Source organism: Podarcis melisellensis (genome assembly GCF_964234715.1).
Source record: "Podarcis melisellensis genome assembly, chromosome: 13".
In the NCBI taxonomy this organism is placed as follows: Eukaryota; Metazoa; Chordata; class Lepidosauria; order Squamata; family Lacertidae; genus Podarcis; species Podarcis melisellensis.
The window spans coordinates 10,455,707-10,599,885 of NC_138545.1; the positions used below are offsets into that span (position 1 = coordinate 10,455,707).

At 42.1% G+C, this 144,179-nt stretch overlaps 8 protein-coding genes and 1 pseudogene across 9 annotated transcripts; 4 read left to right on the forward strand and 5 right to left on the reverse strand.

Moving 5' to 3' along the window:
- Positions 1–38,353: 38,353 nt before the first annotated feature.
- LOC309354967 (olfactory receptor 10S1-like) lies at positions 38,354–39,110 on the reverse strand (annotated as a pseudogene). Its single transcript has one exon. The product of its transcript is annotated as an olfactory receptor 10S1-like (transcript).
- Positions 39,111–43,397: 4,287 nt separating this feature from the next.
- On the reverse strand, positions 43,398–44,339 carry LOC309354948 (olfactory receptor 10S1-like; the record flags this gene model as incomplete). The annotated part of the gene is made up of 1 exon (XM_081885260.1): positions 43,398–44,339. The coding sequence occupies one exon, from the start codon at positions 44,337–44,339 to the stop codon at positions 43,398–43,400; it is 942 nt and encodes a 313-aa protein (XP_081741386.1).
- Positions 44,340–48,742: 4,403 nt separating this feature from the next.
- LOC309356004 (olfactory receptor 10G6-like) lies at positions 48,743–49,681 on the reverse strand (the record flags this gene model as incomplete). Its single annotated transcript, XM_081887179.1, has 1 exon — positions 48,743–49,681. One exon carries the CDS (start codon positions 49,679–49,681, stop codon positions 48,743–48,745), a length of 939 nt encoding a protein of 312 aa, XP_081743305.1.
- Positions 49,682–57,855: 8,174 nt separating this feature from the next.
- LOC309354953 (olfactory receptor 10G4-like) lies at positions 57,856–68,348 on the reverse strand. Its single transcript, XM_081885268.1, has 2 exons — positions 68,275–68,348; positions 57,856–58,861 (listed from the first exon to the last, which is right to left on the reverse strand). Exon 2 carries the CDS (start codon positions 58,819–58,821, stop codon positions 57,895–57,897), a length of 927 nt encoding a protein of 308 aa, XP_081741394.1. The 5' UTR covers positions 58,822–58,861; positions 68,275–68,348; the 3' UTR covers positions 57,856–57,894.
- Positions 61,554–62,483, reverse strand: LOC309354952 (olfactory receptor 10G7-like; the record flags this gene model as incomplete). The annotated part of the gene is made up of 1 exon (XM_081885267.1): positions 61,554–62,483. The coding sequence occupies one exon, from the start codon at positions 62,481–62,483 to the stop codon at positions 61,554–61,556; it is 930 nt and encodes a 309-aa protein (XP_081741393.1).
- On the forward strand, positions 67,162–71,043 carry LOC309356005 (vomeronasal type-2 receptor 26-like; the record flags this gene model as incomplete). Its single annotated transcript, XM_081887180.1, has 4 exons — positions 67,162–67,980; positions 68,874–69,101; positions 69,569–69,695; positions 70,142–71,043. 4 exons carry the CDS (start codon positions 67,162–67,164, stop codon positions 71,041–71,043), a joined length of 2,076 nt encoding a protein of 691 aa, XP_081743306.1.
- Positions 71,044–75,006: 3,963 nt separating this feature from the next.
- Positions 75,007–84,124, forward strand: LOC309356006 (vomeronasal type-2 receptor 26-like; the record flags this gene model as incomplete). The annotated part of the gene is made up of 5 exons (XM_081887181.1): positions 75,007–75,182; positions 75,932–76,223; positions 76,708–77,142; positions 80,292–80,519; positions 82,749–84,124. The coding sequence occupies 5 exons, from the start codon at positions 75,007–75,009 to the stop codon at positions 83,736–83,738; spliced, it is 2,121 nt and encodes a 706-aa protein (XP_081743307.1). The 3' UTR covers positions 83,739–84,124.
- A 5,493-nt stretch (positions 84,125–89,617) lies between these two features.
- Positions 89,618–102,277, forward strand: LOC309356008 (vomeronasal type-2 receptor 26-like; the record flags this gene model as incomplete). The annotated part of the gene is made up of 6 exons (XM_081887183.1): positions 89,618–89,826; positions 90,567–90,858; positions 96,728–97,162; positions 98,785–99,012; positions 100,399–100,525; positions 101,113–102,277. The coding sequence occupies 6 exons, from the start codon at positions 89,618–89,620 to the stop codon at positions 102,012–102,014; spliced, it is 2,193 nt and encodes a 730-aa protein (XP_081743309.1). The 3' UTR covers positions 102,015–102,277.
- An 18,594-nt stretch (positions 102,278–120,871) lies between these two features.
- LOC309356009 (vomeronasal type-2 receptor 26-like) lies at positions 120,872–133,483 on the forward strand (the record flags this gene model as incomplete). Its single annotated transcript, XM_081887184.1, has 8 exons — positions 120,872–121,080; positions 125,206–125,497; positions 126,927–127,073; positions 128,116–128,553; positions 130,143–130,370; positions 131,367–131,385; positions 132,403–133,298; positions 133,415–133,483. The coding sequence occupies 8 exons, from the start codon at positions 120,872–120,874 to the stop codon at positions 133,481–133,483; spliced, it is 2,298 nt and encodes a 765-aa protein (XP_081743310.1).
- Between the last annotated feature and the right edge of the window lie 10,696 nt (positions 133,484–144,179).

A 144,179-nucleotide genomic window follows, 5' to 3' on the forward strand; every position in this document is an offset into this window, starting at 1 on the left:
TGTTTTCTTCTGTGTCTTGGTTTTTGGGGGGTGTTTCTTTTTGGATTAGCTTCGTAACCCTGTTTTGCTGGTATCCATTGGCAATCAACACATTTGAGAGATTCTGTAACTCAGTTGTCAAGTGGTCTTTGTCAGCCAGGCGTTTGGTTCTGGAGATGAGAGTCTTGGCTACGGAGTTTATTTGTGCAGGGTGGTGGTGTGATTGTGCATGTAAGTAGCGGTTGGTGTGTGTTTTTTTCCGGTAGCATGGCCCTCCTTCCTTATATCAAGGGCACTACAGATAAAATTAGCAAAATCCTCCATAAACACAATATCAAAACAGCCTTTTGCACCAACCAAAAAATAGCCAATATCCTCAGAAACCCCAAGGATAAAATCCAGTTGGAAAACCAAGGGGTCTATGAAATACCCTGCAAAGTCTGCCCAGCCACGTACATTGGACAAACAAACAGACGAATAAATGCACGTATCGCAGAACACAAGAATGCCGTCAAAAAAGAAGAAAAAACTTCCTCTCTTTTCCAACACATGAAAGAAACAGGACACGAAATTAATTTTGCAGATTCCAAATTGCTCTTTAACATGGAACATCACCACAAGAGAATAATCATGGAAGCCATCGAGATAGAGAAACACCCTCACAACATGAACAAGCGTGATGACACATCCCGCTTGCCAGACATCTGGAAATTAGCCCTCCCCACAAAAACTGACACCAGATCCAGAGGCACACAGAACGCCATCACCAATCAACCACACCAGACCCAAACCCAGACCCTCTCCACAGATAAATTACAGACACCATCCAGTAGCCAAACCATGGTGGCACCTCCGGATGCTGCACCCCCCTGCAATCCCTACACAGATCTGGCTGACACAGGCCACAAAACCACAGCTCGCCCCTATACACGAAGCCAAGCCAGAGCACAACTAAGTGCAGTACAGCCATCTTCTCAGAAAAACTCTTCACAAAGTTCAAGAGGTCAAGACACAAAGACTTTAGCAACTAATCCACACCTAATGACCCACCTAAGTGGTACTCAGGATATCACTCAAGAAATCACTCAAGATATCCCTCAAGTAATTAAGGAACAAAAGAAGAAAAGGCACACTAGCCTGGGAACTTCCTCTCTGCCCAGAACATTGGAGGCTATACACCACACCCCCTCAACAGTATTTATAGGAACTCAAACACTGAGATCCTGCTCTGTTCCAGTAACAAGAAGCCGAAAGCACCAGCCTGAAGATGACGAGTGAGACCTCGTCGAAACGTCGCCTAGACACCCCAACTTTTACACGGGAAGACACCCGAGGACACCAAAACCTGCATATATATATATATATATATATATATATATATATATATATATATATATATTCCTTGCCTCTTTCTCGACAGAAGACATCATACAGGGCGACCACAGGGCTCAATTCTATCCCCCATGTTGTTTAACATGTACATGAAACCACTGGGTGAGGTTATCTGGAGTACAATGTGAGCAGTAGGCTGATAAGACTCAGCTGTATTCCTTCTTTACAATTGCAGGAGACAGGTAGATGTGTTGGGCTAGTGTCTTCCCTTGGTAATGGACTGGGGGAGAGCCAATAAACTGACGCTCAATCCACAGAGGCACTATTAGTGGGTGGTTCCCTACAACAGATGGGTGGGAGATCACCTGTTCTTGATGGGGTTACACTTCCTTTGAAGGAGCAAGTTCATAGTTTGGGGATATTCCTGAACCCTTTGCTATCGCTCAAGGCTAAGGTGGCCTCAATGATCCTATTTGCCTTCCATCAGCTTCGGCTGGTGGCCCAGCTACACCCCTATCTGGAAATAGCCTAACTACTTTTGTTTATGCTCTGCTAACCTCAAGGTTAGATTACTGCAATATGTTATACGTAGGGCTGCCTCTGAAGACAATTCGGAAAATTCAGCAGCCAAGTTGCTCACCGGATTCAAGCCCGTCTTGAGGTATGTGCCTATCTGTTCAGGCACCGGCTGAATTCTTTAGACCTCCCTCCGGCGACTCCCGGCAGGATAAAACATACGCGAGGTCCGTTCCGGCGATTTTCCTCAGGCTGTGAGGAAAACACACCAACTGCTTCTCCTCCTCCCTGCTCCCTGCATGTCCCCAGGGAGGGGAATCAGACACAGACAGTAAACGTATCTACATGTCTTTATTTGTGTCTTTTAGCAGTCATACAGTAAAGATGTCTGCTCTCTTCAACAAACAGAGAGAAACTCCACCTCCACCCATGTACATCCTGTACAGGTCATGTGACAAACCCACTGAGCTAACATCCGGTGCTCAGTACAGAATGGACTGCCCCTTTGTTCCCATGGCAACAGTCACAAACTTCCTGTTTGGCTTTCCAGCCACAAGCAGCAGACTTGGCTGCTATAGTCTTTGCTTGCTGCCGCATTGCTGCTTTAGAATAACAGGTTTGAGCATATTACACCAATGCTGGTCCAATTGCACTGGCTAACAATTAGTTTCCATTTCAAATTTGAAGTGCTGGATTGCACCTATAAAGCCCTAAATGACTCAGGACCGCAAAACCTCAAGGACCACCTCTTTCCATATGAACCTACCAGGACCCTGAGGTCATCTTCTGAGGCCCTTCTTCGTGTGCCTCCTCCGGAGGTGGCAACATGAGAATGGGCCTTGTCTGCAGTGGCTCCTCTTCTGTGGAATGCTCTCCCCAGGGAAGTTTGCCTGGTGCCTTCATTATGCACCTTTAGGCACTAGGCAAAAACATGCCTTTGGTAGGTTTGATTTATATCCAATGCCCTTTTAAAATGTGGGTGTCTGTTTTAATGGGAGTTATTGGGTTGTTGCTTTTATTTTGATTATATATATTGTGGTTTAATATTTTGATTTTGTTCTGTGAACCACGCTGAGACGTCCAGGTATAGGTCGGTATATAAATTCAATAAATAAATATTTCTAAATAGAATTTCTTTGAACGTGCAAAGAACACATGTTGTTATTTGCTGATTCAGTGGAGCATAGAATAAATAGGGGAGGGAGGGATATTCTTGCTTACTGTGGAATGTCAAACAGCTCCTGAGAAGGATGTTCCTTGAATAAAAAGTCTTTTAAAAGGTAGGTAGTCTGACTTACAATCCCACCAATGAAGAGGTCTCCTACTTGACCCCATTCATGGGGCACAAAGATTGGATCAGCTGCAGGGCACTTCATTCTCCTGCCTTCACACATTGTGTGAGGCAGCAGCAACAGCATCAAGAGCCTCAGCATAATAGCTTCAAACTCTCTCTTGGAAGATGCAGAGTTGTCCAAGCACCTCCCCTGTCTCGATTCAGCTGTGTTGGAGGTTGCACCTAGCCTTCTTTTTAGCATCAGCAGGTGTACAAATGCTTTGAATATGAACTTAAATGATTAAAACTCCATTATAATAATAATAAAAATGTTGACAATAATGACCCCCCTCTCTATGCCCAACACTCCTACATCTCACTAGCACAGGAGCATATTTAATGCTCTTACTATGCTGGGTTGTTGACTGTTTCCTGATGTCCTTAGGAAACTCCTGCGAGCTTTGTCTAGCTGAACAAATTATTGTGATCTGGATCATTGCAGAGGGAGATAATTACTTCATTATATCTTGGCGTTTGAGTGGCACTTTTGCTCAAAAACTTTTTAAATTCTTATTTTTTTTCAAATGGTCAAAACCAATTGCCTCTGGTCCCTGCAGTACTGAGACAGGGGAATTTGAGCGCAGAGTTCTATGCTGAGTGAACCCCAGAGAAAGGCCCCAGACTCTGAACTTTCATTTTAAAAAAGTAATCCTAAATATTTCCAGAAAGAAAGTGATGACATGTTCAGCTGAAATTTTCTGTATTTTTATGTTATTTTAGATATGAGTGTCCTTGGCTGCTTCTGTCAGTGTCTTCCACCAATGAATGAAGTCAGAGCTAGGAATGACACATGTGTTGTTTCAACACCAGACAGAGGGAATCTGTGAAGACCTTTAGAGTTTTTGTTTCCGCACTACCTTTCAGTGGACTTCCCTTGATTCTGTCTTGTTCTCGAGTAGTTCTAGGAATTTCCATGTTGGGAGCCCTGTCACAGACCGCCTATCCCAGAAGTCAGGCCGGAAGTAAACAGACACAAACACAGCGTGGAATGGGATTAAATTAGGCCAAAACTTTATTAAATTGCAGGTGCAGGAAAACTTGGGCTTAGGCATTGGGTCTCGGCCCCCTGACTGGGAACCAAGGAAACAGGGGTAAATAGGAGATACAGGAGACACTGCAGAACGTAATTTACGCAATTTGCCCCCCACCTTTCCAATTCTGGGAATCTGACCATACACCGAGCACTCGTGGTCATTGATACCGAGCATAAAACCCCTCTAATTAGGCCCTGCTAATGCCACCGCTGCATGAGAGGTCTCCTACCATGCTACCCCTCCAATTGGTTCTACCCAAGGCCTAAAACTGCTAAAGTTGTGACAATTGCTATGGGGAAGGCAAATCCTGCAGAGCAGGGGAATTCATTCCCAGCTCTGGGAAACAGCAACTATTGTGTGACCAAAGCAACATCGCAACCTAGAATGGAAAAAGTGGGGTTAGCCTGCAAAGAAAAATGCAGCACATTGGGGGGTGGGGTGGGGTAATGATCTGGATCAAATGGTTGATCTGTGTTGTGGGCAACCTCTTTTTCTGGCTCCCTGGAACCTGAAAAGCAAGGGATTAAAAGGACACGGTAAATGACAGCTGGCAAGAAGGGATGTAGCCTTGGATACCCGCAGAATACAATCAGCTGATTGTCTTGATGCATGCAGGGTCCCAACCCCTCACAGCTGCAGTAGTTGAGGCTCCAAAGCGAAAGGAGTTTCCAGAAAATTGTGGGTTGCCCCCACATGCCAGAATAGACTTGCACAGGGCTCCAGTGAATTGGTGATGAGACAGAGGATAGGCGTTAGCATGAATGAAAAGAGGGCCCGTGCAGCCAGGGTGGACTTTTAGGAACCTACGAATATCACACAGTGGGCAGGGGCCATTGAGTGGGTAGGGGGCCAGCATTAAGTTTGTGCCCTTCTGCAATTGATCTGTTTTAGAGGCACAGATTCTAAGTTCCAGGTCACGCCCAGTGAAGCTTATGTCATCAATGCGTAGTCCCGAATAGGGGGAGGAAGCATTACCGCCAGAGCATTCGCCAATATGTAAGGCCACAAAGAAAGCCATGGCGTAGGCAGCACGGAATAGGTGATCCTCGTACCTGAACAAGCAAACCCATATTGGCTGTAAGGTGATCTGTTTTCTAGTATCTGGCTGGTGTGTGTGTGTGTGTGTGTAAGCGCCTCCAGCCAGCGATCAGCTTCTTAACATGAAATGTATTACAAGGGTCTGGTTGCTGGAGGAAGTGACAAAAATAAGATATGGCTGCCATATGGAGTGTCATGGTTCTGATGGCCAGGCCTCTCCTCCTAAGGGAAACAATGTATTTCAATACATCCGCTTCAGAAGCCGCCTGTCTGGGAGCAAAGCCATAGCGGGATCAGAACCCCTCAAATGCTGCCCATGCCCCAGAATAAGATCTCCTATTGGAAGGCGCTAGGGAATGTAATACTCCCTGTGTCATTTCTCTTGTCCAATCTCCAAAAGCTCACCTGGGAAGACATCTGGAAGCTGAGCTGCCTCTCGTGCGAGGTCTTGAACGTGCTCCATCTGGAAACGAGATAAGGCACCCGCTATTTCGTCATTTAGGCCTGGGACAAACTGAGCCGTGAAGGAAATGTTACCCATGAGGCATTCAAGCATGAACAAGCAAAGCATCCGGATGACTCGATTACTTGCCTATGACTCTTACACTGCCTGGTTATCAGACCAAAAGCATACTCTGGTGTTCTCAAACTGTTCGCCCCATAGGCATAGCTGTCAACGTTTCCCTTTTTTAAAGGAAATTCCCTTATTCCAAATAGGATTTCTCTTAAAAAAGGGGAAAGTTGACAGCTATGCCCAAAGGTAAAGGGCAACTTGAATGGAAAAGAATTCAAGAAAGGTTAGCTCCCGCTAGATGCCCCCTGAATGCCAGGCCACCGACGAAGGATGGGCACACCAAAGCATCCGAAGAACACTCCAAAACTGAAGCGACCAAAGGTGTCAGAGTCCACTTTCAGCTCATCTTTTCTGTTGAACAGCTGCTGCCAAAATGACACTCCATTATATTCCATAAGAAAAGTCAACCAGATCTTGAGACCCTCCTTAATGTTGCGGGACACCCTGATATGGTGATGTGGAGGCAATCCCCCCAGTGGTGAGCAGCTCCAGACGCACACAGAAGGCTCTCCCTTGGGCAATGATTCTGCAAGCAAAATTGAGATGACCAAGCAGAGATTGGACTTGCCTCAGTGTAGTCTTTTTAGCGTCAATCATGGCAGACAATAGATATTTCAAAGTGTCCAGTTTCACCTCAGGTAGACGGGAGGTTTGCTTATATGTGTCCAACTCAATACCCAAGTCAGACAAAATGGTTACTGGGCCTTCCATTTTCTCTGCAGCAAGCGGGATAAATTCCGCAGTAAGGTGCACAAATGCGGCTAACACTTGTGCACATGCCGCGGGGTCAGGGGACCGATAATCAAATAATCATTGAGGTAATGCATGATGTATGGACAGACAGAAGTCACCTTCATGGCCCACTCTACAAATGTGCTGAAGGTTTTGAAGGTTGCACAGGTGACAGAACAGCCCGTGGGCATAGCTTTGTCAAAGTACCAGTATCCAAACAAAAATGGTGGCGAATGCCTGCCGCACAAGGGAAAAAAACCTGGGTGTGGTCCCCACCCCCAGCATTATGCACATTGTGCCTTCAAACTGCAGAAGATGCCCACAAATCAGGCTAGTGCCCCCAGCACCATAGCAGAGTGAGGGGTGGCTGCAGCTGGAGCACAGCGCAAAATCATAAAGACTCAATAATCCGAAATTAAATGGTTCTTGTTTTCCTATCCCATTCTGTGTTACACTTCTATTTACTTATTTAAAAAAGAATCATGGGGGAAATATGCAACAAAAGCATATATTTACAGAAATAACATGAAAATGCGTTATATGAAATATTGGATATAGAAATGTTTATATCAGGATAAATGACCCCTAAAACACAGGAAAAATTGTGATGATTTTAAAAAAAAAAAAATATGACAATACTGCAATTTGCTTTGGAAGTGAAAACTGTATTAAAGTTCAAAAGTTCAAAAGAACAAGAAACTGGGAGAAATGATATGGACAGCTTCCTCCAACCACAACATCTCTTTGTTGAAAAACACTCCCAAGGAGAAGAAATGGAAAGAAACTGCAACAGATGTATTAAAACAGAAATAGATTTATTATTTACAACTGATAAAATGAGAAATTCTGATATAGTAATGAAGGAAACCATCACAGCTACCAATGTCCAATGAAGGCCTGAGTGGAAATCGAAAATGTCAACATTTCAGACAGCTGTACAAAGCAGTGGTTACATGCCTTAACAGGGAAATGCAGCTTATACTTTGTAGAGAAATGCAGTCATAACTTTAAAGTGAATGTCTATAACTAATGTTGTATGCATGTATTTTCTCCCAACTACCTTCTCCAACAGACATTAGGGTATGATGAGTGAAGACAGATGGCTTAATCCTTTCTTCGTATTAATTGATCCCTGCTGTTCAGTTCAGGCCTCAGCAACATGATGTAGCATTTTGGGGAAAAGATACAACCCAGTAACCCAGCACTGGAGGCCAAGATGGAGAAGATCTCCACAGCGACCATGTGTTTCCCTCTTGTGCTCAGGTAGGTTGGAACAAAAGAGATCCAAACACTGCAAAATGCTAACATACTGAAGGTGATAAACTGGGCTTCATTAAAACTGTCAGGTAACTTGCGGGCCAGGAAGGCCACAATGAAGCTGGTGAGGGCCAAGAGGCCCATGTAGCCTAAGACACAATAGAACATGGTGACAGACCCAACGTTACATTGCACAATGGTTTCTTCAGCTACTGAATTCATGTCTAGATCAGGGAAAGGGGGAGATGTAATCAGCCACAGAGTACACATACCCACTTGAATGAGGGAAGCTGAAAGGACAATAGAATGGGCCAGTCTCTTTCCCACCCATTTCTTCATCTTAGATCCAGGCTTTGTGGCTATGAATGCCAGAGAAACAATGATGGTCTTTGCCAACACACAAGAAACAGCAACAGAGAAGATAATGCCAAAAGCAGTTTGTTGGAGAAGGCAGGTCACTTTCCCAGGTTGGCCGAGGAAAAGGAAAGAGGAGAGGAAGCAGAGCAGGAGGGAGACCAGGAGAGTGTAGGTGAGCTCTCGGTTGTTGGCTATGACTATGGGGGTATCATTGTGCTGGATAAAAATAGCCAACACCAAAGCTGTAATCAGGGAACATAAACCACTAAAAGAGGCTAAAGTGATCCCTAAAGGTTCTTCATAGGACAAAAAATGTGTAACTTTGGGGATGCATCCATTTCTCTCCTTGTTTGGATACTGATCTTCTGGGCAATAGGAACATGCATCCATATCTGAGAAACATAAAGAAAAGCTTAAATAGAAATCCAGTTCTGATTCATGTGACCTAGAACATTGAATGAACCCTGTATTGTGACAATTGCACATTATGGCTGTTCTGCCTCAGCAGTACTGGCTGCCGAGGCACATTGGGGCACATTGGCCATGAGAGACAGCACACCGACCAGCAGTGAACATATTGTCGCATATAAAAGTGATATGAGAGGGGACAGCTGCTTTAGGGCCCAATATAAGGAGCAAACCTTTTGGTTTGATTCCCAGCAACTGTGACACTTGTTCATTTGTGCAGGGGCATCTCTCTACTCCCTTTCACTTGCAGCCTGCCAGTCCCCTTTTTTTTTAAAAAAAAAGAGTAGGTGCATTCCAACCTATCAGGGATGTCCCTCCTTTGCTGGGGCTTTTGGTTATTCTCTCTCCCACAATCGTAGCTGGATTGATACCTGAGGAGTCCTGCATCCTCTGGTGAAGCAGCAATTAATCTGCTAGCAGAATTACAAAGCAAAGCAGGGTCAGGCGGGGTTTCAAAATCAATAAGCGACCAGAGATTGTAGGATAGCAAATGCTTTCCTTTGCTGGCCTGAGGCTTTCTCTTACATAGCTCCTGTCAATTTCAGGGTATGCGCAGGTTGTCACTGGGTTGCCACACCCCTACTCCCCCCATTCCTCAGTTTACTTTGAGTTTCCTGCAAATATGATGCCTCTCGCAGGGCTTCCCCCCCCCCCCCTGGATATAATTTTTGAAGGAGAGCAGGCTCTGCTCCAAAACAGACCAGAAAGACAAGGGTTCAATCAACTTCAACTCACCTTGAACACTTCCTTCATTCTCTTAGAATAGCAATGGTGTACACCTGAGAGGTACCAAAACTGAGTTCCGTTGAGTTATGGACAGTGCTTTCTTTCAAAAGAATGTTTGGGGTACTCTCATTTCGCTGCTCCCCTCCCCCGTTCCTACCCCCAACCCCCTCTCAACCGCCAGAAAAAGAACACGAGGAAGCTGCGCTGCTGAGAGGATGGGAATGGCGGTGGCAGCGGAGGGGTCTACTTGACTGGCAAAAGAAGGAGAAGTAGCAGCAGCAGTGCCATCGCCTCCACCGTTGCCACTCCAAACTACGCTCCCCGGGCCCCAGTCCATCCATACATCGGTCATGGCAACACAAATTGTTTAGGGATACGTGTCCCACCGTGTGTCCCCCCCCCCAAAAAAGCACTGGTTCTGCTTGGAAAAAGCCCTGTATGTCATGCAATGGCTTTGTTCTGGGTCAAGATAGTTCTGCCTTTTGACTTTATCCTCCTCTGCTGATCTTGTTATGTTCACTAAATAAAAGTGGCCCAGCTCAAGACCAGTCTGTGTTTCAGTTTCCGTATGTGGTTATTAGGCTGCAAGGGCATTACCTACCAATCTGGTTTGAAATCTTCCCCTCTGGGCATGGAGCACAATCATAACAACAAAACTTTTCCCCTTCCTTCCCTTTCTTCTGATGACCAGAGTGGCAGGGTTCATTGCACAAAGAAAAGGGAAGCACCTGTACAAAAAGATGAGAGGAGTTGGCGGTGGAAGTGCTTTCCTATTTGCCACCCACAGGACAATCTTTAATCATAACCTAACAAGGCAAACTCTCTGCAGGTTGATAACCACGATCAGTACCTTGTTAAAACTTTGGTGCCATAGAATTTTGTCCACATGGAGGATTAACTCCTTATCTCCTCTATCACTGAGACCCACCGATCCAACTTTTACTCTTTGGAAAGATGTGTTTGGGAATGTGACCAGATTCATGATGTCAAATCCTCCTCTCATTTCCCTGTTATCATTAAATGATACCGTTTCTCCAGCTGAGTTGTTAAATGAAACACCTTGAAGAAATGAGTTGATCTATTTAAAAAGAAAAAGAAGAATCAAACTATTTGTTGTTTTTTATAGCATATTTATTAAAATTTTCAATAATAATACAATAAAAAGAAAAAAATAACAAAAATACAAAAATAAAAATAATTAAAAACACACAAAGTTTCCATTACTTATTTTCATTAACTTATTTCCCGGACCTCCTCATACCTCCCTTTTTTGTATTCCAATTCAACTTGTTAGTTCCTTACCAATAATTTTTTACTTATTTCTAAACCTTTTTTCCCCATATTCTCTTAAAGCATTACAGCTGGAAACCACTTAGTTTCTATCCAACATCATTCTAACATTTCTTAATTTTGCAATATTTCTGTAAATAGTCTTTAAATTTCTTCCAATCTTCTTCCGCCAACTCTTCTCCCTGATCTCGGATTCTGCCAATCATTTCTGCCAATCCCATATAGTCCATCACCTTCATCTGCCATTCTTCCAGAGTGGGTAGATCTTGTGTCTTCCAGTACTTTGCAATAAGTATTCTTGCTGCTGTTGTAGCATACATAAAAAAAGTCCTATCCTTCTTTGACACCAATTGACCGACCATGCCCAGGAGAAAGGTCTCTGGTTTCTTCAGGAATGTATACTTAAATACCTTTTTCATTTCATTATAAATCATTTCCCAGAAAGCCTTAATCCTAGGGCACGTCCACCAAAGGTGAAAGAATGTACCTTCACTTTCTTTACATTTCCAACATTTATTATCGGGCAAATGATAGATTTTTGCAAGCTTGACTGGGGTCATGTACCACCTGTAAATCATTTTCATAATATTCTCTCTTAAGGCATTACATGCCGTAAACTTCATACCTGTGGTCCATAACTGTTCCCAGTCAGCAAACATAATGTTATGTCCAACATCTTGTGCCCATTTAATCATAGCAGATTTCACCGTTTCATCCTGAGTGTTCCATTTCAACAGCAAGTTATACATCTTTGACAAAATCTTAGTTTTAGGTTCTAACAGCTCTGTTTCTAATTTTGATTTTTCCACCTGGAAGCCAATTTTCTTGTCCAAATTATATGCCTCCATTATCTGGTAATAATGAAGCCAACCTCGCACTTTGTTTTTTAATTTCTCAAAACTCTGCAGTTTCAGTCTGTCTCCTTCTTGTTCCAAAATTTCCCAATATTTCGGCCATTTCGCCAAGAATCAAACTATTTGAGGTTCCCAATTGAAACAGATTCCATGGTCAAGTTACAAGATGAAATGTAGACAGCAAAAGAGTATCTATGACTAAGATGCTGAATAATTTGCCAGCTGTTTTTTACATATGAGAACAGAGGCCGTATAGGGTAGCAGCTCCCTGGTTGAGAATCTCCTTGCATGGAAAGGCCCAGATTCAATGCCCATAATCTTCCAGTGACACTGGGAATCTCATATTTTCTCAAACCCTGGAGAGCCCAAACCAGACAGAGTTCACAACATTGAAACAGATGGATATGAGGCCTAACTTAGAATAAAGCAACTTCTTGTCCTTCTGCTAATCAGTCCATTGACATGAATTGATATTGATAGGTCCCAGATTCAATGGCCAGAATCTTCAGGTAACACGGGGAATCTGACCTTGACTCAAACCCTGGAAAGCCAAAGCCCGCCGGAGCACCCAGGGCTTTCCAAACTTGGTTCTCCAGCTGCTTTTGGACAAAAAGAACAATCATCTCTAGCTAGCAGGACCAGTAGTTAGGGATGATGGGAATGGTAGTCTAAAAACAGCTGGAGACCCAAGTTTGGAAATTCCTACTGTACACAATACTGAAACAGATGACTGAAAGGCCTCACTCAGTATAAAGAACTGTTCTTTCTCATAATTGATCAATTGACATGAGAATATTTGGCTGTGTTAGATTACCTGCCAAGACTGCAGAGATCCAACACTGTAACCAACGGTCACTGCTCTGTGCGGGGATCTGGATGAGGAAATGGCATGCAATGCGTGAGCTACAGCATAGACAGCATTATAGATACTGTAGCTCTGCCCAGTCATGTGCATTTCAAAAACACCTGCAGGGAGACTATCCAGCCTCTCCTCTCCAGTACACATTTCATCATCCATGACTGGCATACCACGATCTGGATAGAAACAGTCAAATGCCTGCTCCCAGAAGTCCTTCAAAAAGCCATCTGCTTTGGTCCTGTGCATTTGGATGTTCTGAAGGAAGTGGTGGAACTGTAGAAGTTCTTCTGAGTGAATTGTAAAGGAAAGGGCACCTTGGAACAGCTGGAAATTCCAGGTTCTCTGATATCCGATTGATACAAAATCAATCTGGGCTGTCATGATCCAGACCTTTCCAAATGATGTTTTTTGCTGATTTCTATTGTTTATTATAAAGATTGCTGTTTTCAGCCATGAAATTGCACCATCAGCTCCATAGATAATAAGTGTACTAGTCGTTTCATCTGTGAGACCTTCATAAATATCTTCCATTTCACCAAATGTTTTTTCCATATCTTGTATATGAGCTTGAAGTGGGATTCTTTTTGTGAAGGCTGAACAAATTCCATTCTGGAAAAACAATGGCTCCAGGATCGCCAAAAAATGTTCTCCACTGTCATCTTTTTCAACAAACAGCCCAACCCATTTCCATTTGAAATACTGAAGTAACTGGATGATCCCTACATATTGAAGGTCTTCCTTTGGGACCATGGTATAAAAAGAAGTTGGCTGCCTTGATTGAATCTCCTCTGATGCAAATGAGCCATAGGTGAGCTAAAAGAAAATGACAATTTAGCAGAACATTTCCAAAAGAGGTTAGAATTATTAATGGACGAGAAACCCTGGCTCAATATTTTCTCATTATCTCAATATAATGCAATTTCCACAGTATTTCTTTCACACACCAACATTTTTCTTTTCCTTCTGAATAAAAGAATAACAAAGGAAACTTCCCCACATTCCCCTATGCACTGATTCTACCTGTGGAATTCTGTAGAGACTTAAGATATCTGCCATGTGGAGAGAGGTGTCAGAAGTAAGTCCCCCAATCACAGCCATGAGGTTTTTCTGAGTGTCACATTTGTAGTTGAGGACAAATCTTTGCCATTTGAAGAGAAGGTCCAAAGTGGTTCGATAGGTCATTCGCCCATCGATGTAGCTGTCATAGATGTGGAAACCAAGGGTGACATTGGGCAAGATCTTCAGATTGTCATTGATCTCTTTTATGGCAAAAACCAAGGCCAGGATGTTCTGGTAGAACTTTGTTTTTACCCTGTCAATAGGAATAAAACACATTCAGCCAAAATCTAATTCATGATAGAGGGGAGTATATTTGACATACCTGCTCTTTTCTTTGTTTCTGGCTTTTTCTCCTCTGTACTTTCATCTCTAAGCATCCTAGCAGAATGAACTTATTTCACAGTTTTATGAGTAGCTTTGTATCTTTACATTAATTATATTATTTTCATTATCTGCTATTTTTGGCATTTATTTTCCTTCTAATGGCACTCCTGCACCATGCCTCTCTGATTTTTAATATATATTTATAGTCCTGTCAACCTGCAACTATACTATTAATGAAGACTCATCTGCTTATGGAATAGAATATTGTTTAGTCTTTAAGATGTTGCAGAAGTCCTCTATGCTTTTGTCAATATGTTGGTTTTCTTTAGCTCTCTGTTCAGTTGTGTTTCAAATCAGTTCGAACATATAAGGTAAAGGTAAAGGGACCCGTGACGATTAGGTTCAGTCGTGACCGACTCTGGGGTTGCAGCGCTCATCTCGCTTTATTGGGCGAGGGAGCCAGCGTACAGCTTCCAGGTCATGTGGCCAGCATGACTAAGCCACTTCTGGCGAACCAGAGCATCACATGGAAATGCCGTTTACCTTCCTGCCGGAGCGGTACCTATTATACATACACATATATATTTTATAATTTCCTTCTATTTCATTAACAAGGCATTTGAGGATTCACTGTTTCCTACCGAGGTGCCAATCTGTCACAGATGCCTCCCTCTCCACCATTTCATATATGTTGCTGAAGCGCACTGGAGGAGGGGAAGAAGAAGAAGAAGGGGAGGAGGAGGAAGAGTTTGGATTTGATACCCCGCTAAGGAGTCTCAAAGTAGCTAACAATCTCCTTTCCCTTCCTCCCCCACAACAAGCACTCTGTGAGGTCAGTGGGGCTGAGAGACTTCAAAGAAGTGTGACTGGCCCAAGGTCACCCAGCAGCTGCATGTGGAGGAGCGGAGACGCGAACCCGGTTCACCAGATTATGAGTCCACTGATCTTAACCACTACACCACACTGACTGCACATACCGGAGGACGTTCGGAGTTCGGGGCTTCAGGGGCACCTCCAGGGTGTTTCCCAACAGTGCCATTAGTGAAAACCCACCTCAGGATAAGAACAGTTGAGCTTAAGAACAGACATCCGGAACAAATCGCGTTTGTAACCAGAGATACCACTGTATTCTCTTATCCCAGTATAATGCAGAATATTCAGAAAGCAGTTCAGAAGGAGGACTGGCCCTTGATTGAACTATTTCATTATGTCATCCAGCAGACCTCTTCCGGGTTGTATGGGGCCTTATACAGGCTGGCCCAAAGGAGGTGATTGATTCAACGGTAGCTCAATGTGACTTATTTACAAAGCATTTTGAGGTTAAGATCACTTGCATCCACCAAGAACCTACTGATATAGCGAATGAATCTCATAGGTGTCCAGGGCACAGTCTAGTCCTGTTGTGTTTGGTAGAGTTTCTGTTGGTAAAGCTCTAGGATGTGGACAAGGTGCTCAGATCAGCCAGGGGGCCACTTGCACTCTAGTCTCTTGCCCCTCTTGGCTGATAAATCCAGGAGGGAGGGAACAGATGGCTAGGCCAGGGAAATGATGAATGCCTCTTTAGGAGAGGAGGGGGTCCATGCCTGTTTGAAGGAGGCAGTGGTAAAACCACTCCTTCAGACATCTTCCCTAGATTCAGAAAACCTAACTACTGACCAGTTGCTAATCTCCCTTTCCTGAGCAAGGTTCTAGAGTGAGTGCAGACCAAATCCAGATGCTTTTTGCAGAAATTGATTTTCTGGATGCATTTCAATTGGGTTTTAGGCTGGATTTTGGCACAGAAACTGCTTTGGTCACCCTGTATGATGACCTCTGTTGAGAGAGAGACAAGAGAAATTTTCCCCTGTATATTCTTCTTGACCTCGCAATACCATCCACCATGGTATCTTTCTGGAGTGACTCTTCAAACTAGGGATGGGTGGCACCACTTTGCAGTAGTTCCAGTCCGACTTGGATGGTCAATCCCAGAGGGTGTTACTTGGGGAATACTTTTCAGCCTCATGGAACCTTCAATGTGAGGTTCCGCAGGGCTCAATTCTACCCCCCACGCTGTTTTACATGTACATGAAACCGCTGGGTGAGGTTATCCAGAGCTTTGGAGTACCTTGTCAGCAGTAGACTGATGGCACTCAGCTGTGTTTTTCCTTTACATCTGGAGGTGGGGCAGTGGAAGTGTTGAACCAGTGTCTTCCCTCGGTAATGGACTGGGAGAGAGCCAACAAATTGAAGCTCTATCCACTGTTAGTGGGTGGTTCTCTAGACCAGATGGTTGGGAGATCACCTGCTCTTGATGGAGTTGCACTTTCTCTGAAGGAACAGGTTCATAGTTTGGGGATACTCCTAGATCTTTTGCTGTCACTCGACACTCATATGGCCTCAATGTACTGATGTGCCTTCCATCAGATTCGGCTGGTGGCCCAGCTACACCACTATCTGGAAAGGGATAACCTAGCTACTGTTGTTTATGCTCTGGTAACCTCGAGGTTAGATTACTGCAATGTTTTATATGTAGGGCTGCCTCTGAAGACAGCTCAGAAAATTCAGTGTCGTAATAATATTCAGTGTCTGTTATAATAAAAAAATGTTCAGAGCAAGACGGTTTGAGCATATTACACAGCTCCTGGTCCAACTGCACTCGCTAAGAATTAGTTTCCGGCCCAATACCAAGTGCTGATTTTGACCAATAAAGCCGTAAACAGTTGAGGACCGCAATATCTCAAGGACCGCCTCTTTCCATATGAACCTAACCGGACCCTGAGATCACCTTTGGCAGCCTTCTTTGTGTTCCTCCTCCTTGAGAGGTCTGTTCTGTGAACTGCCCTGACACCTCCGGGTATAGGTTGGTATATAAATTCAATAAATAAATATTTTTTAATAGAATTTCTTTGAACATATGATCACGCATGCAACAAACACATGTTGTTCTTTGCTGGTTCAGTAGTGCATAGAGTAAATAGGGTTGGGGGAATATTATTGCTTACTGTGGATTGTCAAACAGCTCCTGAGAAGGATGTTCCTTGAATGAAACTTCATTAAAAACGTAGGTGGTCTGACTAACAATGCCACCAATGAAGAGGTCCCCTGCTTGGCCCCATTCATGAGGAACGAGTATTGGATCAGCTGCAGGGCACTTCATTGTCCTGACTTCGCACATAGTGTGAGGCAGCAGCAGCATCAAGAGCCTCAGCATGATAGCTTCAAAATCTCTCTTGGAAAAAGCAGAGTTGGCCAAACACCTCCCCTGTCTCTATTGAGCTGTCTTGGATGTTGCACTTAGCCTTCTTTTTAGCATCACCAGGTGTACAAATGCTTTGAATATGAACTTAAATGATTAAAACTTCATTATAATAAAAAATGTTGATAATGATGATCTCCCCCTCTCTCTATGTCCAACATTCCTACATCTCTCTCTGGTGCAGGAGTATATATAATGCTCTTACTATGCTGGGTTGTTGACTCTTTTCTCATATCCCTAGGAAACTACTGAAAGCTCTGTCTAGCTGAACAAATTATTGTGATGTGGATCATTGCAGAGGGAGATAATTACTTCATTAGATCCAGGACTTTGAGTGGCACTTTTGCTCAAAAACTTTTAAAATTACTATTTTTTTCAGATGTACAAAACAAGTTGGCTCTAGTCCCTGGAGGATTGAGGCAGGGGAATTTGAGTGCAGAGTTCTATAGTGAGTGATCCCCAGACAAGAGCCCCAGCCTCAGAACGTTCATTTTGAAAAAAGTAATCCTCAGTATCACCCAGAAAGAAAGTAATGACATGTTCAGTTACAATTTTCTTTATTTTTGTTTTAGATATAAGTATCCTTGGTTGCCTCTGTCAGTGTTTTGAAACAATGAATGAAGTCAGAGCTGTAAATGATACGTGACTTGTTTCAAACAGTGGAAATCTGTGGAGTCTTTTAAAGTTTTTGTTTCCCCACGACCTTTCAGTGGACATCCCTTGATTCCATCCTGTTCTCTAGGAATTCTTGGAATTTCCGTAATTTGCTGTTCATTTCCCCATGGTAACCAGGATGTACTTTCCTAAGGTTGGTTCATCTCAGTTCAACCCTAGAGAAGACATTTCCTGCAAATACTAGTACACAATCCGCATGGGTGGGTGTTAAAGAACCAACTCACCAAAATGTGAATGCAGTGTGATTTAGGCAGCACTCCTGCTGTGCAGCAGCTTATGACCAGAGCCTGTTAACTTCCAGTGCAATGGTATACATGTCTTCTTAGAAGCATGTTTCTTTGTGTTTATTGATTACCCCCAAGTAAGTGAGTACAGGATAAGTTTCATAGAAGAAGGTGGCCTCCAAACATGGCAATGTGTTTCAAATTAGAAGCCAGAATATCTGCACCAGATGATGCACCTGTACTGTCAAGAGTAGTGCAACCCATAAAGAAGACATCATCTTCCTGTTCCCCAGATCCAAGAGCCAACACTCCACAAACCTCTATGATATCTTTATTGTCAGACCCTAAATTGCCCATTAATGACTACAGACACCAATCAGCATCTAATTCTTATGTCAGGGAGAAGATATTTATAATATTTACTTTGCTCCAATCTGAAGGCCAGCACTCCCAAAGCTGCCAGATAGAGGTTGAAGAGCATGGTGGGCAGAATAGAACATTGCTGGACTGAGCAGAAATCCCCACTCCAATTCAAATGGAAGTACTATTCCCGTTCCACAAGGAAGCATATAAGGGCCCTTGGAACCCTTACTGACAGAAACACACAAGAGTATGCAGCCAGGAAACTGGGCTAGCTATTAGGAGCCAAGAAGGACAAAAGTCAAGATTTTTGTGATAGGCCAAACATTTCAAATGTCTTTCCCAAATCATAAAGACTCAACAAATTGAAAATGGTTCTGGTTCTGCATTCCCATTCTGGGTTACAGTTCTATGGCTTCTTCTCAGATCGTATCAATCTTTCGCCTTTCGTTAGGTTCCACTTCTATATACTTATTTAAAACAGAATCATGATATGTTCTTAGTGGTGGAGAAATTTGATTCTCTTTGCATTGTAAGAAGAAACTAGCTCATTCCCTTTTGTGACACAGTATGAAAGCCAAAACACAGCTATCATTTAAAATTTGAACTTCTTTGAACTTTGTGGTACAACTCTCCAATAAATCATTTTGGGGGAAATATGCAACCAATGCATATATTTATAGAAATAACATGAAAATAGATACCATTAGGAAATATTGGTTAGAGAAAAGTGTATATCAGGATAAATGACCCCTAAAACACAGAAAAAAACATGAGGGTTTTTTTTAAAAATATAAGTATATTGCAATTTGTTTTAGAAATGAAAGCTGGATTAAGTTCAAAAGAACAAGAAACTGAGAGAAATGATACTGACAATTTTATCCAACCACAACATCTCCTTGTTGAAAAACACTCCCAGAGTAAAGAAATAGAAAGAATCCACAGCACATGTAATAAAACACAAATAGATTTATTTTTTTAAACTAATAAAATGAAAAATTCTGATACAGAAATAAAGGAACTCATCACAGCTACCAACGTCCAATAAAGGCCTGAGTGGAAAAGGGAGAGCATTATTTCACAATCAAAAATATTTATGTAATGTATAGAAATTCAGTTTTTTCCCAATATCCTTTAAATACCAATATTTCATCATGGAACATGTCAACATGTCAGACAACTGAATAAAATATTTGGTTATGTACTCTAAAAGGGAAACTGAAATGCAGGTTAGACTTTGTAAAGAAATCTAGCAACATCTTTAAAACGAATGTCTATCATTTATGTTGTGTGTATGTATTTTCTCCCAACTGCCTTCTCCAACAGACATTAGGGTGTGATGAGCGAAGACAGATGACTTAATCCTTTCTTCGTATTAATTGATCCCTGCTGTTCAGGTCAGGCCTCAGCACAATGATGTAGCATTTCGGGGAAAAGATACAACCCAGTAACCCAGCACTGGAGGCCAAGATGGAGAAGATCTCCACAGCCACCATGTGTTTCCCTCTTGTGCTCAGGTAGGTTGGAACAAAAGAGATCCAAACACTGCAAAATGCTAACATACTGAAAGTGATGAACTGGGCTTCATTAAAACTGCCAGGTAACTTGCGGGCCAGGAAGGCCATAATGAAACTAGCAATGGCCAAGAAGCCCATGTAGCCTAAGACACAATAGAACATGGTGGCTGACCCAACGTTACATTGCACAATGCTTTCTTCAGCTACTGAATACATGTCTAGATCAGGGAAGGGGGGAGACGTTGTCAGCCACAGAGTGCAGATACCAACTTGAATGAGGGAAGCTGAAAGGACAATAGAATGGGCCAGTCTCTTTCCCACCCATTTCTTCATCTTAGATCCTGGCTTTGTGGCTATGAATGCTAGAAAAACAATGATGGTCTTTGCCAACACACAAGAAACAGCAACAGAAAAGATAATGCCAAAAGCAGTTTGTTGGAGAAGGCAGGTCACTTTCCCAGGTTGGCCGAGGAAAAGCAAAGCGGAGAGGAAGCAGAGCAGGAGGGAGACCAGGAGGGTGTAGGTGAGCTCTCGGTTGTTGGCTATGACTATGGGGGTATCATTGTGCTGGATAAAAATAGCCAGCACCAAAGCTGTAATCAGGGAACATAAACCACTAAACGAGGCTAAAGTGATCCCTAAAGGTTCTTCATAGGACAAAAAATGTGAAACTTTGGGGATGCATCCATTTCTCTCCTTGTTTGGATACTGATCTTCTGGGCAATAGGAACATGCATCCATATCTGAGAAACATAAAGAAAAGTTTAACTAGAAATTCAGTTCTGATTCATCTGACCAGGCCCATTGAATTAACCATGTATTGTGATGAATTGTACATTATGTCTGGCCCAACTCAAGCCCAGCCTGTGTGTCAGTCTCTTTATGTGGTTATCAGGCTGCAAGGGTATTACCTACCAGTCTGGTTTGAAATCTTCCCCTCTGGGCAGGGAGCACAATCATAGCAACAAAACATTTCCCCTTCCTTCCTTTTCTTCTGATGACCAGAGTGGCAGGGTTCATTGCACAAAGAAGAGGGAAGCACCTGTACAAAAATATGAGAGGAGTTGGGGGTGGAACTGCTCTGCTATTTGTGATCCACAGGACAATCTTACGCTTCATCAATATGTGAACTTTAATCATAACCAAACAAGGCAAACTCTCTGCAGGTTGATAACTACGATCCCTACCTGGTTAAAACTTTGGTGCCATAGAATTTTGTCCACATGGAGGATTAACTCCTTATCTCCTCTATCACTGAGACCCACCGATCCAACTTTTACTCTCTGGAAAGACGTGTTTGGGAATGTGACCAGATTCATGATATCAAATCCTCCTCTCATTTCCCTGTTATCATTAAATGATACCATTTCTCCAGCTGAGTTGTTGAATGAAACACCTTGAAGAAATGAGTTGATCTATTTAAAAAGAAGAAGAAGAATCAAACTATTTGAGGTTCCCAAGTGAAACAGATTTCAAGGTCAAGTTACAAGATGAAATGTAGACAGCAAAAGAGTATCTATGACTAAGATGCTGAATACAGTGGTACCTCTGGTTACGTACTTAAATCGTTCCGGAGGTCCATTCTTAACCTGAAACTGTTCTTAACCTGAAGCACCACTTTAGCTAATGGGGCCTTCTGCTGCTGCTGCACCATCGCGGCACAATTTCTGTTCTCATCCTGAAGCAACATTCTTAATCCCAGGTAGTATTTCTCAGTCAGCAGAGTCTGTAACCTGAAGCGTATGTAACCCGAGGTACCACTGTAATCTGTCAGTTGTTGTTTTTTTACACATGAGAAGAGGGGCTGTAAAGGGTAGCAGCTCCCTGGTCAAGCTTCTCCTTGCATGGAAGGGGAATCACATATTGTCTCAAACCCTGGACAGCCCAAACCAGACAGAGTACACAACACTGAAACAGATGGATATGAGGCCTAAATTAGTATAAAGCAACTTCCTGTCCTTCTGCTAATCAGTCCATTGACAGGAAAATATTTGGCTCCGTAACATTACCTGCCAAGGCTGCAGAGATGGAGATCCAATATTGTAACCAACGGTCACTGTTCTGTGTGGGGATCTGGATGAGAAAATGGCTTGCAATGTGTGAGCTATAGCATAGGCAGCAATATAGATACTGTAGCTCTGTCCAGTCATGTGCATTTCAAAAACACCTGCAGGGAGACTTTCCAGCCTCTCCTCTCCAGTACATGTTCCATCATCCATAACTGGCATACCTGGATCAGGATAGGGACAGTCAAATGCCTGCTCCCAGAAGTCCTTCAAAAAGCCATCTGCTTTGGTCCAGTGTGTTTGGATGTTCTGAAGGAAGTGGTTGAACTCTAGAATCTCTTCTGAGTGAATTTTAAAGGAAAGGGCACCTTGGAACAGCTGAAAATCTACGTTTTTCACCAATCCAAATGATACAAAATCTATCTGGGCTGTCATGATCCAGACCTTCCCAAATGATGTGTTTTGCTTATTGCTATAATCTATTACAAACATAGCTGTTTTCAGCCATGCAATTGTCCCATCATCTCCATAGATGATAAACGTACTGGCCTTTTCATCTCTGAGACCTTCATAAATACCTTCAATTTCACCAGATATTTTTTCCAGATCTTCTATTCGAGCTTGAAGTGGGATTCTTTTTGTGAAGGCCGAACAGATTCCATTCTGGCTAAACAATGGCTCCAGGATCTTCAAAAAATGTTCTCCACTGTCATGTTTGACAACAAAGAGCCCCACCCACTTCCATCTGAAGTACTGAAGTAACTGGATAATCCCTGCATATTGAAGGTCTTCGTTTGGGACCATGGTAAAAAAAGACTTCTGCATTGATTGACTCTCCTCTGAAGCAAATGAGCCATAGGTGAGCTAAAAGAAAATGATAATTTAGCAGAGCATTTCCTTAAGTAGTTTTTAGGCACAATTCTAATCATAGAAAGAAAGAAAGAAAGAAAGAAAGAAAGAAAGAAAGAAAGAAAGAAAGAAAGAAAGAAAGAAAGAAAGAAAGAAAGAGGTTGAATTCCTAGTTATGGGGAAATAATGCAATTTCCAGGTTATTTCTCTATCACACAGAAGAAGACCACCCAGCAGCTGCATGTGGAGGAGCGGAGATGCGAACCTGGTTCACCAGATTACGAGACTACCGCTCTTAACCACTACACCCCACTGGCTCATTTCTCTTTTCCTTCTGAATAAAAGTATTGCAAAAGAAACTTCCCAACATTGCCCTATGCACTGATTCTACCTGTGGAATCCTGTAGAGACTTAAGATATCTGCCATGTGGATAGAAGTGTCGGCAGTAAGTCCCCCAATCACAGCCATGAGGTTTTTCTGAGTGTCACATTTGTAGTTGGGGACAAATCTTTGCCATTTGAAGAGAAGTTCCAAAGTGGTTCGATAGGTCATTCTCCCATCGAAGTAGCTGTCATAGATGTGGAAACCAAGGGTGACATTGGGCAAGATCTTCAGATTGTCATTGATCTCTTTTATGGCAAAACCCAAGGCCAGGGTGTTCTGATAGAATTTTGTTGCTAGACTGTGAATACTGTAGACATATTTTTTAAAAAAATGGGGAAAAGAATACAACAACTAACTATAATATCTTTCAATACAACTATGTAGAAGCTCGGAAATAAATAATGAGAAATTTGGAAATATGGGAAAGAATGAAGCTATCACTGCTAGGCAGAGTTTCTGCCATGAATGTCCTTCTAAAAATGCTATTTCTATTTCAAAATGCCCCATGCATAAATAATATTCTATGCTTCAAAGAGTGGCAGAAAAAAATTATTAAGGATCATATGGCAGGGAAAGAAGCCCAGAGTAAAATATAAAATTAAGATTCTTGCAAAATAAAAAATGGAGGCTTCACCCTGTCAGACCTTCAACTTTACTTTATCATGCTTATGTTGGATAAAAGATTGGATTTTGTTGAAAAATATCAGGTTGTTAAATTTAGAAGGACATGATATACAGTTTGGGTGGCATACCTGCCTATGGTATGGAGAAGCAAAAATATATAAAACTTTTACAAATCACATAATTAGAAAAAACCTGAGATTCCTGCATTCCAACTCTACAATTCTATCATTCTATCAATAGTGTTGCTGCTACTTAGCAAGGTGCCAATCTTGCAGTCATGCCCGTCCTCCCACAAAGCCCAGCCTCTCCAGCACCTTATTGCTCTCCATCCCAGTAATCAGCAGCAAAAACAAAAAAACAAACCCTACTGCCAGGAGACTATTTTTGTGGCTCTGTCTCATCAAGAAATCTGCTTCCGCTTTACAAAAGAAAATAGCTCTCATTGACAAAATTTAATATTTCCTATAATCTCAGTAAAATGCAGAATATTCAGAAAGTAGTTCAGTTATTCAGCCTTTCTCAACCTTGGGTCCCCAGTTGTTGTTGAACTACAACTCCCATCATCTCTAGCTAGCAAGGCCAGAGCTCAGGGATGATTGGAGTTGCAGTACAGCAACATCTGGGGATTCAAGGTTGAGAGGACTGGCCCTGGATTCTAAATATAATGTCTTTGAACATAAGATCACTCATGCAAAGATTGCTTTTTTAGAAATTGTTTTGTGATTTGGTGGAGCTGAGGGGGAAAAAGAAAACGGGTGAGAAGAGAATATAATGCTTACACTGGAAGGCCAAACAGCTTTTGAGTTGGTTGCTCTTCAAAGTAAACTTCATCGAAAGAGTAAATGACCTGAGAAACTATTGCACCAATGAGAAGGTCACCTGCTTGGTACCATTCATGGGGAACATGGATTGGATCACCTGTAGGGCACTTCATTGCGCCAATCTTGCACACCAGGTGGGGCAGCAGCAGCAAGAGCCTCACCATTGAGGCTGCAGACCCTCTCCCTGAAGATACAGGTACCTCTGTGTCCAAACACATCCCCTGTCTGACTTTTAGCACCAGCAGGCTTACAAATGCTTTAAATGTGAACTTAGATACTGGGCACTGGAGAGACCTGTCAGGGGTGAACTTGGACTACTGAAACAGCCTTATGAGAAAAGCTAACCCACAGACTGAAACTAACCCAGGGACAAATATAAGAGGACACCTTCACTCCAGTGTGGCTCCCCTTTATTATATAATAAATAATAATAATTTTTTTATTTATACCCCACCCTTCCTGGTTTAAAAACCAGGCTCAGGGCGGCTAACAGCAAATATAAAACATTGATTAAAATGCGACTTAAAAACAGCATAAAATGCAGCATCAATATCAATAAAATTCAAAAATTTAGGGGTCATTTTGGGGGAAACAAACAAACAAAAACCCCAGTCAGTAGACACCAAATGATCACCAGGGCTATCTGGCCAAGTTGGTCCTACTAGGGCCAGCAAGGAAACCAGGGAAGAATTTAAATGCGGGGTCCCAGAAAGGGTTTCTTCATGGAAGAGGAAAGGGAAAAGGGAATAGAGGATCAGGCTATTTCAAATTGAAAGGCAGGCAGAATAGCTCTGTCTTACAGGCCCTGTGGAAGATCAAGACAGCCCAACAAGACAACAACAAGAACCCACTGACAGCATATGAATCGATACGGCTGACTTGACCCAACAATCCCCCTCTCACACAAACAAACAAAACCCACTTCAGTCAACTACAGGCAATCAACCATGCCTTCCCTTAATGCCAATGAAAACTGATATAGAAAACTGTATAGATAGAGAACCTACCCACGTGATGCTGACACAAAAACCTCTCACATATACCATGTAAAAGAATGAAAGTTTACTACCCTCATTCTCTCCCTGCCCCACTGTCTCTCCCCAACTCTCTTCTCCCCCCAACCTTTGACTGTATACATCAAAGTCTCACGTCAGATATAACTGATCTGCAGAAAGAAAGAGGTGTTGGCAGTAATGAAACAAACAGAGACCTATCGCTCTCTTCATGCCCTCACTTCTAAATCTCAGCGTGGGAAGAGCCTGTTTATTTCTAGGCTGGCTTGTTGACAGTTTTCTAACCTCTTCAGGAAAGTGTTGGGCTTTGCCCAGCTGAACAGATTACTGTGATCTGGCTAATTGCAGGTGGAGATAATTACTTCCTTAGATTTTGGACTCAGTGTATCACTTTTGGTGAGAAAGAGCTTGAAACTGTTTCCCCTGCCCTAGATCCTAGAATGCAACATGAGAATTGGATTCCAGAGTCCCAATAGTGAGCAAACCCCAACCAGAAAGTGGGACCCTAAAGAAGAGCCATCATCTTGCCCAGAAACCTAAGGAAATTCCAAATCCTATTTCTTCTTCTTCTTCTCCTTCTCCTTCTTCTTCTTCTTCTTCTTCTTCTTCTTCTTCTTCTTCTTCTTCTTCTTCTTCTTCTTCTTCTTCTTCTTCCCTGACCATCTGGCACATATAAAAACATAATAAAATGTCAAACATTAAAAACTTCCCAATACAGGACTGCCTTCAGATGTTTTCTAAAAATTGTGTAGTTCTTTATCTTCTTGAAATTTAATGGGAGGGCATTTCACAGGTTTAGAGAAAATGGTTCTTTTCTCTAAAATTGATATGTTTCATACTTATGTATTTTTATGTACAGTGGTACCTCGGGTTAAGTACTTAATTTGTTCTGGAGGTCCACAGTTAACCTGAAACTGTTCTTAACCTGAAGCACCACTTTAGCTAATGGGGCCTCCTTCTGTTGCCACACCGCCGGAGCACAATTTCTGTTCTCATCCTAAAGCAAAGTTCTTAACCTGAAGCACTATTTCTGGGTTACTGGAGTCTGTAACCTGAAGCGTATGTAACCTGAAGCGTATGTAACCCGAGGTACCACTGTATTTATTTATTAATAAATAATCAATCTGCACCAAAGTTTTTTGAAAGCTTCCCTACAGGTCAGACCGGGAGAGATCTTGGATGGCTGCTGCCAGTCAGTGTAGACAATATTGGGTTAGATGAATCAATGTCTGTGACTCCAACAGGATAAGGAAGCTTCCCATGTACCTATCCTACCTTATACCAACTTGACTTGTCCTGTTTACTCAGTTCAGCACTGAAGTTGGGCTCTTTGCTTTCTTTAGTTGTCAGTAACCGGAGCAGAAAAGTAGGTCCCTCTCCGGGGTATTGCCTATACCACTGCAAGCTGAAGAAATTGCTAATTTCGTACTGGCAGGTGATGGTGGAGTTTTCTCCTTCTTTCCTGACCTCCAAGTCTTTCTGGTGCCCCTTTTCCTGGCATCTGATCCCTGTGTAGGAAAAAAAATGTGTATTTTTTCTCTACAACAAATAACTTTTCGAACTGCTCATTGGGTCAGGTGCAAAAGACTTTAAAATCAATGGTGGCTTCCTTGCCATGAACGTTTTGGTGATGCCACTCACATCTCACAGAACTTGGCAGGCCTGGGTCAGCAATGGGCCTCCAGATGTTTTTGGACTCAACTCTCATCCAGCATGGCCCTTGAGGGAAGACCATAGCTCAGAGGTAGACTATCAGGTCCTATACCTATCATCTCCAGGTAGGTTTAGGAGAGACCTTTGCCTGATCTCATGGAGAACTGCTGCCAACCTATATAGACATTACAGAGCAAGATAGACCAATGTTCATGGTTGGTATAAGGCAGCCTTCTATGTATCTTATGCTCAAGGGTTGATGTTGTTGTTTCAGTTTATGTACCCCCTTTATCAGAAGATCCGAGGGCAGTGTACAATATTAAAAACACATTCTAGAACATTAACAACAACTTTTTATTTATACCCTACCCATCTGGCTGGGTTTCTCCAGCCACTCTGGGTAGTTCCCAACAGAATATTAAAAACACAATAAAACATCAAACATTTCAAACTTTTCTAAACAGGGCTGCCTTCAGGTGTCTTCTAAAAGTCAAAACAAAAAAAATTCCTTCCAGTAGCACCTTAAAGACCAACTAAGTTAGTTCTTGGTATGAGCTTTCGTGTGCATGCACACTTCTTCAGATACACTGAAACAGAAGTTTCCAGACCCTTCTATATAGTGAGAAGGTGGGGAGGGGCATTACTCAGAAGGGTGGTGGGAATGGGTGATTGGCAGATAGCTGTGATGAGCCTGTTGACGACTCTTAACGACTGCAATAGGTATTACAGGAAGAAGCAAGGGGTGAGAAGGTGAAAAGTGGCTTTGTCATGTATAATGAGATAAGAATCCAATGTCTTTGTTCAGGCCAGGTTTCTCCATGGTTTTAAGTTTGGTGATAAGTTGCAATTCAGCAGCTTCTCTTTCCAGTCTATTTCTGAAATTCTTTTGTAGTAAAACAGCTAATTTGAGATCTTGTATAGAATGTCCTGGGAGACTGAAGTGTTCTCCTACTGGTTTCTCTGTTTTGTGATTCCTGATGTCCGATTTATGTCCGTTTATTCTTTGGCCTAAGGTCTGGCCTGTTTGTCCAATATAGAGAGCTGAGGGACACTGTTGGCATTTGATGGCATACACAATGTTAGACGATGAGCAATTAAATAGTCCTGAGATGGTATGTGTGATGTTGTTGGGGCCAGTAATGGTGTTGTCTGGGTGTATGTGGCAGCAAAGTTGGCATCTGGGTTTATTGCAGGCATTCTAAAAGTCATTCTAAAAGTCAGATAGTTGTTTATTTCCTTGACATTTGATGGGAGGGCATTCCACAGGGCAGGCGCCACTACCGAGAAGGCCCTCTGCCTGGTTCCCCGTAACCTCACTTCTCGCAGTGAGGGACCCGCCAGAAGGCCCTCGGCGCTGGACCTCAATGATAAAAACATAATAAATTCCACATTTACGGGGGTTGTGGTCCAGTAACATTGAGATGGTTACAGTTTCTCCATCCGTCCTTTAAAACGGGAAGCAGTGAGAAAAGATTCAGCTTCTACCCCAAAAAAGCTATTGACAACAGCCTCAAGGTCCATTATGATATCTCCATCACTGCCCTTGGTTTAGCTCTGCAGAAGCCACATGCTGCAACTAACAGCCAAGCCCTGTGTGCAGCTAATTTTAAAAATAAGATGGAGTCACCATTTGCCTTCTTTTCCTGCTATTGTTCTCAATCAGAAGCAAGCCTTCTTCCTACAAGTGAACACAAGAGAGCTGTAGGGATGGGAAATACAGCTGCAGATTCCAGCAAGAGACAACCTTGAGAGGCCCTTCTGTCTGTCCTACATGTATCTCATAGATACTCATAGAATTGCCGAGCAGGAAAGCACCACAAGGGTCATCTAGTCCAACCCCCTGCAATGCAGGAATCTTTTGCCCAACGTGGGGCTCGAACCCATGACCTTGGGATTAAGAGTCTCATGCTCTACCAACTAAGCAATATTCATGCTTGTTTGATCTCTATGCAAACTAAGGCTTATAGCATGGGGCACCAGCACTCTGCAATTGCTATTGAAATCAGACAGGCAGCTACAATTGTGATAGTTCTTTGCCTGCAGAGAATGATTTTGTTTCCCCAAGCATTTTTAGAGAATGAATTTGGTTCAGAGTTGCTTGCTTATTCCTTATATTATAAGCCTATGATGCCTTAATGGGTTTATTGTATGCCACCAAACTATCTTTCTGATGAGTTGGTGGTTTCTAAATACAGTGGTACCTCAGGTTAAGAACTTAATTCGTTCTGGAGATCTGTTCTTAACCTGAAACTGTTCTTAACCTGAAGCACCACCTTAGCTAATGGGGCTTCCTGCTGCCACCACGCCGCCAGAGCACAATTTCTCTTCTCATCTTGAAGCAAAGTTCTTAACCCGAGGTACTATTTCTGGGTTAGCGGAATCTGGAACCTGAAGCGTATGTAACCTGAAGCGTAAGTAACCCGAGGTACCACTAAATAAATGTGGCATTTATTGCATCCATTTAGTTCTGATCTGCCTTCTTGGATCAATAAGTGCCTTCTCTAGCTGACAGCAAACCAAGGCTGGTGGGGCAGTTACATGTCTGCGCTGATGGATGACCTTGAAGCTGGATTCATCCTTGAAGTTTCCAGTGACTGGACTACTTGAAATCCAGAAGGCTGAAGCTGGTTGTGACCCTGAGAAAACCTCTGCTCCACAAAGCCCTCATGAAGGGCCTCTCCAGGTTTTGTGTCAGGCCAGGTGTGTCTTTGTGGCACTGTGGCTCCAGAGCACAGAAATAGACGGCAGAATCATTCAGCCTGGTGTTCATCAGGTACAAAGAGGTGGTTTTCTTCTTTTTGTCCAGGCTGATCGTGAAGTGCTCATGAAACTCAGTTCCAGTCTGGACCATCAAGTGTATAAACTGGAGACGCCTGCCCAACTGCTGCTTGTACCACTGCAAGCTGTATTCAGTTCCTTCGTAAGAGCAGTTGAGCTGGACAGGTTCTCCCTCCTTGACAGAAACAAACTGGTCCTTCTGGGTCACAGAAGACTGGCCTGAAGTGCCTGGAACAGGAATTATGGTTGAGAACATAAGAGCCTGCTAGATAAGATCAGTGGCCCATCTATCATTATCATTCACCCTAAGTTCTCAGGATGGGTTAAAACAATTAAAACCCAATGCTAATAACAGTTTAAAACAAATACGTATTAGTAATAATAATAATAGAAATAATAAATTAATTGCATTTATTCATTGCTTCCAGAAAGAAGAAAACCTTACAAATACATAAAAACACAAACAGCGTGAAAATTCAAAATACAAAAAAAACTACCAGCACTTATCCAACAACAATATAAATATTATGAATATCAGAGAAATAATTATTTATGAAAAAGAAGGAGGAGGAGGAGGAAAGGGCTCAGTTTTCTTTAGCTTTAATGCAGGGCTGGAAAACCTCTGGCCTTCCAGATGTTCAGCTGGGCCAAAACTACCATCATCTCTGATCAAGCCATGCTGGCAGCTGGGACTTGAAGCAGCAGCACCTGGAGGGCCAAAGGTCCCCTACACTTCCTTTACTGGGAAAAGTAGCCCAATCGAATCAACAATTGCTCAAAAGTAAGCCTCACTGTGCCCAATGGGACTGTTGTTGTTGTTGTTGTTTAGTCGTTTAGTCGTGTCCGACTCTTCGTGACCCCATGGACCAGAGAACGCCAGGCACCTCTGTCCTCCACTGCCTCCCGCAGTTTGGTCAAACTCATGCTGGTAACCTCGAAAACACTATCCAACCATCTCGTCCTCTGCCGTCCCCTTCTCCTTGTGCCCTCCATCTTTCCCAACATCAGGGTCTTCTCCAGGGAGTCTTCTCTTCTCATGAGGTGGCCAAAGTACTGGAGCCTCAGCTTTACAATCTGTCCTTCCAGTGAGCACTCAGCACTCAGCCCAATGGGACTACGTACTGAAGTAAATGGGGTACAAGAAAATTGCAGCAGCTAAACCTATGTTACATTTTTATCAGACTGCATCTGTTGCCTTCCTAAAAGGAAGGATTTTAACTCGGTGGGATTTCCCCTCTGTTTGGTGGGAACTCTCTCTGTTTCTCATTTTCCCAATCTTAAATTCAGCATTCCACATTTAGCAGAAGAAAGTGAGTGTTCCAGCAAAGTGCCAGTGAATTCTCAGTTTTACTCAATTTCTTTCTTACTTTCATCTTTCTTTCTGTTACATCCATTGAAGAATCTGAATAAATGTGGGTAAGATTGGGTCATGCCTAGAGCCCTGAATCATGAATGAGCTGGGATCCAGCTGTGTTAACTCTTTACTAGAGAGAAAATACCTGTGGAGAAAGCCAGGAGCAAAGGAATGATGCGTCTCACCAGGGTCTCCATCTTCTTTTGGGTGACAGATGTGATGAATGTGCCTCAGCGAGTTTTATTTGCAGCAAGGGTTGTGGCACAGACCACAAACTTGTGGGTGGTTTCATGTTCCTCTCTCATGAGACCCAAGAAATAGCACACTTTTATACTCAACAGCGGCAGCTAGAGTACTGGTGGCCAAAAACTGGAAGAGTGAGGAGACTCCCTCAATGTCAGAGTGGCAAATTAAATTTTGGGAATATATTGAACTAGCAAAGATGACAGCGTCAATTAGAATGCAATCAAAACAAAAAAATAAGAAAGGAATGGAAGTGTGTTGAAGAATATATTGTATAAAATTACTTCAATAGAAATCTCTGGATAAGTACTGATTGAGTTCATTAAGCTAAGATGCATTGATTTTAAAATAGAGGACTGATCAATGTGATAAACAATTATGAACACAATGTTAGAGTTTTAAGGTAGTGAGAAGGATATCATGCATGTGGGTGAAGATGCATGTGGGTGAAGGAAGTCACATGGGTATTTGGGTAAATGGTGTTGGGTATAGTAATAATAATAATAATAATAATAATAATAATAATAATAATAATAAATAAAAAAATAAAAATAAACAACTTCTATTTATATCCCGCCCTCCCCGGCCGAGACTGGGCTCAGGGCGGCTAACATCAAATATATAACATTGGTATAAAATAAAACAATAATTAAATTACCTCCTAAAAACAAGTCAGGATCAAAATAAAATCTAATTAGATGGCTTTCCACAGGATTAGGGTTGGCAACAGTAAATGTTCATCAGGCTCAACTGTTTACACTGTTCCTATATGGGCCTGTAAGAATGCTGAGATGCCGCTTTCATACTAGTTCTTATACAAAAAGAGAAGGGTTAGTATAGAGTTAGTATAGTGTTAGATGTGGGAAATCTGTATATATAATATATGTTATGCATAGTGCTGAAATTGTATGGGAACTAACATGCAATATGCATTTTAAAATAAATAAATAAATGGAAAATAGCACACTCTGTTACTCTTCCACCAAATGTGCAAAGCAAAGTCTGTTTTTTATGACTTAAGGGAGGCTTTTATGACAAAATTTTAAAATGCCACCACTAAATCACGAGAAATATGGCGCCCAGACTGATATCTGATGATGACACAGATTTATTGTCTGGCCTTGGGCAAATCACTTATCTCTCAAGCAGGTTCCTATTTTATTTTTAGTTGTTCTAGATCAATGGTTCCCAATTAGGGGTCAATACATCACCCAGGCCTATTTAGTGCAAAAGGCAGCCTGTGTGGATTTTTTCTCTCTTGTTTTCTGTGGGAAGCAATGTGGCTGCATTTTGGGGGTAGAAAGGAACAGATGTATGGCAGAATCCTAGTAATTCAAAAGTTGGTTGTTCCTGTTGGGTAATCAGAATAAAAACCTCACTCCAAATAAGTACTGCATTTAACTAATTAATTTCTTTAAACCAGGGATGAAACTGGGGCACAGGAATTAAATAATAATAAATTACAACTGTAATACTGCTGCTGCTATTACTACTACTATTACCAACATTACAAAATTCCAGCTGTTTTCTACTCAGTCTTCACCAAGATTTTATCAAGCCCTGACCAAGCCTTTACCTATGTCTTGAAGGTGCAAGATTTGTCAGTTAGCAGAACCAGAGGGGCCAGAGACAAATCTCTATCAGGACAATCTTCACAACTTGACAGAACTAGTACCCAGTGCTTTTTTTCAGGGGGTACTCAAGGGTATAAGAGGATGCGGGTGGCGCTGTGGTCTAAACCACTGAGCCTCTTGGGCTTGCTGATCAGAAGGTTGGCAGTTCAAATCCCTGCAACAGTGTGAGCTCCCATTGCTCTGTCCCAGCTCCTGCCAACCTTGCAGTTTAAAAGCACACCAATGCAAGTAGATAAATAGGTACCGCTCTGGCGGGAAGGTAAACGGCGTTTCCGTCCACTCTGATTTCCGTCACAGTGTCCCATTGAGCTTAGTCATGCTGGCCACATGACCCGGAAAGCTGTCTGTGGACAAACGCCGTCCCCCTGAGCGTGAAAGCGAGATGAACACTGCAACCCCTATAACAACTTCATAGTGAGTAACAGTACCTTTTTTTTTCTAGAAGAAAATGCTAATTTCCCTTGTGGACAGGAGCATCAACTCCAGGGGGCCCCAGGGGCCCGGGCATCCATATTTTTTATCCTGTGGGTGCCTGTCCTCCCCCCACCTCCCAATGCCAGCGGCCACCCACCCACACCACTGTTTGTGGGTTGGGGAACTCTTGACTCCTCTACAGTTGGAATCAATGCAATCTGTAGCGCTGGAAGTCAATGAGATCAGTAGGTGGCAGCAGAGAGCCAAAATAAAAAACAGCCAAGAGCTGCTATAGCATTTGACCTCAGACCAGGGATGGGAGGAATCTATTAGTTTCACTTTCTCTCCGTTTCTCATTTTTCCAGTCTTTCCACATCAGCCTGTGTGAATTATTCTGATTACTTTTCTTTTTTAAAGTCTTCATGAAAAACTTGGCAGCATTTTAGTGCACTTCTGTGTGCGATTTTGGCCAAGATACACATTTTTGCAAGCAGTTTCCTCCAGCCGGAAAGTAAACGGCATTTCCGTACGCTGCTCTGGTTCACCAGAAGTGGCTTAGTCATGCTGGCCACATGACCTGGAAGCTGTACGCTGGCTCCCTCAGCCTATAGAGCGAGATGAGCACCGCAACCCTAGAGTCGGCCACAACTGGACCTAATGGTCAGGGGTCCCTTTACCTTTACCTTTATGGGTCACCAAGATAAAAAAAGGAGTGGCTCTGCCTGACAGCAAATGGGTGAGCATAGGTGTAGGGTGCCTGGAGCTCTCAGGGCTCCAGCCTCCACAACATTTGCCATGAAGGGGCCAAGCACCCACAATTTTTTGTGCCGGGGCTGCACACAGCATGGGGGCATGCACACCCGACATCAGCATTCCCACCGGCGCATGCACATGACATCAGCGCACCCGCTGATGTACGCAGGTGATGTCAGCATGCCACAGGGCATGCTGAAATCAGGCATGCACACCAGCGGGCAGGCCGACGTCAGATGTTCATGCACGACCCTGGCACAAAAACGACATATGCAGCACGTAGGCAAAACTGCAGTCGACCTACACACAAGTTTTAGAAACAGCAGATCAGCAATTGTGACCAAAATAACAATAATGGAGCAACTTGTTGCTAAACACTTTAATTCTGAGAACTGTAGGACTTATCTATAATTGCTATAGAGATGCCAACAAAGAGGGAGAACATCTGGATTAACATGCTGGACATATTAACACCACGCGGCTTCAACCTGGAGGATAATATCAGCATTTCTTCAGCTCAGCGGATTGCAGGACCTCTGAGCTTTCCATTCCAAAAGTTCAGTACGTACTATTTTTGAAACAGCACCATATGTATTGGAGCAACAGAGAGAGAGAGAGAGACTGAGACTACAATATTTCTTTTCTGTGATCCAGTTATGGCTCAAAGCTAATGTTTACTAAGTATTCAAGTGCCTGACATTAGGAACGTTGATAAAGAAGATTTATTTGACAACCATCCAATATCAACTTGTATTTCTGCAGTTGCTAAGGGAAAGTGTTTCCATGTTAACTTCTGATCCTCCGCGGATCTCATTAGAGGCACCCACAGGGATTTCCCAGCTCCGAACTTTGCTGAATCCTTAATTGTCTCATTTGTTGCTAATGGCTTTTGGGTCATGCAATCCCCCCTGTCTAATTAAACACCGCCTTTAATTAGAGCCCTCCCCGGTGTTTAGTTAGGCAAGGCCTTGGGAGCAGCACCAGTGTTTGAATGCTTAAGGAGAGAATTCAATGCCCCGTGCAATTTATGGCACAGCCGAAATGGAGGCGAGCCAAAGTCAAATCAAACAGTTTGAACTCCTGCTGTTCCCTCCAGGCCAATTACAGCATTAACAGGTAACAATAGGTCTATTCGAGAGGCAGCTGTGTGGTTCCTATGCTTGCGCCCTCTCTGCAAGCAAGCAGTGGGTTTAATGTTCCAATTACACCAATTGGGGAGGTCACTCGATTGACTTCATTAGCACGGCAACTGCACGGAATTCCTTCTCCCTGTGGGTTTCGCTCTCCAATGAAATGAGCAAACGCTAAGCAGATGCTGAGGACAGGGGAAAGGGTATCATGTAACATTTCCGAAGCAAATGGACTAGGGAGGCATGCTGGGGAATGAAAAACAAATGCCTTTGCTTCTCTTGGAAATGCTGCTGGCTCAGTAGCTCAGTCCTAGGGCCTCTGCCTTGTATGCAGGAGGTCACAGGTTCGATCCCCTGTGGGGAGGGCTGGGAGAGGTCCCTCCCTCAAACTCTGGAAAGTCTCTGCCAGAGAAGATACTGAGCGAGGTGAACCAGTGGTCTGACTCAGTGTACGGCAGCATCATGTGTTCCCATGTGCTGGCATGCTTAAAGGATAAAACTAGTGAGGAAACAGGAAATAGAAATATTCCAGGATAAGAGCACTGGAAAAACCCCATGGATCAAGCCAATCGACTAGTCTAGCAACATCTTCTCTCAGCAAGCCAACCAAATGACTATGGGAAGCCTGCAAGCAGAAACTGAGCACAATACCACTCTCGCCACCTTTGATTCTCTGCAACTGCCAATCAGGGGCATCTGACATCGTCTTACCCATAGACATTAGTGGTGCGGGGTGCCAGGGTGCCAGATTTTGGAGGGTGCCACAGGCTGAGTGTCCGGGAAGGGGAGTCAGGGCGTGCTCCCTTCTCCACTCTGGAGCAGCCTGCTCCTCTCCTCTCAGGGCACTTCCTGGCATCCGCTCCCACCGGGGCTGCCTGGGTGCCTGATGGGCGCAATCGGGGTGGGCATGGGGCACCCCTCTCTAGCCACGTCGCTGCTTGCATGCCTCCCTGTGGAGTCTGCGAGCGGAGTGGGGAAGTGCCCTGTGCGATCCCGGCGCCAAGCAAAGATGGCACAGCTGGCAAGCCACCTGATCTGCTTGCTAGCCCTCCTGTGGTACCGACTGCCCCAGATGGGGGCAGGTAAGGGGCACCAGGCTCTTAGGGGGAGGCTTCGCGGGAGGCCATCTGGGCTGCGATCCCGGTGCCTCTTACGTGCAGCACTGAGCGTGCGTCGGACCACATGATGTAAACAAGCCAGACAGAAGTCCCCCCCCTTAAAAAAGGTCAACAACTCTGGGGAACGGGGGGTGGGCAAAGAGATATTTGCTCTGTATGGAGTAGACCATTGTGGTTAGGAGCCATTGATCCTTCATGAATTTGTCTAATTCTCCTTTAAAGCCATTTAAGTTCGTGGCCAGTGCTACCTGTCTGAAAAAGGCAGGGTCAACCCATCCATGAGGCACCCAGGGATGGCTGTAGGCAGGATATCTGAATCAAAGGGAGTTGGGACAGGATTGCCTTCAGGGGTCCCTTCCAACTCCACAAATCTGTGATCCTCACAAGCCTCTTGTGAGATCTATGATCTATGATCCTCACAGGCCTCTTGTGAGATCTCGCCAGAACCTGGACGCTGCTGACACAGTCACGTGACACCAGTGAGTGAGTTCCCATCTGCACTCTACATTTACAGCCATGCCAGATGTTTGGCTTCCAAAAATCGTTCAAAAACCGGAACACTCACTTCCAGGTTTTGATCGTCCGGGAGGTGATTTGTTCGGGAGCCAAGGTACGACTGTAAACATAGCACATACCACTTACACTAGTCATGGCTTCCCCCAATTCTGGGAGCTGGAATTTGTTAACAGCTGTTAACAGATGCCTCCTCCCCTCACAAAAACAGTTCTCAAGGTTCCCTGTGAAGAGGAATTTATTTTAAAACTATTGCAACCATCGTAGTTTGGTGAGTGGAATAGGAATAAACTTCCATGTGAAGGAAGCCTTATATTTGGGCTCTTAACTGGCTTCAATTTGTCTTTTTGCTTGCAAATCCTGTCTTAAGGGCATATTTGTGTATGAATAAGTATTAACCACCACAAAAGAATGGCCAGACTGCCCAGGTAATTAAATCAGTGACCATTATCAGGTATCCTGGCAGGCAAGATTTCTGCTGTAGACCACCTCCTTCTGTGATGTATGTACAGTATCATGTTTTGGGATGGTGGTCTTGGGCTACAGGGTGAGCAACTTCAAAAGTATATAAGGGCTTGAGCACCATTGTTCAGGGTTCTCCTCCCTCCTGCATGGGGTGAGTGGGGACCCTGTTGCAACAGTTCTTTGAATAAAGATCAGGCTTACTAGCCACTTTGCTTCTAAACATACTCTGGTTGGCCTCTGCTATTTTCTCCTACCGATAGGGAACCCACTTAAGGACTCTATATGGGCTCCGTATAGAGAACGGGAGCAGTTTTTTTTATAACAATTATATGACAGTTAGGCCACCCAATATTTGTTGGTCTGCAAATTTCTGCCTCTGGTCATGCCTCCCACTTGCATGTGTCCCAAACAAGGTTGCACAAAAGGGGCTGTGGCCCTGTTATTGGAACCAAATTCAGAACACTGTCCCTCCCAAGCCAATAAAGAAACAGCAGGCAGAAAGGTAAAAAGAGTTTACTCCAGGCTGTAGCAGTGAGTCTTGGCAGGATAGCTCCAAAAGACTGAGCACACAAAGCACAAAGCATTTATACAATTGTAGCAAGCACACAACTGCATGATTTCCTGTGTCACTTGTGGCTAGGAATGCATGCTTAAGTCAGGTATTCGTCTACTTGGCTACAGAAAAGTTACTTCCTGACCCTCCCTTATCTCGAGCTCAGGTGTAACTGGCCTTGTAGCTCCAAATGTGGGGACATCTTGCAGTTCTGACAGTGGGAACATGTTTCTGCAGACTCAACACTGTTGTGCTCCTAAACCTGTGCAGAGCTTATCCGCCCTGTGGAATCTGATCTCCCAAACTATCGTTCCTGAGAAGCGGCATGCCTGTCGAACAATTTCCTCAATGCCCTTTCCACTTCCTTATTCCTCAGTGTGTATATGAATGGGTTCAACATGGGAGTGATCATGGTTTGGAACACAGCCAGAGCCCCATAGGTGGAGGCACTTGAAGATGGACGCAAGTATATAAAGACTGGAGGTGCATACTGGAGCAGCACCACAGTAAGGTGAGCACTGCAAGTGGAGAAGGCCCGACGCCTTCCCTCTGTTGTTCGGATTTTCAAAATGGTGGATGCTATGTAGGCGTAGGAGATACATATGAGCACAAAGCAGCCGGCAGCCACAGCACCAATGTTGGCCAGTGTGACGACATGATTCACGGCAGTGTCGGCACAGGCTAATTTGAGCACTGGTGGTATGAGCACTGGTGAAAAGGAAGCACTCGGCGCTCGCCAAAAAGTGGTATGAATAGAGCTGAATGATGCAACCTCTAAAGGAGATGGTTCTGTAGCTGGATCTTATGAAGCCCATCAAGACTTTGGGCACTGTGACAGAGGAGAGACAGGTTTCTATGACAGAGAGGTGGCAGAGGAAGAAGTACATGGGGAGACTATGGAGCTGAGGTTCAAACAAGATGGTGATCAGGATGAGGAGGTTCCCCAGGACAGTCAACGTGTAGATGGCCAAGAAGATGAGGAAGAAGAGAAGGGGGAGTTCGGCTGTGTTTGGCAGCACCCCCGGGACAAAGACCCTCACAGTTTGGTTGGCAGTGTCCATCTGATAGCACAGGAGGCAAGGAACAAAGCGAGCAATCAGAACCGAAGGACGAGACAGGATCACAGGATAACCAAAGGATGCAACAACATGCCCAGACCTTGAACAAATCTTAACTGAAACAGACTGCCTTCTCCTTCAGTCCAAGGTTTGAGGATATTAAATTATCTAGGCAGCAGTTGCAACATGCAATTCAGTGGCTCACTACATGGGACAGCAACACATATACACTAAGGTTTGCAGTCTGAGCCCTGCAGCTCCTAACGAGAAGAAAAGTAAATCAGTCATTCAAAGGAAGAAAATAATAATTGTCAGGCTCATTGCATTTTGTCTGTCTTTGTCTCGGCCTCTGCTCTACACACATTCCCTCTACGTTTGGAAATGCCTACATTTAAATGATAGTCTCACTACCTAAAACTTGGAGAGTATGCTATGGGGAGGCCAGAAGCAAGAGTACTCTTCTCTCTTGCAGCTCCCAGCAACTGGAATTCAGGAAGAGATATTGTTAGGAGAACCTGACCTCCAGCGTTGTTTAGGTATTGAGCCATCATCTAGAGAGCTTCCCAGAAGGAGAACACATACATATCTTAATAGAAGCATAGCTTTTGCATTCAGGTACACTCACCTCCAGTAAAGCTGCAGTGCTATGATGAATGTAGGCATTGTTTTCAATGTGCAGAGTTCCTGAGTGTCCACTAGTCTATATACTTGTACAGTCCAAACCACAGGGGGAAGGATACGCTCCATAGGGGGCTGAGAGGCCTTTGGCTGATGCCCAGGGGATATCAGGAATGCTCCCTCCTTCGCTGGGTAGCCCCAATAACAGTAAGACAGGGAGGAAAACTAATTTCAGTGGGAGCAGTTGATGCTGAAGGTTTCACTGATTCATCATCATAATTTTTTAACCATAGGAAACTAATGGGCAAGGAGAAAGTCTAGCCAGCAACTTTCTCCCTGACTCAATCCATGTGCATGGAGCTCTTCGTGGGGCTGAGTAGTGGCAGACCTTGGCACCTCAAATTTCAGCAGCACTCTGTGTGACACCAAAATTCTGTGTGCCCCTCCCCCACCTCTTCCCTTCCATTCTACATCATAGTTGTGGCGCTCGCAAGGTTCTGTGCCCAGTTCGAAAAACCGGTCATGTTCCTTAAACCCATCTCTGGGCTGAGGAGCATTCAGCATCTGTTCCCCCTCCTCTCAGTTTGAAATGATACAACCTTGAAATGAGAGGACGCGGTTTGGTTATATCCAGAACTGTGCTTAGCAAAACTGCTTGCCCTGCTCCCGCCCCCAACCAAGAACAATGGAACTTGCTGTTTTCCGAAGACCGGTTTTGAAATCTCAAAATTCCACAGTGCTCCTTATGTGAGGCTCTTAATTTATAAAGCCCTGTGCAAGTTGGGTCCAGGATAGCTTAAGAACTCCCTGAGCTCTTATCTCCCTGCCTCAATCATTGAGATTACCCAGAGGGCATGGTTGTCATTCCTTACTCTACAGTGGCCCAGCTGGCTTCAATCAGAAGTCGGATATGTAGGCCTCATTTGCACTATACATTTAAAACGATATCAAAGCATTTTAAACAGCCATGGCTTCGCCCAAAGAATCATGGGAATTGTGCTTTATTGAAGGTGCTGAGCATTGTTAGAAGACCCCTATTGCCCTCAGAGAGCTACCATTCCCAGAGTGCTTTAGTAGTTTGGATTTGATATCCCGCTTTATCACTACCAGAAGGAGTCTCAAAGTGGCTAACATTCTCCTTTCCCTTCCTCCCCCACAACAAACACTCTGTGAGGTGAGTGGGGCTGAGAGACTTCAGAGAAGTGTGACTAGCCCAAGGTCACCCAGCAGCTGCATGTGGAGGAGTGGGGACGTGAACCCGGTTCCCCAGATTACGAGACTACCACTCTTAACCACTACACCACACTAGCTCTTTAACACTCAATTCCTCAATCCTTCTTCTCATGGACTGCTGAGGATTGTAACTGGGAGAGGAAAGGGGGTTTCCTACCAACTCTCAGTTCCTTGAGGAACTAGAGTTCCCAGGATTCTTTGGAGGAAGGCAAGGCAGTTTAAAGTGGTATCATACTGCTTGAAATGTATAGTGCAGATTGAACTGGTGGCCATGGGATGAAGGAATCAAACTCAGACTATGTATCTCTCTATATATCTCAAATCGGAACAGAGTGGAAAGCAGGAAAGTGTTATAAATTAGGTGTCATGCAGGACTAAACAAGCTAGGATGCATATCCAAACAAGTGACACACACTCTGTTAAGTATAATTGTTTAATTCACACGGAAATAGAAATTGCTTGTATGTATATTACTAAAGGTTTAACATTAGAAAATTCCATTGGAGTATACTAAGCTAGAAGAGTGGTCTCTAAGCTTCTAACTGAGTTGATTATTAACTGTTGATGTTCTCTGCTAGCTCTCACATGAATGTTTAACCTTAGAACACATGTGATTAATGTATTTAATTGCAAATCTCCATTTTGAAACAGTTGCCTCTTGGGTTTTTGTTCCTGGGCAGTCAGAAAGCCTCTTCGGGAACTGCTTAGCTTTAGACTGGATGCAGGCTAATGCAAGCTATGGAAGAGACAGAGCTTTGGTTTATTGCCCTGATCATAATTATGTTATATATTTAAGAAGAGAAGCCTATGCTTGGATAAGAATATGCTTTATGAAATTATTTGGATGTATCATTGATTGTTTTTGTATCTATTTTGAAGATGTTCTGGTTAGTAAAGCTTTGAATCATAATGATGGGTCTGGACAATTTTTATTCCCAAAGGAATGAGCTTTTATATATCCAATTGCTTCATGCATGCACAATATTAATATGCGCTATACCGCCTGAAATGACTGTCTCCCAGCCTGATATGGAGATGCCTGGGATTCAGCCTAGGAACTTCCACTAAGCTATGAAGCCACATTCTGTAGGATGCTGTCCAAGGCTCCCAGCCGTTTGCCCCAGGAAAGTATAAAGACAGGGGAAGGTTCTTACCATTTTTTTATTCAATAATTACAGAGAGAGGCTAGAGAACCCAGCCTCTTGGATAATGGTGTTGTCCCAAGTGAATCTCCACCCTCCGTCTCTCCCACCTCTTCATGGGTGCTGCTACATACCCTCTGTCTTTGAGCTCTTTGCTCGCCTACTTTTAAGGCTCACCGGGTTCTGGGAGAGGAAGGTCTGGAAGGCTTTCCAATGTCACCGTGCCCGTCAGCTGTTGCCTCGCATCCTCCTCCTCTCCCATTATCTCCCAACTTTTTCCCTCATCTGCCTCTGAGCTGTGACCTCTGGGTTGCAAATCTTCGGGTTGTCTTCCTCTTCCTCCTCCCTGGAAGGGGCAGGCTGAGGAGGCGGTCTCTGCCATTCCCCCTCTGCCCAGTCCCTGACACATTCACACCATGCATTTAAAGCACCATGATACCACTTACACCAGTCATGCCTTTCCCCCCAAAATTCTGGGAGCTGTAGTTTGTTAAGGGTGCTAACCCCTGTTCTTCTCACAAAAGCTACAGTTCCCAGGATTCCCTAGGAAGACATGGTGTTGTAAAAACTATTGCAACAACTGTAGTTTGGTGAGGGGAATAGGAATAACTGCTGTGTGATTGCAGCCTTGAGCACTTAGGTAAAGGGGTAAAGGGACCCCTGACCATTAGGTCCAGTCGCGACCGAGTCTGGGGTGGCGGCGCTCATCTCGCTTTATTGGCTGAGGGAGCCGGTGTACAGTTTCCGGGTCATGTGGCCAGCATGACTAAGCTGTGTCTGGCGAACCAGAGCAGCACACGGAAACGCTGTTTACCTTCCCGCCAGAGCAGTACCTATTTATCTACTTGCACTTTGACATGCTTTTGAACTGCTAGGTTGGCAGGAGCAGGGACCGAGCAACGGGAGCTCATCCCGTCGCGGGGATTCGAAATGACTTCAAATTAGGTAATTGTGGACACACACATCTCAGGAATCTCACTGTGATGTTTCGGATATGGCTTTTGCTTCAGATCCTAGCAACAGCTATAAAGAGAAGGCATACTACAGCTAAGAGTAAGAACATTCAAATCACTCACTACTATATTGTATGAAAGTTGGACTGCTCCAGTTCTGTTGCTCTACGTGTTTTTGCTTCTGGTCATGCCACCACTGGTATGTGTCCCTAAGAGGTTTTCACAGATGGGACTGTGGCCCTCATGTTGAAAATGGTTACCCAACCCCTCTTCTATCCCGGTCCAATAAATCTGCTCCTAAATTTGTACAGAGCTTATCCGCCCTGTGGAATCTGACTGCCAAACTATCGGTCCTGAGAAGCGATATGTCTCTTGAATAATTTCCTCAACGCTCTTTTCACCTCCTTGTTCCGCAATGTGTATATGAACGGGTTCAACATAGGAGTGATGATGGTGTAGAAAACAGCCAGTGCCCCATAGGTGGAGGCACTTGAAGATGGACGCAAGTATATAAAGACTGGAGGTCCGTAGTAGAGCAGCACCACTGTAAGGTGAGCACTGCAAGTGGAGAAGGCCCGGCGCCTTCCCTCCGTTGTTTGGATTTTCAAAATGGCAGATGTGATGTAGGCATAGGAGATACATATGAGCACAAAGCAGCCGGCAGCCACGGCACCAATGTTGGCCAGTATGACGGCATGGTTCACAGCTGTGTCGGCACAGGCTAATTTGAGCACTGGTGGTATGTCACAAAAGAAGTAGTCCACTTGGTTGGGACCACAGTACGGCAGACGGAACGTCAGGCTGGTATGGATAGCAGCATGAAAGGAACCAGTGAGCCAGGTCCCAGCTGTGAGACCAGAGCAGACCCTCCTGTTCATGAGTGTACTGTAGTTCAGCGGGCGGCAGATGGCAAGGTAGCGGTCATAAGCCATGACGGTGTAAAGGAAGCACTCGGTGCTTGCCAAAAAGTGGAAGGTATAGAGTTGGACAATGCAACCTCTAAAGGAGATGGTTCTGTAGCTGGATCTTATGAAGCCCATCAAGACTTTGGGCACTGTGACAGAGGACAGACAGGTGTCTAGGAAGGAGAGGTGGCAGAGGAAGAAGTACATGGGGAGACTATGGAGCTGGGGTTCGAACAAGATGGTGATCAGGATGAGAAGGTTCCCCATCACAGTCAGCATGTAGATGACCAAGAAGATGAAGAAGAAGAGAAGGGGGAGTTCGGCTGTGTTTGGCAACCCCTGCAGGATGAAGACCTTCACAGTTTGGTTGGCAGGGTCCATCTGATAGCACAGGAGGCAAGGAACAAAGTGAGTAATCTGAACCGAAGGGCAAGACAAGATCAAAGGATAACCAAAGGATGTGAGAACATGCACGTTGCAACATGCAGTTCAGTGGCTCACCAAAAGGGGAAGTTACATATACAGTGGTACCTCGGGTTAAGTACTTAATTCGTTCTGGAGGTCCGTACTTAACCTGAAACTGTTCTTAATCTGAAGCACTACTTTAGCTAATGGGGCCTCCTGCTACCGTCACGCCGCCAGAGCCCAATTTCTGTTCCTATCCTGAAGCAAAGTTCTAAACCTGAAGCACTATTTCTGGCTTAGTGGAGTGTGTAACCTGAAGCGTATGTAACCCGAGGTACCACTGTATACACAAAGGTTGGCAGTATGAGCCCTGCAGCTCCTAACAGGAAGAAAGGTAATTTAAGCATTCAAATGTTGAAAGAAAATAATAATTGTCAGGCTTGTTTCATTTTCTCTGTCTCTGTCTCTGTCTCTTTCTTTATCCATTCCTTCTCCTTCTCCCTCCCCCTCTCCCTCTTTTTTCTCTTTTAACTGCCATGGGTATTTATTGCTAACCCTGTTAACTATCTGAAGAAGTGTGCATGCACACGAAAGCTCATACCAAGAACTAACTTAGTTGGTCTTTAAGGTGCTACTGGAAGGAATTTTTCCTGTTAACTATCTTCCACCTTCACTGTTGGAGGAAGGATGCTTCTGAATTTCACTTGCTTGGCATCACAAGTAGGGAGAAGTGCTGCTGCATGGAAGTCCTTGCTTCCTAAGCTTCTCTTAGGCATCTACTAACTTGGCCACCATCATATCAGGACGCAGGACTAGAATTTGACATTTGGCTATTTTTACAAAAACAACCAAACCTCAAACTCAAAATTTAAAATAAGATGACATGTTTTCTTGATGGATATTAAAACGTTGAGGTTTAAAAGTGAACTTCCTGAATTCCCAGGAATTTCCCTAGATTTCATCAGTGTTTATAACATTGTAAAAGAAAAGTCAATTTTAGAAGAATTAAATTCTCTGAAGTTTTGGAGGGGGACACTTTCCTCGCTTTGTCACAGCTGCTTTTTACAGATCTTGGTCTGCAAGCTTCCAGCATATTTTCCGGACAAGCATACAATGGGAACAAGCATTGCTTTCTACTGAACTAGCTTGCTGCTAGTCTGGATTTGTTTTAATTTTGAAAATCATTTTAAAACATAAGACCATCCAAAGGCCTATCTGGTCCAGCATTCTGTTCTTACAGACAACTGGAGGCCTATGAGACCTGAGTGCAGCAGCACTCTTCTCTCCTGTAGCTTCCAGCGACTGAAATTCAGAAAGAGATGTTCTAGCAGAACCTGCTCCCCAATGCTGTTTAAGGAATGAGCCACCAGCTAGAGAGCTTCCCAGAAGGATATGTGCATATCTTAATAGAAGCATAACTTTTGCATTCAGATATTCTCACCTCCTGTAAACCTGCAGTGTGATGATGAATATAGACATTGTTTTCAGTGTGGCACAGTTCTTGAGTGTCTACCAGTCTATATACTTGCACAGTCCAAACCACAGCCTTCTAGGGGAAGGATACACTCCATGGGGGCCTGAGAGGGCCTTTGGTGATGCCCAGGGAGTATCAGGGATGGTCCCACCATTACAGGGGCAATCTCGTCGCTCTCTTCCTTTCGCCCAACGCAACTGACACAGCAACATTGTGCCGCTGAAATCGGCAAGGGCATAACCAGCTAGGACAAATATAACAGTTTCCTCTGGGTATTCTAGCAGGATCACTTCATTAATTCCCCCTGTTGAGAGATAGAAGCTTCCTTTTCCTAGCAAACACAAGCTACATTCCCTCTGGGTTTACAGGGGCCATACTCCAGTATGGCAAAGGTAGACACAGCCATGGATGTGAGTTTTACCTTGGTAAAGGTAAAGGTAAAGGGACCCCTGACCATTAGGTCCAGTTGTAGCTGACTCTGGGCTTGCGGCGCTCATCTCGGTGTATTGGCCGAGGGAGCCGGCATACAGCTTCCGGGTCATGTGTCCAGCATGACTAAGCTGCTTCTGCCGAACCACAGCAGTGCACGGAAACGCCGTTTACCTTCCCGCCAGAGCGGTACCTACTTATCTACTTGCACTTTGATGTGCTTTCAAACTGCTAGGTTGGCAGGAGCTGGGACCGAAGAATGGGAGCTCACTCCGTCACTCCACTGACCTTCTGATCAGCAAGTCCTAGGCTCTGTGGTTTAACCCACAGTGTTACCCGTGTCCCACAGCGCCACCCGCGTTTACCTTTGTACAATAAGTTAATTTCTGCACATGCTTGTGTGCCACTATATCCTATTAGGCTGTCTGACGTTATGATTTTTTATTATGCTTTAATCATTGATGCTCTGTAATGTGTTTTTAATGTACACTGCCCTGGGATCTTCTGATAAAGGCTGAAATATAAATTGTAATCATCAACATCATCAATATCATCATCAGTGCCCTGAAACTCAATCCCATGAGACACAACGATAAACTCCAACTTTGATGACTTTAGATTAGAGAGATTGATGGAGGATAAGGTAGGTTATCAGTGGTCACAAACCCTGATGGCTATGTTTCATCTCCACTGTATGAGTCTTAATTCCAGCTGCTGGAAAGTACAGGAGGGAAAAATGATGTTGCACTCAGTCCCTCCTTGAAAACTTCCCATGGGTGGCCACTGTGAGAACAGGATGCTGGGCTAGATGAAACTCTGCCTGAACCAGCAGGGCTCTCATTGTATTCTCCATTCAGGCAAGCAAGGAGCATTATCAGAGCTCCCTGTCACATTCCAACCAGGCAAGAGGAGAGTATGGAGTAGGGCTGATCAGGGGTGTGGCTTGGGTGTGGCCTTGATGGGCAGAGGAGGGAGGGAGGACACCCACCTGTCCTGTTCCAGAACTGAACTACCTGCAACACGATTGGTCAGTTCACAGAAGCCACACCTATCACTCAGTCAGGTTGCCAGTTGCATTTCTAGAATGCGCTACAACGTCACCCAAGTGACCCCAGTGAGCATCTCAGTTTCAAATATTCTGATTATTTCTACTTTTGGTAGAAATTTTATTTACTTGAAATTTTATTTTATTTACTTGATTTAAGGGGGGAGGATTGCATTTGGTCCTGGGTCCCGTGGTTCCCACCCCTGCTATAACATTTACCAGGGAGTAAGTCCTGTACTCCTCTACCACCACCTCCACACACCCCTTCATTTGTCCTGCTTTGCACATTGAGTTTTTTGCCTAGCGGGAATGTGTCATCAGACTCTTATAGTGCCATCTTGCTTCTCTAGACAGATAAAGAAGTGTGTGTGTGTACATAAAGCGTACTGTATAAGACTAAAATTTACGTACATTGCTCCACTGACTCTGGCCAGTCGCCCAAAGGAGTTGCAGCCAGGTTGGGGGAAGGGGTGATGAAGAAGCCAAAGCAAATTGGTTCAGCCTGCTTGAGGATTTTATATCTTCCTCCCACCCCAAGTTAAGAGCATTGGTAGCCTTTGTGTTGCTGCAGTGGTACAGCTTGAGCAGGTGAGAACTTGGTGAGAAACGTTTGTTGAGTTCTGCCATGGGTGGTGCTTATTCCCATCAGAAACGTGAATCTTGGAAGGCCGTCTCCCTGCCATGCAGCCCTTTCCACTTAGCCTGGGAGCACAGGGCCCTGACTGACTTCAGCTACAGAACCTGAGGCTGCTAAATGGACTCTTGGGCTGGGGTATTGTTTATGGGTTTTGTTTGCTGTTATTGTTATACCAAAAAAAATCTTTACTTTAGATCTTATTATGTGGAAATTGTTTAATTTGGTTGTGTATTTTTGTGTATTTTGTGACTAGTTTTGTTATGTCAGAACTGTGTGGGGTTTTTCCTATTGTAAGCTCCCTTGAGCATGGTTTCAACTATGGAAAGGTGGCATATAAACAAAATTACATATATACATACATGACTTTACATGTATGCCCCCTTTGCACAGTTAAAACCATGCTCAAGGCAACTTACATTTTATTAAAAAAACGCATAGCTACAACATAACAAAGTAGTCATAAACATTTAAAAAATACTCAGCGAAATAGAACAATTTCCATCTAAATCACAACAAGATCTAGAATAAAGATACAGAAAAACCAACAGCACCCCCACAACAAACCCCAGCCCCATATGTATGGGAAAGTTGATTCATCCCACATTCCCTTTGCCGTATGCCCACCTTTAGCTAGAAACATTCTTTAGATCACCCAAGATTCTTGTTCACCACAGACACCATTGGAAAATGAACACATTTCTATTATGCACCAACATAGTATAAGATAGCATTCCCCATACTGTCTGAGTGAACACAGCTAATGGCCAGTGAAATCCTATTAGCTGCCCAGGTAATCATTCAATTGGTGAGGACATCTTCCTGCTCCACAGCTTTCTTAATGCACACTTCATCTCCTTGTTCCTCAATGTATAAATGACAGGATTCAGGAGTGGGGTTACAGTGGTGTAGAACACGGCCACCACTCCGTCCAGTGGGTCTTCAGACCCTGGTCTCAGATAGATGAACACTAGGGGAACATAGTAAGTTATGACAACTGTGATGTGAGCAGCGCAAGTGGAGAATGCTCGGCGGCGTCCCTCAGCGCTACGGATCCTCAGGATTGCAGAGATGATGTACACGTAGGATGTGAGGATGAGGAAGAAGCAGGTCATGGCCAAGAAGCCAATGTCTATAAAGGTCACCATCTCATTGAGTGCCGTGTCAGCACAGGCCAGCTTAAGCACAGCTGGGATGTCACAGAAGATATAGCCCACTTGGTCCCCGTGGCCATAGGGCAAGTGGAAGGTGAGAGTGGTCTGTATCATAGAGTGCAAGGAGCCCCCAAACCAGGTCCCAAAGGAGAGGCAGAGGCAAGCTTTATGGTTCATAATAGTGCCATAACGGAGCGGCTTGCAAATGGCCAGGAAGCGGTCATAGGCCATGACAGTATAGAGGAAACATTCAGTGCAGCCCAGGAAGTGGAAGAAGAAAAGTTGAGTCACACAACCACCAAAGGAGATGACCCCACCACCTTCAAGAAACCCAGCGACCACCTTGGGTACCACCACTGAGGAGACAGTCATATCCAAGAAGGACAAGTGGCAAAGGAACCAATACATGGGTTTGTGCAGCCGGGGCTCAAATGCCACTGCCAAGAGGATCATGAGGTTTCCTATGAAGGTGAGCAGGTAGATGAGCAAGAAGAAGAGGAACAATGGGACTCGTAGTTCACGGGGATAAGGAAACCCGACAATGATGAAATGGTACTGTCCCGTTTGGTTTTCACACTCCATGTAACTTAATGTTCACCTTAGCGTTGTTAATGATTAGACTGCAAAATCCAAACAAGGGAGAGAAGGGGTTGGTATGCCACATCAACTGCTCAATTCTGGATAAAATTACTTGTAACCATTTAGGTTATTTCTAGGAGATAAAATGAAAGTACAGATAAAATTAATATTGCGGGTGGGTGGCAGATTCCAAACCGTGCCCTCAATTTTCACATGGAATATCAAACATCTAGACCATTAGTTATATGAATTTCAAACTAGGTGTTCAAGTTTTTAGTTGGACTGCTATGCTCAGAGATTAATTTTGCTGAAAATCATAATAAAGGTAAAGTTAAAGGGACCTCTGACCATTAGGTCCAGTTGCGGACGACTCTGGGGGTACGGCGCTCATCTCGCTTTACTGGCCGAGGGAGCCGGCATACAGCTTCCAGGTCATGTGGCCAGCATGACTAAGCCACTTCTGGTAAACCAGAGCAGCACACGGAAATGCTGTTTACCTTCCCACCAGAGCAGTTTCTATTTATCTACTTGCACTTTGACATGCTTTCAAACTGCTAGGTTGGCAGGAGCAGGGACCGAACAACGGGAGCTCACCCCTCGTTGCAGGGATTTGAACTGCTTACCTCCTGATCGGCAAGCCCTAGGCTCTGTGGTTTAGACCACAGCGCCACCCGCATCCCCCACAAAGCCACCTGCATTCATAGTACTGATTGCCAAATATATCATAGTACTGATTGCCCAAATAAGGTTGTTTGAGCTGTAAGAGTAGGTTGTTTTGCTTTGGTTTTTTTTTGTAAGGATTTCATTTTTCACTAGCAGGTTTTTGTATTATAGCTTTGTACAGTAGCCAAAACACAAGTTAATTTTTTTGTAACTCTGATTTCAGAAGACCTTGGCTACAACTGAAAGCAGAAGTTGTCTCTGAAACTTAATACAGTGGTACCTCGGGTTAAGTACTTAATTTGTTCCGGAGGTTCGTTCTTAACCTGAAACTGTTCTTAACCTGAAGCACCACTTTAGCTAATGGAGCCTCCTGCTGCCGCCGCACCGCTGGAGCACGATTTCTGTTCTCATCCTGAAGCAAAGTTCTTAACCCAAGGTACTATTTGTGGGTTAGCGGAGTCTGTAACCCGAGGTATGTAACCTGAAGTGTATGTAACCCGAGGTACTACTGTATCATCTCTGTTTACTCACTCCAGCTATTCTCCAGGAATTACATAAAACAGGTTTCATTTTCAATCCCAGGCATCTCTGGGTAGGTCTGGGAGAGACCTCCTGCCTAAAACCCCGGAGAGTCACCCAGGTCTGACACAGAATATAACAGCTCTGTATGATCCTAAGAAACAAAAATGACACTGGCTTGTGGTACAAATTGGCTTGGCACACCAGTCTTAAAAGCAATGCTGAAATTCAGTCTGGGAGGCAATTCTCAAACAAGTATTCTCAGATCCAGAATTTGCAAAACAATTTGAATTTGGAATGTGTCCATTTTGGTTCCATCTCTTTCTTAAAGATGGAAGGTGAATTAATATTCACTCAGAAACAGAATATATCCCTTGGTTCAGACCCTGAAATCTTCACCTGCAGAAATAATCTCAGGAAACAGAGATGGGGGAAATCAATACTGGCCTGAGACTCTAGGGAGCTGACGCTAGTCTTCATCATAGTACTAGGCAAGAAAGGATGATAGTCTATCTCAGCAGAATGGCGTTTCCTAGGTTCTGAAGCTCAATAGTTCTAGATATTGACAGTTTTCAGAGGCAACACCAAATTGTGGTATGGTGTTTCAAGAATGTACACACATCTTCCCTTTCTCTCCTCTGGTATAGGCATAAGGAGAAGATAAGATGCTTCAGGTTCTTTCAGGTTCTGATTTAGAGTAACCAATGTTTAGTGTGCCTTACATTCCTGTGCCATCCAAACTCCTTAACTGTGGTTAATGATAGTTAGGAAAAACCTAGTTGGTTATTAATTGATGCTTTTGTTGTTATTTAAATTTAATTAATAAATTATTATTTATTAAATTTGCATCAGCTGTGGTTTGTCATTGGCTTGTTTCTATTGATAGATAAGAGTAACTACAGTTTGCTCAGGTTTTGATGGCACAGCCAACTGCGGTTAATCAAAACTTCTCCTCACAGTGGCAAAGGAGAGAAGAGCATGGAAAACTGGAGAAAACTAGCAGGACTGCCCAAAGACATTCAGAATAAACAGCAAATGGCACCCTATAATACCCAGGACCAGTCAAGTTATTTTGGCACCTGGAAATCCCTCAAGGACCTCTCCTTTTGTCTGGCAGTAAAAGTGACAAATTAAACAACACACTGTTTGCTGTCTTTTCATGACACCCTCAAGCAGATGCTTGAGATGACTGTCCACACCACCTGATAGCAGGGCTGGTCCTGGTGCTAGTTTATGTCTCATAATGCTTAACTATGTCGAACTCATCCCATCACGAAATCTTACCTTTCTGCTTGATGTAATGTCAGATGTTCTGTAGCCTGCTGAAATTGAAGCTCTCTTTATTTTATGCCGCAGTCCTTTTCAGTATTTCCTTAGTCTTCTTTCTCTACATTTCAAGATAGTCACCACTCTTAAACATAAAGTCAATGCCTAGGTGAGAAAATAACTCCAATCCTTTCTCAACTTAGGCTTGTTCACATGTTACACTGAACAGAGGTAGACATGTACAAGTTTCTATGTGAAAGAGTCTACACTTGTTGATCTGTACAATTCTGCTGTTGTGTACACATGTACACACTGTACACTCATTGAACATTATATGTGAATAGCTGTATGAGCATATAACTCAACTATTTGGGTATGCAGGTACACAGATTGTACTCTTTTTGACTGCGACATATGAGCAACCTGTGTATCTCTTTACCCTGAAACCATAGAAGACAAAAATATTCTCCTGTTACGGTAAAATAATCTCTAATCCAAAATCGCTCCAGAATGCATGCTGTGAGCATAACAATAATCCTCCCTTTGTCTTGGGTATTTCACCAATGGTTCTGGGATTCACCTAGTCCTAGATGGTAGCAACATGGCAATTTATGTCATCAGGCTTCATCACCACCAGTTCCCATAACATCAATCTGTTTCCCTCAGGATCACCCACAGCCAATTAGTGGGTGGGGATTTCATTTGTTTTCAAAATACAGTGGTACCTCTGGTTAAGAACTTAATTCATTCCGGAGGTCCGTTCTGAACCTGAAACTGTTCTTAACCTGAGGTACCACTTTAGCTAATGGGGCCTCCCGCTGCCGCCACCACGCAATTTCTGTTCTCATCCTGAAGCAAAGTTCTTAACCCAACATACGATTTCTGGGTTAGCGGAGTCTGTAACCCGAAGCGTCTGTAACCTGAAGCGTATGTAACCCGAGGTACCACTGTAAATCTATAATGATATCTCATGTTGGCAAACTATAATGAGAGGTATTGAAAAGGAGGAGGTGGTGGTATATTATTACTGTTACATTATATATTGCATTTATGAATCACCTTTTCTCCAACCGAATTCAGGGATTGCATTAATGGTTAAAGGAAATACAAAAAAATGAGGTTCATAAATAACATAAGACTCATTTACAACACACGGTCACTTACATCATTCAGTAGATGTCAGGGACTGGACTCAAGAGGACAAGATGGAGGAGGAATGTTGGAGATCACACACACACACACACACACACACACACACACACATTCTCCTGATGCTGCAGGAGAAGAGGAATGCAGTCTTGATTTACAGCAGGGGTTTAAGGAAGGTCACAGCTCAGAGATAGATGAACAGAAGAGGGGAGAGACTCCACCAGGCAAGGCCTTCTTTCACCTGCCTTGCCCCACCCTCCAGTCTCTGTTTCTCAATTTGTATTATTTTATGTACTGTGGCTTGCCGTTGTTTTATTGATTGAAGTTTTGAAATTGTTTATTGTAATTGTTAAGAGTGGGTTTCTGTTTAATTTTTATATGCTGATATTATACTATCCTAATTATTGTTGAATGTTACTTTATTTGATGTAGATTGCTAATTTTAAAGCTATGTTTTTATTATCACTTTTTGTATTGCATTAGATTGTTATAAGGTGTACATTCTTTGTTTCTTCAGCTTGTAAACAAATTAAAAGTGAGGATGAGGATGAGGATGAGGATGATCAGAATGATGACTTGGGAAGTGTTAGGATAGGCCACTGTAAAGGGAAATGCTGTTGCTAGGAAGGAGGGAGGAAGGGATGAGTTGGAGCAATGCCATTGTTAGGGTTTGCTGCACTCTTTTGTCTCTCGCTATTATGAATGTAATAATAATAATAATAATAATAATAATAATAATAATAATAATAATAATAATTTATTTGTACCCTACCCATCTGGCTGGGTTTCCCCAGCCACTCTGGGTGGCTTCCAACAAAGATAAAAATACATTAAAATACATTAAAAACGTCCCTAAACAGGGCTGCCTTCAGATGTCTTCTAAATGTCAGGTAGTTGTTTATCTCTTTGACATCTGATGGGAGGGCATTCTACAGGGCAGGTGGCACTACCAAGAAGGCCCTCTGCCTGGTTCCGTGTAGCTTTGCTTCTCACAGTGAGGGAACTGCCAAAAGGCCATCGGGGTTGGACCTCAGTGTCCGGGCAGAACAATGGGGGTGGAGACACTCCTTCAGGTATACTGGGCTAAGGCCGTTTAGGGCTTTAAAGGTCAACACCAACATATAACACCGGTCCTGAAAGACCTACATTGGCTCCCAGTACGTTTCTGACCACAATTCAATGTAGGTCTTTCAGGACCGGTGTTATATGGTCTCGGTGGCCGCTCCCAATCACCAGTCTAGCTGCCGCATTCTGGATTAGTGGACTCTACCTTGTTATCTCTACCTCTTGCTGTCACAAGGGGAGGAATAGACTTCCCAAGCCCTGACAGTAGAGAACTGGCAACATTCACTCCACAAACTAATGATGTAATGGATTTGAAGTAGGGAAATCCTCAAGTAGCTATCAGTTTTACATTCCCACCAGCATATGAGATGAAGTCCAATTCAACAGATTCCTCCTGCATTGGCGCAAGAGGCCTCCAGGGCAAAAAAGGTTCTCTCCATGACTAGACATGTCTCACCTACACAGATGGTTTTTCTCCCTCTGTCATAACACTAGAACTCATGGGCATCTAATGAAACTGAATGTTGGAAGATACAGGACAAAGAAAATGCAGCCATTGTTGAGACTTTGGTTTTCCAGCAGCTTTTGGAGTGAACAGTTAGTGGGTTGGCAACAGGCCAAGTTAAACGGAGTATGTGAGAAAGTCTGCTTGGAGATAAAGAAGCCTAGCAACAGGTGGTGATTGGCTAAGTTCTTCCTTATAAGGAGAATGACAAAGCAGTTTTCTTGTTGGAGTATTGGAGTGTTAAAGTTTGAAAAGAAGTTTGAATCTTCTGTGTATAGTCTGAATAGTTGAATAGTCTGTGTATATAGCAACTTGTACAAAGCTGTGCTTTACTCTGCTGTATATAATAAAACTAACTAAAAATCAAGTTACTAATCAAGCAAGTTCTGTTCCTGTTCGTCGTCCTGGAATTGTATGATTTGGCAGCTGGTAGCAAGAGTTTTGGTTGAGATCCATCAACCTTAGTACCTTAGTTCTCAAATGCCTTGGTACTCATACGTCTTGGCTTCTGAATGCCGCAAACCCAGAAGTAAGTGTTCCAGTTTGAGAATGTTTTTTGGAAGCTGAACATCTGACGCAGCTTCCTCAGCTTCCAATTGAGTGCAGGAAGCTGTGCCTTGGTTTTCATACATTTTCAGAAGTCGATCAAACTTCCGGAACAGATTATGTTTGAGAACCTAAGTACGACTGTAAAGTGATTCTTCACACACCATGCAATTAAAGTGCTGCCACGATCAGAACATGGGAAGTCACCCAATTTGTTTAATTTGGAATGTATAATTGGCTTTATAAATTGTATTATGATTTGGCATGATTTGATATTGTAATAATGTGGCCCAAATTGGTGTGTTATCAATGAAAAAATCATAAAAAATTATTTTTTAAAAAATAAAGTGCTGCCACCAGAGGCAGTGATGGCCAACAATTTGGAAGGCTTTGAGAGGATTAGACAAATTTACAGCATATAAGACTATCTATGATCTACTAGCCATCATAGCTATGCTCTTCTTCCATAGTCAGAGGCAGTCGTGCTTTTGAATACCAGTTGCCAGGCACTGCAGCAGGGGACAGAGTGCTTGGGTCCCATTTGCCGATTTCCTCTGAACTTCTAGTTAGTAGCAGCGAGAACAGGATGCTGGACTAGATGGGCCATGAACCTGATCCAGCAGACTTTTATGTTCTTACCCACCAAACTACATGTAGACCTACATGGAGAGTCAGTGTGGTGTAGTGGTTAAGAGCGGTAGACTCGTAATCTGAGGAACCAGGTTCGCGTCTCCGCTCGTCCACATGCAGCTGCTCGGTGACCTTGGGCCAGTCACACTTCTCTGAAATCTCTCAGCCTCACTCACCTCACAGAGTGTTTGTTGTGGGGGAGGAAGGGAAAGGAGAATGTTAGCCGCTTTGAGACTCGTTCGGGTAGTGATAAAGCGGGATATCAAATCCAAACTCCTCCTCTACCACCTACTGCACTTTTGCCCCTTTATTCAGTTGAAAAGGTCTAGTGGCTTACATAAAGTCAATAATAAACAATATAATTATGGCCCACAGGCTTACAATCCATAAACAGGGGTGAGCAGAAGGCAAAGGAAGATCTTCTGGTAGATTGGCAAGAGTTCCTGACTCCTAATAGTTTTCCCATAGCAACAACCACAAGGAGTTGTTGTTATCTATCTATCATCTGTCTATATCTATCTATCTATCTATCTATCTATCTATCTATCTATCTATCATCTATCTATCTATCATCTGTCTATCATCTACTGTATAAAAATATATATAACAGTGGCTTACAACATTACCATTGTTGTTATTATTTTAGTTTATTAGTTGCTACCCACATAAGGCAGCTCCAAGCAACTTGCAGAATTCGAGAGCATAAAGCATGACACAAAATAAAAAAGAATGGTACATTACAATAAAAGTCATACAATACAGTGGTACCTCAGGTTACATACGCTTCAGGTTACAGACTCCGCTAACCCAGAAATAGTACCTCGGGTTAAGAACTTTGCTTCGGGATGAGAACAGAAATCGTGCAGTGGTGGCACAGTGGCAGCAGGAGACCCCATTAGCTAAAGTGGTGCTTCAAGTTAAGAACAGTTTCAGGTTAAGAACAGACCTCCAGAATGAATTAAGTTCTCAACCCGAGGTACCACTGTAATCTATAAACAGACCCATAAACAGCAGCAAGATGATAGGTGGTGAGCAGAGCAGAGCAGGATTTTTAGCACATATGATACTGTGCCAGGGCCAGCCAAGATACAATTAGATGTCTTAATGCAGAATTGGATTAATCAGGTTATTTATTTATTATTTATACCACTTAACTGCAATTGTCTCTAAGCAGTGTACAATAAGCCGAACAAATACAATAGAGACAAACTCCGTTACAAGCCAGCTATAAAATCAGAAATGTCCTTAAATTCTTATTGAAATAAAAAGTTACCAACTAGTCTCCAGAAGTTCCATCAGGGAGTGGCCCTGTCTCATCTCAGTTCCACAAAATTGAACCCACCATATTGAATGCATGATGCTTCATGAATATGAGCTGTGCCGCCAAATTATGGGAGACAAATGACCGTAACTCCCCTGAAGACCTCAGTGTTCAAGCAGGGATGTGTAGAAAGAGGCAGGTGGAAGATTCAGTTTCAAAAAAACAAAAAACGGTGGATGGAGGGGATGAAACATCCCACCACCGTTATTCTCACAGCAACCCATGAAGTAGGTCAGGTCAAGAGATTATGACTGAACCAGACAGAAACAGTTTGCTCCCCCTTTCATAGTACTAGAACCAGGGCCATGGAACGAAGCTGAAAGCAAAGAGGTTCTAGATGGAAGAAGGGTATTCATCATCCCATACACTCCATTAGACTGCAAAAATTGCTACCACAGGACATGGTGGGAGCCACCAAGATGATTTTAGAATAGGATTGGAGAAGTTGGTGGAGGATATAGCAATTGGTGGCTACTGGTAATGAGGGCTGACCAGTTTACTTGAACTCACCACTTGTCCAGCTCTCTCTCTCCTTCATTCCTTCCCTTTCATTCAGGAAGATACCTTCCTAAATACAAGTTTCTTCATTGCCCTTTTGATTTCTTCACTTCTCAAGGAATAGATGATGGGGTTTAGTGCAGGGGTGATAGCTGTGTAGAAAATGGACATCACCTTCTGAACCGAGTTGGTTGTGGCTGGCTGCAAGTATATGAGGACACAAGGGACGTAGAGAGTCAAGACCACGATGAGGTGGGCTGTGCAGGTGGAGAAAGCTTTTCTCTTTCCTTCCTCCGAGCGCATCTTCAGTATGGTGGCAACAATATGTGCATAGGAGCCCGCGATCAAGATGAAGCAACAGAGGGCAACCACGCCAACATTGATCATGATGACAACTTTGTTTATCGATGTGTCAGCACAGGCCACTTTGAGCAAAGGTGGGACATCACAGAAGTAGTGCTCAAGCTCATAAGGGCCACAGTAAGGGAGACGGAAAGTGAGGACGGTCTGAATAGTGGAATGGATGGTTCCGACGAGGCACGTTCCAGCCATGAACTGGGCACAAACCATCTTGCTCATAATGGAAGAGTAGCGAAGGGGGTTGCATATGGCCACATAACGATCAAAGGCCATGACAGTGAGGAGAAAACCCTCTGTGCCCCCACAGAAGTGGAAGAAGTAAAGCTGAGCCACACAGCTCTGGTAAGAGATGCTTTGAGAGCCATTGATGAAGCCAGCCATCATCTTCGGAACGGTGGTAGTGGAGTAACACACATCTAGGAGGGACAGTTCAGACAGGAAGTAGTACATAGGGGAGTGGAGCTGAGGACTGAGGCGGATTGTGAAGAGTATGACGGCATTCCCGAGCAACGTCAAGAGGTAAATGGCAAGAAAGAGAGTGAAAAAGATCTGAAGACCCTGGACTTCAGAGAAACCCAGGAGAGTGAATTTAATCACAAGAGTGAAGTTGTCTTTCTCCATCTACCTTCAATTGATTGTTGTGGTTGTTAATGGCACACACCTGAATGTGGGAAGAAAATGAGAATTTTGAGGAGGGGGAGAGGAGGAGGAGGAGAAACTAATCAGTCCATTTTGATTTATCTCCATTTCGTTTTTTCCAATCAGTTTGCCACATTTCCACATCAATTTACATTTTTTTAAAAATCCTCATGGAAATTCACCAGCTCTTCTCCCAATATAATCAGAATTCTACATGCAATTTTGGCTAATAGACACATTTTGGCAAATAATTTTGCCCAACATAATGCATTCTGTATATTGATTTCACAAATACGTGCATTTCTATGCACTCTTCCCCCTAATATGTGCATTTTTGTACACAGCATTTAGTTAGAGAGCAGCATTGTGAAATACAGAGAATAGCAAATTTTGATGGGTAGCTGTGTTTTCCTTCACTTTTTATTTCAGGAAGTTGAAACTAGGCAGGTTTGCTTCTCTGTTCTTCCAACACCCACTTCCCACAGCCACTTCCCAGAGCATCGTCTCCCTAATCAAATTAGGAGCAATATGCAGATGAGGTGTGTTCTCACCCTGAAATATCTGGGTTAAGGAGATAGCCCTCTTGAAGTCATACTGAGCTATGAGAACATCGATTCTTAACTATGGACCTTTTCAATCGGCAGTATTTGAACTTACCTGAACCACAAATAAGCCAGCAAAAATCAGTTGCAGTGGCCTTCAAATGCCGAACATAGTTGTATCTCTCTAGCAGAAGATCTCCCTGTCTTTATAAGAGCTCTAGGATGTCTCCAGACAATGACTCTTGCATCAAAGTCAATATGTGATCTACAAGAACATGAGTCCCTCAACTATGGAAATTTCCAGTTGGAAGGATTTGAACTGTTGATAAAACTGAATGTCAGATTAGTTGTATTCAGGTGCGCGATATTCCTGCATCTTGCAAATACTCTGACAAATAGATCTCCCTGAATTTTTAGAGAGGGGTGATCCAAGTCAATGACTTCCTTAGCTGCCTTGAGAAGGGGCCAGTGTTTGCATCTTCTTCAGAAGTTGCAAGACGCTTGAACGAGAAGCTCTAGAGTGTACAAGGACAAAACAAATGTCTTCCTCAGCCACATTTCAAGGTCGGTTTGAGTACACCAGCTGGGAGAATTATGAACCCTCTTCTCACCATATCTCTGGTTCTTATTCATCATGGGAGACGAGAATTCTCCCCAAGCATATTTTGACATCAGTTGGGTGACTCCAAGGAAAAGTACCCTAAAGGATCTACACACCAAGTTTAATGAGCAATTACTGGTGTTTGCATCATTCGTGCAGAATAATAACTACTAGTGAGAAATGAGAGTTTTCAATGTAAGGAATGTTGTATTTGTTTCCATGCAGTATTTTATCTCTCCAAAGGACTTCTAATTTCATCAGACACCTGGTCTTACTACATTTGGCCATAAAATACAACAAATAACATTTTAGAATGAGAACAGGTTTAATAACAGAAAAATAAAGTGGTTGGGGGTTTTTGCATTTTCTATTTTTTGGATAATTTTATTGTTTGTTTAACATAATTGTTACAAAATATAAGCAAAATGTTACAAATGCATACATACATATTTCAAATAAGCACATATATATGAAAAAAGGAACAATAGAGAAGAAACGAATAAAAGAAAAAAGAAGAAAAAATAAAGGGGGGGAGAAGAAATGTTGGTTCCTGATGTTTGGGTTATTCCTTCAGAGAAGCTGAGTACGGCTGGCTTAAAATGGTTCTGTTATCTCTTTCTGTCAAGGTCATGCTGACTATAATAATAAGGCCAGAAGGAGCCTGGGTTTCACCTTTCTATCCCTCTTTCCTTCTGGTATGGTGTTCTGTATATAGTATGCTTAGTGTTAAGGTTTCAGTCTTATTATAAGTTACTGTAAGTTTAAGTTAAGTCTGCTGCAACTGGATTTCTTACAGACAGTGCCAATCCTGAATGTACAGTGGTACCTCGAGTTAAGAACTTAATTCGTTCTGGGGGTCTGTTCTTAACCTGAAACTGTTCTTAACCTGAAGTACCACTTTAGGTAGTGGGGTCTCCTGCTGCCGCTGCACCGCTGCTGCACAATTTCTGTTCTCATCCCGAAGCAAAGTTTTTAACCCAAGGTAATATTTCTGGGTGTAACCTGAAGCGTATGTAACCTGAAGCGTATGTAACCCGTATTACCAATGTATTGGATTTGTGACCATTATGCTCATTTGCCTTCAGTAGCCATAAAGCTCTGCTGAATGAAATATTAATTGCCTCTGGTCTATTTTTGGGAAATCCTGCAACTAAGGTTTTACTCTGCTAACTATACGTTGGAGTTCGGCTCTGGATCAATATGAGTAGAATTCATGGCACAACTATCCCCCACAAATAGACATAGGATTGTATCTAACAAAGTTACTCTCAGAATAGACCCATCAAAAATATTTGAGCAAATATAATCATGTCCATTAAGAACATAACATCAGAAGACCACTACTGGATCATGCCCAAGGCCCAGCTAGCCCAACATCCTGTTCTCACAATGGCAAACCAATAACCCACAGGAAGATCTGTGCTCAACAGCAACTCTCCCCACTTGTGATTCCCAGCAACTGGCATTGAGAGGTTCTACTCTGAGCAAGACTAGCAGTGGCTACAACTCATAGAGGTACAATTCATCCCAACTCATGGTGCTTCTATCTATAGAAGCTGCATTGCTGTCCTTCAAGAAAACACCTTCTTGAATGCCAGTTTCTTCACCATCTTCTTGATTTCTTCATTTCTCAAGGTGTAGATGATGGGGTTCAGTGCAGGTGTCACAGACGTGTAAAAGAGGGCCACAATGTTCAGGGCAGAGTGGTTGGTGGATGGCTGCATGTAAATGAATATGCAAGGGCCATAAAGGAGGAGGACTACAGTGAGGTGAGATGCACAGGTGGAGAAGGCCTTCCTCTTCCCTTCCTTGGAGCGCATCTTGAGAATTGTGGTGGCAATGCGGATATAAGAACCAAGGATCAAAGCAAAGCTGCTCAGTGCCACAACACCAATGTTCACTGTGACCACGGTCTCATTCAGAGAGGTTTCTGCACAGGCTACCTTCAGTAAGGGTGGGACATCACAGAAATAGTGGTCAAGTTTGTAAGGCCCACAGTAAGGGAGGCGAAACGTGAGCACAGTCTGAAGAGTCGAATGAAGTGCCCCCACCAGGCAGGTTGCAATCACCAGTCTGATGCAAGACACGTTGCTCATGATCCCAGAGTAGCGGAGAGGGTCACAGATGGCCACATAGCGGTCATATGCCATGACAGTGAGCAGGAAACACTCGGTGCCTCCAAAGAAGTGGAAGGCATAGAGCTGAGCCACACAGCCCTCAAAGGAAATGGCTTGGGAACCAGCCAGGAAGCTGGTCAGCATCTTGGGCACGGTGGTGCTGGAATAAAGCACATCCAGGATGGAAAGCTCGCCAAGAAAATAGTACATGGGGGAATGGAGCACAGGGCTGAACCAGATGGTGAGGAATATGAGGATGTTTCCGAGAAGAGTCAACATGTAGATGAAAAGGAAGAGCAGGAAAAAGAGGAGCTGGAGCTCCAGTACATCAGAAAACCCAGAGAGAGTGAACTGAATCCCCACAGTCAGGTTGGGTTTCTTCATCTAATCGTGGTTGTGTTCCAGATCATGGGAGCCTAAGTAAGAAGGTATAGCACCTAAGCAAGAAGATCAAACAAAAGCAGAAATTCTTCTCTCCCCCCACAGCTGCTATTAGAAAGAAACGGAGAAAGAAATGTTAAATACACATCACTATGTCATCCCCTTACTGAGCACTGGACAGAACACAATGAACAGGATTTAATAAGCAGAAATATTGGATGGATGAGATGGGGTGGAGGCAAGCATGAGGATGGAAGTGGATTGGGTGATCGGTGGTAGTAGAGGTGCTGGCAAATTGAGCACAGGCTACTTCTAGGAATGGAGGAGAAATTTGGTTCAGTTCACATCTGAAGGCAAACCTACCTAATTTACATTTCCCAGCGCAACTCACAAAGCAAAATGCAGCCATTCATTCAAAACTCTCACTTCTCTGAATTTTGCAATGTAGTTAGATTCGCCATACATCAGAAAAATTCCTGACATGTCCTAGTTTTTGTGTGTAAAAATGGTGTCAGGGGGGATTTTTGCAGAATTGGGAAAATGTCTGGGAAAGCATGATGGAAAAAGCAGCGGAAACAGCTCCAACAGCTAAAAATCACTAGGGGGGGTTCCCCAGCAATTTGGGTTTGTTCCCCAAAAAAACTCAACTCAGGAAGTTTACTTTTTTGAAATATGGCAACCCTAAATACTGCCATGTAATGTGTACAGCAATGCACATGCTAGGTTAACATGTGCATTAAAATATATATATATATTAGTGAAAATAACCTACAAAAATGCTTTATATTACGGGAAATGGCTTGCAGATATGTTTATACTGAGGGAAACTGCTACGGGTTTTTGCTAAAGGTGCTGAGAGTTGTTAGGAGACCTTGTTCCCCTCACAGAGCTACAATTCCCAAAGTTCCCTGGTATTGAGTGTTAAACCCCTCTGTGCAGATGGGGCCTCAGAGTAGATGATTCTGGGCTAGATGGATCAATGTGCTTCTGACTCAGTAGAAGGCAGCATCATGTGTTCACATGAGTCCAAGCTATTTTTTTGCAAGTAATTCCAGATTTGAGTGAAGGCTCCGGCAATAGAATTCCCCAGCATTGTCACAGAAGCAATAGGTGCATAGGTACTGCTCCAGTGGGAAGGTAAACGGCGTTTCCATGCACTGCTCTGGTTCGCCAGAAGCGGCTTAGTCATGCTGGCCACATGACCCAGAAGCTGTACACCAACTCCCTCGGCCAATAAAATGAGATGAGCGCCGCAACCCCAGAGTCGGCCACGACTGGACCTAATGGTCAGGGGTCCCTTTACCTTTACCTTATGCTTAAAACCCCTTTCAAACTATCTCTGAACCGCACTTGATGAACAAACATTAGTTTTGCACCCCTATGTTAACACAAAAACAACCTTGAATCTGATTTACAATACTCAGTTTGTCAGAGTAAAGCAAAACAAAGCAAAACAAATATGTTGAAGCTACCTTTCCTCCAAAGGGCAACAGAAATTCAACCATGGATACATCTGATATCCAGGCCTTTGAAAGTTCCTTCTACGTTTTAATCCATTGCAGCTTATTGCTTTATCGCCATGAAGGAATTTATGGAGACTCTCCTGTTGTGCATCTTGAACATGGGCAGGATGGAAAGAGAAAACATTTTATAAACATCCTGTAACCCCAGGGAGACAACCAAATAATCCCCCTAAGAGTGAAGGTGCTGAGACACAGGCAAACATGTGTTCATAAAATATATTGATTTATTCCCCTTGCTATTTCCTAAGCAAGGGACAGGATTAATGTTGCAATAAGTGGGGGTTCATAGGGAGTGGACTGTAGGTTCATTCCTTATCTAAGATTCTATAGTGCGACAAATATTATTACATTGGCAGTTCCCCTTCTGCCAGTGCTTTTCTTCTAGAAAAACAGTGCCAGCACTCATCATGAAGTTGTTACACTAAGTGCCACATTTTTAACCAGTGCTTTTCACCCGGGAAAACAGGTGCTGGTACTACATAACCTTGAGTACCATCAGAAAAGGGAGGAAAAAAACAACCACTACCTACTGCTTATACATCATAGACTCCAAAAGCACTGCACAATTGATATCCTCCCCTGTAATTATTAAAATTACAATAATCAATTCACCTGGCCAAGGCTCCAGAAGTCAGAGTGGAAAAAGGATCAACAGGCAAGTCTGAAATGATTATAAGCTCCCCAGTGCTTCATAGGCAGCTATGGTAAGGGAGGAGAGAGAGGCTGGGCTTTGTTACCCATCAGTTATGAGTTCCCTCCTTTCATATCAAATCACTGTATCTTGTTTGGCTTCCGAGGATTTCTGTTGTGACAGTCTTTAAGTTGACAATAAGGTGAATACGTGCCCCTTACAGTGCCAAATTGACAGAGTCAGCTGCCACCCAATTTGTCTTGTTCAGATCAGGTGGAGGAGAGGAATAATACTGTCGGGAGAAGCAGGGGAGTCCATGCACACAAGGGTATTTGCCATCAGGATGTTGCTCCTTCTGCTTCTCCTGCTCCCCAATATGGTGTCCCAAGTACAAAGTGCTCAATGCGCAACAAACCATCCTGTTCATGTTCCACACGAGTGGCATGAGCCAGGTGACCTGGTCATTGGTGCAATGGCATCTCATATCTGTTATATAGTCCCCAATTTATCCTTCGATATACACCCTTCCCAAGCCTTCATTTATAAGCCAATGTAAGTAACCAGTATTTTTTTGTATTTTCTTTTATTCCTTAAATGTTGTATCTGACTTAAAATAACTTAGATTGATTTGGAATGAAAGCTTTAGAACTTTGTTTTTTAGAAATCTCCAGGCACACATGCACTTTAGTATATTCTTCTGACACAGCTGTATAATACTACAGTGGTACCTCTGGTTGCGAACGGGATCTGTTCTGGAGGCCCGTTTGCAACATGAAAAGCCTGCAACCTGAAGCGCCGCATCTGCGCAGGTGCATGGCGCAATTTGGCACTTGTGTGCATGTGCGAGTGGTGAAACCCGGAAGTAACCCTTTCCGGTATACTTCCAGGTTGCCACAACCTGAAAAAACACATCATGAAGCAAACGTAACATGAGGTATGACTGTATTGTCTAAAAAAGGTATAAACATTTCTGATTGTGTCCTCTCTTTACAGAAAGGCAAGTAGATAATCTCGTATCTAGATTACACTCTGTAATTTTCCCACTAAACAGTAACTCAATTCATTTGCAGAGTGATGACAAAGTTTTACCAGCACATCCTTGCTTTGGTGTTTGCTGTTGATGAGATCAACGAGAATCCCAGGATGTTGCCCAATGTCTCACTGGGATTCCACATCTATGACATCTATTATGATTCAAAGATGACCTACCGAACTACCCTGGACCTGCTCTTTAAATCACGTCACTTTATTCCCAACTACAGGTGTGGCATCCAGAAAAATGTCATAGGAGTCATTGGGGGACTCAGCTCTGATACCTCCTGGTGCATGGCAAACGTCTTAGGTCTTTTCAAGATGCCACAGGTAGAATATGGGTTTTGAACAGAAAAGAAAAAAAAAACTATTCATGCCATAGTCACTGAAATAAAAACCCCACGCATACACCAAGTAAAAGAACATAAGGTTGACCACCCCACACCCTCTCTCCTCTCCCCGCCTATTTTCTTCCCAGTCCTATACTGGATTTAACACCAATGTCTCACAACAAATGTAACTGATCTATAGAAAACACAACATGAAGAAAGAGACAATGCATGTGCTTTTGTAAATGAGGAAAATCTTTAATAAAAAATATTTTTAAAAAGACAAATGCATAAATAATTCACAAGACGTTAACTAATAAAGTTCCTCCCATTAAAAATCAAGATGTTCCATTCCTAGGGAACTAGGATGTTATTCAGCATTATTAATTTTCAGAAGCTAATTGAAAACACTGTTTATTGTTATTGTTCCAGCATTTGGCCTTATGCAGAGTTATATAGTGGTGTCAGTTTTTGGGCTGTTCTCCTGCATTGTTGGATTTCATTCTTTGTTGTTTTAATCTTGGCTGAAATTGTTTGGTATGGTATTTCTGTATTTTACTGATATTTTATATGATGTGGTTGTTTGTGCTCAGAGAAGAATAACATATACAATCAAATGGAGATCTTCAGGATTCCCCAAGATATCTTCCCAAGAGAGTTATAAGTAGATAGAGAATCAACCTCTCTCTACAGTCGCTATAAAGGTTAGAGAGCAAAAAAGCATGATCAACAATTTTTATTGCTCCACCTCCACCTTGCAGTTTTGTTGAGTCATCCACCTAGCAGTATATTAACATGAGCCATGATAAATGCTCCCCTGTTCTTGGAGACTATCAATGTGTACAAGTATGTAGATCTGACAATGCCATAATAATAATAATAATAATAATAATAATAATAATAATAATAATAATAATAAATAATAATAATATATGCAGAAAACATTGAGCAAGATTGTCCTTGTTATCTATGCAAATTGAGGTTGGTGCTGTCCCCAAACTTTGTACAGTAGGGATTCAGAGGTTTTCTATTGATATTCAAAGAAATTTGATTAACATTAGTATTTTTTTCACTTGGGTATGGTTGCCTTTTCCCTTCTCTAGATTTCATATGGTTCATTTGAACAAGGCATAAATGATCAAACCAAGATCCCTTCTTTCTACCGCATGGTCCCCAATGAAGACCTTCAGTATCAGGGAATAATCCGGTTACTTCTGCATTTTGGATGGAAATGGGTTGGGCTCATGACTACAGCTGATGAAGCTGGCGAACATTTCTTACAGACAATTGAACCCATGTTTTTCAAGAATGGAATCTGTTCAGCATTCACAGAAAGAGTTGAACTCAATCTGCATTATAATGGTAACTTACTAAAAATGCTGTATGACTCAAGGATTTTGTTACCAACTTTCAAAACCAGCAAAGCCAGTGCAGTTCTTGTATATGGAGAAAGTAGATTTAATATATGGTTGTCAAGTGCTTTAAACATAATGGAGTTCACTCAACTATTTCCTCAAAAGAAGTCACGTGAAGGAAAAGTATGGATTACAACAGCCCAACTTGATTTCATATTATATAGCCTTCAAAAAAAATTAAATGTTAATATACAAGTGCTCCATGGTGCTATATCCTTTGCAATTCACTCCAAGGAAATTCACAACTTTAAAGACTTTCTTCGGAGTATACGTCCTCATTGGACAAACACAGATGGTTTTATCCAAGATTTCTGGGAAGATGCATTCAGTTGTTCACTTCCAAATTCCACTCTCTCAATATTCAACGATCACATGTGTACTGGAGAAGAAATGCTGGAGAGCCTCCCTGCACCATTTTTTGAAATGAGCATGACCGGGCAAAGCTACAGTATCTATAACGCTGTCTATGCTTTGGCACATGCCTTAAATAGCAAGCAATTGGCTGGAGCGATCCACAAGAGTAGAGATGCTAAGGGGAAACTCTCTCCTCAATATGTAGAACCTTGGCAGGTAACATTCTCTCTTACAAAGCATTCACTTCATTGATCCATTATGTGAGTAAGCATTTAATTATCAGTAAAGAAATAACAGAAAAGTACTTGAGAAATTAGAAAGAGAATTAGAATATTTCCTATAATGACAGTAAACAGAGTTTAGATGGCACAGACTTTCATAAGCAACAAACTTACAGACAACTCACATTTTACAGGGGGCAGTTGGACATACAAGCAAAATCATTTAAAGTCAGAATAACCTCTAGAAAACCATTTTTAAAAAAAACATCTTAATAATTGCTGTACTTACTGGCAAGGGACAAATGTGGCTCTTCATCTTCCTTCTCCCCCTCCTATCTCTCACTGAATGATGCTTCAGATGCTACCAGGACCAAAGAGTTTGAGAGATAGCCAGAAGAATGCTTTGCCTGTTACACAGGGCACAATTGTGGAGCTTTGCATTCAGTGAGGCCACAGTCACACACTTCTTATCATACATCTTGACAGCAGAAACTAATGAAAGGTCCAGTCAGATGTTCTCATGTTCCATTCCTATGCTCAGGGAACATGATGTTTGAGAGCATGAACATGAGAGCATGAGCTCTTACTTGACTTCTCAAATTCCTTCCCTTTCTTGGATCTTGACAATGGCAGGTCCCAAGCAAGCAGGTCTATATACTTAACTCTTTCACATTTATTTATGGAATTCTGTCAACTGTTGAATTTACACTGATTCATGTTTTCCTAGTCTTCCCGTATGGGGAATTGAAAAAAGGGTGCTCTCCATTGTAAACTGAAGTGTTTTACTCTTAGAGGAAAGGGATTTAATACCATCTAGGGAAGCTCTTCAACAATCATAATCAGACTATCAGAATGCTGTATTGACCTTTCGTTTCTCTTTCCACCTAGCTACACTCATTCTTGCAGAGAATCTCGTTCAACAACAGTGCTGGAGATGAAATTAAATTCAATGAATATGGAGAGTTGGCAGCTGGCTTGGATATTACAAACTTAGTCACATTCCCAAATAGATCGTACATCAAAGTCAAAGTGGGAAGGTGGGACCCTCAGGCCCCTCCCGGCAAAGAGTTCGCCATTAATGAGGACAGAATCAAATGGCACAGAGACTTCACTGAGGTACAGAAATGACTGCACAGGCCATGAAATTCCATAATTAAGACTCCAGTGATGAGATAGAATCAAGGAGTATCCCAGACTTAAGAAGCTCTTGCTGCAGAGGTCAGATGTAGGAACCACCCATCGAAAGCATTTCTCTGCAAAAAGGATTTGGCCCCCATCCCATCCATCACTGTCTTCAGACACCTGTCCAGCACCTTCACCACCTCCTCTCGTTCCAATGGAATGGAAAGGTAGAACTTCACATCATCAGCATCCAGATGATACCATGAGCCAGATTCTAGGATATTATTCCTAACAGTTTCATTGAGATAATAAATAGCACAGGAAACAGAATGGACCATATTGGGACACTACAACCCCAAAGCCGTGGGGTGGTTTCCTAGTACTAGTTTCTCAAATGACCGTACAAGAAGTAACAGAAATAATTCACCCAAACCTTGTTTCATATTACATTCTTCCTATAGGTGCCACCTCTTTCTATATGTAATGACAACTGCCATCCTGGATACGGGAAGAAAAAGAAGGAAGGAAGGAAGTTTTGCTGTTATGATTGTGATCCATGTCCAGAAGGAATGATCTCAAATGAGAAAGGTGGGAGATGTCATTTTAGGATATACCAATTTATTTTAATAAGCTCTGAACTCTTTGGCAACCTTGTTGTCATTAAACTGATGGAGGAGGGAAGGCTTAACTTAAATAGATGTGTTGTTCTCATTGTTTATAGTTAGTATCAATTTTCTCCTGTTAGACTTAGGTTGTTTGACAAAAGGTTGAAAGTCGCATTAATCTTGCCTTTCTGGGCTCCAAAGATTTCTGCAGTAATGTATTTTTCATTTTGCTACGCACTACAAGTCGTTACAACAACAAAGGAAGGGGACTAGTAAAAAAGAAGTCACCCATGTAGAAAATTCCAGATTTCATACAGAAGTTCTTAAACATTTTGAGATAGAAAGCACTGTCTTAAAATTTCAATGAGGAAATCCTTAAGAATAGTATTGGATGCTTGAAATTGTTATGCATTCTTTGTTTGTTTTCAGACATGGAAACATGTGTCAGTTGCCCAGCAGATCAATTTCCAAAGAGCAGCCAGGATCTATGCATTCCTAAGATTCCAAACTTCCTAGCCTTTGATGAAACCTTGGCCATTGTTTCAACATCCTCTGCACTTTTATTCTCTCTGATCACAATTCTGGTGCTTGGCATCTTCATTAAGCATCGCAATACAGCCATAGTCAAAGCCAATAACAGAAGCCTCACCTATGGTCTCCTTATCTCCCTCCTCTTGTGTTTCGTCTCTTCTTTGTTGTTTATTGGAAAACCTAATATGCTGACTTGCCTTCTCCGACAAACTGCTTTTGGCATTGTCTTCTCTGTGGCCCTCTCCAGCATCTTAGCCAAAACCATATTGGTGGTTTTGGCATTCATGGCTACTAAACCAGGATCCAATATGAGGAAATGGGTAGGCAAAGAACTGGCTTATTCCATTGTCTTTTCCTGCTCCATTGTTCAAGTAGGAATCTGTGCCCTCTGGCTGGCAACCTCTCCCCCATTCCCAGATGTGGACATGCACTCAATGCCTGAAGAAATCATATTTCTTTGTAATGAAGGGTCAGTCTCCATGTTCTATTGTGTTTTGGGCTACATGGGCTTCCTGGCCACTATAAGCTTCACGGTGGCCTTCCTAGCCAGGAAGTTGCCTGACACTTTCAACGAAGCCAAGTTCATCACCTTCAGCATGCTGGTCTTCTGCAGTGTTTGGCTCTCCTTCATTCCAACTTACCTGAGCACCAGAGGAAAATACATGGTGGCTGTGGAGATCTTCTCCATCTTTGCTTCTGGTGCTGGGTTACTGGTTTGCATTTTTTCCCCTAAATGTTACATAATTGTGGTGAGGCCTGACCTGAACAACAGAGAGCAGCTAACACCAAGAAAGGTTTAAATGTCAGATGAATTTGTGGCTCTGTTGGTTCTTAGGCTAAATGGACTTTCTGGAAGGCATCACTTTCCCCACCAAGACTTTACCAGAAAATTTACTTTGCCTTTCTACTCTTTTCCTTCATCCCCATGGGTGCCCACATTTCTGCTCAAGATGCTCTCTGCCTTTCCTGAACAAATTTGGGGAGACCATTGGAAGCTGCAAAGTGTGTATTCCCTGGATAATGTAGGAGATTGAGTGCCTGATTCTCCTTCCTACCTAATGCCCCACCCCACAGATTCCTTGCCTTCACTCAACGGTTGCCTCGGGACCGAGATCCTGCAGGGTGCTCAACCTCAAGCAGTTTCTCCACAAATAAGTTGTTTGCAAAAGAGAACGCTGTGGAAATGGAATCTTTCCTCAATCCTGAGTTTGAAGAAGATTCAACTTCATATCCTCCCACTCTGCTTCCAGCCATTTATTTAATTAGAGTTTTTGACACTAATTAGACATTAGGCCAGCTCTTAAACTGCTTCGGAATGGATCTGAGGTCCCTGGCTTCATCAAGTGTGGCCTGGACTGTTTGGGGGTCCCTGGATTGGTAAACCCCTGTTTACACATTCACTCCATATCCTTGCCAGCTCCCTGACCTTTTGTGAACCCCATCTGGCACAATAGCTACCTGTATGGATATATGGTTTCACATGTAATGAGAACCAAAGATCCCAAAGACTGACAAAGAACAGTGATCTAGTAAGTGACTGCCAACTGTGTGAACTGGGTTCATTCAATAAAAAGAATATGTTACTAAACTATGGTCCTTCCCTTGTTTGCTCATGGAAATCTGCTGTATTCACATGTGGATACAATAGCATGGCACCCTATCTCATTGGTCTTGCTTTTGGAATAATGACCACATTTACCTTGAAACTCTTTTACCAGCTGCACAGGGAGATTCCAGGAAGGACAAAATTTCAAAAAAGAAACTTTTTTGGGTAATGGGAATCTAAACAGAGTTCTACTGTGCTAAGAAGATTGGCTAAGAAGTGGAAAGAAACAATGTATGCAAATAAAGCTGTCACCAGGGTTTTTCAGAGATTTTTGTGTTTGTCTTGGAAGGATAATGAAGAACAAAATGAAGTAAGAATAGGAGACTCCAAGAACAGAAGAAGAAGAAGTTTGTGAGGGCTGGAAGTTCTTGCTGACCTTGGTGTATTTGGATTTGAAATTGAAATTGCTTCGTTTTAAAGCTTTGTCCTCAGTAGTGAACACATCTAGATGCTATTTACCAGGAAGTGTTTTACTATTTTCATTCAGTTTTAGGTTTACTTGTTCAAACTGTTCTTATTTACCATATGCCTTAGTGCACTACAACTCAAACAAGTGCATACCCTTGGCTTTGCCAATATGGAAGTTCATATATATATAATTTTTATAACGAGTTTGCCCCTGCAGCTCATTAGAGGTGGAAACCATCTCTCATGCCCTGCTACGATGCTGTTTTTACAGGGATATACGCTCAGTTCTATCAGCCCTGTTATACAGAAAATTCCAAGTGGGCCCCAACCTCAATGTTTAAAATCTCTGATAGAGGACAAGGATCCAGAGATCATGTTAAAGGTGGTCAAATTTTGTGCGGTTGCCATAAAACCTAGGGAACAAGCCATGTATTATAAAGACTAAGGCCTTAAAAGCAAATTATAGATAATATTTTAGAGATTAAGACTTAAACCATATTTTAACTGGCATAACTGTATTGTTTATCATTATACTGATTGTTAATTTAAACTTAATTTTATTGTGTTTCTGATTTATTTAATACGGTATGTGGGTCTGGTCTGGGACCGTAATAAATTCAATTCTAGTCTATTGAAAAATTTCAACATGGAATGCAATATAAATCAACCTAGTCTACAGAACAAGGCGAATAAAAAGAAAAAAACCCAAAAATAAGGAGAGAAAGAGAGAGAAGATGGGCCCTTTATCATATTTATATCATATATATCTACTCATTTATTCACACACAGAGAAGTAGACCTTCCCATCTCCCCCCTGAGACCCTACTTCTTCTCCCAGTCTCTCCCCCTGGGAGACACTTTCTACCATGCCTTTCATCCAGGGACCCTCCTGCTTCCTTCCCCCCTCCTAAACTTTTTTTTAAAAAGAAAGATATGTTTTCATTAAAATTTCTTGGTTTAATAAACTATGTGCAATGTCTCTTTTTTCAAGTTACATTTTCTACAGATCAGTTTCATTTGTTGAGACGTTAGGACTACATTAGGAAGAAAAGGGGGAGGGGATGGTGATTGGGGTGCGGTCGGGTGGCAATGCTTCTATTCTGCTTAGTGTATGTGTGGGGTTTTGTGTCAGCATCACTTGTGTGGGTTCTCTTTACTATTCGCTTCTATTCCTTTGGTGGTGAAAGAGGTTGAGGGTGGCCAAGGGTGTGATTGGTTGTCTTTGACTGGCTGTAGTGAAATTTGCTTTCATTTGTGAGTTGTGTGTGTGTGTGTGTTTGTGTGTGTGTGTGTTTGGATCAGGTTAGCCAGATTGATTCATATGCTGTTGGAGGGTTCTTGTTGTTGCCTTGTTGTCCCCATGTCAGTTTCAGTTTATTGGTTAGTTTTTCTAATAAGGCTGTTCCCCATACTATTTGATAACACTGATCTACGCTTACTCCTGACAAGTCTTTCCAGTGTCAGGCTATGATGCTTCTGGCTACTGAGAGTAGGTGGGTTATAAGCTCTTTGTGTTGTGAGTGGGCATTATTGTCTTGGAAGATATTTAGTAGGGCCAGTTCTGGAGTGACTTCTAATATTGCTTAGTTATTTTGCATATTTCTTGTATGATCGAGGTCCAGAAGAGTTGGATTTTAGGACATTTCCATCACATGTGGAGGTATGTGCCTGTGGAGGTGTATCCTCTCCAGCATTTTGGTGAGGTTCCTGGGCATAGTTTCCGTGGTGTTAGGTACCACCTGTAAGTAAGTTTCAGAGTGAGTTGTTTTCTTACTTCCAAAGCTTCTTATAAATGTTTCCAAATCTGAATGATAATGATACAAAAATAAAACAAGGAGAGAGAAAGAAAGAAACAGAAAGAACAAACAAAACAATGCAAAAAGATAAAAAGGAGGAAAAACAAAGAAAGTAAAAACAAATGGGTACTTCCACATTGCTATCTGCCAATTGTAAGTATTACAATTATTCAAAATAGTTGGCATATACGCTCAAGGATTACTTCTCGCTGTAGTTGGCTATCAGCTTTTCTCCCAAACTGCTAATGGTATCTTCCCTAGTTTCCTTCAATGTACTTCTGACACTCAGAAACTCTTAAAAAATACTTGATAGAGAAATTTTATGAAGAGTGTTGTTTCCTGCTTATCAGTGGATTTTAAAAAATAACAAAGGCTTGTGGGTATTCTGCATTGACAGGGTATGAACTGGATGACCTTTTAGGTACAATCCTAACCTATTATTCTGCAACATCACAAATATATTTACTTTGGCAGTTCCTCTACTGCTGATGTGTCATAGACTCCAAAAGCACTACAAAAGTGATTCTCTCCCCTGTAATTATTAAAATTACTATAATCAATTCCACAAGCTGAAGCTCGAGATGTCAGAGCGGAAAACACGCAACATGCAAGTCTGAAATGATTATTAGTTCCCCAGTTTTTCATAGACAGCTGTGGTAAAGGAGGAGAGAGAGGCTGGACTTTGTTACCTCTCAGTTTTCAGTTTCCCTCTTTCATATCAAATCACTGTATCTTATTCGGCATCCAAGGCATTCTGTTGTGACAGTGTTTAAGTTAACAATAGGTAGATACATGTCCCTTAAAATACCAAATTAACAGTCAACGACCACCCAATCCCTCTTGTTCAAATCAGGTGGAGGACAGCAATAATATTGTAGAGGGAAACAGGAGTCTCTATGCAGAGAAGGACATTTGCCATCAGGATGTTGCTTCTACTTCTGCTTCTCACCAACATGGAGTCCCAAGTACAAAGTGTCAAATGCACCACAAATAATCCTGTTCATGTTCCAAATGAGTGGTATGAACCTGGTGACCTTGTCATTGGTGCAACGGTATCTTATATGTATTACATATTACCCAGAGTTTCTTTCAATGAACACCCTTCCCAGGTCTTCATTAATACCCCACTGTAAGTAACTGGTACTTAATATTATTTTATTTATTCTTTCTACGTCATGGCTGACTGGAAAAAAAACTTTTGATTGGTTTGGAGAAAAAAGCTTTAGAATTTTTTTAAGAAAAAGAATAGAAAGATTTTCTACACACACACACATTTTTATGAGAAATCTCCATGCACATAGACTATGCACAAAAGTTTAATGGCAATGAACATTAAGCTTTTTTATCTAAGTCTATAAAGGTAGAGAGAAAAGAGAGTAAGAGTAAGAGAAAAGGGATGGCATAAAAACATAAGAAGAAAAATGGGCAAGCAGTGAGGTACTTAACTTGGGTGATGATACCAAAATGTCCATGGTGGAGAAAACAAACATGGGTTGCAAACAGCAACAAAATGATAAACTGAATGCATTGGCAGGAAAATGAGAAATGCAATTGTCTGTAAGCAAGTGCAAAGTGATGAGCAAAAAAATTAATTTCACAGTCATGGGGTCTCAACTGGTTGTAAGAAATCATCAATAAGATGTTGTGGTCCTAGTAGATAGTTTGATGCAGACGTCAATGAAGTTTGCAGCAGCTATAGAAAACACTTTAAAGTATTTTTATTGACACAGTATTAAATAAATAAATATTGTCTAATTAAATAAGTAAACTTTGCTGGCTGTGCCTTCTCTTTATAGGCAGGTGGGTGAATCTCTCCTATATCTAGATAATATGCACTCTTTAATTTTCCCATTAAACATTAACTCATTTCATTTGCAGGGTGATGACAAAGTTCTACCAGCACATCCTTGCTTTGGTCTTTGCTGTTGATGAGATCAACAAGAATCCCAGGATGTTGCCCAATGTCTCTCTGGGATTCCACATCTATGATAGCTATTATGATTCAAAGATGGCCTACCGAACAATTCTGGACCTGATCTTTAATGCAAATCACTTTGTTCCCAACTACAGGTGTAGCATCCAGAAAAATGTCATAGGAGCCATTGGGGGACTTGACTCTGATACCTCCTGGTGCATGGCAAATGTCTTAGGTCTTTTCAAGATTCCACAGGTAGAATATGGGTTTTGAAAAATGGGTATTTTGTTCCATAATTCACTCTTCTTGTTTCCATGCAGCATAACATATATAATCTTATGGAGATCTTCCCAGGAGAGTTCTTAGCAGATGGAGAATCAGCCAATCTCTACAACCACTGTAAAGGTTACAGAGCAAAGGAACAGTTTCTATTGCTCTATCTCCACCTCAATTATTCATTTATTAGTATATTAAAATAAGCAATGACATTTTCTTCCCTCTACTTGAAAAGAATCAATGTGCACAAGTATGAAACTGTGATATAACAATAATAGTAATAATAATATCCACAGAAAGCAAAGAGCAAGATTGTCTATGTTTTTCTATGTAAATTGAGGTTGGTGCTGTCCCTAAGCTTCATATATTTGGGATATATAGGATTTATATTTATATTCAAAGTAGTTGGAATATCATTAGTTTTTTATTACACTTGGAAATGTTTGGCTTTTTCCTTTTCCAGATTTCATTTGGCTCATTTGAACCAGCCATAAATGATGGAACCAAGTTCCCTTCCTTTTACCGCATGGTCCCTAATGAAGATCATCAGTACAAGGGAATTATCCACTTACTTCTGCATTTTGGATGGAAATGGGTCGGGCTGATCACTCCAGCTAATGAAGCTGGAGAACGTTTCTTACAGACAATAGAACCAATGCTGTTCAATAATGGACTCTGTTCAGCATTCACAGAAAAAGTTAAACCCAATGTGCATTATAACGGTAACATAGTAGGAACGCTGAATGCATGGTTTTCATTTACACCTTTCACAACCAGCAAAGCCAATGCAGTTCTTGTATATGGAGAAGGTAGATTTATTATATGGTTAGCAAGTGCTATAAAGACAATGGAGATAACTCAGTTACTACTTCCTTACAAGAAGTCACATGAAGGAAAAGTATGGATTACAACAGCCCAACTTGATTTCATATTATATAGCCTTCAAAAATTAACTATTAATATACGAATGTTCCATGGTGCTATCTCCTTTGCGATTCACTCCAAGGAGATTCACAAATTTCAAGACTTTCTTCAGAATGTACATCCTTATTGGACAGACGCAGATGGTTTTATCCAAGATTTCTGGGAAGATGCATTCAGTTGTTCACTTTCAAATTCCACTCTCTCACCAACCACATGTACTGGAGAGGAGATGCTGGAGAGTCTCCCTGCACCATTTTTTGAAATGATCATGACTGGCCACAGCTACAGTGTTTATAATGCTGTCTATGCTTTGGCACATGCCTTAAATAGAATGCACTTGGCTGCAGTCATCCGCAAAAGGAGAGATGCTAAGGGAAAACTCTCTCCTCAGTATGTAGAATCTTGGCAGGTAATGTTCTCTCTTACAAAGCATTCGCTGCATCGATCCATTATGTGAGTTGGCATTTAATTATCAGTAATGAAATAAAAGAAGTTAAGAAATTAAAGATAAACCTTAAGTAATTTTATTGTATCAAAGATGGGAATTAGAATATTTCCCATAGTGATACTGAACTGACTTTACATGACTCAAGCTTTCATATCTAACCAGGCAACAACGATGACAGTTAACTCACATTCCTGGCCTTCACACATATAACCAGACTCATGTAAAGCCAGAATAACTCATAGAAAACCAATTTAAAACTATTTTTAAAAAACTGCTTCACTTACTGGTGAGGGACAAATGTGACTTTTCCTCTTCCTCTTCCTCTTCCTCTTCCTCCTCTTCATCTTCTTCTCCCTCACTGAATGATTCTTCATATGATAAAAGCACCAGAGGGTCTGACTGACAGTCAGATGTTGTGTTCGGCTTGTTGTGCAGGGTTCATTTTGGAAGCCTCTTTTTCTGCATATGCAGCCTCCCGTGTCATTCAGACATTCTTCAGGTTTAAGCAAATCTTAAAGCTGTTAAGCAAACCTGGGCTGGCTTTAAATTCCATTGGCAAGCTGGTCCTCATCTGTGAATGATTGGGAGTGGTCTTAGAGGATGGGAGGATTTTGGTTTACGATGCTTCTATCCACAGAAACCAATGTCCAGTTCATATCTTCCACCCATAAGTTCAGTGCCATCTCTGCTTCACCAAAGCCTTCTCCCCCTGGCTGGTCAAATTTGCAGTCAGTGCTGCCACAGTCCCATGTTTCTCCCTCTCATGAACATTGATGACTTGGATACTGGATTCGTTGCGACCAAATTTGCATGCCTCAGCACTCACAGACGTCCTATCCTTCAAGAAGTCCAGCACCTCCAACTTCTTTTCCAGTGTGGAAACTGCCTTACACTTTTTGGTTTCTCAGCAGCTGATGATGGCAATGATAATGCCATAATGTTTCGGAGCTATTCTGCAATCTGAGGCTCTGCCCACCACTTCTTCCTCCACACTCTGAAAATCTCTGTTACCTCTCCAAATCCCTCCGCAAATCTCTCTGTCTCTATGACCTTCTCCAATTACCCAGTGGTGTAGAATGGGGGAGGAGGGCAGAAGAGCAGCCCATTGGGAGAGGTCACCACCCAGGGACATCCTGGCAGTCCTCCTCCCCAAGTACCCAGTCCTTCCTTGCATGCATGCCTGCCACCAGTTTTCTATGGGGCCTGGAGCCTGGCCTGGCAACCATCTGTTCTCTGCCCCTTTGCCCCCTTCTCTCCAGCCTCCTCTTCTGCCTCGGAGACTGGATTGCTGTCTGTCACAACCTCTTCCTGCTCACATAACCCTGTTGTCTCTTCTGTTTCCAAAAACCCCTCCTCCCAGTCTGCTCCCTCTTCTGTTACTGACCACTCCTTGTCTTTTTTTAAAAAATATATATTTATTGAAATTTTGACATTGAACTCAACAATAACAATAACAATAACAACAAAAACCACTACACACTACACAAATACAAAAAAGAAAAAATACAAAACAAGTAAAAAAGATGCACAATCAAACGTATAAGAAAAAAGAGAGAGAGAGAGAAAAAGAAAACAGCACATAAAATTATACTTTCCAAAATGTCCTTTCATTAACTTGTTCCTTTGACTTCCTCTCACCTCCCTTTTTGCATTCTATTTTAATTTGTTGTTTTAGCAAATCCTTCTGATTTAACATTACCTGCTTTTTCATAATAATATATTACACATAGTCTAAAAACAGCTTATGCAAAAGTCAAATTGTTTAATACCAGTCTCTTTCTAAACTTCTTTAATTTTGCCATATTTCTGTAAATAGTCTTTGAATTTCTTCCAATCTTCTTCCACCTTCTCTTCTCCCTGGTCTCGAATTCTGCTGGTCATTTCTGCCATTTCCATGTAGTCAATCATCTTCATCTGCCAATCTTCCCGGGTGGGTAAATCTTGTGTCTTCCAATGTTTTGCAATAAGTATTCTTGCTGCTGTCGTAGCATACTTAAAAAAATTTCTATCCTTCTTTGGCACCAATTGGCCGACCATGCCCAAGAGAAAGGCCTCTGGTTTTTTCAGAAAGGTATACTTAAATACCCTTTTAATTTCATTATAGATAATTTCCCAAAAGGCCTTGATCTTTGGGCATGTCCACCAAAGGTGACCACTCCTTGTCATCCCACCATCAATCCCTGGTTCTGAGCATCCTTTCCTTGGGGTGTCCCTTGGGGGTTCCCCAGCTGCTGCTTCCTGCCACTCCTCTGCATCCAGCAACCCATGACACTATGCTCAGCTCTGTTCTATAAAGTAAGGAAAGGTTCAGTCAGATGTTCTCATCTTGCATTCCTATCTTTGAGAACATGAGTTCCCATTACTTCTCTTACATGACTTCTCAAATTCTGTCCCTGTCACGGATCATGACAAAGTCAGGTCCCAAGCAAGCAGGTCTAGGGGCTCAACTCTCCTTCATAATATCTTTATTGAAGTCTGTCAAATGCTGAATTGACACAGATTCATGATTTCCACCTTCTCCTGAATGTGCAACTGAAATATGGATGCTCTACATTGTGAACTGAAGTGTTTACCTCCTAGAGGAAAAGGAATTAATTCCATCTTGGAAAGCTATTCAACAATCTTAATTAGACTATTGGAATGCTTTATAGACCTTTTAATTCTCTTCCTCTTAGCTCCACTCATTCCTGCAGAGAATCTCATTCAACAACAGTGCTGGGGATGAAATCACATTAAATGAATATGGAGAGTTAGCGGCTGGCTTTGATATTACCAACTTGGTCACTTTCCCAAATAGATCCTACATCAGAGTCAAAGTGGGAAGGTTGGATCCTCAGGCCCCTCCGGGCAAAGAGCTCACCATTAATGAGGACAGAATGAAATGGCACAGAGACTTCACTCAGGTATGAGACTAACGGCGCAATCTGTGAAATGCCAAAATTTGTGGTTATCCACAAAATGCATTGTAACAAAAGCAATTCATACGTTATTGATTTTGAAATTCACTATTAAATATGGCTTAAAATAAGTGCTTCATAGTGCTTTAATTGAGAGATACTCTATTTGAAAGAGTGACTTTTCTGTATGTTTCCACCTTCAGCCTCTGAGGCCGTGCATGTTGGCCTTCCGTTTTGCTAATGGCACTTTTATTTGTACAAAATATTACATTACATGGGATACTGACATTCCCTTTTTATTTATTCCATGCTAATAAGCCAGGGACGCAGGTGGCACTGTGGGTTAAATCACAGAGCCTAGGACTTGCCAATCAGAAGGTTGGCGGTTTGAATCCCCGCAACGGGGTAAGCTCCCGTTGCTAGGTCCCAGCTCCTGCCAACCTAGCAGTTCAAAAGCACGTCAAAGTGCAAGTAGATAAATAGGTACCGCTCCGGTGGGAAGGTAAACAGCATTTCTGTGCACTGCTCTGGTTCACCAGAAGTGGCTTAGTCATGCTGGCCACATGACCTGGAAGCTGTACACCGGCTCCCTCAGCCAATAAAGCGAGATGAGTGCCGCAACCCCGGAGTCGGCCACGACTGGACCTAATGGTCAGGGGTCCCTTTACCTTTACCTAATAAGCCATCCAGGAGAAATATTGTCCTTTAAGAAATGCTGTAAGGTCTATCAGTACATAAGCAAATGAGCCACAATACCAAATTGAGGAACCTGTGCAGAAGACATCTCCCACTAAGAAGGAACAATGGCTATCAGAGAGTCCAGCATCATCCACCATTCCTGTTTATGAAATCCATGAAGCTATTCTCCAGTTAGTGTCACTAGATTGAAGACTACGCTAGCTGTATCACTACTTGGGTTGAGAATGAATATCATGAAATTTTAGTTTGTATGAAGCTAAGTTCAGAGTGCATGCCTCTAGGACCAGTTGTAGCAGGTGAGTAGGTCTAAGGTGGGAGTGCTCCCAGACCTCTTGCTTGAAAGGGAATGCAACCCCTCCCAGAACAGGTGTGGCATAGGCACCACCCACCCAAAGCATTTATCTCTCCCCATCCCTTCCATCACTACCTCCAGACACCAAACCAGCACCTTCACCACCTCCTCTCATTCAGATGGAATGGAAAGGTAGAACTTCACATCATCAGCATACAGATGACACCATGTGCTAGATCCTAGGATGTTATTCCAAAGGATTTCCTATAGATGATAAATACTATAGGAGACAGAATGGGGTCTAACAGGGCACAACAATCCAAAGGTCATTCAATGATTTCCTAGTGCTAGTTTCTTGTTGTGACCCTGCAGATAGGAGCAGAACCACTATAATGGGTTACCTTTAATTCCTTGAGCCACCACAAAAGGAACACCATGTGAACTCCTTGAAGCAAATGCCCTTAGGTGGTGACTCCATCAAAAGGCAAACCCAGGGTGAAATCACACCAAATTTTAACACAGCTGTAAGGTTGGATGGTCCAGGTATGAATACTGAAATCTTCTTAAGTTTGTATGATACTTAGAACAGAAACTGTTAAAGCACCTGATACTGGAAAATTCCCCAAAACAATATTAAACTCTTCCTGTCTCTTTGGATAGATGCCACCCCTCTCTATATGTAATGCCCACTGTCTTCCTGGTTATGGGAAGAAAAAGAAGGAGGGAAAGAAGTTTTGCTGCTATGATTGTGATCCATGTCCAGACGGAATGATCTCAGATGAGAAAGGTGGGAGATGACATCTTCAGATATTACGAAAGCTCTGGGCTCTTGGCAATTTTGTTGAGGATAGGAGGCTTAAATTAATGGAGGTGCTGTTCTAATAGTTTATAGATAACATCAATATATTTTTATCTTTAAAACATCTTGAATATTTTTTTTATTATATATTATACCTCCAACCTCTACAAACTTAGGGTGGAATACAAATGGCATTTTCCCCTCTAAGAATTAGGTTGTTTGACAAAAGGGTGAAAGTTTCATTGAACCTGCCTTTCTAGGCTCCTAAGATTTCAGCTGTACTTTCTTGATTTGCTGTACAGTTTATGTGGTTCTAAGACAAAGGAGGGGGGCCTGTAAGGGAAGATATCTTCCAAGTAGAAAATTCCAGATTGGATTCATGAGGTTTACTTTTGATGCCACTGGGTTAAAAGAATTTGGGTTTGAAGTTCTTAAACCTTTTTAGGTAGAAATCAATATGCTAGATGGCTTACTGATTAGAAAATTCTTAAGAATAGTTTTGCTTCAAATTGTCATGCACCGTTTGTTTTCAGACATAGGAACATGTGTCAGTTGCCCAGCAGATCAATATCCAAACAGCGGCCAGCATCTATGCATTCCTAAGATTCCAAACTTCCTAGCCTTTGATGAAAACTTGGCCATTGTTTCAACTTTTTTTGCACTTTTATTCTCTCTCATCACAATTCTGGTGCTTGGCATCTTCATTAAGCATCACAACACAGCCATAGTCAAAGCCAACAACCGAAGCCTCACCTATGGTCTCCTTATATCCCTCCTCTTGTGTTTCCTCTCTTCTTTGTTGTTTATCGGAAAACCTAATATGGTGACTTGCCTTCTCCGACAAACTGCTTTTGGCATTGTGTTCTCTGTGGCCCTCTCCAGCATCTTAGCCAAAACCATACTGGTGGTTTTGGCATTCATGGCTACCAAACCAGGATCCAATATGAGGAAATGGGTAGGCAAAGAACTGGCTTATTCCATTGTCTTTTCCTGCTCCATTGTTCAAGTAGGAATCTGTGTCCTCTGGCTGGCAACCTCTCCCCCATTCCCAGATGTGGACATGCACTCAATGATGGAAGAAATCATATTTCTTTGTAATGAAGGGTCAGTCTCCATGTTCTATTGTGTTTTGGGCTACATGGGCTTCCTGGCCACTATCAGCTTCACTGTGGCCTTCCTAGCCAGGACGTTGCCTGACACTTTCAACGAAGCCAAGTTCATCACCTTCAGCATGCTGGTCTTCTGCAGTGTTTGGCTCTCCTTCATTCCAACCTACCTGAGCACCAGAGGAAAATATATGGTGGCTGTGGAGATCTTCTCCATCTTTGCTTCTGGTGCTGGGTTACTGGCTTGCATTTTCACCCCTAAATGCTACATAATTGTGCTGAGGCCTGACCTGAACAACAAAGAGCAGCTAACCCAAAGAAAGGTATAAATGACAGTGGAATTTGTGGTTCTGTTGGGTCTGAGAATACATGGACTTGCTGGCTGGTATCACTTTCCAGGTCCCTACTCTGGATATGTGTAGAGTTTGCTTCTTAACTTTTTGTCTGCCAAAGATTTTCCTAAGGCAATGGGTACAGATTTTTCCTCAGGTTCTACTCCCAAAGCCTTTTTCACAAATGAGTAGTGCTGTAAAGCAGTGGAGGTTTAGGTTCAAAGATTTCTTCTCCTAGGTGGGCTCCCTTCTTAGGTTTACGAGACCCATCTGCCCCTCATTTCCCTCTACAGCACCTTCAGTAGCCACCTTCTTAAGCATTGGGCCCACTTTTGTTCTCATCTGCTATATCCTGTATTTGCATGCTGAGAAATTCCCTAACAGACTGAAGATTTGAGGCCCATTGTCTGCCCTCACCTAATTTAGGCAGTCAGTTGAATCTGTTTTGTGGGATGTGGCTGCTGTTGCATGCTGACAACTTCTAGGAGCCACAGGTGAGAACTGAGTGCAGGGTGGGGATCTGAGGTAGACAAACTACCCCAGAAGGAGCACGACTTGTTCCCCGCTAGAGTTACTACCCCTCCCTAACACTCCATACACCCCTGTCATGTATTAATGTATATTTAAAGCAAAGGGAATCTTAATAGCAAAACTCTCAGCCTTTGCATTTAGAAATGGTTAAGTTCAGTTGATTAACGTTCTACATGTACTGTATAAATGATTGTTAATAAAAAGTCTCTTATCAATTACTTCGTGTAATCTGCAAATTCATCTTGAAGACAACACAGGGTACCAGAAACAAAAAACATTGTGAAATAGTTAAGGGCTCTACATTCTTTATTTCTCACCTACAAGGCAGCTGAGGAACAGAAGAAGTTTAAAGCAGCCATTTACCTTGTTTTTTTAAAATAGTTTTAACAAAGAAAAGTAGCAGAGATATGCAACCATATCTGGAGGAAAACGCACTGGATATTACTAACACTAATAGGACAAGCCTTTTTTCCTGAATTATACTTCTAACCTGTTTGAAAGAGTGGTGGCAGAGAATATCTCAAATAAGCCAAATGGCTTCAGAGAATACAGATGTGTTGTTTCTAAAGTTGATTCTAAAGTCTATTTCTACAGCTATTTCTGTTATAATAATTTTTATTAATTTTAAATTACCATTCAATAATAGCCTCATTAAAACAATACCAAATTGTACTACTAATACTAATCACTTAAATACTGAATCAGATAATTTAGGTGCCCCCCCCCATTGCTAGATGATTTCCTTTATTTCTGCATTCCAAAATCTTATTAATTTCTATTATATTCCAGTGAAAATAATAATCCCTTATACAACAACTGCAATATTAATAACTTCTATTTGTGTTGACACATCAAATGATTTATAGAACTACAAATGAGGCACTCAAACTATATCCTTGTTCTTCCAGTGTGTGGCAGTTATTCTGTCTGTGGTGTCTCTTCCGATCCTTGTAAAATGTTGTGCCTATTGTGACGGAAAAGTTGGTTCCACAAGTATTTCTTTTTACTTTTTTCTCCTTCCAGCAAATGCTTAAAGAACAGCAGCCACTGATTGGCTGTGGTTCCAGGAGGGAGAGTTTGAAAGGAACACACTTCGAGGGAGATGGAGTTAGAGTGTGCTTAAGAGGGGAGCTGAGTTGAGGTGGTTGAGGAGGGAGGCTGGAGAGATTGTGAGTTAGGGAGACAGGATAGGAGTGTGGAGGAGGGAGAGTTGGTTCTGGAATAAAACATCCACTCTAAGTGTACCGTGAAGGACTGAGTGTATTGCCCTGCAGGAGTAAAAGGACCAAATCTTTCTGGGAGACTGAGGGTGAGACAGGAGAAGGAGGAGCTGAAAGAGATGAGTCTACTTAGATCTCAAACTAATCTTGAGGGGAGAGACTCTTCTGAGGAAAGAAGAGACACCCAAAACCCAGTGAAGGATGGTGGGGGGTGAGCCCTTAAGACTATTACTGAAAGTACCTCATGAGCTGCATTTGTTAAAGGGGTGGGTAACTGAAGGAAAGTACCGCCTTAGAACTATAAAACCAAAACCTCTAAAAGTGAATTGAAGTGAACTAGCGTATTATTATTATTGAAGTAACCTAAGTTTCTCCACTTGTATTATACTTCCTTGTTCTAAAAATAAATCTTTATTGTTTATTTAAAGAACACCTGCTCGAGACTCCAACTTCTTTTTTCTTTTTTTAATATAATTTTTATTAACAAACCAATCAAATCACATTAATTCCAAATTACAGAGCCAAATTTTCCATTCCTCCAAGACCCATATTCAAATAGACAGACGCCATTTCATCACTCCGTACAAAACATTCTTAAAGTCTGCCCATTAATCCTCGCAGGCCTGTCACTCTCTCCTCAATCTTCTTAGGGAGCTCTGCCAGGTCAAACTCACAGTCCAATATGATAACAAAGCCATGGTCTCCTCCCCCTCGATCGTAAATCCTGCAACCAGGCCTGCTTCCTAGCGAGTCTCTTTTTATAACTGCATCATTCCAAAGGCCTTTCATTCCTTTCCAGATATTCCACAAAGCATGTCTTTGATTAGTAATTCATTTCCACACAGTTCTTAATCATCCCGCTTATAATTAGTAGTTGCAACGATTCTTCTTGGGGGGTGAATTGTTAGGTAATCACATTAGATAAAAAAAGAAAAGTTTCCTCCCCCCATTCCGTCCCGTTCCTACATACTGACCCTTTGATGTGTCTTCTTCTTGAGATATTTTGCTGTTGAATTCAGCCCGTCGCTCGACTTCACAGAGGTCACTTCACATAGCAGTCTCAACTCCCATTCTTCACTCGAAACATGTGCATTTGCTGCTCTCTAATTGTTTATTTTGAGCTGCTGCAACCAGGCGCGCTATCGGAGACAGCGTCCGGGAGAGCCGAGGACCCACACAAGGGCTGTGCGCCTAGTGCCCTCACCCCCGGCATCTTTCGAACTCGGGGGTGATATATTGGCACCACAGGCAAAGGCAGTGTCCCCCCATTCCCTGGGGTAACAAGGGAGGCTGCATACTCCCATATCAGCCTCTTAATTTCCTCGTGTGAGCCGGAGAGATGTTATTGCCGGCCATCTTCCAATGCGCCCCTAGCGGCCCCCCGAGACTCCAACTTCTTGGTTATCCCCCTCACAAAGATCCCCCTGGTATAGTGAGGTTTTGTTTTTAAGCCTTCGGGTCAAAGGTTGTTCGGTGAGGTGGGGGCAATATATTTAAGAGAGAGTGGACACATGGGCTTGAGTGGTAACTGAGGTGCCAAGTTTGTGCATCCATCTTTTCCAAGTTGTTGCTGTTCTCCATCATGCTTTGTGTGGATCCGATATCCCATTGGTCTATTGATGCTATAATCCAGTGTCCCCATTTCTTGATAAGGCAAGGATGCTATTCAGAATTGCTGCCATCATTCAGTTAATATGATGGCAAACTATGTCTGATCAGTGTTACATAGGTGGGAGAGTGATGGATACCACAGTACTAACAAATTAGGAAGCGGGGAAAGGATGGGGCCAGCTCAACTCTAGACATCCTGCTGACATTGTAGGTTCATTCCTTGCTTATGATTTTGTGATGTTACAAATATAATTACATTGGCAGATCCGGCTTCCTGTCTACCAGCTGCAGTAATAGATGCTTTTGGATTCACTATCTGCAGTCTGGGTTCAGAGCGCTCCTCCTAGGCTGGAAAAAATGGTGAACACTGCTTTTTTACTGGAAGCCGAATCACATGACAAAGCGATGCAGTGACTTTTGGAAAATGTGGGATAACCACTTCTCCCAGGGCATGATGGGAACCATCAACAGTTGCAGGAATGAAGGATACAGCATCATATATGGACGGGAAAACATCATAGTGGAAATTGTCACACGCAGGAAAGAATAAGGACTACACTTAAAGTTCCTCACTTGAAAGTTTATAAATTACCTAATACAAATAGAAATCACATGGAATGCAATGGAAATTATTAACATAGTGGAACACAGAAATAATGAAGATTCATGGAATCATAGAATCATAGAGTTGGAAGAGACCACAAGGCCCATCGAGTCCAACCCCCTGCCAAGCAGGAAACACCATCAGAGCACTCCTGACATATGGTTGTCAAGCCTCTGCTGAAAGACCTCCAAAGAAGGAGACCCCACCACACTCCTTGGCAGCAAATTCCACTGTCGAACAGCTCTTACTGTCAGGAAGTTCTTCCTAAAGTTTAGGTGGAATCTTCTTTCTTGTAGTTTGGATCCATTGCTCCGTGTCCGCTTCTCTGGAGCAGCAGAAAACAACCTTTCTCCCTCCTCTATGTGACATCCTTTTATATATTTGAACATGGCTATCATATCACCCTTTAACCTCCTCTTCTCCAGGCTAAACATGCCCAGCTCCCTTAGCCGTTCCTCATAAGGCATCGTTTCCAGGCCTTTGACCATTTTGGTTACCCTCCTCTGGACACGTTCCAGTTTGTCAGTGTCCTTCTTGAACTGTGGTGCCCAGAACTGGACACAGTACTCCAGGTGAGGTCTGACCAGAGCAGAATACAGTGGCACTATTACTTCCCTTAGTAGTGATGTATGGAAGTGAGAGCTGGACCATAAAGAAGGCTGATCGCCGAAGAATTGATGCTTTTGAATTATGGTACTGGAGGAGACTCTTGAGAGTCCCATGGACTGCAAGAAGATCAAACCTCTCCATACTGAAGGAAATCAACCCTGAGTGCTCACTGGAAGGACAGATTGTGAAGCTGAGGCTCCAGTACTTTGGCCACCTCATGAGAAGAGAAGACTCCCTGGAGAAGACCCTGATGTTGGGAAAGATGGAGGGCACAAGGAGAAGGGGGCGACAGAGGACGAGATGGTTGGATAGTGTTTTCGAGGCTACCAGCATGAGTTTGACCAAACTGCGGGAGGCAGTAGAGGACAGAGGTGCCTGGCGTTCTCTGGTCCATGGGGTCACGAAGAGTCGGACACGACTAAACGACTAAACAACAACAACAACAATTACTTCCCTTGATCTAGATGCTATACTCCTATTGATGCAGCCCAGAATTGCATTGGCTTTTTTAGCTGCCGCGTTACACTGTTGGCTCATGTCAAGTTTGTGGTCAACCAAGACTCCTAGATCCTTTTCACATGTACTGCTCTCAAGCCAGGTGTCACCCATCTTGTATTTGTGCCTCTCATTTTTTTTGCCCAAGTGCAATACTTTACATTTCTCCCTGTTAAAATGAAGAATGAAGCCATCAAATTTAGCATGCAAGGGGAAACGTTTAATTAAATCATATAATTGACATTTGAATAATTGGCATTCATAATTGCATTAATTAGATAAAATTGGTATTGTTATAATGAGGTCGCTATTGGAACAATATTGGTAAATCAATAAAAATATATATTTAAAAAATAATAATAGTAATATTTTGGCAGTTCCCCTACTGCTGATGCGCCATAGAATCCAAAAACACTGCACAACTGATTCTCTCCCCTATCATTACTCAAATTACAATAATCAATTCACCTGACTGAACCTCCAGATGTCACAGTGGAAAAAAAGACTCAACAAGCAAGCCTGAAATGATTATAAGCTCCTCTGTGCTCCATAGACAACTAGGCTCTTACTTATCAGTTATCAGTTTCCCTCTTTCATATCAAACCACTGCATCTTATTTGGTATCCAAGGCATTGTGTTGTGACAATCTTCAAGCTAACAATAAGGTGGATACATGTCCCTTACAGTGCCAAATTGACAGAATCAGCTGCCACCCAATTTGTCTTGTTCAGATCAGGTGGAGGAGAGGAATAATACTGTCCGGAGAAGCAGGGGAGTCCATGCAGACAAGTGTATTTGCCATCAGGATGTTCCTCCTGCTGCTTCTGCTGCTCCCCAATATAGTGTCCCAAGGACAAAGCGCTAAATGCACCACAAATAATCCTGTTCATGTTCCACACGAGTGGTATGAGCCAGGTGACCTGGTCATTGGTGCAATGGCATCTCATATTTATTACATAGTCCCCAAATTATCCTTCAAGAAACACCCTTCCCAGGACTTCATTGATGCCCCACTGTAAGTAACCGTTAATTAATATTATTTTAATTATTCCTGATATGATTGATTGGGGGGGATAGCTTTAGAACTTTGTTTTTTAAATGTGTCGAGAGATTTTATTAGAAATCTCTGTGCATACAGGCTGTGTCCATACTCTCAATGAACTATAAGCTTTTTTGATTCTAATTGTGTAAAGAGAGATAGAAAAGATAGTAGGAGAAAGAGAAAAGAGATGGAATAAAAAAATAGGAACGGTACTGAATTTTTTTGATGATACCCAAATTTTCAAGGTACTGAAAACAAACACAGTATTCTTAGATTGCCCAAATAAGTAAATAAACTTTGCTGGCTTCATCCTCTATTTATAGGCAAGCAGGTGAATCTCTCCTATCTAGATTCTGAGCACTGTTTAATTTCCCCATCAAACAAAATCTCACTTCATTCACTGACAATGTTGACAGACGGGAAAAAAGAGTAGGAGAAAGAGACAATGCATAAAAACCTAGGAGAAACATATAGCCAAAAGTGTTGTACTCAACTTTGTTGATGATACCCAAATTTTCAAGCTGGTGAAAACAAACACGGTTTGCTGAAGATATCGAAGAAATGTGCAACGGCTTTTTTAATGACACAGTATTATGAGACTGCCTATTAAGTAAATAAACTTTGCGGGCTTTGTCCTTTCTTTCGATAGGCAGGCAGGTGAGTCTCTCATACCTAGATTATGATTAATTTCCCCACTCTTATTTCATCTGCAGGGTGGTGACAAAGTTTTACCAGCAAATCCTGGCCTTGGTGTTTGCTGTTGATGAGATCAACAAGAATCCCAGGATGTTGCCCAATGTCTCTCTCGGCTTCCACATCTATGATAGCTATTATGATTCAAAGATGACCTACCGAAACACTCTGGACCTGATCTTTAAATCACATCACTTTGTTCCCAACTACAGGTGTGGCATCCAGAAAAATGTCATAGGAGTCATAGGGGGACTTAGCTCTGATAGCTCTTGGTGCATGGCAAACGTCTTAGGTCTTTTCAAGATTCCACAGGTAGAATATGGATTTTGAAAAACAGAGATTTCATGCTGTCCTTACATTAGGAATCTACTGATTCATAAATATGGAGTGGGGAAATGAACCAAGTAAAAGGGGTATAATATGCATATCCAACAATGTGTGTAACATTGACCATTTGTGTTTAATAGATGTCATAGAATATTGCTGTAAAGCTGCCAGGTATGTAAAGGAGGCATGGGACGCGGGTGGCGCTGTGGGTTAAACCACAGAGCCTAGGACTTGCCGATCAGAAGGTCGGCGGTTCGAATCCCCATGACGGGGTGAGCTTCCGTTGCTCGGTCCCTGCTCCTGCCAACCTAGCAGTTCGAAAGGTCATCAAAGTGCAAGTAGATAAATAGGTGCCACTCTTGAAGGAAGGTAAACAGTGTTTCTGTGCGCTGCTCTGGTTCGCCAGAAGAAGGTTAGTCATGCTGGCCACATGACCCGGTAGCTGTACGTCGGCTCCCTTGGCCAATAAAGATAGATGAGCGCCGCAACCCCAGAGTCGGTCACGACTGGACCTAATGGTCAGGGGTTCCTTTACCTTTTATGTAAAGCAGGCACCCAGACTGGTTCATATTCATCAATCCTTTAAAGCACTGCACTGGCTTCCTGTGAGGTACTCAGTATATGACATTGGCATTGGATTCATAGGCAAAAATAGCTGAGAACATATTAACTAAAAATGTTCCTGCCCTTAAAAATCAAGATAGTCTTTTCCCAAAGTATGATTTTAGTCAACATTGTTCACTTTCAGAGGCTAATTGAAAAAGTGTTTTCTTGCTTTGTTCTGGCATTTGTCATCTGTCACTTCAGAGCGTTATATAGTGGTGTCAGCATTGTGCTATTCTCCTGCATTGTTGTATTTCATTTTAGTTGTTTTAAATAGTGCTGGTACAGTATTTTGTATTTTATTGATATTTTATATGATTTAGTTTATTGTGCTCAGAGATGAATAGTATTCACAATCTAATGGAGATCTTCTGGATTTCCCAGGAAATCTTCCTGAGAGAGTTCTTAGTAGATAGAGAATCAAGACCTCCCTACAATCATTAAAAGGGTTACAGATGAAAAGTACGTGATCAACAATTTCAATCACTCCACTTACACCTTGGAGTTTTGCTTAAGCTGTAGTGGTTAAGAGCGGTAGTCTTGTAATCTGGGGAACCGGGTTCGATTCCCCGCTCCTCCACATGCAGCTGCTGGGTGACCTTGGGCCAGTCACACTTCTTTGAAGTCTCTCAGCCCCACTCACCTCACAGAGTGTTTGTTGTGGGGGAGGAAGGGAAAGGAGAATGTGAGCCGCTTTGAGACTCCTTAAAGGGAGTGAAAGGCGGGGTATCAAATCCAAACTCTTCTTCTTCATCATCTTCGTATATTAACATGAGTATATTGACATGATAAATGCTTCCCTATTCTTCTTTATTTAAAAAAATACTATTTATTAAATTTTCCAATTTAACAATCCAATCAAATCATATTAAATATTCCAAATTATACATATTATTCAACCATCAAACAGTCTAAATATTATGCCAAATTATAAAAAAATTTGAAGATTATCTTCCCATGTTCTGAGGTCGGGGGTGGTTCTGATCATCTTACGTCTGCTGCTTTCATAATTTTCACGATAGTTCCCATAAATCATTCCGATGTTAATGCTCAGTACATTTCACAGCCTCTGAATAAGCAAGATAAAACAAAACAATATATTCTGTGTGGAATTTACATCCCGAGTTCCCTCTGTATGTTCACGATGTCTCTTCACAAAATGATGTTTCCGCCAAGCCAGTCCAAAAATCTTCTCACCTTGGGCAGCAGCCAAGTCAGTCCAGATAAAATCAAAGCAAGGCATCGGCCCAATGCTTTTAAGACAAGGTGTCCTTCAAATGGTTAACCTGTCCAGGGAAGGTTTTGCCATATAAAAGTGGGAATGCAAATATTAAGTAAGATATTAAAAGGCACCTATTCCCCTAAGGCTCCACATTTAATTTGACAAGCTGATCTACTTTCGGTCATGGCCGCTTGTTTAATTGGAACTGCGTCATTCTGATTCTAATTCTGGACAAACTTCCTAAGTTTTTTTGGCGTCTTTCCAGACATTCTCCAAATCAAAGTTGGGAAACTCTTTGTTGTTGTTGTTTAATTGTTTAGTCGTGTCCGACTCTTTGTGACCCCCTGGACCAGAGCACGCCAGGCCCTCCTGTCTTCCACTGCCTCCCGCAGTTTGGTCAAACTCATGCTGGTAGCTTCGAGAACACTGTCCAACCATCTCGTCCTCCGTCGTCCCCTTCTCCTTGTGCCCTCCATCTTTCCCAACATCAGGGTCTTTTCCAGGGAGTCTTCTCTTCTCATGAGGTGGCCAAAGTATTGGAGCCTCAGCTTCACAATCTGTCCTTCCAGTGAGCACTCAGGGCTGATTTCCTTAAGAATGGATAGGTTTGATCTTCTTGCAGTCCATGGGACTCTCAAGAGTCTCCTCCAGCACCATAATTCAAAAGCATCAATTCTTCGGCAATCAGCCTTCTTTATGGTCCAGCTCTCACTTCCATACCTCACTACTGGGAAAACCATAGCTTTTACTATACGGACTTTTGTTGGCAAGGTGATGTCTCTACTTTTTAAGATGCTATCTAGGTTTGTCATATCTTTTCTCCCAAGAAGCAGGCGTCTTTTAATTTTGTGGCTGCTGTCACCATCTGCAGTGATCATGGAGCCCAAGAAAGTAAAATCTCTCACTGCCTCCATTTCTTCCCCTTCTATTTGCCAGGAGGTGATGGGACTAGTGGCCATGATCTTCTTTTTTTGATGTTGAGCTTCAGACCATATTTTGCGCTCTCCTCTTTCACCTTCAATAAAAGGTTCTTTAATTCCTCCTCACTTTCTGCCATAAATGTTGTGTCATCTGCATATCTGAGGCTGTTGATATTTCTTCCAGCAATCTTAATTCCAGCTAGGGATTCATCCAGCCTAGCCTTTCACATGATTAATTCTGCATATAAGTTAAATAAGCAGGGAGACAATGTATAGCCTTGTCGTACTCCTTTCGAACCAATCAGTTGTTCCATATCCAGTTCTAACTGTAGCTTCTTGTCCCAAGTAGAGATTTCTCAGGAGACAGATGAGGTGATCAGGCACTCCCATTTCTTTAAGAACTTGCCATAGTTGCTGTGGTCGACATAGTCAAAGGATTTTGCATGAAGCAGAAGTAGATGTATTTCTGGAACTCTCTAGCTTTCTCCATAATCCAGCGCATGTTTGCAATTTGGTCTCTGATTCCTCTGCCTCTTCTAAATCCAGCTTGCACTTCTGGGAGTTTTTGGTCCACATACTGCTTGAGCCTTCCTTGTAGAATTTTAAGCATAACCTTGATAGCATGTGAAATGAGTGCAATTGTGCGGTACTTGGAACATTATTTGGCACTGCCTTTCTTTGGGATTGGGATGTAGACTGATCTTCTCCAATCCTCTGGCCACTTCTGAGTTTTCCAAACTTGCTGGTATATTGAGTGTAGCACCATAAGAGCATCATCTTTTAAAATTTTGAATAGTTCAGCTGGAATACTATCACTTCCACTGGCCTTGTTATTTGCAGTGCTTCTAAGGCCCATTTGACTTCACTCTCCAGGATGTCTGGCTCAAGGTGTGCAACCACACTACCTGGGGTGTACGAGCCATCCATATCTTTCTGGTATAATTCCTCTGTGTATTCTTGCCACCTCTTCTTGATGTCTTCTGCTTCTGTTAGGTCCTTACCACTTTTGTCCTTTATTATGGTAAGCTTTGTATGAAATGTTCCTTTCATATCTCCAATTTTCTTGAACAGACCTCTGGTTCTTCCCATTCTGTTGTTTTCCTCTATTTCTTTGCATTTCTCATTTAAGAAGGCCTTCTTGTCTCTCCTTGCTATTTTTTGGAAATCTGCATTCAATTTCCTGTATTTTTCACTATCTCCCTCGCATTTCGCTTGCCTTCTCTCCCCTGCTATTTTTAAGGCCTCGTTGGACAGCCACTTTGCTTTCTTGCATTTCCTTTTCATTGGGATGGTTTTCGTTGCTGCCTCCTGTATAATGTTGCGAGCCTCCATCCATAGTTCTTCAGGCACCCTGTCCACCAAATCTAAATCCTTAATTCTGTTCCTCACTTTCACTGTGTATTCATAAGGGATTTGATTTAGATTGTATCTTACCGGCCCTGTGGTTTTTCCTACTTTCTTCAGTTTAAGCTTGAATTTTGCTATAAGAAGCTGATGATCTGAGCCACAGTCAGCTCCAGGTCTTGTTTTTGCTCACTGTATAGAGCTTCTCCATCTTTAGCTGCAGAGAATATAATCAATTTGATTTCGATGCTGCCAATCTGGTGCTGTCCATGTGTAGAGTCATCTCTTGTGCTGTTGGAAAAGTGTGTTTGTGATGACCAGCTTGTTCTCTTGACAGAATTCTATTAGCCTTTGCCCTGCTTTATTTTGATCTCCAAGGCCAAACTTGCCAGTTCTTCCTTTTATCTCTTGACTCCCTACTTTAGCATTCCAATCCCCTATAATGAGAAGAACATCCTTCTTTGGTGTCACTTCTATAAGGTGTTGTAAGTCTTCATAAAATTGGTCAATTTCAGTTTCTTCAGCACCAGAAACTCTTTATCCTCTTCCAAATATATCTGCAGCCGAATACTTTGAACTTGGTTTTCCACTTTTGAATACTTGTTGTTTCCACACAGTTAATGACTATTAGAATCATATTATATCACCAAATAAACCACCTATCCAGTCTCGCTTGCTCTAAATAATCAGGCAGTTGGTTCTTTCAGAGGAGGATTTTGCCATATAACATAGCAAAATGAAATATAATAAATAACAAAGGAGGCTCAACACCCCCCCCTTCAGTTCCAACATACGAATGTCATGTGGCAAAGACACATGAGAGCAGAAGCAGCAAAGCAGGCTGGGAAGTGCTGGGACTGTACAATCATTTGGGCCTACTAAAGTTATTCAGGCCTAACTGCTAACCATTGAGTCATTCTGACATGTGACTTAGTAGCCAGATTCACTTTGTGCTCTCTGTAAGATGTGAGAGTCGGTCTGCATTAGATGTGAACAGAGTCTGTACGTAATCTCAGTCAAACTGTATGGAACCATGTTTATGAAGAAGTTTATTGTAACTCAGTGAATCTTTTATTCTTTAAAAACTCTGCATTATTAATTTACGCTGCGCATCAACGAAGTCTACGTAGATGTTAATCCTTCTTCCATTCAAATACTTTTTAGCACCTCAGTGACTCAATTAATTGGGAGAGTAGTTTCTTCCCCTTCGCTCAGATCATGTCCAAAACTTAAAGCTTGCTGTTAAATGGTGGTGACTTTGGAGGGTTGCCAAGAAACTTTCCGGGCTTTCCATCCAGCGTCCCCAGCCCCTCCTTCTGAATTTGGGGCCAGGTATTGGGCGATGTGCAGATGACCTGCCACTCCCCAGCCTGAGGAGTGTAGGGTGGCTGATTACTCCCATCTCAGCCTCTGATTCCAGAACGTACAGCGGTGATGGAATTCAGCAATCCTCCATCGCAGCTCGCCAGCAGCTCCTCCCCCAAATGCTCCCCTATTCTTGGATACAATCAATATGTACAAGAATGAAGCTGTGATGATGCCATAATAATGATAAATATCAACAGAAAACATTGAGCAAGGTTATCTTGGTTTACCTATATAAGCTGGGGTCGGTGCTCTCCCTAAACTTGGTAAACTTGGGATATAGATTCAATATATATTCAATATTTAAGTGTGTGTGCGTGCACGTGTTTATATCTAAATAAATTGGAATATCAGGAGTTCTTGTTTCCACTTGAAAACATTTGGCTTTGGCTTTTTCCAGATTTCATATGGTTCATTTGAACCAGCCATAAATTATGGAACCAAGTTCCCTTCCTTTTACCGCATGGTCCCCAATGAAGACCTTCAGTATCAGGGAATTATCCAGTTACTTCTGCATTTCAGATGGAAATGGGTTGGGCTCATGACTCCACCTAATGAAGCTGGAGAACGTTTCTTGCAGAATATTGAGCCAATGCTTTTCAAGAATGGAATCTGTTCAGCATTCACAGAAAGAGTGGAACACAATATACATTATAATACTAACTTACTAGAAATGGTGGACATAAAAATTTTATTACCAACATTCACAACCACCAAAGCTATTGCAATTCTTCTATATGGAGAAAGTAGATTTATTCTATGGTTGGCAAATGCTTTTATCGTGATGGAGTTTACTCAGCTACTATTTCCTCAAAAGAAGTCACATGAAGGAAAAGTATGGATTACAACTACCCAAATTGATTTCATATTATATAGCCTTCAAAAAAAATTTAATGTTAATATACGAATTCTCCATGGTGCAATATCCTTTGCAATTCACTCCAAGGAGATTCACAACTTTAAAGACTTTCTTCAGCGTATATATCCTCATTGGACAGACACAGATGGTTTTATACAAGATTTCTGGGAAGATGCATTCAGTTGTTCACTTCCAAATTCCACTCTCTCAAAAACTGTGTGTACTGGAGAGGAGTTGCTGGAGAGCCTCCCTGCACCATTTTTTGAAATGAGCATGACTGGCCACAGCTACAGTGTTTATAATGCTGTCTATGCTTTGGCACATGCCTTAAATAGCAGGCACTTGGCTGGAGCCATCCGCAACAGAAGAGGTGCTAAGGGACAACTCTCTCCTCAGTTTGCAGATCCTTGGCAGGTATTGTTCTCTGTTACAAAGCATTCACTGCATTGGTACATTATGTGAGTTGGCATTTAATCATCAGTAAAGAAATAAAAGAATAAAACTTAAGAAATTAAAAATAAACCTTTAGTAAATTTACTGTATGAAAGATGGGAATTAGAGTATTTCCTATAATGATACTAAACAGACTTTAGATGACACAGACTTTCAGAAGCAACAGACTACCAACAACTACAGGTAACTGCAGCTGTGGCAACTACCTCCTTCACACTGCAAACCTCTCCGTTTTTTCCAAATATCCCTCCCCCGTTCTCTCTGTGTCTCTCACCTCTCCAGTTACCCAGTGGTATAAGGTTGGGGACCTGGGGTCCATGGCCCCGGGCACATAATTCTGAGGGAGCACAACCAGGACCCAACCCCAGGCACTGGCTATTGCAGGGATCCTCATATCCAAGAGAAAACAGATGAGCAGCCCATCAGGGAGCTCCCACTACCTGGGCACGTCCTGGAAGGCCCCGTCCCCAATTCCTCATCTTTCCCTTTCTGCCAATCACCAGGGGTTGCTGGCCTCACTGGTAGGTACCCAGAAGACACTGGCAACTGTTTGATCACTGTCTCTAGACCCTGCTTTTCTCCCTTCTCCTCTTCTGCCTCTGAGTCTGGATTTCAGTCTGGCACATCCTCTTCCTGCTCCCTTAACCCTGTTGCCTTTTCTGCTTCTGACACCTCTTCCTCCCAGTCTGCTCCCTCTTCTCCCACTGACGACTCCTTGTCATCCCACCACCAATCCCCTGGCTCTGAGCCTCCATTCCGTGGGGTTTCCCTTTGGGGTTCCTCAGCAGCTGCTTCCTGCCACTCTTCTGCATCCAACATCCAACCATGCTCAAATCCACTCTATAAACTATGAAAAGGTAAAGTCCAACGTTCTCATGTTGCATTCCCATCATTCCAGAACATAAGCTCTCATCTCTTCTCATACATGACTTCTCAAATCCCTTCCCTTTCTTGGATCTTGACAAAGGCTCGTCTCAAGCAAGCAGGTGTATGGTCTCATCTCTTCATAATATATTTATGCAAGTCTGTTGAATGTTGAATTGACACTGGTTCATGATTCCCTACCCCTTCTGTATGTGCAACTAAAATATGGATGTTCTCCATTGTGAACTGAAGCATTTAACTTCAATTCTCTTTCCACTTAGCTCCACTCATTCCTGCAGAGAATCTCATTCAACAACAGTGCTGAGGATGAAATTACATTAAATGAATATGGAGAGTTAGCAGCTGGCTTTGATATTACCAACTTGGTCACTTTCCCAAATAATTCCTATGTCAGAGTCAAAGTGGGAAGTTTGGATCCTCAGGCCCCTCCGGGCAAAGAGCTCACCATTAATGAAGACAGAATCAAATGGCACAGACGCTTCACTAAGGTATGGAAATATTGGCACAGTCCCTGAAAACCCAGAATTTGTGGTTATCCATAAAATGGGATGTAACAAAAGCACTTCACACATTATTCATTTTGAAATTCACTAGCACTTGAAACCACTTCAGACTATTGATGAGTTAGAATAGAGGAGTGCTCCCAGACCTCTTGCTTCAAATGGAATGCAACTCCTCCCAGAACAGGTCAGGCGGAGGAACCGAAAGCATTTCTCTCTGAGACAGGAGGTGGCCTAACAGGAAACCACTACCCAAAAGTCATGGAATGATTTCCTATTGCTAGTTTCTTGTAATGACCCTGCAGGTAGGAGCAGAACCACTATAATGGCTTACCTTTAATTCCTTGTGCCACACAAAGGAACACCATGTGGACTCCTTGAAGCAAAGGCCGTTAGGTGGTGACTCCATCAAAAGGCCAAGCCAGGGGTGAAATCACACAGAATTCGGTGTGATTTCTCCCCTGGCTTGGCCTTTTGATGGAGTCAAACACAGCTATAAGGTTGGATGGTCCAGGCATGAATACTGACATCTTCTTAAGCTTGTATGATAGTTAGAACAGCAGCTTTTTACCCTACTGTATGTGCCACTTGGGACGCAGGTGGCGCTGTGGGTTAAAGCCTCAGTGCCTAGGACTTGCCGATCGAAAGGTCGGCGGTTCGAATCCCTGCGGCGGGGTGCGCTCCCGCTGCTCGGTCCCAGCGCCTGCCAACCTAGCAGTTCGAAAGCACCTCCGGGTGCAAGTAGATAAATAGGGACCGCTTACCAGCGGGAAGGTAAACAGCGTTTCCGTGTGCGGCTCTGGCTCACCAGAGCAGCGATGTCACGCTGGCCACGTGACCCGGAAGTGTCTTCGGACAGCGCTGGCCCCTGGCCTCTTGAGTGAGATGGGCGCACAACCCCAGAGTCTGTCAAGACTGGCCCGTACGGGCAGGGGTACCTTTACCTTTACCTATGTGCCACTTGTGTGTTGTTGTTGTTTAGTCATTTAGTCATGTCCGACTCTTCGTGACCCCATGGACCAGAGCACGCCAGGCACTTCTGTCTTCTGCTGCTTCCCGCAGTTTAGTCAGATTCATGCTGGTAGCTTCGTCCTCTGTCGGCCCTTCTCCTTGTGCCCTCCATCCTTCCCAACATCAGGGTCTCTTCCAGGGAATCTTCTCTTCTCATGAGGTGGCCAAAGTATTGGAGTCTCAGCTTCAGGATCTTTCCTTCCAGTGAGCACTCAGGGCTGATTTCCTTAAGAATAAGTGTACCTACGGATAATTTCACGCTATTAGTCCTCCTATTTACTATTAAATCACTTGATAGTGGATATTTGGTAAATTCCCCAAAACAATATCATAATATTAAACTCTTCCTATCTCTTTGGATAGGTGCCACCGCTTTCTCTGTGTAATGCCAACTGCCATCCTGGTTACGGGAAGAAAAAGAAGGAGGGGGAGAAGTTTTGCTGCTATGATTGTGATCCATGTCCAGAAGGAATGATTTCAAATGAGAAAGGTTAGAGATGACATCTTAAGATAATGCAGAACCTCTGGGCTCCTGGCAATTTTGTAGACATTAAACTGCTGCAGGAGAAAAGGATTACATTAACAGATGTGTTCATCTCATTGTTTATAGATAACACCAATATATTTTAATCTTTAAAACATCTTGAAGATTTCTTTTTTAAGTGGAAGCTAATATGTTTTTCCCTCTAACTTCTACAAAATTAGGGTGGAATAAAAGTGGTGTTTTCTCCTCTAAGAATTAGGTTGTTTGACAATAGGGTGAAACTCTTATCAACCTCGCTTTTCTGACATCCAAAGATTTCAGCTGTAATGCATTTCTCATTTTGTTCTACTGTTTATGTGGCTCTAAGAAAAAGCAGGGAAACAATAAAGAAAAAAAAGATGTCACCCATGTAGAAAATTCCAGAATTGATACACAAGTTTTATTTTTGATACACCTAGTACAAAAGCATTTGGGCTTGAAGCTCTTATACATTCTGACGTAGAAAACACTATGCTAAATGGACTAGTGATGTGAAATTCTTAAGAATATTTTTGGTTACTTCAAATTGTCACACATTGTTTGTGTATTTTCAGACATGGAAACATGTATCAGTTGCCCAGCAGATCAGTATCCAAACAGCGGCCAGGATCTATGCATTCCTAAGATTCCAAACTTCCTAGCCTTTGATGAAACCCTGGCCATAGTTTCAACTTCCTCTGCACTTTTATTCTCTCTCATCACAATTCTGGTGCTCAGCATCTTCATTAAGCATCGCAATACAGCCATAGTCAAAGCTAACAACCAAAGCCTCACCTATGGTCTCCTTATCTCCCTCCTCTTGTGTTTCCTCTCTTCTTTGTTATTTATCGGAAAACCTAATGTGGTGACTTGCCTTCTCCGACAAACTGCTTTTGGCATTGTCTTCTCAGTGGCCCTCTCCAGCATCTTAGCCAAAACCATATTGGTGGTTTTGGCATTCATGGCTACCAAACCAGGATCCAATATGAGGAAATGGGTAGGCAAAGAACTGGCTTATTCCATTGTCTTTTCCTGCTCCATTGTTCAAGTAGGGATCTGTGTCCTCTGGCTGGCAACCTCTCCCCCATTCCCAGATGTGGACATGCACTCAATGAGTGAAGAAATTATATTCTTATGTAATGAAGGGTCAGTCCTCATGTTCTATTGTGTTTTGGGCTACATGGGCTTCCTGGCCATTATCAGTTTCACTGTGGCCTTCCTAGCCAGGAAGTTGCCTGACACTTTCAATGAAGCCAAGTTCATCAACTTCAGCATGCTGGTCTTCTGCAGTGTTTGGCTCTCCTTCATTCCAACCTACCTGAGCACCAGAGGAAAATACATGGTGGCTGTGGAGATCTTCTCCATCTTTGCTTCTGGTGCTGGGTTACTGGCTTGCATTTTTTCCCCTAAATGCTACATTATTGTGTTGAGGCCAGACCTGAACAACAAAGAGCAGCTAACACAAAGAAAGGTATAAATGACAGTGGAATTTGTGGTTTTATTGGGTCTTAGAATACATGGGCTTGCTGGCTGGTATCACTTTCCGAGTCCCTGCTCTGGATCTTTGTAGAGTTTGCTCCTTAACTGTTTTGTCTGCCAAAGATGTCCCAAAGGCAACGGGTAAAGATTTTTCCTCAGGTTCTACTCCCAAAGCCTTTTTCACAAATGAGTAATGCTGTAAAGCAGTGGAGGTTTAGGTTCAAAATTTCCTTCTCCTAGGTGGACTCCCTTCCTAGGTTTAGGAGACCCACCTGCCCCTCATTTTTTAGCATTGGACCCTAACTCACTGAGGATTTGAGGCCCATTGGCTGTCCTCACCTGGTTTACGGAGCCAGTTCAATATGATTCATGGGGTGTGGCTGCTGTTGCATGCTGACAATTTCTAGGAGCCACAGTTGAGAGCTGAGTGCAGGGTGGGAATCAGAGGTAGACAAACTATCCCAGAAGGAGCACGACTTGTTCCCCGCTAGAGTTACTACCCCTTCCCTAACACTCCATACATCCCTGTCATGTATTACTATATATTTAATGCAAATGGAATTTTAATAGCAAAACTAGCAAAACTGTCAGACTTTCAGTTAAGAAATGGTTAAGTTCAATTGATGAATGTTGTACATAAATGAATGTTAATAAAAAGTCTCTTAACAATTACTTCCTGGAATCTGCAAATTCATCTTGAAGACAACACAGAAACAAAAAACATTGTGAAATAGTTAAGGGCTCTACATTCTTTATCTCTCACCCACAAGGCAGCTGAGGAAAAAAGAAGGAGATGTTTAAAACAGCCATTTCCCTTGTTTTTTAAATAGTTTTAACAAAGAAAAGTAGCAGAGATATGCAACAATATCTGGAGGAAAACACTATTTCTGTTATAACAATTTTTATTAATTTACAATTACCATCCAATAATAGCCTCATTAAAACAATACGAAATTATAATACTAATACTAATCACTCACATACCAAATCATATAATTTAGGTGCTCCCCCCCCCATGCTAGATGATTTCCTTTATTTCTGCATTCCAAAACCTTATTAATTTCTATTATATTCCAGTCAAAATAATAATCCCTTATAAAACAACTGCAATATTAATAACTTCTATTTGTGTTGACACTTTAAAATGATTCATAGAACTGCAAAAGAGGTACTCAAACTATATCCTTGTTCTTCCTGTGTGTGACAGTTATTCTGTCCGTGGTGTTTCTTCTAGTCCTTGTAAAATGTTTTGTCTATACTGATGGAAAAGTTGGTTCCACAAGTATTTCTTTTTACTTTTTTCTCCTGCCAGCAAATGCTTAAAGAATGGCTGCCTCTGATTGGCTGTGATTCCAGGAGGGAGAGTTTAAAAGAAACGGATTTCAAGGGAGATGGAGTTAGAGTGTGGTTAAGAGGGGGGTTGAGGAGGGAGTCTGGGAGTTAGGTAGGGAGATAGGATAAGAGTCAGGTTGAAATATAAAGAATGTTGAGGAGGGAGAGTTGGTTCTGGAATTAAACATCCACTCTGAGTGTACAGTGAAGGACTGAGTGTATTGTCCTGCAGGAGTAATAGAACCAAATTTTGCTGCGAGACTGGGTGTGAGACAGGAGAAGGAGGAACTGAAAGAGCTGAGTCTACTTAGGTCTCAAACTAATCCGGAGGGGAGAGACTCTTTTGAGGAAAGAAAAGACTTCCAAATCCCAGGGAAGGAAGGGGGGTGAGCCCTTAAGACTATTACTGAAAGTACCTCAGGAGCTGCATTTGTTAAAGGGGTGGGTAAATGAAGGAAAGTACCACCTTAGAAAGAAAACAAACTATAAAACGAATTGAAGTGAACTAGCGTATTCTTATTGAAGTAACCTATTATACTACCCTATATCCACTTGTATTATACTACCTTGTTCTAAAAATAAATCTTTACTGTTTATTTAAAGAACACCTGCTTGAGACTCCAACTTCTTTTTCTCTTTTTTAATATAATTTTTATTAACAAACCAATCAAATCACATTAATTCCAAATCAGAGTGCCAAATTTTTAATTTTTTGTTGGGGGTACCCATGCTTTGAGCTCAGAAAGGGATCCAAACATCTCTATTGCTGCTGCTTTAATACTCGCAGTTCTGTCCAAATAGTATTCACAGTTCTGTCCAATCTTCTCTTTATTGTTTTCCTCATCTTCTTGTTGTCATATAATCCTTGCTTTGTGACCTCTGATAGTCTCCACAAGCAGGTTAAAAACAAATGTTGTTATAGTCCTGTGTAGATTTTCCATTCCTCCAAGAGCCATATTCAAACAGACAGACGCCATTTCATCACTCCGTGCGAAACATTCTTAAAGTCTGCCCATTAATCCTTGCAGGCCTGTCACTCTCTCTTCAATCTTCTTAGGGGTTCTGCCAGGTCAAACTCACAGTCCAATATGATAACAAAGCCATGGTCTCCTCCCCCTCGGTCGTAAACCCTGCAACCAGGCCTGCTTCCTAGCGAGTCTCTTTTTATAACTGCGTCATTCCAAAGGCCTTTCATTCCTTTCCAGATATTCCACAAACCAGGTCTTTGATTAGTAATTCATTTCCACACAGTTCTTAATCATCCCGCTTATAATCAGTAGTTGCAACGATTCTTCTTGGGGGGGGGGGATAGTTAGGTAATCACATAAAATAAAAAAAGAAAAGTTTCCTCCCCCCATTCCGTCCCGTTCCGACATACCGACCCTTTGATGTTTCTTCTTCTTGATATATTTTCCTGTTGAATCCAGCCTGTCGCTCGACTTCACAGAGGTCACTTCACATAGCAGTCTCAACTCCCATTCTTCACTCGAAACATGTGCATTTGCTGCTCTCTAATTGTTTATTTTGAGCTGCTGCAACCAGGCGCGCTATCGGAGACAGCGTCCGGGAGAGCCGAGGACCCACACAAGGGCTGTGTGCCTAGTGCCCTCACCCCCTGCATCTTTCGAACTCGGGGGTGATTTATCGGCACCACAGGTGAACGCAGTGTCCCCCCATTCCCTGGGGTAACAAGGGAGGCTGCATACTCCCATATCAGCCTCTTAATTTCCTTGTGTGAGCCGGAGAGATGGCATTGCTGGCCATCTTCCAATGCGCCCCTAGCGGCCCGCCGAGACTCCAACTTCTTGGTTATCCCCCTCACAAAGATCCCCCTGGTATAGTGAGGTTTTGCTTTTAAGCCTTCGGGTCAAAGGTTGTTCGGTGATGTGGGGGCAAGATATTTAAGAGAGAGCGGACACATGGGCTTGAGTGGTAACTGAGATGTCGCATCCATCTTTTCCAAGTTGTTGCTGTTCTCCATCATGCTTTGTGTGGATCCGATTTCCCATTGGTCTATTGATGCTATAATCCAGTGTCCCCACTTCTTGATAAGGCATGGGTGCTATTCAGAATTGCTGCCACCATTCAGTTAATATGATGGCAATCTATGTTTGATCAGTGTTACATAGGTGGGAGAGTGATGGATACCACAGTACTAACAAATTAGGAAGCGGGGAAAGGATGGGGCCAGCTCAACTCTAGACATCCTGCTGACCTTGTAGGTTCATTCCTTGCTTATGATTTTGTGATGTTACAAATATAATTACATTGGCAGATCCGGCTTCCTGTCTACTAGCTGCAGTAATAAATCCTTTTGGATTCAGTATCTGCAGTCTGGATTCAGACCGTTCCTCCTAGGCTGGAAAAAATGGTGAACACTGCTTTTTTACTTGAAGCTAAATCACAGGACAAAGCGATGCAGTGACTTTTGGAAACGGTGGGATAACTGCTTCTCCCAGGGCATGATGGGAACCTAATACAAATAGAAATCACAGGACTGTAGCCGTTATAAAAGAGATTATTATATGTGCATGGAATGCAATGGAAATTATTAATATAGTGGAACACAGAAATAATGAAGTTGAATGAAGCCATCAAATTTAGCATGCAAGGGGAAACGTTTAATTAAATCATATAATTTACATTTGAATGATTGGCATTCATAATTGCATTAATTAGATAAAATTGGTATTGTTATAATGAGGTCGCTATTGGAACAAAATTGGTAAATCAATAAAAATATATATTTAAAAAATAGTAGTAGTAATATTTTGGCAGTTCCCCTACTGCTGATGCACCATAGACTCCAAAAACACTGCATAACTGATTCTCTCCCCTATCATTACTCAAATTACAATAATCAAACTACTTGACTGAATTTCCAGATGCCACAGTGTAAAAAAAGAATCAACAAGCAAGCCTGAAATGATTATAAGCTCCTCTGTGCTCCATAGACAACTAGGCAGGGCTCTGTTACTTATCACTTATCAGTTACCCTCTTTCATATCAAACCACTGCATCTTATTTGGTCTCCAAGGCATTCTGTTGTGACAATGTTCAAGCTAAAAATAAGGTGGATACATGTCCCTTAAAGTATCAAATTGACAGAGTCAGCTGGAGGAGAGGAATAATACTGTCCGGAGAAGCAGGGGAGTCCATGCAGACAAGTGTATTTGCCATCAGGATGTTGCTCCTGCTGCTTCTGCTGCTCCCCAATATAGTGTCCCAAGGACAAAGTACTAAATGCACCACAAATCATCCTGTTCATGTTCCACACGAGTGGTATGAGCCAGGTGACCTGGTCATTGGTGCAATGGCATCTCATATTTATTACATAGTCCCCAAATTATCCTTCAAGAAACACCCTTCCCAGGACTTCATTGATGCCCCACTGTAAGTAACTGTTAATTAATATTATTTTAATTATTCCTGATATGATTGATTGGGGGGGATATCTTTAGAACTTTATTTTTTAAATGAGTGGAGAGATTTTATTAGAAATCTCTGTGCATATAGGCTGTGTTCAGACTCTCAATGAACTATAAGGTTTTTTATTCTAATTGTGTAAAGAGAGATAGAAAAGAAAGTAGGAGAAAGAGAAAAGAGATGGAATAAAAAAATAGGAACGGTACTGAATTTTTTTGATGATACCCAAATTTTCAAGGTAGCGAAAACAAACACAGTATTCTTAGATTGCCCAAATAAGTAAATAAACTTTGCTGGCTTCATCCTCTATTTATAGGCAGGCAGGTGAATCTTTCCTATCTAGAGTCTGAGCACTGTTTAATTTCCCCATCAAACAAAATCTCACTTCATTTGCAGGGTGTTGACAAAGTTGACAGACGGAAAAGAGAGTAAGAGAAAAGGCATAAAAACCTAGGAGAAACATATAGCCAAAAGTGTTGTACTCAACTTTGTTGATGATACCCAAATTTTCAAGCTGGTGAAAACAAACACGGTTTGCTGAAGATATCGAAGAAATGTGCAACGGCTTTTTTAATGACACAGTATTATGAGATTGCCCAATAAGTAAATAAACTTTGCAGGCTTTGTCCTTTCTTTCGATAGGCACACAGGTGAGTCTCTCATACCTAGATTATGATTAATTTCCCCACTCTTATTTCATCTGCAGGGTGGTGACAAAGTTTTACCAGCAAATCCTGGCCTTGGTGTTTGCTGTTGATGAGATCAACAAGAATCCCAGGATGTTGCCCAATGTCTCTCTCGGCTTCCACATCTATGATAGCTATTATGATTCAAAGATGACCTACCGAAACACTCTGGATCTGATTTTTAAATCACGTCACTTTGTTCCCAACTACAGGTGTGGCATCCAGAAAAATGTCATAGGAGTCATTGGGGGACTCAGCTCTGATACCTCCTGGTGCATGGCAAACGTCTTAGGTCTTTTCAAGATTCCACAGGTAGAATATGGATTTTGAAAAACAGAGTTTTCACGTTTTCCTTGCATTAGGAATCTACTGATTCATAAATATGGAGTGGGGAAATAGACAAAGTAAAACGGCCATAATATGCATATCCAACAATGTGTGTAAGAAGGGCAATTTGTGTTTAATAGATGTAATAGAATATTGCTGTAAAGCTGCCAGGTATGTAAAGGAGGCATGGGATGCGGGGTGGTGCTGTGGGTTAAACCACAGAGCCTAGGACTTGCCGATCAGAAGGTCGGCACTTTGAATCCCCGTGACGGGGTAAGTTCCCGTTGCTCGGTCCCTGCTCCTGCCAACCTAGCAGTTCGAAAGGTTGACAAAGTGCAAGTAGATAAATAGGAACCGCTCCAACAGGAAGGTAAACGGCATTTCAGTTCGCTGCTCTGGTTCGCCAGAAGAAGCTTAGTCATGCTGGCCACATGACCCGGAAGCTGTACGTCGGCTCCCTTGGCCAATAAAGCGAGATGAGCACCGCAACCCCAGAGTCAGTCATGACTGGACCTGATGGTCAGGGATTCCTTTACCTTTTATGTAAAGCAGGCACCTAGACTGGTTCATATTCATCAATCCTGAAAGCACTGCACTGGCTTCCTGTGAGGTACTCAGTATTTGACACAGACATTGGCTTCATAGACAAAAATAGCTGCGAACACATTAACTAAAAATATTCTTCCCCTAAAAAATCAAGATAGTCCTTTCCCAAAGTATGATGTTAATCAACATTGCTCACTTTCAGAGGCTAATTGAAAAAGTGTTTTCTTGCTTTGTTCTGGCATTTGTCATCTGTCACTTCAGAGCCTTATATAGTGGTGTCAGCATTGTGCTATTCTCCTGCATTGTTGTATTTCATTTTAGTTGTTTTAAATAGTGCTGGTACAGTATTTTGTATTTTACTGATATTTTATATGATTTGGTTTTGTGCTCAGAGATGAATACTATATACAATCTAATGGATATCTTCAGGATTTCCCAGGAAATCTTCCTGAGAGAGTTCTTAGTAAATAGAGAACCAACCGCTCCCTACAGTCATTACAAAGGTTACAAATCAAAAGTACATGATCAACAATCTCTATCACTCCACTTACACCTTGGAGTTTTGGTTCATCATCCACTTAGTATATTAACATGAGCCATGATAAATGCTCCCCTATTCTTTTTTAAAAAAATAATATTTATTAAATTTTCCACTTTAACAATCCAATAAAATCATATTAAATATTCCAAATTATACATATTATTCAACCATCAAACAGTCCAAACATCATGCCAAATTATTTAAAAAAATTGGCGGTATCTTCCCATGTTCTCAGGCCGGGGTGGTTCTGATCATTTCATACTTCTGCTGCTTTCATAATTTTCACGATAGTTCCCATAAATCATTTCAATGTTAATCCTCATTACATTTCGCACAAGCGAGATAAAACCAACGAGATAAAACAAAACACTATATTCTTTGTGGAATTTACATCCCGAGTTCCCTCTGTATGTTCACAATGTCTCTTCACCAAGCCTGTCCAAAAATCTTCTCAACTTGGGCAGCAGCCAAGTCAGTCGAGATAAAAACAAAGCAAGGCATCTGCCCAATGCTTTAAGACCAGCTGTCCTTCAAATGGTTAACCTGTCCAGGGAAGGTTGTGCCATATAAAACTGGGGATGCAAATATTAAGTAAGATATTAAAAGGCACCTATCCCCCTAAGGCTCCGCATTTAATTTGACAAGCTGATCTACTTTTGGTCATGGCCGCTCGTTTAATTGGAGCTGCATCATTCTGATTCTAATTTTAGGCAAACTTCCTAAGTTTTTTTGGCATCTCTCCAGTCATTCTCCAAATCAAAATTGGGAAACTCTTTATCCTCTTCCAAATATATCTGAAGTCGAATACTTTGATCTTGGTTTTCAACTTTTGAATAATTGTTATTTCCACACAGTTAATGACTATTAGAATCATATGATATAACCAAATACACCACCTCTCCAGTCTTGCTTGCTATAAATAATCAGGGAGTTGGTTCTTTCAGAGTAGGATTTTGCCATATAAGAAAGTAAAATGAAATATAATAATAAAGAAGGCTGAACCCCCCCCCCCTTTCAGTTCCAACATACCAAGTCTACATAGATGTTTATCCTTTTTCCGTTCGAATCCTTTTTAGCACCTCAGTGGATGAATTAATTAGAAGAGTAGTTTCTCCCCCTTCGCTCAGATCATGTTCAAAACTTAAATCCAATTTTTTATCTTAAGAACTGGAAGCTTGCTGCTAAATGGAGGCGACTTTGGAGAGTTGCCAAGAAACGTTCCAGGCTTTCCATCAAGCGTCCCCCAGCCTCCCCTCTTCCTTCTGAATTTGGGACCAGGTGTTGGGAGATCTGTGGATGAGCTGCCACTCCCCAGCCTGAGGAGTGTAGGGAGGCTGATTATTCCCATCTCAGCCTCTGATTCCAAAATGTACGGCAGTGATGGGATTCAGCAATCCTCCATCGCAGCTCGCTGGAAGCTCCTCCCCCAAATGCTCCCCTATTCTTGGATACAATCAGTATGTACAAGAATAAAGCTGTAATGATGCCATAATAATAATAAATATCTACAGAAAACATTGAACAAGGTTATCTGTGTTTTCCTATATAAGCTGGGGTTGGTGCTCTCCCTAAACTTGGTAAACCTGGGATATAGATTCAATATATAGTCAATATTTTAGTGTGCGTGCGTGCACGTGTTTATATATAAATGTTTTTGGGATATCATGATTTCTTGTTTCCACTTGGAAACATTTGGCTTTTGCTTTTTCCAGATTTCATATGGTTCATTTGAACCAGCCATAAATTATGGAACCAAGTTCTCTTCCTTTTACCGCATGGTCCCCAATGAATTTCTTCAGTTTCAGGGAATTATCCAGTTACTTCTGCATTTCAGATGGAAATGGGTTGGGGTCATGACTCCAGCTAATGAAGTTGGAGAACGTTTCTTGCAGAACATTGAGCCAATGCTTTTCAAGAATGGAATCTGTTCAGCATTCACAGAAAGATTTAAACACAATATACGTGATAATGCTAACTTACAAGAAATGGTGGACATAAAGATTTTGTTACCAACTTTCACAACCAGCAGAGCCAATGCAGTTCTTGTATACGGAGAAAGTAGATTTATTATATGGTTGTCAGTTGCTTTAAGCACAATGGAGTTATATCAGCTACTATTTCCTCAAAAGAAGTCACGTGAAGGAAAAGTATGGATCACAACTACCCAAATTGATTTCATATTATATAGCCTGCAAAAAAAATTTAATGTTAATATACGAATGCTCCATGGTGCTATATCCTTTGCAATTCATGTCAAGGAGATTCACAACTTTAAAGACTTTCTTCAGAGTGTATATCCTCATTGGACAGAGACAGATGGTTTTATTCAAGATTTCTGGGAAGATGCATTCAGTTGTTCACTTTCAAATTCCACTCTCTCAGCAACCATGTGTACTGGAGAGGAGATGCTGGAGAGCCTTCCTGCACCATTTTTTGAAATGAGCATGACTGGTCACAGCTACAGTATTTATAATGCTGTCTATGCTTTGGCACATGCCTTAAATAGCATGCACTTGGCTGGAACCATCCGCAACAGAGGAGATGCTAAGGGAAAACTCTGTCCTCACTATGCAGATCCTTGGCAGGTATTGTTCCCTCTTACAAAGGTATTTGCTTAACAGGAAAGAAATAAAAGAATAAAACTTAAGAAATTAAAAAAAAAACCTTTAGAAATTTTTATCAGAGATGGGAATTAGAATATTTCCTATAATGATACTGCACAGACTTTAGATGACAAAGCCTTTCACAAGCAACAGACTACCAAAAACTACATGTAACTGAAGCTGTGCCAACCACATCCCTCCGCGATTCTCTCTGTCTCTCTTACCTGTCCAGTTACCCAGTGGTGTAAGGATGGAGGCCAGGGGCCCGTGCCCCAGTTTACACAATTCTGAGGGAGCACAAACAGAACCCCCGCACCAGGCACTGGCTTCCCCCACAGCATGCACTGTATCCTCATTTGGGGGGCTGCCACTGCTTGGGCATGTCCTGGAAGACCCCATCTTTCCCTGTCTACCCACTGCCAGGGGTTTCTGGTACCCTGAAGCCAAACCTATACTCACTGGTAGAAGAGGCTAGCAACAGTGTATCACTGTCTCTTGACCCTGCTTTTCTCCCTCCTCCTCTCCATTGTGGACTGAAGTGTTCAACTTCTAGAGGAAAAGGAATTCATTCCGTCTAGGAAAGCTATTCAACAATCTTAATCAGACTATTCAAATGTTTTATAGACCTTTTTATGCTCTTCCTCTTAGCTCCACTCATTCCTGCAGAGAATCTCATTCAACAACAGTGCTGGCGATGAAATTACATTAAATGAATATGGAGAGTTAGCAGCTGGCCTTGATATTACAAACTTGGTCACTTTCCCCAATAGATCATACATCAGAGTCCAAGTGGGAAGGCTGGATCCTCAGGCCCCTCCTGGCAAAGAGCTCACCATTAAGGAGGACCAAATCAAATGGCACAGAGCCTTCACTCAGGTATGGAAAAAAAATGGCACAGTCCCTGGTTTTCCACAGAATCGGATGTAACAAAAGCATTTCATGCATTAATAATTTTGAAATTTATTATTTAATATAGCTTAATTTTTCATATATAGTTTCCATAGCTAGATGGATAGTGCTTTAATGGAGAGATTCTCTTTTTGAAAGAATGACTTTTCCTGTATGTTTGCACCTTCAGCCACTGAGGCTGTGCTTGTTGGCCTTCAATTTTGCTATTGGCACTTTTCTTTGTACATAGTATTACATTACATGTGATACTGACATTCCCTTTTTGTTTATTGCATGTCAATAAGCCATCCAGGAGAAAATATTGTCCTTTAATAAACGCTGTAAGGTCTATCAGTACAAATGAGCCACAATATCAAAATGAGTAGTGTACATGTGTAGAAGACATCTCCCACTAAGAAGGAGCAATGGCTATCAGGGAGTCCAGCATCATACAGCATTCTTGTTTATGAAATCCATGAAGCAGTTCTTCAGTTAGTGGAATTAGATTAAACACTAAACTGGCTGTATCAGTATTTGGGTTGAGAATGAACATCATAATTTTCTTCATTTTGTATGAAGCAAGTTCAGGATATATACACCTAGGAGTGGTTGTAGCTGGTGAATATGTCTAAGGTGGGTGGAGGACTACTAGCTAGCACCAAAAAATACTTCAGACTCTAGTGATGAGTAAGAATCAGGGAGGGCTCCCAGATCTCTTGCTTCAAAGGGAATGCAACCCCTCACAGAACAAGGCAGGTGTAGGAACCACCCACCCAAAGCACTTCTCTGTGATAAGGATTCATCCCCCATCAGATCCATGACTCACTCCAGACACCTGTCAAATAACTTCGGTCCCTCCTTTCATTCTAATTAAATGGAAAGGTAGAACTGCATATCATCAGCATACAGATGATGCCATGTGCCAGATCTTATTATTCTAATAATAATAATAATAATAATAATAATAATATTCCTAAAAGTTTCATATAGATGATAAATACCATAGGAGGCAGAATGGGGCCTAACAGGACACCACAACCCAAAAGTCATAGGATAATTTGCTTGTAGTGACCCTGCAGGTGGGAGCAGAACTACTATAATGGGTTACCTTAAATTCCTTGAGCCACCACAAAAGGAACACCATGTGAACTCCTGTTCAATCACCTGATATTGGATAATTGAAAAATTCCCCAAATCAATATCTTAATATTAAACTTTTCCTGTCTCTTTGCATAGGTGCCACCGCTTTCTCTATGTAATGCCAACTGCCATCCTGGCTACGGGAAGAAAAAGAAGGAGGGGAAGAAGTTTTGCTGCTATGATTGTGATCCATGTCCAGAAGGAATGATTTCAAATGAGAAAGGTAAGAGATGACATCTTAAGATAATGCAGAACCTCTGGGCTCCTGGAAATTTTGTTGACATTAAACTGCTGCAGGAGAGAAGGCTTAAATTAACAGATGTGTTCTTCTCATTGTTTATAGATAACATCAATATATTTTAATCTTTAAAACATCTTGAAGTTTTCTTTTTTAAGTGGAAGCTAATATATTTTACTTCCAACTTCTTCAAAATTAGGGTGGAATAGAAGTGGTGTTTTCTCCTCTAAGAATTAGGTTGTTTGACAATAGGGTGAAAGTCTTATCAAACTCGCTTTTCTGAGATCCAAAGATTTCAGATGTAATTTATTTCTCATTTTGTTGTACTGTTTATGTGGCTCTAAGAAAAAGCAGGGGGACAGTAAAAACAGATGTCACCCATGTAGAAAATTCCAGAATTGATACACAAGTTTTATTTTTTATAAACCTAGTACAAAAGCATTTGGTCTTGAAGCTCATACATTCTGACATAGAAAACACTATGCTAAATGGACTAGTGATGTGAAATTCTTAAGAATACTTTGGTTGCTTCAAATTGTCATGCTTTGTTTGTGTATTTTCAGACATGGAAACATGTGTCAGTTGCCCAGCAGATCAGTATCCAAACAGCGGCCAGGATCTATGCATTCCTAAGATTCCAAACTTCCTAGCCTTTGATGAATACTTGGCCATTGTTTCAATTTCCTCTGCACTTCTATTCTCTCTGATCACAGTTTTGGTGCTCGGCGTCTTCATTAAGCATCGCAACACAACCATAGTCAAAGCCAACAACCGAAGCCTCACCTATGGTCTCCTTATCTCCCTCCTCTTGTGTTTCCTCTCTTCTTTGTTGTTTATCGGAAAACCTAATATGCTGACTTGCCTTCTCCGACAAACTGCTTTTGGCATTGTCTTCTCTGTGGCCCTCTCCAGCATCTTAGCCAAAACCATACTGGTGGTTTTGGCATTCATGGCTACTAAACCAGGATCCAATATGAGGAAATGGGTAGGCAAAGAACTGGCTTATTCCATTGTCTTTTCCTGCTCCATTGTCCAAGTAGGAATCTGTGTCCTCTGGCTGGCAACCTCTCCCCCATTCCCAGATGTGGACATGCACTCAATGCCTGAAGAAATCATATTTCTTTGTAATGAAGGGTCAGTCTCCATGTTCTATTGTGTTTTGGGCTACATGGGCTTCCTGGCCACTATAAGCTTCACGGTGGCCTTCCTAGCCAGGAAGTTGCCTGACACTTTCAACGAAGCCAAGTTCATCACCTTCAGCATGCTGGTCTTCTGCAGTGTTTGGCTCTCCTTCATTCCAACCTACCTGAGCACCAGAGGAAAATACATGGTGGCTGTGGAGATCTTCTCCATCTTTGCTTCTGGTGCTGGGTTGCTGGCTTGCATTTTTTCCCCTAAATGCTACATTATTGTGCTGAGGCCAGACCTGAACAACAGAGAGCAGCTAACCCAAAGAAAGGTATAAATGACAGTGGAATTTGTGGTTCTGTTGGGTCTGAGAATACATGGGCTTCCTAACTGGTATCACTTTCTGGGTCCCTGCTCTGGATAAGTGTAGAGTTTGCTTCTTAACTTTTTTTGTCTGCCAAAGATTTTCCTAAGGCAATGGGTACAGATTTTTCCTCAGGTTCTACACCCAAAGCCTTTTTCACAAATGAGTAATGCTGTAAAGCAATGGAGGTTTAGGTTCAAAGTTTTCTTCTCCTAGGTGGGCTCCCTTCTTAGGTTTACAAGACCCATCTGCCCCTCATTTACCTCTACAGCACCTTCAGTAGCCACCTTTTTAAGCATTGGGCCCACTTTTGTTCTCATCTGCTATATCCTGTCTTTGCATGCAGAGAAATTCCCCAACTCACTGAAGATTTGAGGTCCATTGTCTGCCCTCACTTAATTTAGGCAGTCAGTTGAATCTGTTTTGTGGTATGTGGCTGCTGTTGCAAGCTGACAATTTCTAGGAGCCACAGGTGAGAACTGAGTGCAGGGTGGGGATCTGAGGTAGACAAACTACCCTAGAAGGAGCACGACTTGCTCCCCGCTAGAGTTACTACCCCTTCCTAACACTCCATACACTCCTGTCATGTATTAATGTATATTTAAAGCAAACGGAATCTTAATAGCAAAACTCTCAGCCTTTGCATTTAGAAACGGTTAATTTCAGTGGTTCAATGTTGTACATGTACTGTATGAATGATTGTTAATAAAAAGTCTCTTATCAATTACTTCGTGTAATCTGCAAATTCATCTTGAAGACAACACAGGGTACCAGAAACAAAAAACATTGTGAAATAGTTAAGGGCTCTACATTCCTTATCTCTAACACACAAGGCAGCTGAGGACAGAAGAAGGAGAAGTTTAAAACAGCCATTTCCCTTGTTTTTTTAAAAATAGTTTTAACAAAGAAAAGTAGCAGAGATATGCAACCATATCTGGAGGAAAACACACTGGATATTACTAACACTAATAGGACAAGCCTTTTTTCTGAATTATACTTCTAACCTGTTAGAAAGAGTGGTGGCAGAGAATATCTCAAATAAGCCAAATGGATTCAGAGAATACAGATGTGTTGTTTCTAAAGTTGATTCTAAAGTCTAGTTATGCTATTTCTGTTATAATAATTTTTATTAATTTTAAATTACCATTCAATAATAGCCTCATTAAAACAATACCAAATTGTAATACTAATACTAATCACTTAAATACCGAATCAGATCATTTAGGTGCCCCCCCATTGCTAGATGATTTCCTTTATTTCTGCATTCCAAAATCTTATTAATTTCTATTATATTCCAGTCAAAATAATAATCCCTTATACAACTGCAATATTAATAACTTCTATTTGTGTTAACACATTAAATTATTTATAGAACTACAAATGAGGCACTCAAACTATATCCTTGTTCTTCCAGTGTGTGGCAGTTATTCTGTCTGTGGTGTCTCTTCCAATCCTTGTAAAATGTTGTGCCTATTGTGACGGAAAAGTTGGTTCCACAAGTATTTCTTTTTACTTTTTTCTCCTGCCAGCAAATGCTTAAAGAACAGCAGCCTCTGATTGGCTGTGGTTCCAGGAGGGAGAGTTTAAAAGGAACACACTTTGAGGGAGATGGAGTTAGAGTGTGGATAAGAGCGGAGTTGAGTTGAGGTGGTTGAGGAGGGAGGCTGGAGAGATTGTGATTTAGGGAGATAGGATAGGAGTGTGGAGGAGGGAGAGTTGGTTCTGGAATAAAACATCCACTCTGAGTGTACCGTGAAGGACTGAGTGTATTGTCCTGCAGGAGTAAAAGGACCAAATCTTTCTGGGAGACTGAGGGTGAGACAGGAGAAGGAGGAGCTGAAAGAGATGAGTCTGCTAGGGTCTCAAACTAATCTGGAGGGGAGAGACTCTTCTGAGGAAAGAAGGTCTCCCAAATCCCAGTGAAGGAAGGGGGTGAGCCCTTAAGACTATTGCTGAAAGTACCTCAGGAGCTGCATTTGTTAAAGGGGTGGGTAACTGAAGGAAAGTACCACCTTAGAAAGGAACCAAACTGTAAAGCGAATTGAAGTGAACGAGTGTATTCTTATTGAAGTAACCTAAGTTTCTCCACTTGTATTATACTTCCTTGTTCTAAAAATAAATCTATATTGTTTATTTAAAGAACACCTGCTCGAGACTCCAACTTCTTCTTCTTCTTTTTAATATAATTTTTATTAACAAACCAATCAAATCACATTAATTCCAAATTACAGAGCCAAATTTTTGTTGGGGTACCCATGCTTCGAGCTCAGAAAGGGATCCAAACATCTCTATTGCTGCTGCTTTAATATACACAGTTCTGTCCAAATAGTATTCACAGTTCTGTCCAATCTTTTCTTTATTGTTTTCCTCATCTTCTTGTTATCATCTAATCCTTTCTTTGTGACCTCTGATAGTCTCCACAAGCGGGTTAAAAACAAACATTGTTATAGTCCTGTGTAGATTTTCCATTCCTCCAAGAGCCATATTCTAATAGACAGACGCCATTTCATCATTCCATACAAAACATTCTTAAAGTCCGCCCATTAATCCTCGCAGGCCTGTCACTCTCTCTTCAATCTTCTTAGGGAGTTCTGCCAGGCCAAACTCACAGTCCAATATGATAACAAAGCCATGGTCTCCTCCCCCTCGATCGTAAATCCTGCAACCAGGCCTGCTTCCTAGCGAGTCTCTTTTTATAACTGCGTCATTCCAAAGGCCTTTCATTCCTTTCCAGATATTCCACAAACCATGTCTTTGATAAATAATTCATTTCCACACAGTTCTTAATCATCCCGCTTATAATCAGTAGTTGCAACGATTCTTCTTGGGGGGGGGGGTTGTTAGGTAATCACATAAGATAAAAAAAGAAAAGTTTCCTCCCCCCATTCCGTCCCGTTCCAACATACCGACCCTTTGATGTGTCTTCTTGATATATTTTCCTGTTGAATTCAGCCCGTCGCTCGACTTCACAGAGGTCACTTCACATAGCAGTCTCAACTCCCATTCTTCACTCGAAACATGTGCATTTGCTGCTCTCTAATTGTTTATTTTGAACTGCTGCAACCAGGTGCGCTATCGGAGACAGCGTCCGGGAGAGCCGAGGACCCACACAAGGGCTGTGCGCCTAGTGCCCTCACCCCCGGCATCTTTCGAACTCGGGGGTGATATATTGGCACCACAGGCAAAGGCAGTGTCCCCCCATTCCCTGGGGTAACAAGGGAGGCTGCATACTCCCATATCAGCCTCTTAATTTCCTTGTGTGAGCCGGAGAGATGGCATTGCTGGCCATCTTCCAATGCGCCCCTAGCGGCCCCCCGAGACTCCAACTTCTTGGTTATCCGCCTCACAAAGAGCCCCCTGGTATAGTGAGGTTTTGTTTTTAAGCCTTCAGGTCAAAGGTTGTTCGGTGAGGTGGGGGCAATATATTTAAGAGAGAGTGGACACATGGGCTTGAGTGGTAACTGAGGTGCCAAGTTTGTGCATCCATCTTTTCCAAGTTGTTGCTGTTCTCCATCATGCTTTGTGTGGATCCAATATCCCATTGGTCTATTGATGCTATAATCCAGTGTCCCCACTTCTTGATAAGGCAAGGATTCTATTCAGAATTGCTGCCACCATTCAGTTAATATGATGGCAAACTATGTCTGATCAGTGTTACATAGGTGGGAGAGTGATGGATACCACAGTACTAACAAATTAGGAAGCGGGGAAAGGATGGGGCCAGCTCAACTCTAGACATCCTGCTGACATTGTAGGTTCATTCCTTGCCTATGATTTTGTGATGTTACAAATATAATTACATTGGCAGATCCGCCTTCCTGTCTACTAGCTGCAGTAATAAATCCTTTTGGATTCAGTATCTGCAGTCTGGATTCAGACCGTTCCCCCTAGCCTGGAAAAAATGGTGAAGCCGAATCACAGGACAAAGCGATGCAGTGACTTTTGGGAAATGTGGGATAACCCTTCTCCCAGGGCATGATGGGAACCATCAACAGTTGCAGGAATGAAGGATACAGCATCATATATGGATGAGAAAACATCATGAGGGGAAATTGTCACACGCAGGAAAGAATAAGGACTACACTTAAAGTTCCTCACTTGAAAGTTTATAAATTACCTAATACAAATAGAAATCACAAGACTGTAGCCGTTATATAAGAGATTATTATATGTGCATGGAATGCAATGGAAATTATTAACATAGTGGAACACAGAAATAATGAAGAATCATCGATTCATAGAATCATAGAGTTGGAAGAGACCACAAGGGACATCGAGTCCAACCCCCTGCCAAGCAGGAAACACCATCAGAGCACTCCTGACATATGGTTGTCAAGCCTCTGCTTAAAGACCTCCAAAGAAGGAGACTCCACCACACTCCTTGGCAGCAAATTCCACTGTCAAACAGCTCTTACTGTCAGGAAGTTCTTCCTAATGTTTAGGTGGAATCTTCTTTCTTGTAGTTTAGATCCATTGCTCTGTGTCCGCTTCTCTGGAGCAGCAGAAAACAACCTTTCTCCCTCCTCTATGTGACATCCTTTTATATATTTGAACATGGCTATCATATCACCCTTTAACCTCCTCTTCTCCAGGCTAAACATGCCCAGCTCCCTTAGTCGTTCCTCATAAGGCATCGTTTCCAGGCCTTTGACCATTTTGGTTGCCCTCCTCTGGACACATTCCAGTTTGTCAGTGTCCTTCTTGAACTGTGGTGCCCAGAACTGGACACAGTACTCCAGGTGAGGTCTGACCAGAGCAGAATACAGTGGCACTGTTACTTCCCTTGATCTAGATGCTATACTCCTATTGATGCAGCCCAGAATTGCATTGGCTTTTTTAGCTGCCGCGTCACACTGTTGGCTCATGTCAAGTCTGTGGTCAACCAAGACTCCTAGATCCTTTTCACATGTACTGCTCTCAAGCCAGGTGTCACCCATCTTGTATTTGTGCCTCTCATTTTTTTTGCCCAAGTGCAATACTTTACATTTCTCCCTGTTAAAATGAAGAATGAAGCCATCAAATTTAGCATGCAAGGGGAAACATTTAATTAAATCATATAATTGACATTTGAATAATTGGCATTCATAATTGCATTAATTAGATAAAATTGTTATTGTTATAATGAGGTCGCTATTGGAACAATATTGGTAAATCAATAAAAATATATATTTAAAAAATAATAATAGTAATATTTTGGCAGTTCCCCTACGGCTGATGCACCATAGAATCTAAAAACACTGCACAACTGATTCTCTCCCCTATCATTACTCAAATTACAATAATCAATCCACCTGACTGAACCTCCAGGTGTCACAGTGGAAAAAAAGAATCAACAAGCAAGCCTGAAATGATTATAAGCTCCTCTGTGCGCCATAGACAACTAGGCAGGGCTATGTTACTTATCAGTTATCAGTTTCCCTCTTTCATATCAAACCACTGCATCTTATTTGGAATCCAAGGCATTCTGTTGTGACAATGTTCAAGCTAACAATAAGGTGGATACATGTCCTTTAAAGTGCCAAATTGACAGAGTCGGCTGCCACCCAATTTGTCTTATTCAGATCAGGTGGAGGAGAGGAATAATACTGTCGAGAGACGCAGGGGAGTCCATGCACACAAGGGTATTTGCCATCAGGATGTTCCTCCTGCTGCTTCTGCTGCTCCCCGATATAGTGTCCCAAGGACAAAGCGCTCAATGCGCAACAAATAATCCTGTTCATGTTCCACACGAGTGGTATGAGCCAGGTGACCTGGTCATTGGTGCAATGGCATCTCATATCTGTTACATACACCCCAAATTATCCTTCAAGAAACACCCTTCCCAGGACTTCATTGATGCCCCAATGTAAGTAACTGTTAATTAATATTATTTTAATTATTCCTTATGTGCAATATCTGACAGAAAATAACTTTGATTGATTGCTATAGAACTTTATTTTTTGATGTGTGGAGAGATTTTATTAGAAATCTGTACATAAAAGCTATGTGCATATTGTTGATGAACAATAAGCTTTTTTGAGTCTAATTGTGTAAAGAGAGATAGAAAAGAAAGTAGGAGAAAGAGAAAAGAGATGGCATGAAAAAATAGGAAAAGTATATAGCAAAGTAGTATGGTACTGAAGTTTTTGATGATACCTAAATTTTCAAGGTGGCAAAAACAAACACGGGTTGCTGAAGAGATGAAGAAATATGCAACAGCTTTTAAAATTACACAGTATTCTTACATAAACTTTGCTGGCTTCATCCTCTCCTTATAGGGAGGCAGGTGAATCTCTCCTTTAAAAAAAAAAAAATACATTTTTATTGAAGTTATACACAAAAACAGACATATAAGAAAATACAAAAAAAAAAAATTACAAAAAAGAGAGAAAAAAAACACATCCGAAAAAAGAAAAACACACAATCTGAACTTCCTTCCATCCTTTTGATAAGTATCAAATATCTCCTTCCATTACGTATTTGATTTTCAATCTATAATCTTAAATTCACTCGCTGGTCGTATTGTTCTAACCCCGTCAGTTCACTTTAAACATTTATTCCAATATATTTCCAAAATTTGCTCCAATTTTTCAGAAATTTCTGTTCATCCTGATCTCTTATTTTACCTGTTAATTTGTCAAGCTCAGCATAGTTTACCATTCTAATCTGCCAATCCTTTATGTTGGGGATAGTTTCCACTTTCCAATATTGTGCCAACATAATTCTCGCTGCTGTGGTGGCGTAGAGGAATATCGTCCTATCTTCCTTTTTAATTTCTTTATCCATCATTCCCAACAAGAAGGCTTCAGGCCTTTTGGGAAAAGTATACTTAAATATTTTTTTAAGTTCATTATAAATTGATTCACCCTCCACCTCGCCACATTTCCAGCATTTCTTGTCCTTTAATCTATACATTTTGGCCAATTTCACGGGGGTGTGGTACCATCTATATAGCATCTTCCAGATATTTTCTCTCAGTGCCATACATGCTGTAAACTTTATGTTACAATTCCAGACTTCCATCCACCTTTCGAAATCAATATTATAACCAAAGTCAATTGCCCATTTAATCATTGCCTCCTTCACCTCCTCATCCTTTGTGTACCACTCTAATAGTATATCATAGATTCTGGACAGGGTTTTGTTTTTGCCTTCTATTACTTCTATATTAAATTTTGATTTTTTATCATCAAAACCCACCTTCCTCTTATCCTCTTTTAACAAATCATTCACCTGGTGGTATTGCAGCCAACCAGTGAATAAATTTTTTATTTCTTCATAAGGTCTAAGTTTGGGCCCTTGGTCTGTTTTTCTTAACATTTCTTCATAGGTGGCGTTTATCTCCTCCATATTTATTTTCTTGACCGTTAAAACCTCTATTGGTGAAATCCACCATGGGGTCTTTCTTTCAAGGAGGTTTTTGTTCCTTTCCCATGCTTGGTATAATGGTCCCCTAAAAATATGGTCTTGTGGACTTTCACTTTCCCATACCAAAGGTACGAATGCCATCCGTACCAATTATTAAAGCCTTCCAGGTCCGGTAGCTCTCTATTCTCCAGTTTTATCCAATCTTTTAACCAAAGTATACAAGCCGCTTCATAGTATAAACTTAGGTCCGGGAGAGAAAAACCCCCTCTTTCTTTTTTGTCTATCAAAATTTTCATTTTTATCCGTGGCCTTTTCCCCTGCCAAATATACTTTGCCAAGGCTCTCTGCCACTCTTTACATTGTTTTAGGCCTTTAAGTATGGGGATGGTTTGGAATAAAAATAACATTCTGGGCAGAATGTTCATTTTAACAACAGCTATCCTCCCCAAAAAGGAGAGTTTCATCCTCCCCCAAATTTCCATGTCTTTCTTTATACTCCTCCAGGTGGCATCGTAATTATCCTTGTATAAATTTATGTTCTTAGCTGTTACCCAAATCCCAAGATATTTCACTTTCTTAGCTACCGCAATTTTGGTCCTTCTTTCTAGATCTATCATTTCTTCCTTTGTTAAATTTTTAACTAACATTTTGGTTTTGTTTTTATTTACCTTAAGTCCTGCCACGGCTCCAAATTCGTCAATTTTTTGTAAAGCTTCTTTTACGCTATTTTTTGGGTCTTCTAAGGTTAGTACGATGTCATCTGCAAAGGCCTTGATTTTATATTCCCTCTTTCCTACCTTGACTCCTGTGACTTCTGTTGCCCCCCTCAGTCTCTCGTTTAGTATTTCTAATACTGTTATAAACAATAGAGGGGACAGGGGGCAGCCCTGTCTGGTTCCTTTATATATACTAAAATATTCTGTTGTGGTGTTGTTTATTACCAATTTTGCCTTCTGTTCCTTGTATATAGCTTCTATGCCTTTTCTAAATTTCTCTCGCATTCCCATCATTTCCAAACTTTTCTTCAAGAAATCCCACGAGATGTTATCGAACGCTTTTTCAGCATCTATGAATACCAAGGCCGCTTGACTATCTATGCTCATATCCAAATATTCAATAATGTCTATCAAGTTCCTTACATTGTCCCTTAGTTGTCTCCCTGGGAGGAAGCCCGTTTGATCTTTATGTATTCTGTTGTTCAGAACCTTTTTTAGTCTTCTGCCATTATATCTGCAAATAGCTTATAATCATTATTTAGTAGTGAAATTGGCCTATAGTTTTTCACTTCCAAGGTATCGTCATCTTTTTTGGGAATCAAAGTAATATATGCTTCCTTCCAGGTATTCGGGATCCTTCCTTCCTTTAATATATTGTTCATCACTTCTCCTAACACTGGGGATATTTGATTACTTAGTGTTTTATAATATTTGGCCGAGAGGCCATCTGGACCTGGCACTTTCCCATTTTTCATCTTTTCAATAGCCTTCTTTATCTCTTCTTGAGTAATTTTCTGGTCTAGTATCTCTTTTTCTTCTTTTGGGATTTGTTTTAAATGATGTTCTTGCAAAAAGTGCTCTATTTCTTGTTTTGTTTCCTTTCCTCTTTTATATAAGTCCTTATAATATTTTTGAAATATCTTCCTTATTTCTTTTGGCTCTTCCACAATCCTTTCTCCTTCCCTTATCTTACTAATCGTGTTTTGTTTTCTTCTTTCTCTTATTTGCCACGCCAAATATTTGCCTATCTTGTTTGCAGATTCAAATGTCCTCTGATTCATCATTTTAATTTTCCATTCTACCTCTTGGTCAATTATTGTAGAAAGTTTAGCTTGTAATATCTTTATATTCTGCTTTGCAATCTCCTCACTGGGGTTAATGGTTAATTTTCTTTCATTTTCCATATTCTGTGTTAGGATCTGTTCCTTCTTTGACTCTTTTTCTTTTCTTACTTGACTATTTTTCTGTATTAAAAAGCCCCTCATAACTGCCTTTCCTGCGTCCCACACCGTCTCTATAGCAGTTTCCCCGTTTAAATTCCATTTGAAGTAATCTTCTATTGTCTCTATTGCCTTATTTACGATCTTCTGATCATTAAATAGAAATTCGTTCATTATCCATCTAGTTGTTTTGATATCCTTGCCTTTCAGCTCAATGTAAACCGCATTATGGTCAGATATAGTTCTTGGGAAAATTTCTGATTTAATTAAATTCTGAGTTAATTCCTTCGAGATCCAAATGCTATCTATTCGCCCCCAACTCTGATTTGGGTTTGAGAAGAAAGTATATTGTTTTATAGTGGGGTTTTTGAGTCTCCATGCATCAATTAATCCCAGATTATTTACCATGTCAAAAAAGGATCGCGGTAATTTACCTTCCTTCTTCTCTTGTTTTTTTGTTAACTTATCTAAATTTGGAGACACCACCCCATTAAAGTCACCCATTAAAATCATTTTTTGATCCATCCATTCCATCAATTTATCTCCTAATTCAGAATAGAAGGCAGATTTTTTATCGTTTGGAGCTGGCTTCATCCTCTCCTTATAAGGAGGCAGGTGAATCTCTCCTATCTAGGTTCTGTGCACTGTTTAATTTTCCCATTAAACAAAATCTCACTTCATTTGCAGGGTGTTGACAAAGTTCTACCAGCAAATCCTGGCTTTGGTCTTTGCTGTTGATGAGATCAATGAGAATCCAAGGATGTTGCCCAATGTCTCTTTCGGCTTCCACATCTATGATAGCTATTATGATTCAAAGATGACCTACCGAAACACTCTGGATCTGCTCTTTAAATCACATCACTTTGTTCCCAACTACAGGTGTGGCATCCAGAAAAATGTCATAGGAGTCATTGGGGGACTCAGCTCTGATACCTCCTGGTGCATGGCAAACGTCTTAAGTCTTTTCAAGATTCCACAGGTAGAATATGGATCTTGAAAAACAGAGATTTCACGCTTTCCTTGCATTAGGAATCTACTGATTCATAAATATGGAGTGGGGAAATAGACAAAGTAAAAGGGCCATAATATGCATATCCAACAATGTGTGTAAGAAGGGCAATTTGTGTTTAATAGATGTAATAGAAGATTTCTGTAAAGCTGCCAGGTTTGTAAAGGAGGCACCTAGACTGGTTCATGTATATCAATCCTGAAAGCACTGCACTGGCTTCCTGTGAGCTACTCAATTTATGAAATTGACAGATGACTTCAAAGGTATGAATAACTCAGAACACATTAACTAAAAATGTTCCTCCCCTTAAAAATCAAAATAGTCTGTTATGTACTGAGTTGAATAGGATCCAAACTGCAGCAGTCTGATTGGTCCTGGAACAATAGGATCCAAAAGGCAGCAGTCTGATTGGTCCTAGAACAATAGGATTCAGAATGCAGCAGTCTGATTGGTCTTAGAACAATGCAGCAGTATGATTGGTTGGCAGGAACCACCCAATCATGCTCCAGATAGAAGTGAATCCACAACCTGATTGGCTTACAGTAGAATTCCAGAATTAGCCAATCATGTGCAGCCCATTGTGTAAATAATGTATATAAAGCAGATACTTTGAGGGGACTTTCATTCATTCCTCCTCACCACTATGAGCTGAATAAAGAGCATGAAATCACTTTGCGACTCTGAGTAGATTTCATAGTCCTTTCCCAAAGTTCACTTTCAGAGGCTAAGTGAAAAAGTGTTTTCTTTCTTTCTTCTGGCATTTGTCATGTGTCATTTCAGAGCGTTATATAGTGGTGTCAGCATTGTGCTATTCTGCTACATCGTAGTATTTCGTTTTAGTTGTTTTAAATAGTGCTGGTACAGTATTTTATATTTACTGATATTTTATATGATTTGGTTTATAGTGCTCAGAGAAGAATAGAATATACAATATAATGGAGATCTTCAGGATTTCCCAGGAAATCTTCCTGAGAGAGTTCTTAGTAGGTAGAGAAACAACCGCTCCCTACATTCATTACAAAGTTTACAGATCAAAAGTACATGGTCAACAATTTCTATCACTCCACTTCCATCTTGGAATTTTGCTTAATCATCCACTTAGTATATTAACATGAGCCATTATAAATGCTCCCCTATTCTTCTTTTTTAAAAAAATAATATTTATTAAATTTTCCACTTTAACAATCCAATAAATTCATATTAAATATTCCAAATTATACATATTATTCAACCATCAAACAGTCCAAATATTAGGCCAAATTATAAAAAAAAATTGGAGGTATCTTCCCATGTTCTCAGGCTGGGGTGGTTCTGATCATTTCATTCTTCTGCTGCTTTCATAATTTTCACGATAGTTCCCATAAATCATTCCGATGTTAATATTTATTACATTTCACAGCCTCTGAACAAGCAAGATAAAACAAAACAATATATTCTGTGTGGAATTTACATCCCGAGTTCCCTCTGTATGTTCACGGTGTCTCTTCACAAAGTGATGTTTCCGCCAAGCCAGTCCAAAAAGCTTCTCACCTCAGGCAGCAGCCAAGTCAGTCGAGATAAAATCAAAGCAAGGCCCAATGCTTTTAAGACCAGCTGTCCTTCAAATGGTTAACCTGTCCAGAGAAGGTTTTGCCATATAAAACTGGGGATGCAAATATTAAGTAAGATATTAAAAGGCACCTATCCCCCAAAGGCTCCACATTTAATTTTGCAAGCTGGTCTACTTTCGATCATGGCCGCTCAGTTAATTGGAGCTGCATCATTCTGATTCTAATTCCAGGCAAACTTCCCAAGGTTTTTTTTTTGCATCTCTCCAGTCATTCTCCAAATCAAAGTTGGGAAACTCTTTATTCTCTTCCAAATATATCTGCAGCCAAATACTTTGAACTTGGTTTTCCACCTTTGAATAATTGTTATTTCCACGCAGTTAATGACTATTAGAATCATATTATATCACCAAATAAACCACCTCTCCAGTCTCGCTTGCTATAAATAATCAGGCAGTTGGTTCTTTCAGAGGAGGATTTTGCCACATAACATAGCAAAACGAAATATAATAACAAAGGAGGCTCAACCCCCCCTTTCAGTTCCAACATACAAAGTCAACATAGATGTTTATCCTTTTTCCGTTCGAATCCTTTTTCGCACCTCAGTGGATGAATTAATTAGAAGAGTAGTTTCTTCCCCTTCGCTCAGATCATGTCCAAAACCTAAATCCAGTTTTTCATCTTAAGAACTGGAAGCTTGCTGCTAATTGGAGGCGACTTTGGAGAGTTGCCAAGAAACGATCCAGGCTTTCCACCCAGCTGCCCCCAGCCCCTCCTTCTGATACAATCAATATGTACAAGAATGAAGCTGCGATGATGCCATAATCATAATAAATATCAAGAGAAAACATGGAGCAAGGTTATCTGTGTTTTCCTATATAAGCTGGGGTTGGTGCTCTCCCTAAACTTGGTAAACTTGGCATACAGATTCAATATATATTCAATATTTTTAGTGTGCGTGCACGTGTTTATATTTGAATAAATTGGAGTATCAAGAGTTCTTGTTTCCACTTGGAAACGTTTGGCTTTTGCTTTTTCCAGATTTCATATGGTTCATTTGAACCAGCCATAAATGATGGAACCAAGTTCCCTTCCTTTTACCGCATGGTCCCCAATGAAGACCTTCAGTATCAGGGAATTATCCAGTTACTTCTGCATTTCAGATGGAAATGGGTTGGGCTCATCACTCCAGCTAATGAAGCTGGGGAACGTTTCTTACAGACAATTGAGCCAATGCTTTTCAAGAAAGGAATCTGTTCAGCATTCACAGAAAGCGTTAAACCCAATATACATTATAACATTAACTTACTAGAAACGCTGGAGGACTCAAGGATTTTATTACCAACTTTCACAACCAGCAGAGCCAATGCAATTCTTCTATATGGAGAAAGTAGATCTAGTATATGGTTGTCAAGTGCTTTAATCATAATGGAGTTAACTCAGCTACTATTTCCTCAAAAGAAGTCACATGTAGGAAAAGTATGGATTACAACTACCCAAATTGATTTCATATTATATAGCCTTCAAAAAAAAATTAATGTTAATATACGAATTCTCCATGGTGCAATATCCTTTGCAATTCACTCCAAGAAGATTCACAACTTTCAAGACTTTCTTCAGAGTGTATACCCTCATTGGACAGACACAGATGGTTTTATCCAAGATTTCTGGGAAGATGCATTCAGTTGTTCACTTCCAAATTCCACTCTCTCAGCAACCATGTGTACTGGAGAGGAGATGCTGGAGAGCCTCCCTGCACCATTTTTTGAAATGAGCATGACTGGCCACAGCTACAGTGTTTATAATGCTGTCTATGCTTTGGCACATGCCTTAAATAGCATGCACTTGGCTGGAGCCATCCGCAACAGAAGAGGTGCTAAGGGAAAACTCTCTCCTTGGTATGCAAATCCTTGGCAGGTATTGTTCCCTCTTACAAAGCATTCACTGCATTGGTACATTATGTGAGTTGGCATTTAATCATCAGTAAATAAATAAAAGAATAAAACTTAAGAAATTAAAAATAAACCTTAAGTAAATTTATTGTATGAAAGATGGGAATTAGAATACTTCCTATAATGATACTAAACAGACTTTAGATGACACAGACTTTCAGAAGCAACAGACTACAAACAACTACCTCCTTCACGCTGCAAACCCTCCGTTTTCTCCCCATATCCCTCCCCAATTCTCTCTGTCTCTCTTACCTGTCCAGTTACCCAGTGGTGTAAGATTGGGGGCCTGGGGCCCATGGCCCTGGTAGCATTATTCTGAGGGAGCACAACCAGGACCCCAACCCCCAGGCACTGGCTATTGCAGGGATCCTCATATCCAAGAGAAAAGAGAAGAGCAGCCCATCAGGGAGCAGCCACTTCCTGAGCACGTCTTGGAAGGCCCCATTGCCAACTCCTCATCTTTCCCTGTCTGCCAATCACCAGGGGTTACTGGCCTCACTGGTAGGTCCCCAGAAGACACTGGCAACTGTTTGATCTCTAGACCCTGCATTTCTCCCTTCTCCTCTTCTGCCTCTGAGTCTGGATTTCAGTCTGCTGAAATTTTCCTGCTCCCTTAACCCTGTTGCCTCTTCTGTTTCTGACACCTCTTCCTCCCTGTTGGCTCCCTCTTCGCCCACTGACAACTCCTTGTCATCCCACCACCAATCCCCTGCCTCTGAGCCCCCTTGCTTGGGGTGTCCCTTTCGGATTCCCCAGCAGCTGCTTCCTCCGACTCCTCTGCATCTAACATCCAACCATGCTCAAATCCACTCTATAAATTATGGAAAGGTCCAGTCCGATGTTCTCACGTTGCTTTCCTATCCTTTGAGGACATAAGCTCCCATCTCTTCTCTTACATGATTTCTCAAATCCCTTCCCTTTCTTGGATCTTGACAAAGGCTGGTCTCAAGCAAGGAGGTCTATGGTCCCATCTCTCCATAATATCTTGATGCAAGTCTGATGAAAGTTGAATTGGCACAGGTTCATGATTTCCTACTCCTCCTGTATGTGCAACTAAAATATGGATGCTCTTCGTTGTGAACTGAAGTGTTTAACTTTGATTCTCTTTCCACTTAGCTCCACTCATTCCTGCAGAGAATCTCATTCAACAACAGTGCTGGGGATGAAATTGCATTAAATGAATATGGAGAGTTAGCAGCTGGCTTTGATATTACCAACTTGGTCACTTTCCCAAATAATTCCTATGTCAGAGTCAAAGTGGGCAGCTTGGATCCTCAGGCCCCTCCGGGCAAAGAGCTCACCATTAATGAAGACAGAATCAAATGGCACAGACGCTTCACTAAGGTATGGAAATAAAGGCACAGTCCCTGAAAACCGAGAATTTCTGATTATCCACAAAATGGGATGTAACAAAAGCACTTCACACATTATTCATTTTGAAATTCACTAGCACTTAAAACCACTTCAGACTAGTGATGAGTTAGAATCGACGAGTGCTCCCAGACCTCTTGCTTCAAACGGAAGGCATAGAACCCGAAAGCATTTCTCTCTGAGACAGGATGTTGCCTAACAGGAAACCACTACCCAAAAGTCATGGAATGATTTCCTATTGCTAGTTTCCTGTAATGACCCTGCAGGTAGGAGCAGAACCACTATAATGGCTTACCTTTAATTCCTTGTGCCACACAAAGGAACACCATGTGGACTCCTTGAAGCAAATGCCGTTAGGTGGTGACTCCATCAAAAGGCCAAACCAGGGGTGAAATCACACAGAATTCGGTGTGATTTCACCCCTGGCTTGGCCTTTTCATGGAGTCAAACACAGGTTGGATGGTCCAGGCATGAATACTGACATCTTCTTAAGCTTGTATGATGCTTAGAACAGCAGCTTTTTACCCTACTGTATGTGACACTTGTGTGTTGTAGTTTAGTCGTTTAGTCGTGTCCGACTCTTCATGACCCCATGGACCAGAGCACGCCAGGCACTTCTGTCTTCCACTGCCTCCTGCAGTTTAGTCAAACTCATGCTGGTAGCTTCGAGAACACTGTTCAACCATCTCGTCCTCTGTTGTCCCCTTCTCCCCTCCACCTTTCCCAACATCAGGGTCTCTTCCAGGGAATCTTCTCTTCTCATGAGGTGGCCAAAGTATTGGAGTCTCAGCTTCAGGACCTGTCCTTTCAGTGAGCACTCAGGGCTGATTTCCTCAAGAATAAGTGTACCTACGGATAATCTCACGCTATTAGTCCTCCCATTTACTAATAAATCACCTGATAGTGGATATTTGGTAAATTCCCCAAAACAATATCATAATATTATACTCTTCCTATCTCTTTGCATAGGTGCCACCGCTTTCTGTATGTAATGCCAAGTGCCATCCTGGTTACGGGAAGAAAAAGAAGGAGGGGGAGAAGTTTTGCTGCTATGATTGTGATCCATGTGCAGAGGGAATGATTTCAAATGAGAAAGGTTAGAGATGACATCTTAAGATACTGCAGAACCTCTGGGCTCCTGGGAATTTAGTTGACATTAAACTGCTGCAGGAGAGAAGGCTTAAATTAACAGATTTGTTCTTCTCATTGTTTATAGATAACATCAATATATTTTTACCTTTAAAATCTTGAAGTTTTCTTTTTTAAGTGGAAGCTAATATATTCTGGGGACACGGGTTGTGCTGTGGGTTAAACCACAGCACCTAGGACTTGCAGATCAGAAGGTTGACACGTCAAATCCCCACGACTGGATGTTCTGCCACTGCTTGGTCCCTGCTCCTGCCAACCTAGCAGTTTGAAAGCACATCAAAGTGCAAGTAGATAAATAGGTACCACTCCAGCGGGAAGGTAAATGGCGTTTCTGTGCGCTGCTCCGGTTCGCCAGAAGTAGCTTAGTCATGCTGGCAGCATAACCCGGAAACTGTACACTGGGTCCCTCAGCCAATAAAGCGAGAGGAGTGCCGCAATTCCTAATGGTCAGGGGTCCCTTTACCTTTAATATATTTTACCTCCATCTTCTACAAAATTAGGGTGGAATAGAAGTGGTGTTTTCTCCTCGAATAATTAGGTTTTTGACAATAGGGTGAAAGTCTTATCAAACTCGCTTTTCCGAGATCCAAAGATTTCAGTTGTAATGTATTTATTTTGTTGTACTTTTTATGTGGCTCTAAGAAAAAGCAGGGGGACAGTAAAAAAAAGATGTCACCCATGTAGAAAATTCCAGAATTGATACACAAGTTTTATTTTTGATACGCCTAGTAGAAAAGCATTTGGGCTTATACATTCTGACATAAAAAACACTATGCGAAATGGACTAGTGATGAGGAAATTCTTAAGAATACTTTTGATTACTTCAAATTGTCATGCATTGTTTGTGTATTTTCAGACATGGAAACTTGTGTCAGTTGCCCAGCAGATCAGTATCCAAACAGCGGCCAGGATCTATGCATTCCTAAGATTCCAAACTTCCTAGCCTTTGATGAAACCCTGACCATTGTTTCAACTTCCTCTGCACTTTTATTCTCCCTCATCACAATTTTAGTGCTAGGCATCTTCATTAAGTATCGCAATACAGCCATAGTCAAAGCCAACAACCGAAGTCTCACCTATGGTCTCCTTATCTCCCTCCTCTTGTGTTTCCTCTCTTCTTTGTTGTTTCTTGGAAAACCTAATATGCTGACTTGCCTTCTCCGACAAACTGTTTTTGGCATTGTCTTCTCTGTGGCCCTCTCCAGCATCTTAGCCAAAACCATATTGGTGGTTTTGGCATTCATGGCTACCAAACCAGGATCCAATATGAGGAAATGGGTAGGCAAAGAACTGGCTTATTCCATTGTCTTTTTCTGTTCCGTTGTTCAAGTAGGAATCTGTGTCCTCTGGCTGGCAACCTCTCCCCCATTCCCAGATGTGGACATGCACTCAATGCCTGAAGAAATCATATTTCTTTGTAATGAAGGGTCAGTCTCCATGTTCTATTGTGTTTTGGGCTACATGGGATTCCTGGCCACTATCAGCTTCACTGTGGCCTTTCTAGCCAGGAAATTGCCTGACACTTTCAATGAAGCCAAGTTCATCACCTTCAGCATGCTGGTCTTCTGCAGTGTTTGGCTCTCCTTCATTCCAACCTACATGAGCACCAGAGGAAAATACATGGTAGCTGTGGAGATCTTCTCCATCTTTGCTTCTGGTGCTGGGTTACTGGCTTGCATTTTTCCCCCTAAATGCTACATTATTGTGGTGAGGCCTGACCTGAACAACAGAGAGCAGCTAACCCAAAGAAAGGTATAAATTACAGTGGAATTTTTGGTTCTGTTGGGACTTGCTGGCTTGTATCACTTTACACATCCTAACTCTGGATATGTGTAGAATTTGCTTCTTAATTTTTTTGTCTGCCAAAGTTTCCCAAATCAAAGGGTGCAGATTTTTCCTCAGGTTCTACACCCAAAGCCTTTTTCACAAAGGAGTAATGCTGTAAAGCAGTGGAGGTTTAGGTTCAAATTTTCCTTCTCCTAGGTGGGCTCCCTTCCAAGGTTTACGAGACCCATATGCCCCTCATTTCCCTCGACAGCACCTACAGTAGCCACCTTTTTAAGCACTGGGCCCACTTTTGCTCTCATCTTCTACATCCTATCTTTGCATGCAGAGAAATTCCCTAACACACTGAGGATTTGAGGCCCATTGGCTGCCCTCACCTGGTTTAGGCAGTCAGTTGAATCTGTTTTGTGGTATGTGGCTGCTGTTGCAAGCTGACAACTTCTAGGAGCCACAGGTGAGAACTGAGGGCCGGGTGGGGATCTGAGGTAGACAAACTACCCCAGAAGGAGCACGACTTGTTCCCCGCTAGAGTTACTACCCCTCCCTAACACTCCATCCCCCCTGTCATGTATTACTGTATATTTAAAGCAAATGGAATCTTAATAGCAAAACTCTCAGCCTTTTCATTTAGAAATGGTTAAGTTCAGTTGATCAACGTTGTACATGCACTGTATGAATGATTGTTAATAAAAAGCCTCTTATCAATTTCTTCATGGAATCTGCAAATTCATCTTTAAGACAACACAGGGTACCAGAAACAAAAAACAATGTGAAATTGTTGAGGGCTCTACATTCTTTATCTCTAACCCACAAGGCAGCTGAGGAATAGAAGAAGGAGAAGTTTAAAACAGTCATTTCCCTTTTTTAAAAAAAAATAGTTTTAAGAAAGAAAAGTAGCAGAGATATGCAACAATATTTGAAGGAAAACACACTGGATATTACTAACACTAATAGGACAAACCTTTTATTTCTGAACTATACTTCTAACCAGTTTGAAAGAGAGGCGGCAGCGAATATCTCAAGTAAGCCAAATGGCTTCAGAGAATACAGATGTGTTGTTTGTAAAGTTGATTCTAAAGTCTATTTCTGTTATAATTTTCAATTACTTAATAATTTCAATTACTTAAAACAATATCAAATTGTAATACTAATACTAAGCACTCAAATACTGAATCATATAAATTAGGTTTCCCCCCCCACCCACATGCTAGATGATTTCCTTTATTTCTGCATTCCAAAATCTTATTAATTTCTATTATATTCCGGTCAAAATAATAATCCCTTATACAACAACTGCAATATTAATAACTTCTATTCATGTTGACACATTAAATGATTCATAGAACTACAAATATGGCACTCAAACTACATTCTTGTTCTTCCTGTCTGTGGCAGTTATTATGTCCGTGGTGTTTCTTCCAATCCTTGTAAAATGTTGTGTTTGTTGTGACGGAAAAGTTGGTTCCCCAATTATTTCTTTTTACTTTTTTTCTCCTACCAGCAAATGGTTAAAGAGCGGCAGCCTCTGATTGGCCTTGTTTCCAGGAGGGAGAGTTTTAAAGGAGCAGATTTTGAGTGAGATGGAGTTAGACTGTGGTTAAGAGGGGAGCTGAGTTGAGGTAGTTGAGGTGGGAGGTTGGGAGGTAGGTAGGGAGATAGGATAGGAGTCAGGTTGAAATATAAAGATTGTGGAGGAGGGAGAGTTGGTTCTGGAATAAAACATCCCCTCTGAGTGTACAGTGAAGGACTGAGGGTATTGTCCTACAGGAGTAATAGGACTAATTCTTCCTGGGAGAGTGAGGGTGAGACAGGAGAAGTAGGATCTGAAAGAGATGAGTCTACTTAGTCTCAAACTAATCTGGAGGGGAAAGACTCTTCTGAGGAAAGAAGAGACTCCCAAATCCCAGTGAAGGAAGTGGGGAGGTGGTGAGCCCTTAAGACTTTTACTGAAAGCACCTCAGGAGCTGCATTTTTGAAAGGGGCGTATAACTGAAGGAAAGTACCACCTTAGAAAGGAACCAAACTATAAAGCCGAAACCTCTGAAAGCGAATTGAAGTGAACTAGCGTATTCTTATTGAAGTAACCTATGTTTCTCCACTTTTATTATACTACCTTGTTTTTAAAAATAAATCTTTATTGTTTATTTAAAGAACAGCTGCTTGAGACTCCAACTTCTTGGTTATCCCCTCACAAAGATCGTCCACAGGATAAGCTGGGATAGTTAGGTTTTGTTTTTAAGCCTTCCGGTCAAAAGTTGTTCAGTGTGTTGGGGGCAATATATTAAAGTGAAGCAGGCACATTGTCAGGGAACTGGGGGCTGAGAAAGGGGAAACGCTGGGGAAATATAGAGAGCAGCCTCCGATAATGAGCAGCTGCACCTCGTCAGAGAGGGAAGATGAGGAGGGGCTATCAGGAAGCAATGAATCAGGGAGGGGGAAACAACTTCCGGGGCTTCGCTCTTTACGTAAGGGAGGAAGGAAAAGGGGAGGCTTCAGGAAGATGTTATGTTGGAGAGGGCGAAGGGAGGGGGCAGTTTCGGCAACTGACACCAACTGAGAAGGGCATGCTTTTGGGGGCCACTAGGTGGCGCATCGGAAGATGGCTGACAATAACATCTCTCCGACCCACACGAGGTAATTTGGAGGCTATGATGGGGGTAATTAGCCTCCTTAAACCCCCCAGGATTGTGGGGGGGGACAGCCCTTGCCTGCTGTGCCCTATACCACCCCCCAATTTGTGGGGGTGGGGGTACTAGGCACAAAGCCCTCCTGTGGGATTCCGGCACTCCTCGACGCCGTCCCTGATTCGCGCCGCTAGTTGCAAGGATCTTCAAAAGAAACAATTTGGACGAGATTAATTGCACATGCTTCAAGGAAAAAGGGGAGTAAAGACTGCTGACAGAAGAGATCTCTGATAACAAGACAAGAATAAAATATGAGAAGATACGTCAAGATACGGTACGACGAATGACTGAGGGGGGAGGGGGGAAACCTGCCTCCCCTTTTTTCATGTGATTTAACAAGAATCCCCTCCCCTAATGAGTCAGAAATTAAGGACTTAAGCTGTGGATTTAAGGCTGTGTGGAGATAAACTTTCGATCCAAAGCAATGTTTCAAGATGAAGCTGGAAAGCTAAGAGTTTTGGAATGACGCAGTTAAAAATGCCGTAGCCATTTTGGGAGGCATTGTTGGAGCTCTTGGGTCTGGGAGGAGAAAGAGAGAAATAGAGTTGTTTACATATCGTGGATCAACTCCTCAGTGGGACTTAAGAGCGACAATGCCAAATTTATGATGGAAAGAGTGATGTTATCTACGAAGGAGATATATGGAAACCATCTGGACTTAGTGGAGGAACGGGAAATCCACACAGGATTATTATACTTGCTTATCGGCTTAAGGAGACTAACAGAAGAGATCGCAAAGGAAAAAGAGAAATTATACGAACAAGATATGATGTGGATAGAATTATGAACTTTGTCTGGACTGATTGGGACTGATTTGGACATTAACGCAGTAATAAGAAGATGATCTGAATCCCCCTTTGGATCTTGAAGTATGGGTTCCCCCAACAAAATTTAAAAATTTGGCTTTGTAATTTGGAATTTATATGATGTGATTTAATTTGATGTGATTGGCCAGTTAATAAAAAATATTTTTTAAAAAAGAGAGAAGGGCATGCTTTTAAGAGCTCCGGATTGTAAATAGTATAATGGACTTAATAAATCTTGTAAAGCTGGCTGGAGTCCTGGGCTCTTATCTCTTCTAGCACCCACTTGCCGAAACTCATATGCCGGGTGCTAGCAAGAAAGGACAGATAACAGCAATGGAAGAGACAGCAACGAAAGAATTTGCTGAGTTGAAGCAATGTCATTTGCAATTGGAAGAGCACACGCAGGAGCTGCGAATTAGTCTGGAGGAGAGTCATTCGCAAAATAAGGAACCAAGGGGTGACCTGCTGGGAAGGAAAATGCCTTCATTGGTCGGTAGGTTCGATGGGGACCCTCAGGAATATTTGCGCTTTAAGACTGAAATGAAATATGCATCAGAGCTCCAGGGGAGTGAATTTGCTAACGAGCAGTAGAGAGTGGCATTTGTAATCAGTCATCTATCTGGGACGGCTAGGGAATGGGTGAGGCCCCTAATTGCCACCGGTAACGATGCACTCCGGTACTTGGGGAAGTTTTATGAGGCGATGGATGCCATGTTTACAAATGAGAGCCAAGTTGATATGACTCAGCAGCAACTACTGGCTTTGAGGCAAGGGAAACTGACTGTCCGCAGTTACTGGTCTCAATTTGCCATGCTGGTCCACAAGCTGGGCTGGGATTTGAGTTCTTAACCAGTGCAGGCCCTTTTTAAGGCAGGCCTAAATTCAAACGTGAAAGATGAGCTTTCAAGAGGCCCCAGGCCCAAAGATATGGACTCGTTAACCAAGGCTGCCTTAGCTGTTGGAATCAGACAGGAAGCCCGTTTGCTGGAGAGGCGGGAGAACAGAGGGGAGGGTTTCCATGGCAATCGCATTCCTGAGATGCTGGCAGGGGCTACTCAAGGTCGGAGTCAGCCAGAGCCCATGGAAATCGACTCAGCCCGTGCATGGGAGCATTCAAAAGTCCAGCCACAGGGCAAAAAGGAGGGAAAGGACTGGCAGGCTGCCAAGAAGTGTTTTCTGTGCCAGAAACCAGGCAACTTTGCCAGAGTGTGTCCTGAATGTAGTAACTGGCAGGGAATGGTGGGGGCCACTCCACAGGGAGAAGATGAAGTGCCCCAGATGCAGGGAAACGGGAAAGCCTGGCTGGTGGGAAACTGGGGCAGCAACCAGGCAGGAGCAGCAGCGAAGAGCCCCGACCAGGCCACCCCAAAGCAGGCATAGTGGTTAGGATGCTGCAAGAGCTCCCAAATGGCCACACAATGGAGGTCCACGCCTTAGTGGATTCGGGGGCCAGTGCTAACTTCTTCAGCAGGGACTTTGCTGCACAGCACCAGCTGCATCTCCTGCCCCTTGATTTTCCTCTGCAAGTTACCACGATTGATGGAAGGGAACTTTTGGGAGGGGAAGTCATGCATCAGACTCCTCCCATGTGAATGTGGATTTCCACGCACTCCGAGACCATCGCTTTTCACGTAGCCACCTTGGCTGGGCCACCCATTATTCTGGGAATGAGTTGGTTGGCCTTGCATGGGACTTGGAGGAGGTGTTCAGTGAGAGAGAGGCCGGCACGTTACTGCCTCACCGGCCATATGATTGCCAGATCAACTTGGTCCCGGGGGCCAAGCTACCGGTGGGTAAGCTGTACTCAATGTCCGACCAAGAGATACAGGAGTTGAAGGAGTTTATTGACAAAAACTTGAAAAGGGGGTTCATCAGGGAGTCCAAGGCAGTGGGTGGCAGCCCTGTGTTCTTTGTGGACAAGAAGACAACAAAAGAAAAGAGACTTGTAGTTGACTTTAGAATTTTGAACTCCTTGATGGAACCCCTGGCCTTCCCCATGCCAAGAATCGACAACGTTTTGGCAAGAGTGCGGAAAGGGAAAAATTTTACTAAGCTAGACCTCGGGGGGCGCACAATCTCATTAGGGTGTGAGAGGTAGACGAATGGAAAACCCCCATGTTTATCCACCTTGGGGCATTTGAATATCTCGTTATGCCCTTCGGCTTACAAAGCGGAAGCCCATGCTTTCAGGCGTTCATGCACCACGTTCTGGGACCGCTACTGTACCGTAACTGCGTTTGTTTTTTGGATGACATTCTGGTATACTCCGAGAACGAAAAGCAGCATGTGGAGGACTGCGTGAGGTTCTGGGGAAGCTAAAGGAGAATCGCCTGTGGGTAAAGCTGGAAAAGTGCCAGTTCCACACGAGGGAGGTTGAGTTCCTGGGCTACCAGCTGTCGGATAAGGGTCTAGCAATGGATCCTGAGAAGGTGAAAGCCGTGGTGGAATGGAAAAGCCCCAAGACCGGATGTTCTGTGGTTCCTGGGGTTCAGCAACTTCTACAGGAAGTTCATCAAGAACTTTCCACGTTTGACGGCGCCCATAACTGACTGCCTTAGTGGGAAGAAGAAGTGGACTGAGGCGGCGCAAGAGGGATTTGAGAAACTGAAGAAGGTTTTTGCCTCGGAGGAGCAGTTATTGCACGTCAACCCTGACCTGCCGCTGCGAGTGGAAACTGATGTGTCAGACCGGGCCATCAGAGTGGTCCTGATGCAGCAAGATGGTAGGGGGGGATTGGAGACCATGCGCCTTTTTCTCCAGGAAACTGAAAAAGTCAGAGCTAAACTACAGTATTTACAACAAAGAATTGCTTGCTATTTTTGCAGCTTTCAAACAGTGGAGACACTTCCTGATTGGTGCGCAACATCAGATACAGGTGTGCACGGTTCATAAGAACCTGGAGTACTGGCGGACGGCACATGTGTTGTGCCAAAGGCAAATATGCTGGGCGGAGTTTTTTGCCAACTTCAACTTTAGGATTCAGTACGTTCCAGGAGAGCAGAACGTGAGGGCGGATGCGCTATCACGCAAACCGGAGTACTGGGTGGAAGAGGGACCTCCTGTAGCCAGGCTCATGTTCCTGGAGAACAGGTGGACTTGTGGGGGGTCACTAGTGGAGGACAATGAACTGGTGCAACTGATCAGAAACGATGCTTTTACTCAGCGGAAGCTGAACAAACTTAAGGAAAACGGGGGAGGTGAGGGATGTTTCGAGGAGAAAGGGGGGCTTTTGTTCTATCAGGGGGCACTGTATGTCCCAGGTGAATTCCCTAAGGGCCATGATCCTCAAGCAGCTCTACGACAACCCCACTGCGGGACATTTTGGGCAATACAAGACCATGTTGTTGGTTACAAGGGACTTTTGGTGGCCCAAGGTGAGGGAGGACGTGCAGGAATACGTGAGAGGTTGCGACACCTGTCAGAGGGCCAAAGGGGAGAGGGCTGCTCCGGCAGGGTTACTAGAACCTTTGCCCACACTAGGGAAGCCATGGGAAGTGGTGTCTGTAGATTTTATAACTGACCTACCTGTGTCCAGAGGTAAAACATCAGTCATGGTAGTGGTGGATCTACTAACCAAGATGTGTCACTTTGTGCCGTATTCCCATGCAGTGACGGCGGAGGAGACAGCCAAGCTGTTCGTAGACCATGTGTTCCGGTTGCATGGGAGTCCTTCTAAGGTAATTTCTGACTGTGGGACGCAGTTCACCTCACAATTTTGGCGCAAGCTCATGGGTTTGCTGCAAGTAGAAGTGAGCTTCACGACAGCAAGGCACCCCGAAACCAACGGGCAAGCGGAGAGAGCAAATGCCATTTTGCAACAGTATTTGCGGTGTTATGTCAGTCAGAGACAGAACGACTGGGTGGACAAATTAGCACTAGCAGAATTTGCGTACAACAACACTGAGAACGTGTCCACAGGGATGACTCCTTTCTTTGCCAATCACGGGTGTCACTCCAGGGCCTTTCCGGGGAGGGGAGAAGAGTCATCGAGTGTGCCAGCCGCTGAACAGTTTGCGGAAGAGATGGAGGCCATTCACCAACAGCTTCAGTTGAACTTGGAGAGGGCCAAAGAGGGAAGCAGGCAGGCATCAAAGACCAGAGGAGGTCATCCGGGTGGGGGATAGGGTGTGGTTCTCCAGACAGGGGTTGCCCTGGAGGGGTGGGTGCAAAAAGCTCAAGCCCAGGAGAGTGGGTCCCTTTGAGGTCATCCAACAGGTCAATCCCGTGGCGTTTAAGTTAATGCTGCTGAACACTATGAGGATTCATCCTGTCTTCCACAGGTCACTGCTGTCACCCTATCGGGAAGGGAGCAACCATCAGGGTAGGGGGAAGGAAAAAATAAGGATTACACTTAGAGTTCTTCACTTGAAACTTTATAAATTACCTAATATACCAACACAAATAGAAATCATGAGACTGTAGCCGTTATATAAGAGATTATTATATGTGCATGGAATGCAATGAAAATTATTAAAATAGTGGAACACAGAATTAATGAAGAAGAATGAAGCCATCAAATATAGCATGCATGGGGGCCAGTTTAATTAAATCATATCGTTTGACATTTAAATAATTGGCATTCATAAATGCATTAATTAGATAAAATTGGTATTGTTATAATGAGGTCGCTATTGGAACAATATTGAAAAATCAATAAAAATATATATTTAAAAAATAATAATAGTAATATTTAGGCATTTCCCCTACTGCTGATGCGCCACAGAATCCAAAAACACTGCACAACTGATTCTCTCTCCTATCATTACTCAAATTACAATAATCAATCCACCTGACTGAACCTCCAAAGGCCGGAGTGGGAAAAAAGAATCAACAAGCAAGCCTGAAATGATTATAAGCTCCTCAGTACTCCATAGACAACTAGACTGGGCTCTGTTACTTATCAGTTATCAGTTTCCCTCTTTCATATCAAACCACTGCATCTTATTTGGTATACAAGGCATTCTGTTGTGACAGTGTTCAAGTTAACAATAAGGTGGATACATGTCCTTTAAAGTGCCAAATTGACAGAGTCAGCTCCCACCCAATTTGTCCTGTTCAGATCAGGTGGAGGAGGGTAATAATACTGTCGAGAGACGCAGGGGAGTCCATGCACACAAGGGTATTTGCCATCAGGATGTTGCTCCTGCTGCTTCTGCTGCTCCCCAATATAGTGTCCCAAGGACAAAGAGCTAAATGTGCAACAAATAATCCTGTTCATGTTCCACACGAGTGGTATGAGCCAGGTGACCTGGTCATTGGTGCAATGGCATCTCATATTTATTACATAGTCCGCAAGGTTTCCTTCAAGAAACACCCTTCCCAGGACTTCATTGATGCCCCACTGTAAGTAACTGGTAATTAATATTATTTTAATTATTCCTTATATGCTAAATCAGACAGAAAATAACTTTGATTGATTTGAAGGGGGGATAGCTTTAGAACTTTATTTTTTAATGTGTGGAGAGGTTTTATTAGAAATCTCTGTACATATAGGCTATGTGCATACTGTCAATGAACAATAAGCTCTTTTGAGTCTAATTGTTTAAAGAGAAATAGAAAAGAGAGTAGGAGAAAGAGAAAAGTGATGGCATAAAAAATAGGAAAGCATATAGCCAAGTAGCATGGTACTTAACTTTTTGGATGATACCCAAATTTTCAAGGTGGCAAAAACAAGCACAGGTTGCTGAAGATATGAAGAAATATGCAACAGCTTTGAAAATTACACAGTATTCTTAGATTGCCCAAATAAGTAAATAAACTTTGCTGGCTTTATCCTCTCTTTATATGCAGGCAGATGAATCTCTCCTATCTAGATTCTGTGCACTGTTTAATTTTCCCTTCAAACAAAACCTCCCTTCATTTGCAGGGTGTTGACAAAGTTCTACCAGCAAATCCTGGCCTTGGTGTTTGCTGTCGATGAGATCAACGAGAATCCCAGGATGTTGCCCAATGTCTCTCTCGGCTTCCACATCTATGATAGCTATTATGATTCAAAGATGACCTACAGAAACACTCTGGACCTGCTCTTTAAATCACGTCACTTTGTTCCCAACTATAGGTGTGGCATCCAGAAAAATGTCATAGGAGTCATTGGGGGACTCAGCTCTGATACCTCCTGGTGCATGGCAAACGTCTTAGGTCTTTTCAAGATTCCACAGGTAGAATATGGATTTTGAAAAACAGAGATTTCACGCTTTCCTTGCATTAGGAATCTACTGATGCATATATCTGGAGTGGAAAAATGGACAAAGTAAAAGGGCCATAATATTCATATCCAACAATGTGTGTAAGAAGGGCAATTTGTGTTGAATAGATGTAATAGAAGATTTCTGTAAAGCTGCCAGGTTTGTAAAGGAGGCACCTAGACTGGTTCATGTATATCAATCCTGAATGCACTGCCCTGGCTTCCTGTGAGCTACTGAATATATGATATTGACATTGGCTTCATAGGCAAAAATAGCTGAGAACACATTAACGAAAAATGTTCCTCCCCTTAAAAATCAAGATAGTGCTTTCCCAAAGTATGATGTTACTCAACATTGTTCACTTTCAGAGGCTAATTGAAAACATTGTTTTCTTCTTATTGTTCTGGCATTTCTCACTTCAGAGCGTTATAGAGTGGTGTCAGCATTGTGCTATTCTGCCTCCAGAACGAATTAAGTACTTAACCTGAGGTACCACTGTACAATCTACTGGAGCTCTTCAGGATTTCCCAGGAAAACATCCTGAGAGAATACTTAGTATACAGAGAATCAACGGCTCCCTACAAATATCACAAAGGTTAGAGCGCAAAAGTACATAATCAACAACTTCTATCACTCCACTTCCACCTTGGAGTTTTGCTAAATCAACAACAACAAAAACAATCTTTAATACGGTCCAGAGACCAACAAAACATTACAAATCAATACAGAGTTCATACAGCCTACCTCCAGGTTAATCAAGCACTTTGTTTGGAATATAGGGCGATCTGGCTGCAACATCTGTCACCCCATTGATCACCAGGGTTTTGCTAAATCATCCACTTAGTAAATAAACATGAGCCATGATAAATGCTCCCCTACTCTTGGTTACAGTCAAAATGTACAAGAATGAAGCTGTGATGATGCCATAATATTAATAATAAATATATTATTTATTATTAATAATAAATATCAATAGATAGAGAATCAACCTCTCTCTTAAACCTCTATAAAGGTTGCAGAGCAAAAGTATATGATCCACCTCCACTTTGGACTTTTGTTGAGTCTTCCATTTAGTATATTAACATGAGCGATGATAAATGCTCCTCTCTACTTGGAGACAATCAGTGTGTAACGGTATAAAGCTGGGATGATGCCATAATAATAACAATAAAT

Coding starts and splice junctions, on each gene's coding strand:
- LOC309354953 (XM_081885268.1), bottom strand. CDS start 58,821: ATGGAGAAAGACAACTTCACTCTTGTGATTAAATTCACTCTCCTGGGT.